Source organism: Pithys albifrons, chromosome 1, assembly GCF_047495875.1.
Source record: "Pithys albifrons albifrons isolate INPA30051 chromosome 1, PitAlb_v1, whole genome shotgun sequence".
NCBI lineage: Eukaryota > Metazoa > Chordata > Aves > Passeriformes > Thamnophilidae > Pithys > Pithys albifrons.
The window spans coordinates 67,833,607-67,955,502 of record NC_092458.1 but is presented as its reverse complement, the minus strand read 5'-3'; the positions used below and the strand labels follow the sequence as shown (position 1 = coordinate 67,955,502).

The 121,896-nt window shown below is 40.3% G+C and overlaps 1 protein-coding gene across 6 annotated transcripts; it reads right to left on the bottom strand.

Annotated features, from left to right (window-relative positions):
• Window positions 1-228: 228 nt before the first annotated feature.
• On the bottom strand, window positions 229-71,690 carry SPATA13 (spermatogenesis associated 13). Of its 6 annotated transcripts, none has more exons than XM_071553779.1 (13): window positions 71,456-71,690; window positions 42,875-44,668; window positions 29,681-30,043; window positions 26,395-26,539; window positions 18,217-18,353; window positions 17,684-17,863; window positions 16,449-16,634; window positions 13,982-14,161; window positions 13,119-13,351; window positions 10,643-10,772; window positions 9,722-10,094; window positions 5,792-5,866; window positions 229-4,572 (listed from the first exon to the last, which is right to left on the bottom strand). In XM_071553779.1, the coding sequence occupies exons 2-13, from the start codon at window positions 44,507-44,509 to the stop codon at window positions 4,391-4,393; spliced, it is 3,819 nt and encodes a 1,272-aa protein (XP_071409880.1). In that variant the 5' UTR covers window positions 44,510-44,668; window positions 71,456-71,690; the 3' UTR covers window positions 229-4,390. The 6 variants fall into 6 exon arrangements, with proteins under 6 accessions (XP_071409880.1, XP_071409870.1, XP_071409860.1 ...); XM_071553769.1 differs by lacking the exon at window positions 71,456-71,690 and adding an exon at window positions 57,644-57,742; XM_071553759.1 differs by lacking the exon at window positions 71,456-71,690 and adding an exon at window positions 46,415-46,501.
• Between the last annotated feature and the right edge of the window lie 50,206 nt (window positions 71,691-121,896).

The window sequence follows — 121,896 nt, the reverse complement described above, 5'->3', positions numbered from 1 at the left end:
ATCTGGTCTTCCACCCTGTCAGAATAATGAGAAACAAAAAACCTCCCCAAATCAGAGAGAAGTAAGCCAGATGCCCAGCAGTGTTGCCCAACAAGGAGGCAGGTAAGCCTGTTCACACACATTTACAGAACACACCTTTTGGGTAAACCCTTTCAAAAGGTTCTGCTTTTGTTCCAAAGAAAATAAAATTTAATCCTCCTTAAGTCACCATCCTCTGTTAACTTGAGCTTTATTAATACAGAAGCTGCATTTGCATTTATTCTAAGGGAACTGTGAGAGCCCTCTGCCAGGACAAGGTAAAGCACAGCAATCACAGATGCATGTGACTGAGTCAACAAGAAGGATGGGCTTTGCTTGAACGATGATGAACTTCAATCCCAGAATCAGGCTGCCGTTGTTAAAATTAACTTCTGCTGGGAAGTACTGTAGCTGTTACTCGGAAACCAAGAGGGGGATGTGACTTTTTTCTTTAAAATACTAAAAGAAATATGACAGTTGATGTATTTTTGCATCACAGAGAAAGTTTTGTAGACAATAAAAACACACAACAATTTTAAAACTGCACAATAAAGTTTTATAAGACAGAGATGAGGAACTTCAGCTTTGTACATTATTTAATTCAAACATGTACAGTAAGAGAAAAATAATAGGAATGTAAGTTTGTACTTATTTCCAGAAAATAGATTCATTTGACAAACAATGTCTGAAGAGTAAATAAATCTTGTAATGCAATTTCTTCAGAACAAATGTACATCAAGCTACTGGAGTCCTATACATTGTACTTCAGCCATCAACAGCCAATTCCTCTGCTCTGTAGCCACAACACTTCATTTACAGCATGTGTAACAGCACACAGATGGTAAGATGCACAAAGCAACGTACAGAAGGTAAAATGTTACAAAACACTTTATCAAAATAAAATATATACGCACGTTATCCATAGTATTTACAACAAATAGTTTTAAATTAGAGATCATTCAGAAGGCATCTCCTACATACAAATGCCACACATATAGAAAAAAAGCAGAAAGGCAGTCAGAGAAAAGTACTGTGTTAGTTATGGCTAAAGAACTTTGGCTCCAAAACTGTGATATAATTATTTTCAAAAGACAACTAAAATGTGGAACATTTGAGAAGTCTGTCTTTGAACTCAGTTATTACACGGACCACTAAAATTCAATGTGAAATTTAGCATGGCAAGAGCCACTTGTAAAACAATCTTGTTATTTTATACATCAAATGCTCTGAGTTATATGCAATTATGGTTTGGCATTTTCCTAACTCAGTGGGAACACATTTGAGGACAATTTTATTTTACTGCATCTCATTCAAAAAGTTTGAGGTTATCTGCTCAGCAGGCCATCGGGAAGGTTCTGGCTGTGCTTTATCTAAGTGAGGCACAAATGTGCTCAGTAGTTGCCCTAGATTTTTTTATAGTAACTGCAAAAGCAAAAGAACAGATGTTGCCGTCACACCTTTCTGATCATATATAAGTTTTGTCATCAGAAGGGGAATCAGGGCAAGAGTTGCCAGAATTCAAACTTTTACATTTTAGTTGCAACTCTTTTTCCCACAGACTCTAAAGTGAGGCTGACTCACGAGTAAATATTTATCTTCATTTTTGAATAGTGTAATTGTGTATTTTCATTTCACTCTAATTTCTTTAAAATACAATGGTGTGGCATAAATTTGGCCCATCATACTATATTTTATCCTAAATCTGTTGCAAGATCATATTGCAAAGAAAGACACAGAGAATATTACAAAACAACCATGTCTATATGGAGGGTACTATATGTAAAACTGTCCTGAGTAATCTGCACCATTAAGTATTTTCTTTTTATCGCTTTGAAATTCATTCTTGAGAAAAAGCTGCTACATCCAAAACCATATACAAATATTTCTGTTCATTTTTAGGGCTAAGGCACCAGCACTAATACATGGGAACAGCCTCCATGGGCACTGACATGTCAGAAGATAGACCCCATAACCTTCTTTTTCCCAGCACTCCACAGAACTGATCCCTGAAAGGAAGTAGGGTCTCAGCAAAGACACATATGTAAGTGTGGATGTCATAATGTCTTCAGGTCCAGCTGGGAAAGTTTCTGGGTGAGCACTGCAATCAAACCTCAGTCTTTTTCGTACATCTAGAACAAGACTTTCAAAATGTGATTATGAAAAACATCATCTCCACTTCCACCATATGTACATCATGTTGGTTTGAAGGCCTGAACATGGCAAGTACCACAAAAACGGATATGCAAGAAACACAAAAGTGTTACTTATTTGAGGGGAAGGGCAAGAATCCATACTTGCATTTGGAAGTCTGCTTCTTATGTTTAAATTAAGTATTTAGAATTATCTTTTAAAAAAATCTGAATAGCAATGGCTGGTTTTAAACATCAAAATTAAAATACAACCAGCTTTTTTCACTGACTTTCCTGTCATTTCTTTAAGCTGGATCGTTAAAAATGTCAGTGCATATTTCCAGTTCTTAACTGGTTTGGGTCATCTTTCATTGCTATGGGAAAGCACAAGCGATTCAGTTCAGTATGCAGGGAACAATTTGGCTGAGCATCACCACACTTATTGCTGAGCTATATACACAAGGCATTTGAAACGTACAGTTGTCAAAAGATGTAATTTAAAATCAAAACCACAAACCTGGGCTTAGCAGAAGTTGCCACAATGTCATCAAATCACAGGATTTAGTGATTACTGGGCTTCATAACACTGATGATAAATAAAAATATAGAGGTAACAATAGTAGTGGGAACAAATACATCTTTAAAATAAGGCTTTTTTACATTGTTGTTAAGTTGCCTGGCCTCTAGCCCCTTGTTTGTTTTTCATATATTACAGATCCATGACAAAGCTGATTGTGTCCATTGTCAAAGAATACTCCTGGATCTATCCTTATCATCAGGTAATGCCCCTAATCAGCAGCACAGGATAAAGTATTTTAAAGACATTCATAGCAGATCAGTTCTGAAACATATGGAGTCTTTATTTCCTTCCATATTCCCCACAGTCTTTTCATCCTTGATGGAAGCAATCAAGCAGAAATTATCAGTGCTACAAATACTAGGATCCTCTTTCTTCCTGGTGGCTTTTTAAAAGTTGTTCTCACAAATCAACTTCATGTCATAGGCAAATTGTAGCAATGCAAATCATGCATTGCATATGATGGCCAGAGCTGACCTTAATTAAGTTAGCTTCTTCCCCTTCCAATAGAGACTGATGACTCCAATGCAAAAATCCATCTCTGGTCCACTCAATTTCTCTGTCCCTTCCAGTAAGGATTTCTTTTTCTTTGTGAAGAAGTAATTGTCAAAACCTATTGTCAATTGACTCTGTATAAGAAGCATGGGTCCAGACCACTTCAATATATTTACATTACTATTTATCCATTTTCTAAGTCAACTATATGAATAAAAAGTGTGATACCTATGTAACATAGTCAGCAGTCACCATGCACTGCCTCAGTGCTGACTTTGTACATTCACATTATCTCTGTTAGAAAATAAAAAAGTATTTTTATACAGAGAAATAAGCATATTGGGAATATAAAGAAGAGTCTCCCAGGGAAAGAAGTGCGCAAAAGGGCATATAAAAGCTCTGTATTGAAGAGCATACATGCATGCAGTATATTGCTCTGACTGAAATGAATCAGAGATCCCTGGGCTCCTCTTGTTTCCACTTGTATGCAATAAATGCACATATCTTTACAGTCCATTTCACACTCTGTTCATGTTTCTATATGACAGAATAAAATTTCCCTGTTCCAATCTGGAATATGGTAAGGCCTTGCGGGACATTCTCCTGCCATTTGGCAATATAATAGAAAAAGACAGGAAGGATTAGGATCCACTAAATTCTGCAGTAGCTCAATAATCACATGGATGTCTCCATCTGATTTTAATGGGAGGTCTCTGCTCAGTGCTCCTGAAGGAAGAAGAAAAATCTCCTAAGATTCCTTGCTGATACATTCCTAAAGAAAAACACCTTCCTATCCTAAATTTGGCCATCAATATAGGGTTAAGAAAAATGAAATGTTACAATGACCTTCATGATTCCATCACTACTTCAACAAAACTAAGAAACAGAGATCAAATACTGCTGCTTCTCAGTAACAGCAAGCTGTCTTTGCCAGAAGAGAGACTGCTCTTCATCAGCAATGCTGACACTTGGCAATATGGGCTTCAGAGCAGTTTGCAGAAACTTCATTCTTATTCAAGACAAAGGTTGCATTTCTTGCTCAAGGGAAGCCAGAATTTTGCCTCCAAAACAGGAGATTCACTGAGCTCAAGTAAGCTTAACTGTGTCTCCAAGGTCTTCCTCCTGGAGCAAGCCTCCCTCTGTGCTGGTATCCATCCAGGTTCTTGGCCTGTCACTTTTTAAAGGGAGTGAGTTTGTTGAAGGTATGCCAGAAGAGAGATGGCTTCCGCTTGGGTTCTGCCAGGGCAAAGACCTGCTGCTGTGGGACGCTGGTAGGCACAGTGATGTGTCGCTGGTGGATAGGGTGCAGGGTTTGGTGTGGAGGAGGCACAGGACACCCATTATAGCTTACACCTGCAAAAGGAACAGTTTAAGAAAGAATATGAGACAGCTAGCAAAAGTTTAGGCACAGGGCCAGAGAACAGCATGAACTTCACCATTACCTTGAATGAAAGAACTACTAAAGGTAATCTTTTCTTATGTTAGACTTTTTAATTGCTGCAATGATTTGGCTTAAGAAGAGAATAGTACCAGTAAAAATAACATTACAGACTTACAAAAAATAAGCAGGAGTTTCACGCAGCTTGACAATATTGTTTGCACAAGTAAATCCTGGTATTTCAAAAGAATGACTTTACACAGCAGATACTTGTATTTTAGTCCACTCTCAGAATAAGGCTGGATTAAGTACTGCTACAACAAAAATGTTATTTCTTCCATTTGGAATACATTTTTGTGGGTTAATGTTCTCAGACTTTGACCTGTGTGCATTCTGAACAAAATCTCCTAATCACAAACTTTAGCCACTCCCCTGAAAATCCAGACAGGTTTTATAGGTACCTAGTTACTGATAAAGAGAAAACGTTTTCATATATTAATCTTGGGGATCAGAGGACACTCTAACATCAACTCTTTCACTTCTAAATTCAACTTAAATCTTGCCCCACTTTCTCATTTATTCTCTCAACACACTGGAAATTTGTCCAAGCTTGACTTTAAGATGGAAAAGGACAAAATCACAACATATTTTCTGAGGGAAAATGACTAAAAAAGCTGTTTCCCACTTACACAAGTTTCTAGCCCATCCTTCCTTCTAGTCTAGGACAGAATGAAGCCATTTTGACTCTTTTATAGTAGATACTGGAACACATGGCTTGCAAAAAGACCTTTAGGATATTTTAAACAAGGCACAGAATTGGTAAAAAAGAACAAGCTGAGTAAAGCAAAGGAAGGAATCAGTAACACTCGTCTCTGCTTTAATCTCTGCATGCACTTTCTCATATCCTTAAATAAACCTTGAGTACCACTTGCCTTATCTCCTGAGTATCTTCTCTAATACAGAGAAAATTGACTTGCCTGTCTGAAGAAGCCCTGGGAGCCAATTTAGTAGGCAGTTTACAGAGGCATTAAAATTTGATATTAAAATACAGGGTAACAGCAATTATTTGACTCCATGTAACCCATGATATTTTCTTAAAAGACTGAAGAGCTCAGCCATTGTTAGACCGTGCTATTTCCTAACAAAAAGATCATTCGAACACAATAGGAATGTAAAGCAATCCTGAACACCAACCTTTAATTTTTCCTTGCCTTGACTTACGAGCATTCTGCATGGCTTGTTTCTTCTGGTTTTCTGAGATTTCCATACCTATGTCAAAGTGTAAATTAGGGCACTATTACAAAATTACTATATCTACCACTTGACTACATTAAACCAGTAAGTAAACTGTATTTAAAACAATTACTAAAAACACTCAATAGTAATACATATGAAGTTTTTACAAGTATGTTTTACCGCATCATATGAGTTTAAAGTTAGTTTTTCACTGGGATAATGATAGGAACAATTTTGATTTGTCCTTGGATTACCGAGGAAATCTGCTTTCCACTTTCTGCAAATGGCAATCACTGAGAAACTAACCACACAAAAAGTTCTTTTCATAGACAAGTCCTCATAACAAGACATTAAAAAAAAAAAAAGAAAAAAAAGAGGTAAATTAACATTCCTGAAAGCTACAAGCCTCCTACGAATCTATTATGAATTCAGAATTCTTTTTGTTTTTCACTCACTCTGAGCTAACCCGAAGGTAACAAATTGAAGGCACTAGTATTGCAGAAGTACAAATGTGGGTATCCTTCCCTCCACTCAGAGGAGACTATCACAGAATCTGCCAGACACTGAAGCTGTGATGCTATTATGGCTGCAGCAGACTGAGGCTGGATCCCTCACTCAGGTTTCTCATGTACCTGCTTGCATACTTGCATAACTTACATGGTGCTATAGTATGTGGTTAATCCAATGCTATTTATTATTGTGTGATAGGTGTGTGACTGATCTGCGTTGAGGACAAAGATGCCAGACATCTGCTAGAAAAGGTGACACCCATAACTGGTGTCTGCAGCCCCAAAACAGGCAGTCCTGTTTCCTCTCCCCGTGTACAATACAGTTGAGAAAAAGGGGTATGTCACATTTGCACAAGGAGATGACAGGGTGCACATGCTGTTTCATTTCACGCTGTGCATAAGGCTGCACTCGTTTTACTCATATGCATATAAAGAGCACAGAAGTTGTGATTCAAAGCCAGAATGAAGTGTCTGGTTTTATTCCATTTTGCATATTCCCTCACTTCTCTGTACTTTTAAAACTCCCTTTTCTTTTTTATCCTGAAGTTATGAAGTTATTACAAATCAACCTATTAACTTAGAATAGGCAAAATTTTGAGGTAACAAGATTATTTCATTCTGCAGGGTTTTTTCCTTTATAGAAACAAGGAAACAGATTTTTAAAAATGAAAGCAATTTCATCAAACAGAGATCAGACCACTTTCTTAGGGTTACTATTAGTGGTTTCGAGAAGAATTTTCTGGATGTGTCCTTTTCTTCTCATATATTCATAAAAGCTAAGAAAAACTGATATGGTTTGGGAGACAGTGACTCACACCAAAGTGTCTTTGAAAATAGAAGTAAAATGCCATTTGCAGTTCTGAATTGGAAGAGTATGTATTTGTCTCTGGTTAGATTAGAGGCTTTGTGGAAAGTCCAGCAAGATAGCTTACAAAATCAACATGATAAATTTAAACCTGAGGTTGAGAATACTGGCACCTTTCCACTGGCTTTTGGCTAAAGAAAATGTTCAATTGTGAAAATAAACAAAAAAAAAAAAGAAAAAGAAAAAAAGGAAAAAAGAAAAAAGGAAGAGATTTAAGAAAAGAAAGAGTCTTCCGTTTAATGGAAAAAACATCCGAGCCACCGTGGTGGCTCACAAGACCACTCACAAGATGAGGTGGACATTAGATATTACAACTTAACCACCTTTCCTCTGGTTCATGATACCTGTCCCAAAACAGGGACATAGAATAATGAGTTGCAACATTTGAAAAGGAAGTTTCCAAACAGCTGGATGTTACATGGGCAGAAAAGACTGCCTGTGCTTATGTGCCACAGTTTCCCATTTTACTGATTTTTTTTCACTATATTGTACTTTGCCTGAACAGAACCCTCCTGTGCAATCCTTGCACTCAGCACCACGGGATCTTGTGACCCAGCCCTAAATAATGTTTAATGCTATAACAACAAATCACTGCCAGTGCCACCACTGTTGAATGGTTGCCCTTTTGAATATCATATGTTGATTTTCATGAGGTCCCAATAGAATAAATAATGACATTTAGGGCTTTAGAGGCTATACCTTTGCAGTTTCCTCATGCTTGGGGATTTCTGCAGCCGTATCACTTAGAAGGAATGGCAGCACCATGACAAGACCTGCTGCTGCCCATGGCAAGCACTAGTGTGAGCCTCAGAAACATTCTGACATACAGCATTTAGCTTGCTCAACATACTCTCCCTATGTTCCCTAAAGTAACCATCCAGGAGGAGGTGTAGAGCTCAACAATGCCTACCAGAAGGGATGGGAATGGAAAATGTTCACTTTCTATCTTCTTTTGCTCAGTGCTGCTCACAAAAGAGCAGGAGCTGTGTTTTACTCTGTAATGTCCTTCCATGTGACTGTCCTACTGTTCTACTTGAATGCTGAAGTGGAGGCTTTCTGTAATTTTCTTGTATGGGGGATTGTGTGTACGTTTTCCATCAGATCCTCAGCACTGCTCTATTACCTTCTGATCACCTTCACTTTTTTGCAATATCCACTATTTTAGAGTTCTGCTTAGGTGAATTAGGGAGGCAGCTACCTCCTATCCCCATGAGCATAAGGTGACAGCAAGCTCTAAACAGAGCAACTCATGAAAGCCATCAGTGTTGTGCCCAGCAGGATCATAACATCACACTGTGACATTCAGAACAGGAGAAGAGTCAGGTTTGGACACTTTGAGGAGAGTTTAGCTGGGGCTCCTTCAGTGTTTACTCCAAACTCAAGATATCTGAGGTTAATTGCAACAGTTGGTGCCATGTGAAAGAGTTGAAATTGATTTTAGAGTATGAATTGGTAAACTTTTAAGTATTTTCTTCTCCTCGCGGATTATCTAAAATACATATGGAGGATGCCCTATTTTTGTCATACTTATAAAAGTATCGATCAAGAGAAAGCCACTGAGATCAAAAGGTTTACATTTGCAATCTTGGGGTTATTCCTGTCTTCCTGTTCTTATGACCATGTGTTTTAAGTGAATGTGGAATATAAGATTTGGCATCTTGTTTAAATTTTAATGATTTCTGAATTACATCATTCACTTCACTGCACTTCCAATGTTACGAAAAGCAGAAGTTCTCAGGCAGTCAATGCACACAGATGCACTAACATTACTTCTTTAGAACTACTAGAAAGAGTTTTATTTTTCTCATTAGTATTGCTGTTGTCTTTGTGTATGTTTTGCCAATGAAATTTTCCTGGAGCTTTTGTCACTGATCTTAAAGGAAGCATGAAACCATGCAAAAAAACCCAACCCAGTCCTAAATATACAATCACACAGAAGACGCTGTTCTTAGAGTGTTCCACAGGCTGCAGTCTAAAACTGGACCTAGGATTTGCTGCCTTCCCTGCTCACTGAAGGTTAGGCTTCATTTCTCTGTACAATGCCCAGTGGTGCTTTTCTTGTAACTAATGATGCCATGCAACTGTACAGGTCTCTGGGACACAGGAGGTGTTATTATATGACACAGACAGCATAAATCTACAGTTATCGCTATTTGGCTTTGTCACAAAGTGTCCTTTACAAACAAGTATTTTTGGCCAATAATTCGTATAAAAGTCTCAGGATTTTAGATGGATTTTTCTTATTGATTGGTCTTCATGAATTGCATCTTGTCATATCTCATTCTCATTCTGCTCCATAATGCACCAGAATCATGTGGTGACAGTGACTGCCCTGGACCTTTGGCCCACAGTGACAGGGTGAACACACCTGAACAGGCTTCACTTACACAGCTAAACTGTGGGGTAAGAAAGGGACACCAGTTCCACATGACAGAGTGCACATAAAGAACTGCAAAAGCAAGAACATTCTCCTTTGTTTTAACCACTGTTCAGAGAGGAAATTCTCCCACTCACCCATTTCCTTGTCTTCCTGAACTCTTCTCCTTTCACTTTCGCATGCCTCCATCCATCTCTTTTTATCCTCCTGTTTCTTTGCACAGAACAAATGAATCTCTTCCGTTGTTCTGTTTATTATCTTAAAAGCATTCTTGACATTAATGCTAAAGTCTTTGTCTCTGCCATCTTCAGTGTCCACAATTTCCATCTCATCCATGTCAATACGATCCTTGTAATACAAGATGTCCCTTCTCAGCAAGTCCTTCTTACAGAACACAAGCTGATGGTCAAAAAGGAAGAAAGTCCTTTGCTGGCTTTTGCCTTGTTTTGATATTTTGGTCAGTTCTCCTGAGTGGATCAATTCTGAGCTTCTGGCTAATACATCTGGTCCCTAGGAAGATATATATATATCTAGTAAGTAAATAATATTTTAAGATCTTACTGTGTGCCTAACTAATCAGTCTCACCATATAATCATCTTAGGTTCATCCACTTTTCAGGTATTTTTATTATTAGATTTGAAAATGTCACACCATGTAAATAGTGTCATTGGAGTAAATTCAATGAACGTGGTTGTGCTGTACTTTATATCGGCATAAATAGGAGGAAAATCATTTAAGTCAGTGAAACAGGTTCCAGTGCTGACAGAACTACCAAAAAATCCAAAGAAGATTGAATAGGTCTAGCATATAAAAAAAAATCCATTTTGTCATCTCAGCTCAAGGACAATGTCCACGTTAATACATGCTGCTCTTCCTCAACTATAAACAAGGTGAATCAGTAACAGAATCGTTGCAAATGAAGCAACTGGACTTTTAACTGAGCAATGACCACTTGAAAAGTAGACACCATAAACAACCACGAGAGACATGTGCTGTAGGGAACATCAAGTATTGTACACAGTACCTTTGCTCAGGAAAGGGACAGGCTGACACTCACCTCCCAGTCTACGATAGAGACTTGCCATCGTGCAATCTTATCTATGCTTTCTAGTCTCCGTTTTCGCTCATTGATCAGGCATGCAACGTTCTTCATAGCTTCATATGCAGCTTTTATGTTGTTATAATCACTGTGAAATGTAGGCACGTTTCAAAAATCACTTACACGTGGACATGATGCAATCACAAACCGTGACAAGTACTAGTCCACATTACTCACTTGTCCCTTTACTCAGGGTACTTAAATAAGAGAAACCTGATTCTCACCTATCCCAAACCTCACACAGTAGCCTATACAATTCAGTGCTGCTGTACAGCTAGACTTGTCCCAGAGCAAATTACTAAACTGCTGGAAGGAGGCAGAGGAGACAGATTAATGAACTGCAATACTGTCTCTACTGAAAACAATGGTAGAATTCCCATTGACCTCAGTGATAGCTACATTTCACCAAAGGACTGTATTTTTAAGCAAGATTTTAATGGGATTTTATTGGGAAGGGCATTCCTTTTATTGTGTTTATCAACTGTATTTTCCCCTTGTTTTCAATGGTTGGGTCAATGAACACAAATGGAGAATGCTACATGGGCAGAAAAAAGCACCAAAAGCAACCCCAAACAGGGTGAGCAAACAACTCAAGAACATGCACACAAGAGAGAGGAATTAAAGGAGATGATACTAAGAAAGCAGCCCATTTCCATGGGACAAGTGTGTGAGAGCCAAGATGGTCACCTTCCCCTGCCTGCTTCGGTACAAATGCAATCAGTTGCCATCCTTCCAATGCTCCACTCCCCTCCTTCTTTCCCTGAGCTCCCAACACACTATGAACCTCTCCAGCGTTCAGGCAGGGGGTTTTTTCCCTTCTGAATAGCATCCATCACTCCTTCACCTTCCTCAAATGGACTCTCTGAGAAGAGGGAAGGGAAGAGATGCATTTCTTGCCTTAGGATTCCCAGCGGAACAGCTGTTTTCCCTGTTTTATCAGAATGCCTCTTGCAGAAAAGGGAGCCAAGGTAGAACACAGCACAAGCCAGAAATAAATCCTGCAAAAGGGTTAGTCTTGCTATCCTTTTTATCTGCTTCTGTCTCAGTTCCAATTTTCATTGGCTGCTGCTTATGGTGCACTTCCCTTCTAAATCTGTGCAATCTCTCCTGTCTCTATTTATATAATCTATGGAAACTCTGTTGTTCTGCCACATTGCATACAAAAAGTGAGAGTAACAATAACATAATCCTAAAAATGTCAGGGAGATGTCCCACAGGGTGACCACACGATATCCATACTGCCACTCTTGCCCTTCCTTATCCTAGTTCCTTCTTACCCTCTTGGTGAGTATCTTATCCCACACTTGCTTCATAACCTGTGCCCTTCATGGCAGGCTGTGTACCTCAGAACTCCAAACCTTTTATGAAAACAAAATGGCTCCATGTGGGTGTAGGTCTGCCTGTTTGTGAGCAACTCTGTACAGTGGACACCTGACTGTGCTTGTAGGCATCTCTGGATGCTGTGCAACAGAAGAGGAAAATAGGTGCTATGGGTTGAAGGTGGCAAGTGCTGTCACTGTATCTGAAGGATTAATAGCTCACAGAATAACCTTTCTAAAATTAGTAGCAGTGAAAGAGAAACTCATGTTAGTAACTGTTATTGCAGCACTTCTCAGGTAGCCACAGAACCGAATGGAGGTATTTCACACCTGAATGTCAGTACTTCATGGACCTTATATTTTGCCCTTGGCAAAAATCCAGTGGTCTCAAAGGACAGTTTTCTCAAGGTTAAAAAAACAAGGACTCTGGCCAAGGAAGCATTGCCTCAGGCTCCACTTGGACTTTGGGCACAGGGGTCACAAGGGAACAGTTTTCTTGAAGTTTTACAAGTTAAAAAGACAGACAATTAAAGATAAAATCTTAATTTAGTCAAAGATTTAATCAGCTCAGGGGTATACCAGAAAGTCTAATAACCTACTACTGCAATTTTCATTTATCCTAGCTGAAAATCTAGTATCTGGACATTATTGCAAACAAAGGCAAAGTTTATTAAGTTTCTAAAAAAACATTACCTCCAAACATGCTCAGACTACATTTTTTTCTAAGATACTCTTTACCTTTTTTAACATACACAACTTTTATCCATCTTTCCCCTTTCTTCTTTGGCTTTCCTTCTCCTTTATTTCTTTGGCACATTGGCCTTCTTTTCACTCTGAAGTACATGTCCCTTCCTGCACCCTATTTCAGCATCAACTTCTTTTCCTTCTCCCTCTTTGATTTATTCCTTATTCTGTCTTACATTCTCACAGTTCACTGTACTGCATTTTTAGATACTGGCTTTGTTCATATCTGTGATGGTTCCAAGATGCCCCATCTATAGTGGCCCATGGCACTTTGGTTCCTGATCTCAAAAGCCTCAGTGTTGAGTCATCCAGAAAACTTGAGTAATTAGGTGTTATTTCTATCATAAAATTTCTTCTTTTAATTCTCTCACCTGTGCTCCTGAGTGGTGTATTTGAGCAATTCTGCAAGCTGCAGAGGGTATTTGCAGATTTTCTGAACAGGTGTGAGAAGAAAACCATCAATGGCAATGTCAATCATCTGCTGAAGCAAACGACAAGCCTCGAAGAAGTGGCGGTATTTGCCCTGTTTCATTAGTTTGGAAAGTTCAGTGCAGGCACTGGGATGATTGTTACAGTACTCTGAATAAATAGCAAAGCCTTCTTGCTATTAAAAAAAAAAAAAGTCACAACTTTAATGAAGTATTTGTCTATAAAGAAGATAAGCTATTTTTGTAACATCTTATATATAATTAAATTAACAAATCCATTTTTTATATTCCAGGCTGATGAGACATGAAACTATGCAGAAATCTATTTTAACTGTCAAAACTCTGTACCTTCTTTTTCAGAACACAGAAATAAAGGTCTCTGTTGAGTCAGGATAATCAAACCCACTTTAAGAAGTACTTTTCCTTGGGAAAGACAGCTATAGGCTTAGCAAGAGTCTATCAAGAACTCACAGCCCCTTTCCCCACCACCTTCTTGCCTTAATTTCTTTATAAAGTTTTTGCATGTGAAATATGAGATCACTGCAAATAGTCCAGCTCATCTGTGATCATTACAGTTTTGAAAAGGAAATTTAAAATTGTTTACAAAGTTACATGATTGCTAAAGATGAGGAGAAATCTAAAACATTTAGACAGTTAATTAATTGCAAATTACTTTAAATTCTAAAATGCTGCTAATAGTATTTGAAAAGCATTTGTTACTAGAATTCCCCCCCTAACATGGTAACTTAGCTTTTTATTATCATATTTTATTAATTTCATAAATAAAATCAACTTTTGCAACCTACATGTTGAAGAAAACATGACCCTATTTCACTTAGATGAGGTTCCTCTTTGTTGTACTGTTTCTCAAGATCCTTCAGAAACTTCCTTTGGAACTTGTAAATATCTTCAATATTTCCAAAAATGGTGCTTAACTGAGCTGTGGTGAACATTCCTGTATGTTTGCGACACTGACGAATATAACCCTGGAAATGAAATAAAAAGCACTCATTAGTTTGAAGGTGTCAAACTGGTTCTGCCCTGAGCAAGCCCAGCTGAGCTGGCCAAACCCCTGTGACCTACGGGCAGGTGAGCAATAGGCAAACAGATGTGCAACTTCAGATTTGCATCTGAAATGTTTACTTAATTGATTATTGTAGTCCAACTCCTGCCTCGCAGTACCAGAAATCAAGTAGGGAACCAGAAACCTCCAGTGTGTAAAGCCCATTCGCACCTCCTTGTTACAAGGTCAGCCCCAGCATGGTGCTACTTTTACTTTTTCACAGCAATTTCTCTGTCGTAACAATTTTTTATGTGGATTGGAACACACCCTAAAACAATTAACATAAAGACAATGTCTACTAGAGCTAAAGTACTTGTATGCACAGCTGGCATATCTTCATATACATGTTACACAAAGCTGAGCATGGTGAGTAGGACACAATGCAGGCACTGAATATTCAGGAACAGCAGCTGTCCTCATACTCTCCTATCTGTTAAGGTGCCAGGGTTCAGAGGAGTGGGAAGTTTAACTGGTATGCCAGGGGTTATCCGTCAAGCTCCTCTCTTTGCCTGCTGTCAATCAGGTCTCCTCCAAATTGCTTTGGGAGCAGACAGCTGAAATAGTCTTGCAGTTGCTCTGTTGAGGTTTACCAGGAAGCATTACTGAATATTCCTGGCACTGTTATGAACACTCTCCTCTATAGCCATCTGCTTTGAGAGCTGTGCAGTGGCTACACTGCAAGCCAGCTACCACATTTCCTGCTGCACCAACAAGGAAAAGTATTTCCTGTGCAGCTCTTGTAATACAGACTGCAGACACTTCTTGAATGTAAAATGTGTTTTCTGGGTATACTCCAGCTTTTTGATCCTGACTGCACCAGCCCAATTGATTCATTCTATTGCTAAGCTTGCAAATTTGGATTACTATCTGCCATAGCTTTTCCAGCTTAGTCTTACTTGAGTATGTTTTCAGTCTTATGTTCTGCTTGCACCCTACAGATTCATTCTGAGGACAGCAGACCATCTCTTACTCACATGTTCAATATGGTGCATGGCTTCTCTACTTGGAAAGTGTGTGTTTGCTCTCTTGTACTAAACTCAGAGGCATGTCAGATTTTTAAAAAGAGGTATAGAATGCATTAGAGAAAATTAATTAACTAATATCAGTCTAAGACTTAACAGCTGAGTAAAATACCAAAGTCATTCTAGAACCCAGCTAATCATGGCAGCAACATAGCTGAGTACTCAAATTTTTCCCTGATCTTTAATGCATGCAATCAAGCTTACCAATTTATGTAAACAATGAATATAAATGACAAAATTTACATTTAATGTTTTTTAAATCAGACAATTAGTACCCATTTTTGTTCTTTTTTTCCCCTGTTCTTTTTCTTCAAGATGCATAAAAAAGGCCTGATCTAAAAACTACAAAAAAAACCACCCAAAAAACTAAAACCAAACCCCACTGCTGTCTTGTCTACTTTGTTGTGCATGAAATAATCTAATTCTAAGTGGTAGACTAAAGGATGGTGTCATGGCAAACACAAGGGCAGCCTTAGCAAACTAAGGATACAAAGAATATTTTGGTAGGTTGCTTAGCACCATTCCAGATGCTAACCACAAATACAGGTCAAATACAGGTCAGATGCATCACAGCCCATGTCAGAAGACGCAAACTTCAGTGAAAGGTATTAAGAAGATTCTTGTCTAAGTGTGGGCCTCCAGCAAAATTTGAGCAAAGTAGAAGAACACCCCCTCCCACCCACTCCCATTTTATGATTCAAACAAGCAAGGTAGATCTAAAACACCTTTACATTCCTTCAATGCTTCTAAGCATCCAGCAAAAGTCCCTTTGCTTGAGAAAACAAAAATCTCCAAGCAGCAGATACTGTTTCCAAGTTAATTTCAAAAAGTTTTGTCCCTGAATGGCAATATCATAGTTACTCAAAGTTTTCTATATAAACTAAGCAGTAAAAAGTTCTAAATAAACTGGACTTCCTCTCTCATTGTTATAGAAATAGAAGTCAGATAGCAAAGCACTTTTTCCCTGTCAGAAACTGAATTCTTTTTTTTTTTTAAAAAAAAGGAAGCAATACCTCGTGGCAGAGGACAGAGAGGAAAGCTGTAAAAGGACGCACGAAGGGTCTGACTGACAGCCTCAGAAGCTCAAATGGGAATATTTTGATATGAGAAACTACTCTAGTTCTCAACTTATATGACATCTTTAGTTCAAGTTAGGTCAGCAGAATGTCCTGAGGTTAAAGGCTGTACCTCACAAATGTCCTTGAGATGCTTGATATAGACTTGTTCTGTGTTCATAATTTCCTGTATAACATTGGTTCTCATCTGATCCTTGTTTTCAGCTATTTTCTGGCGATGCTTGCTAATATCTGCATCTTGTGCTTCATCCTGGATACTATTACAATTTTCTGGCACTTCTTCCTGATTAACTCGCAGCTGCAGCCAGAACAAACAAAGGAATTAGAGCAAAGCAGAAACTTTTACAAAATATGGTAAAACTGTTACAAACTTGTTACAATTAAGTGAAAACTTGCTACAGAAATGTTCCCATTCTTACCTTAAAGAGGGGGATTTGTCTCACTGTGCCCACTGCATATTCAAACAAAGTGTTAACATTTCTGTCTGGTTCAATACATGGCTTTCTACTCATAGATTCTGAGGGATACTCTGCTGTATTGCCTGTGTACTTTTCAGACTTAAGGCTATTTCTGACCCTTACTAATAGTTTATGTGTTATTTTGCCCATGCTAGCATATGGGTAAAATTACAAAAGTAGGCAACTTTTGAATAGTTTCCCTCTGCACGAGTTCCCCACCTGTATAATGTGGATAACAGCACCTCCTTTTTCTGACTCTTGTCTGATTGCCCATGTTGGCTGGAGATCTAGGAATGGCACTATCAGGAACCATCTCTAGCACTTTGAGTAGTACTTCATGCAGAGTGGCCCAAGCTTCACCACAGGCTCTCAAAAAGTACTTCAAATTACTTTCTAAAATATACTTCAATTTTATACCATCTTGAGAGTTACACTGTCAATTATCTGTGTGAGTTCTGGCTACGGACTTCAAACTGTGAACCAGATTTCTACACCATGTTGTGATAATAAATGAAGTCCTATTTTACCAAGAAATCCCTGCAGCATAGATTTCCCCACACCCTTATGAAAACTGTTGCATCCTCTCTGTATAGAATGATGGCTCCTGGTTGAGCTTTCTGCTCCTGTAATCTCTGCTTGAGAATTTCCTTTGGTTTACAAAAGGACCACAAAAAAGGAGAAAACAGCTTAGAAGTTGTCAAAGGAGCTAAGGGACCTTAGGGTGTGATTCTCTATTGTTTTGTGCCTTGTGAACTCATTCGGAGTTACACCCCTGACATACACTACATACATGCTGATGATCAGGCCCTTCACTGAAATATAATGCCATGACAACTGTCACACTCTGCCAGGAATCTCGCAATGGTGCAAAAGAAAGAGAGTTACCCACCCTGACAAAGCTAGCTGGAAACCAGGCTTCTTTGTCCTCATTTCTTCCCCACCACCAATCTTTATTGGAAGCTTCCAGAACTCTAATGACATCTCCAGCTTTGAAGCCCAGCTCTTGATCATCCATAGTGACATGGTCCCAGAGAGCCTCTGCATAGACAACAGTGCCATCGCTTATCAGCTGAGATAGGAAGAAAATAAGATTGTGAAGGACAAAAGATATGAAAATCACAAAAAGATCAAATACCTCACTAGACCACCTACAATTACTCCTATTACAGGATAAAACTGTAATTCTGGATTTTCAGAAATCTATGCATGTGAGAACAATTAGAATCCTGATCCAGAGCAGGTACATAGGCTAACAAGTTACAAGTGACAGGTCATCACTGCTGCTGGATTATTTCTTACGCTGGCTACCACCATTGCACTTTTTATGAATAGAAAACCTCAGACCCGTGGAAAACAGCTCTCTGCATCCCCCAGGCCTGTCCCTGCCCCAGTGTTTCAGCAGTGCAAAGCCCTGGATGTTACCTCATTAATTGCCAGCTGTTCGCCTCCAGGCTGCAGGTACCTGGGAGCAGCTTGGCAGAGCTCCTCGTAGCTGTAATCTTCCTCACTGCCATTGTCATCCACTAAGGCTGAAGATTCAGTCCCACCATCTGCAGCAACTAAAACAAAGGTGCAACAGCTGTTTGCTTCATCATTTTTATGATTCAAAGAAAAAGAACAATGCAAGAGGAATAGCTGAGAAATTGCCTTTGTTGTCATGAATATAACAATAACAACAGAAGTCGAAGTCAGCAGAGCTCTCAGGAAAACCACTTTTCCATCATTAAATACTTTTTACTCTTTTCCAGAGTTTTCTCATTTAGCAGATGATAAAACTGTGAAATTTTTGTATGCAAAGAGGTAGAAACAATCTTCCTTTATTTTTTACCCAAAGGAAACCTCAAATGACCTCTATCAGAAGGGAGGCCCCAATGTGGTTTTCCACATGGCAGATGAGAGAGCCCAGCAGCACCTAGTAGTCAGCTGGGACACTGTTATGCCCAGGCTGAGTGCCCTCACACTGTCACATCCCCTACAGGGTCACAAGGACACACACCTCCATGGAACCCATGCACAGCCCCTGCCCTGCCACCTTTCCCAGACACTGGAGGACGCTCTCGCAGCACCAAGGTCTGAGGTGACAGAGAGTCTGGACTGAGTACGGTGTAACTGCCCAAGCAAAAACCTGTTCTGATTGCCCCAAATCACAAAAAAATCTTGGTTTGACAACGGCACATTTTCTAACCAAGGAGGCAGCTTTGTATATAAATAGAGACCAGGACTAAGATGGGCTTAATTTTATTATACAGCCACATAAATGAAGAAAAATACCATTTAAGTGACTGTCACTATGCATATGTTACAGTATAAAACTGTAAAACCCATTTGGGGTACACCACTGGGTGGCAGATCCTTTTGGTGATGATCTCCATACTGGCCGATGAAGAGGACTGGGCACTGATCTCAGGAACAAGTCATACTGACTGACTGATGCCCACTTTGCTCAGTGCTGGACCCTGTCTGAGTGGGCTTGCCTTTGAAATGTCTGTAATGTCCAAATCCATCAGAATGGGCTGGCAATCAAGAAGCATTCATGACTAGTGGCCCAGTGCCTGAGCACACTCTCTGGTCCTTGTTAATTTATCCTTAATGATTTATTCCTATGGCAGGTCCAAGCTGTGAATAACTAGAGCCTGAGGATCATACAGTGCTCAAAAATGCATTAAAAATAAAAAGTAAAAAATCAAGTAAAATTTAGAATGGGCTGCTAGCACTGAACTCTTTTGCTAAAGGTTAGCATGTCCTAGGTATGTTGCCACACAGCCTGCAGAGCATCTCTTACTCCTGACCTTTAAGCAGAATTACTGAAACTGCCAATTTTACTAAGCAGCAAGGCAGAGCAGCAGGGCCCTGGCACTGCCTCTTCTCTAGTCTGCTTCAAATCTGGGTACTGCCTGCCTGCTGAGCAAGGGGCTCCAGATGGGTGAGACACACTGCTGTCATCCCCTATTGATGTTACAGGGAGAAACACTGCAACTCCATCTTTATGGGCACTCATACCATCAATAGCATCTTTGGTCATCTGAGTATTAATTTGCAAGAGAGATCAAAGCAGATTACCACACATATTCACCAAAAAAATCTTAAAATATACATTCACATTAATGGTATAATCTGTCTAAATTGAGAAGATGCAGAACTCCTGTTTAAGACTTTTTTCCCTATAGATTCCTAAATCTGAACACTGATAAACTTTTAAAATATATCTTGCGAAACTTACTGAAACTGCTTTATTCTAAAAAACTGCAAATAAATATTTCATTATATCAGTTTTTATCTTATAAGGCAACATCAAAAAATTAATCCTAGTGGTCCTTTATACATCTCCACTCTACTATCAGTACTGCCTGTTCATTTGCTCCAATAACAACAACACATCAAAATAACCTAATTCATTTGGCTCCAGACAAAAAATTACTACAATTATAGGATCGATAGCTGTTTGTTATTCTGTACCAGACCAACAAGCTTACATTGACTTTGTAGTTAGACTCAAGTGAAATCAGTTGCTTGCATTCTGCATCTATTCCTTTATTGTTTACAGATAGAAATATCAGAGGGAGGGATGTGCTTTCCTGGTTGCACCATCGGGATACAAAAACTTAAAAGACAGCATGGGACCGATTCAGATCTCCTAGCAGCTTTGTCAGCAGTGTGAGGCCGCAGGTTTCCATGGATGACAGAGAGTAAGCATGACCAGAATCAGGACCCCTGACTACCACTGTTTATCAGTTCAATCTAAAAACACTGTTAAAAATAGCGAGAAGAGAGCAGGTTCTACTCACACGTACCCATCTGAAGGCTCTCCAGACTCCAAAATCGTGCCACTGCTCCCCTGGCTACCATGCTGCTGTCAGACTGGACACCAGGGCAAAGGTTTGAGCTCTAACAGGTGATGCTCAGCCCTAAAGGGCTGATGGAGGATCACAAGAGGCTCTGAGCTGCGGGAAACAGCCTGTTCACTGCCTTCAGCTGCTGGCAGTGCCTCTGAGGCTGAGCGTGACTGGAACTGCCAGTGGTGCACTCAGCCGCTCAGCCTTGCTGCCGAGAGCTCCCAGCTCTCTGACATCATGGGGTGCCCTTAGGGAGGAAGTTCAAGAAAAGAAACAAAAACCTGGCTGCTTGTCCCTGGCCATGCTGTGCCTGCAGCCGCCCAGACCACTCCCATAGTGCCTGAACATTGTGAGCGCAGCAAGCTCAGGAGTGCATTTGTTTTTCATTAAAGCAGCTAAATGCGATTTCAATCTATATTCAAATGACTGCAGTTCAAAGGGAGAGTTGCTCTGGATGGGAGCTGGGAGTTCCTTGTATTACAACACTGTTTGGAGTATCGGTCTATCCTTGTCATAATATACCTGTTCAAATTCCAGTAGAAATAAACTATTAAGGTATTTTTTGCACAGCTATTAAAACTTCTCTTGCTTCACAGGCAAATGTTGTATCGTTATTTAGGGCCCAAGCAGCCCAAGTGTAAAGGATGCATCAGACTGCTCTCAGGAAAACAGGGGAAGCCAGAGACATTTTCTCACTGAAACTACTTAATTCAGCTGGTCCATCAAATAGGGAATGAAGCAGGAAAGCACCCAAACCATCCAGCTTTCTCCTGGGTCTGACCTAGCCAGAGCACGACCTCATTCATTCACCATGGGCCAACATTCACCAGCCTTATATTTGTGTCATTCTGCAGTGAAGCTGGATCAGTCCATGCACTGGAAGCAAAAGCAGGAGCTGCTCCCATCAGCAGAGTGCAAAGCCTGCTGCAATCTGTGCTTGTACACAGCACTGTGTTTACAGTCTGGAAAGCTCCATAATCCTTATGGCTTCTTTTTTACCTGCAAACTGTTGCTCAGCTGAGCCTGTCCTGTGACTGGGTACTGCCTCCTCCTCCAGGATGTGTTCACAAAACCCCGAAGGCATTTCTAACACAGCGACTTCTCAACACCCACTGAAATCACATGCTTTCCCCCAGCACTGCCTCAGACAGAGAAGGAAAAGCCAAACATCACCCTGCAATATTAATGCCATCTTCCTGCAAAAATCCTGTCTGTGCTGCACTGCACAGGAGACTGACAGGAATTCTCTTCCGAGTCTCCCAAACTCCTCTATTATTTCTTGCCGCAAGGACTCTTGTTGGATAGCACATTAAAAATAAGCTACTGCACATTATACGCCCTGTGAATTTTTCCTGGCACAAACTAAAACAAAGCAACCTAGCAAACAGAAGTGACACTGGAGACACTGAAGTGCTGATGAACCTGGGACCTGCAAGTGAAGGCTTCAAGCTTTTAATCAGCCAGAGCAGGAGGTCTCTGCCATATCAAAACCCCTATTCACTAGGGAAAAACAGTTGAACTGCCAAAAGAAAATCAGATCAAACCCCATACAGCTCTTTTAGAAGATATATGAAAAACAACCTCTGAAAAACAGTCTTTTGGTTTGATTTCTGCAGAACAGAATGGACTGTGCACTTTTGTCCAAGAACAAACTTAATGCCTCTGTGGAATGCTGCCAGGGTGGAGTGGGGTCTGCTCTCCCTCCTTTGCCCAGGCACATCTAGCAACTGTTCAGCCACAAACTGAACGACCACCAAAGTGCTCATTTGAGGTGAGGTGTTGGCAGGTTTGTCTACTGATCTGATCAGCCAGGGACAGGAGGAGGCACAAACAGTCCTCTGTAGTGGCAGTCCACAGTAATCTCGTCCAAAAGCATACTGAGCTGGCTTACCCACTGCACAGGGCACTCTGAAAGGGCTGTGGGTAGCACATACTAAAATACTAAATGTAAAACTAATTTACCCACCTCAAGTAAATCCAGTTCTAGATAATACCCTCTGGTATCATAGAACCCACCACTCTGGGGCAAGCCATAGATCACCTCCAACCACTGCTCTGACAGCAGGCAGTTGCAGATGCCCAGGAAGGAACATAAAAATAGATGGGGCATGTAATGACATTTTTCTGATGTACTTTTCTAATTTCAAGCTATCTGCAGATCAGAGTCAGATCCCTCCTGGAACCTTTGTGTTTAATGAACTGAGTTTTCAAACCACTTTCTGAATTTTGGTAAAACTGTTGGGATATGAAATATTATGTGTAGCAATCAGTTTCATAGTTTAATTTTATAGAATGTGAAAACTGTATTTTATTTTGAACTTGCTCTCTGGTGATTTCACTTGGTGCCCTTTATTCTTACATTATTTGAAACAATAACTATTATCTGTTCATTTTTTCTATCCAAAACAGACTTTTATTTTTCTATTGTCCTTTTTACCATGTTGCAGAGCCCTAGCCACAGTAACCACTCCTCCCAGAGACACTGAGTCAGTTTTCTTGTCTTTTTGCCTTTCTCTGTATCGTCCTCTGTGAAAAATGCCTTTTGGGATGGAAAGGAACAGGGAGATGGCCCACACACACAGAGACCAGTAGCACAATTGGGCTTTCTGTTTTGTCCTCTATTTCCTTCCTACAAAATCCTGCCCTTCTATTTACTCTTTTGACTGTTACTATGCACCACACTGACACTTTAAATGTCTGTTAGGATGGCAAGATCTTTTCCTGAATGGCAATATCCAATTCAGAGTCCATTCTTCTGCAAGCATACCAGGCTCTTGTGCCTCCTCCATGTGCACTACCTTGCCGTTATCAACACTGCTGCCAGTGCAGTGCCTTGTGCCTCACTTTTAATACCATGAATAATTTAGTACACTAGCAAGAACTACCATTTCATTTTATACTTCCCTTCCCACATTATTTGTGAAGACTCCATGCATGTGCTGTTTCCTTAAGAAAACTGATCACTTTGCTGATTTGTTCCTGAACTGTGTCCACACAGGCTGAAACCTACTTAGTTACCCAACTTTGATGAACTGGGAATAGTTTGATGGTCATTGTAGGCAAACATCCACAACAGGATACTACTTGAAGACATTTAAATTTATTTAAAGAAATACCAGCATCCACATTCGAATGAACCATCTAAATCAGAAGGTACTGGTCACAATTAAAAGAGCTGAGAACAACCCACCTCATCCAAAGGCAATTCTACTCTAACCTTCCTTGGCTGAAATGACAAGGGCCTCAGATCATTCATTTAAACATAGCTACCTAGCACCACATTAAGTGTTCTGGATACCCTGCTGGCCTTTGGCTGCCACTGGAGAAAGGTCTCCCATAGGTCCTCTGTCATATCTGCCAGATTCAGGCAGATGCTTAGGTACCCCACACAACACTGGACTCTGGGATGGGTAATTAGTCCTCTACTGCCTGTAATAGGTGTACTAAAATTTAACTCTTATGTAGATCCCTTTATTTAGACTAAATTTAGATGACTTAAGCTGAATCCCACCCTACATACTCAGAGCTGAGCCTATCTAAAGGAGTTCACCACTCAATTTAGCAAAAATCAAGTCCCCCACAAAAATATGCAAAAAAGATGGGGTTTTAAGATGCTTATAAAAATTGCTCTACTCTCATAAATAGTCAATCTCTTTAATATAATTTAAAACTTGCAACCCTTTAAGCGTAAGAGTAGCAATAAAAGTCTCAAGTGAAGTTTCCCTTATGTTTTGTCTGATTATTATTCTGTTTCCTACAGATGACATTTCACTATCTTCTAATAGCTATTTTTCTAAAAATTTACATCTCCACTTCTATCTCCTATTGTTAGAAGAGACAATGTATTAGGCTTTAGCTAGTAACTAAAATAAGATACCACTGTTTTTCAGTGCTTAAGTTTACAATTACTTTCTATAATAAAGGGGGTTTGTACTATCAAATTTCACTGTGCATGAGCAAACAAAAAACTCTCACATGTTCAAAGACAAGGAAATGCCTTATGATTTAAGAGAAAAAAGGAAAGAGATCAGAATGTATGACACAAGTCACTTTACCATTTTCTGCTGAAGCTCCTTAACAGATCTTTGCAATTGCTTTCAGACTGCGAAGTCTATGATATTCCGCATTTGCTTTCAGAGTTTTGATTTCAGAAGCTTTTCCTGCTCCACTTCTATGTTTATTGTAAGGACTCATGAAAGTCACATCCAACATAATCAATATTGCTTTGGCCTCATTGTCTTGAAAAGTAGTAGAAATCTTGGTTTGTGTATTTGTCATCCTGATGCTTATGTTTACGAGATCAGTTATTCAAAAGCTAAATACCTGGAAAAATACTGCTCTCGGGCAGTTGTCTAGGTAACTAATATTATTTCATGAGGTTTCCAAACATAAATTGGAAAGGATAACTAAAAACAGAAAAATAATTCCTACTTTGTGGCAATAAAAGAGTCTCTTTTTTTCCAAACTATCTTACAGCAGAACTGTTATTCTGTGAGTGATCCTTCTGGAATCAGGGACTGAGATACCATGTAATCCCAGCAAGGGTCTCAGCATTAGATCTCTAATTTACCTCAATGTCTGACCTGGATCATTAAGTATACTAAGATGTGTACAGCAAGAATATGCTCCAGACATGGATTTTAAAATAGTTCCCAATATTTTACTACAATATAAATTAAAATACTAACATAGTATATATAGGGAATCTCATTGCTATAGTTAGAAATTCTCAAGTCTCCTTCTTGGTGAGCAGCTTCAGAAGAAAACCGTTCTATTCAAGACAGGAAAAAGTAGTTTTAACATGTTCTTACATAAATTAATTTGTAGTTGAGGTATTTTTGAGCAGGATTTGGACATCATTGAATATAAACTTATCTTAGAACCACTGAAGCCAAGTACTGACTTGTAAACATATGTGTAATTTTAATAAAGAAGCATTGAAAATGCTATTTGTTAAGCTTTACTTCATTCATAGCAAGCCCTGATGGAGAAGATTTCAGGGTGAAGGATCCCAGCAGTATTTTGTTCACTTTTAACAGAGTGAAGGATATAAAGTGAAAATTTTGCTTTTATTTCCAACTCTTGCCAGTGAAACACAAATAACTCTTCAGATTATGCTCACAGTGCTCTGAAAGAACACAAGTGGTATTAACCCAGGATCTTCTCATCCCACATTAAAAGAAATGCTCCACTAATACTAGACAGGACTTTCAATTAGCTCCGGATAGTGTTGCATGCTAAGAGTAAACAACTACAGCAAAAATACACAGGGCACATCAGAGTCTGATAAAGGACAATACTTCCAAAAATGTAAAGTTTTCCAAGAACCTGTCCCTCATGTCCCACAGCCCTGGTTGGGCTATTTATTTAAGGCTTGCCAATTTCAGTAGTTCAGCGGAATTCATGGCAAATAGAAAATTAAAAATACATGTGGAGTGTCACTAGAGCTCAGGTGTGAACTCAAGCATATTAGAACTTACTTCTTTCATAATCTATTAACTTGAGGGAAGTATATGAATTGAGTTGAAAATACAGAGGTGTACATGGTACAGAACAATAAAATGTCAAGCAGCAGATGTGAAAAACAAGTTTTACATGACCACAACAGCTACTAATAAGAAACTCAAAACCAAAGGAACTTAGGTGGGTACTACTTTGTCAGAGTTGGTTTGCACCATTTTGTGTTCCATGTGATATTCTAATTCCTGCTCAGCCTGGAGGGAATAACTTTGAGATCTACAAAGTTAAAAACATTTGCTCATCTTACCATTAGATGTTCTCATCTGCCGCCTCCGTCCAACCCGGTCCAGGCCAATGGGGGTACTTTGTGAAAAGGTGAGTGGCCGGAACCTGGCTGAAACAGCTTTGTACGGGGGAACCTGATGGGCTGGAACGGGTGGCCGTGCTACAGGCTACAGGAAAAACAGGAAAATCCAGTATCAGTAAAGGGGCGGCAAGAAAGTTGGAGAGGACTTTTTACTAGGACATGTAGTGATAGGACAAGGGGGAAGAGCTTTAAACTGAAGGCAGATCACTTTAGAATAGATATAAGGAAGAAGTTTCTCGTGATAAGGGTGGTAAAACATTGGAACAGGTTCCCCACAGAGGTGGTAGATGCCCCATCCCTGGAAACATTCAAATCAGGCTACAAAGTGAGTTCTGAGCAAACTGTTCTAGTTGAAGATGTCCCTGCTCATTGCAGGGGGTTTGGTCTAGATGATCTTTGAAGGTCCTTTCCAACCCAGACCGTTCTATGATTCTATGAAGACTTCATGCCTAAACGTTCTGGGTTCTAACTGCTTTGAGATGAGCCTGTGTAATGCCGGCTGCCATTGCAAACACACATCTCAAGGGAAAGCCAAGGAGAAGGAAGGACCAGATGTGCTATAGCTGGAAGTTCTGTTCATATCCTGGGATGTTTGCTTTCTTCAACTAAATGTATTGCTTGTTAACAAAATAAACATGCTGTACAGGACAATAATAATTGTCGAAATGTTCTTCTGCTCTGAGTTCTCAGGAGTCTCATTGAAAAAGATAATACTAAGTTTACTGTAAATTTATCTCAAAACCATTTTCTTTAGATAAATCATTTATTTGCTTAATTATGACTAGAGAAAACACCGGTTATATTTGCAAATTGAGTCTGATTTTAGGTTTTCCCTGAATAACTCCACATTGGCCAGACTGAATGACCTTGCATCAGCATTCAACATTAAACAGCCAGGCTTCAGCACATGAATTTCAGAGAGACTCATCTTTAGATCTTCTCTTATCAATCAGTTGTTACAGTTCATAGGCCCTTCTATCAAGTAATCTGAAACATAAGGGATGTTTTTTTATTTAACTATCTCTTGACACTGTTAGAATTTAATATTGATTGAAAATGTTTTCTCACACCTAAGATATCAGACCAAAACAAAATACAACAAAGAAGAAATTAGTATTACACTTTCCAAGTATTCTCATGGGTTTTCAAAGCTTTTAAGGGAAAAATCACCAGTGTGAAGAGCAATCTTTGAAAGCCCCACATAAAATACTTCTAAGCATATGTATTCCTGCTTCATTAGTTCTTTTTTACATTCCAGTTACAAATTCACTTTCTGATATGACTGTCAAAAACCTCACTGTGTGTTGATTGTAAGTTAACTACCTCAACTTCTGACCTCTCTTCCCGAGTGCTTTAGCTACATACCAGGATCCTACACCACAGAGTAAGTCTGATATGTTGTAGCAAATAGCTAATAGAAGTGATGGCAGTTACTGTATGCAAATAACTGGCTGACTAAGCAAAAAAGCTATTTGTTTCTAGGCAACTAAAATTTTCTTCTAAGGCCTCAGTCCAAATCCCTTCCGCAGACAGACAAGGATGTGCTGCTACTCAGTGGCAGTCCTAGAAATGCCATCATTTGGCTTAAAAATGTGCCCTTGTTGAGAATGCTCCATAATTTTGGTCTTGACCACAGTGATCCAGCAGTGTGCTCATTTAACCCCAGTCAAGCCCTTGTGGCAGCATCAGAACATGGAAAGAGTCAACTCAAACAGCTGCCTTGATGGATGTTCCCCTCCTTATTAAACTGATGCAAACAAGGTTTGAAAAGAGATCAATTTGCTTTCAGCAGTAAATTAAGGGCCTGGAAAGCGTTGATTCACTTCCACAGTACAACAAGGATTATATGAGTTGCCAGTACTTACTATCCCTTGAAATCCATCTATTATTCTTGAGTAAGATGGCCTAGAATTTGTAACAAAAATTGTCGTAGTTTTTTTTAATCAAAGTTAAGCAATAAAATTAATTTTAAAATATCCCAATGATACTGGGTTTGAAACTAAAGCCTTTGCCGGGGTAAAAGGTTCATTTGCTTTATCTGGGGTTTTGAATCAAGATGCACTTTTTCATCAGGGAATTATAAAGAAAAAATGTGTAATATACAATAACAATGTTTGTGTTACAAATTGCTTTTCAAAGGAGACTGAAAGTCCTGCCGTTGTTTTACCATTTTAGTACCACTAAACTTCCCAGTAGGAAATGAAGTGGCATGAGAAAGATTAAGAGGATTCAAATTCCATTAATAACCACCAGAATCACATTTTTTGAGGATGTAAATATTCTTTTTTTTTTCTGTTGCTTTGTCAGCTTGACTATCCCTTTAGGCAGAAGTCCTTCACCTGTCCTGAAAAGTGGAAAACATGTGATGAGTGCGGTCTTAAAAAGCCCGTGAGCAGGAAGCTCTGCAAACAAGTGCAAGGTGGGCCACCAGTACCAACACAACAGTAAGTTCCTCTACACATTGTACCTGCTCAGGACTACCTCCAGGGAAAAAGGAGCAACTTTTACCTTTCAGAAGTTTCTAATTTCTCACTTGTTTATTTAAGCCAACAGAGGTGGCAAACAAGTATATAGGTACTGCTCAAGTACACCCTGCTTTCTTACTGTTTTCTTACATTTGTTTCATCTGGTCAATTTAGTAATATATGAACAGACATTTTATTAATAGAGTCAGTTTTCTTAGACTCTTTCTTTCAGTGATTTCTAAATTTATTGCCAATTTTCTCAAGCGATGTCTTCATTAGTTTTAAGTATCCTTGCCATACAAATACCAAGATTTTGACACCACTGCTAATGCCATAGATTTTGAACAGACTGCTTTTGGGTAACTTGAAATGATCAATAAATAATGAGTTATTGTCATATTTGATTGTACTCCTCTGTTCCTCAGGCCCAACACTCTGTAAGGAGACTAAACACACAACTGTATTACACACAAATGAGCCCTTATAAGACATAATGATCATTCCAAGAAAGAAATCAGGTTAATTTAAAACACAGAAAAGATTATCCTAAAGTCAGTATCAGGTTTATTCCATGCAGTATTGTTTTTTATCAGGAAGACAAAGTAATTAGTGACCAGGAAAGCAGTAATGTAAGTAAACGATGCCAGCTTGACAAAAGGGAAGGAAGAGAAGGAAGCATCCATTCTATTTCTAGGCTGAAGACAGAGACAAGGAAGTGAAAGGGTCTTCTGCAGTTTGCAGAGCACATCTGTTTATCTTACTTGTGTCAGCAGACCTTCTCTCTCTTCTACTGGATCGTTTCCATAGAAATGGACCCCACCTATTACAGAAATGGGTCGTCTTTTTCGCCCTCTGTGGTAGCCTACTGTATTGCTTTGGGTCACAGACCCTACAGATGCCAGTCCTGGCTGATTTTCTCCATCCATGCAGTCTGTCTTCTGAGACTCCACTGCAACTGCATCTTCTGGTATAGAGAAACTTCTGATTGACATTTGGCCATAGTCTGAGAGAGGTCTGGGCCGAGATCTTTTTCCAGAGCCCCATCTCCTGGTTGTGACTTTCTGTGAGTCTGCCTTTTCTTCATCCTGGGATGTGGACCTCTTCCAGTGGTCATCAGAAACAACCTTTTTAAATGTGAACAAGTCAAATAAGCCACAGAATTTTCTGACAGTTAACATTTAAAAGTTTGTTATATTGCAGATCAACTTAACACTGCTAAAACAGAAAGAGTTACCATAAATACAACATGTACAACTGACAATTCAGAAGTAACTTTGCAAAGGAAAGACATGATGATTCTTGTCATGAGTAACACCCAACCATCACCACATCTTTGGCACACATGACTACTCACACTAAAAACTCATCTAATTACATCCACAGTACAGACAGGACCTATCATAAACACTGAATTTACAGAATAATATCTTGGAAAGATAGTTCTGCACTCACAGGTCTTGTTCCTGTGCACAAATAGGATGTTACAGGTAACACCAGTCAAAACAATTCAATCGGCATACTGTGTTTCTGGACTTCTTACCAAGGCTTGTAGTGATAGGACAAGTGGTAACAATTTTAAACTGCAAGAGGTTGGGTTTAGATTAGATATATGAATAAATTCTTGACCAGAACAGGTTGCCCAAAGTAGTGGTGGATGTCTCAACCATGGCAGTGTTCAAGGCCATGTTGGATGGGGCTTTCAGCAGCCTGGTCAGGTGGAAGGTGCCCCTGTTCATGGTAGGGGAGTTGGAAAAAAATGGGCTTCAAGGTCCTTTTCAACTCAACCCATTTTATGATACTCCTCTGTTTCACCTCTGTTCAGTGATGAAAATAAACAGTTACGGCTGCAGTTTGGCTGCTCGCAGATCCCAGGTAACTGTAACCGATACTAAACCAATCACACTTCCTCCTACCGCTCACTCCCACACTCCCACTTGGGTCAGATGTAGAGATTCTGCAGCCACAAGTGATTTGGGTAAGCGAGCTCATCCAGTTTGGAAGGGAGAAGCTGTGTGCTCTGGGAGATTAAAGTCACACAGACTAAGATCAGAGATATATTCTAACACAAATACAGGAAAAACTGATGGGTTTAGAGAGGAAGTGTAGAAAATAAGCATGTTGTTCCTATTTAACAGCACGTCTGTCTCACAGAGTGAGTCACAAGTATCATAATTGTAGTGGTACAAGTTTGGAAATAAAATAACCTCAGCTGAAATACCTGTTAGAGGGATCATTTTTAAGCATTTCAATGCATTTGAAGTAAAAGTGTTGTGAATTTTTGTAGCAAAACCCCTGCAGTTTTTCAGAAAAAAATCAGCACATAAAATTTTTTGTTCACTTTTCCCTCAAATTTCCAATTTCTTGGTGTTCCTTATCTTTTCCTGGCTTCTTTATAAAGAATAGAAAAGATACTGAGAAAGCTAAGAAGTATTCCAAAAAAGAGAGGCATCACTTTGTTTGTTTCTGACTAAATTTTGTTCATCTGTTTCAAACCAGATGAAGGCATTTCAGATATTGCATATTTAAAGCAAACATGCAGCCCAGAAACAGCCTTTTACAATGATGCCTGTGACAGAGGACTTATCTTCTGTCACCTTCTTCCCCACCTGCTGTTTTCAGCCAGGCCAGACAACTCCAATGAAGGCCAAGTAAAACAGTGGGCAGACATTGCTTTTTGTTTGAAAGACAGCTTAAGACAAATTTCACGATATGAAAGCACTTCAGCCAGTAAGAAGAGTTATTAAACAGTTAATATTTTAACATGATTATTGCAATTAAGGTATGAAAAATTTTCAATGTTATACATTGCTCTACATTCAATTATTTCACATACAGCATGAAATTTGTTCTAAATAGAGCACTTACACAAATTTTGACTTCTGTGGCATGACACTTGTCCCTCAAGCATGCCTCAGCCTCTCTACAGACTTTAGCTCAGGGCCAGTTTTAACAGTGCAACCAGTTCAGTAGAGAGTCACTCCCTGCACTGACACAGCTTCAGCAAAGCTGTTCCGTAAATACAGCCCCTTGGAGGACTGTGCAGCAAAATCACAGGTTAAATAAGGTTCTTACCTCAGAATCAGACACTGGCAAAGGGTCTCCACATATGCAATGACTGAGAAAGGAGTTCATGAGAGTCATTTTATGTTTTCGTTTGGCAAAGTCTTGTCCATAAAAGCTACAAATGTGAGCACACTCTCTGCACAACCAGTCAGGCGAAGTTCATCCCATGATCCTGAACTTTTAGACTGAGGGAAGGACACGTCACACGTCATCTTCTAATCTGCTTTTTACACTCTTATCTTGAGCAATAACATTTGCAAAGAGAGGACTGCTCTCCTTCTGCAGCACTCCACCTACGGAGTACTGATCCAAATGACAGCCAAATTAATCTCTGCTTACAATAAACAATGCTGAAGGATGTGTGCTTTTGGGCTTAGATCTACAAACTGCACTGAAGAATCCTAATAAAAGAGAAAACATAATCCTCTCATTGCAAAAATCAGAGGAAACCAGACTGACAATCTCACACTCAAGTGACCCACTCAAGCAGGACCTGATCAAGTGACCACTTAGTAAAAGGAATAAAATATCCAGCACACAACTCATAGGCTCCAGTACTGCAGTCACTTAAGCATGTGTGATTCTTGACATTAATGAAAAAATTCTGAGGAAACAATTTTATCTCACCTGTGACTTGCTTTATACTGATACAGCACCACTGACCTCAAATTATCTTCTCCTGATGAATCAGGGAAATCAGGATGACATTATTACTGGTAACATCTACAGATACGTAAGATACTTCATATAGGATGAAAATCAAAATCTCATGCACGAGCTCATGCATTTGAAAGGCTGGTCAAAAGTTTCAAGGCATTTTGAGATTTCTGAGAAGTTAAGGGCTAAACTGAATCTACATTGGATTTTTTGAAATTCCCACCTGCTAGTCTAGCAAACAGTACAGGATCACCAATGCTAGCAATCAAGATTATTAATCTTCTTTTGTAGGCCACACATTCCATTTGATTTCTTCTAAGATTGCAAAAACAAGCAGCTCTGCTTATTTATACTAATGCAAATGAATTAATTTTATCTGGACAGCTAAGTTCCTACAACAGCAAATAAGTTAAATCATTGTATTTCTTTTTTATTTCCTGACAGTAGTAGACTTACAAATACAACCATCTAAAACTAATATTTACTTTGACTCAGGCTACATTTTTATTTGCTTTTGATCCCTTAGGGTAGGATTTGGGTCCGGATTCTCATATCTAAATTTTGACTCTGCAATGGAGGTGTCTGTACATTAACTAGATGTTAAAGCCATTATCATAGCATGTAGAAATCTGGGATGACATTTTCTTGCCTTCATATAGGAACTCAGGGCCATTTCAAACGTCCTAAGCAATCTAAAATATCTCCACATGCCATTCATCATGCAAGTATGTCACTGGACCTATGGGATGCCTGGGTGATCCAGAAGCAGCCCCTGGGAATGAGGGGGAACCTGCCAGGGCACCTCCAGCAGTGCTGGTTCTTTTATGTTCCTGCAGTCAAGTTGAGCCCCCGAACAAGAGCATCAGCCAAGCCTACAGACTGGATCAGCCAGGCAGCACTACAGGCAGGAATCATATGCTAAGCCAGACTGCAGGTAGATGTAGATGGTAATACAACTGTGTTCCCCAGTGCTGTGGGGAGCCCTACTTCATCCCCATCTCCTGTTCCAATAATGTGCAACTTTTCCCACAAGGTGCCTTCCAGCTGTGTGCAGCTGTCTTTGGCACCTGCCTCTCACTGCATTTGACAGCTATTTTCAGTTGGGCTCATCTCCAGGTGCCACTTTAAGGTGTGCTGTTAATGGTGTGTTCCCCAGGAGCCCCTGACTATACCAAACAGGGTATAGAAGAAGCTTTCCCAGGTTGCTGCCAGGCAGACAACTACACTGTGGAGTCTGAGCCCAGCCAGACCAAATCTCTCCCGTCCCTGGGCCCAGACAAATTTCTCAATCCAGGCACAACAGCTTCAAGGACTTGATCATTATCTCACTCAGCTTGACTTGGCACTTGTACAACCCTGTTCCATATAATGGCACATGACTGCTGCTGGCATTCTCTGTACTCATTAACACAAAGGTAAGCAACATCAGCATCAAGTGTTTAATCACTGAAATCTTACAGTCTTTAGAACCAGGTTCTCCAGCTGTTACTCAGACTACTGTGTACCTTTGATAAATGCAGCACCCAAAATTGCCTTCAGAAGGAGTGCTGCCCAAGGAGCATGACATCTGATCCATGCAGTACTGATAAAAGGGTACTTATGTGGATGCAACTTTTATCAGTGATAAGGCATACAATTGCCAGTACCCAAAATTGCATGGCAGGACTCCTGCTGGAGCAGTTAAACCAACCTTCATCCTATACCTGACCACATTCTTCGCTGCAGAGAAAGCCCAAACTAGAAGTCTGGCCCAATACAGCCTGTTGCTGGTCAGCTTCCTGCTGTTGGCACACTTGTGAGGCCTGGCACCATGATAGCAAAGGGAAAAAAGGCCTGAGTATTTTTTAATGTGTTTTACCAATAAACTCCCTAATTAAAATCACCCTTCTATAAATGTGTTGAATCCTGTGTACATTGCTGAGGCTCCCCATCCACTGATCCGCATTTCAACCCCTGCAGTAATGATTTGGATTTTTTAAATTTTATGTTCTAAATGTTGAACAATTAATGTTTCATAACATACACATGTAGACAAGCATGGAGGTGTAAGGGGACACATATCTCCTTTAAGTTTTTTCCTACCTCGTAATCTGCTGGGAAGTCACAGGTAGGTGCCTCTTGGACAAGGACCCCCAGTCTTATCGGTCTCCAGAGGAAAGAACATCCTGGCCCCTTTTATGCCTCTTTTTTATTTTTCCTTAGCTGAACAATAAGTTACAATAATTCTTGTTTTGATATCTGTTGACATTTGAGCTGCCTGGCTGAAATGCAGTTATGCTAACTACAGCTGCCTTTTTGTAATGCAGAGAAAGGAAATAATCAAAATCTAATAACATATTTACAAAGAATGCATATTAATTTCCAAATGCAATTTACAAAAAGGTGTGATAAATTAAACAGATGATGATTCTGACTGAGATTAAGTTACAAGGAAAACCTGTGTAGGATAAGTAGTTTCAGAACAGACTTACTATATACTCTCTGTGAAAACTGGTGATAATAATTCGTCCTGTTTTCTGTAAATGTCAAGACTTAAAAGGATCACAGTATTTGCGTATGTCATGTAGGTATCTTTGTATTTTGATCAAGAGTATACAATTCTGTATACATTTAGGGGTCTGTTTAAAAATGTACAAATTTATTACACTAGCAATAACAGCTATGTAACATATTATAATTGTTGACTGTTAAATAGTTATTATTTCTGTATAACACTGAAGCTGCCAAATGTTAGGAACTCAGTAGTAATATCAGAATTGACTTTTCAGTTCATGCAGGCCACCAAAAATAAAAAGTACTAAGTGATCATGACCTTGTGGTCATAAATTATTTTACCACCTTCACTTAACAGACTAAAAGTCTGGACAACGTGTCTCCACCCAGGAACATGATAAAAGGCAACCTTTGCACTTGTTGCTAAATAGCAGTGGGGCAGCATTAGCTGAAGTTCATTTATCAACACTACTAAATGAGGTCAAAAGCTTGTTTTATGTTTCATGGACATGATCTTTGGTGGGTTTTTTGGTTTGTTTTTTTGGGGTTTTTTGTTGCAAAACATTGCAAGAGATACAGAGATTATGAGACTCCATATGAATACAGAGAAAAATATTTGTTGTTCCAAGAGCAAATTTATTTATTGTTTTCTTTCTGGATTTTATAAAAAGATTCTAAAGTGTTATGAGAGCCCAGCAATCCTGATCCAACAGGCTGACAATTTCCAGCAGTGATATGATCACAGCAATAGCTACCATATAAATGACTGCTTTTACCAGAGAAAAAAGCACACCTTCAGTGATTGCATCTTCTATCACAAACAAACCAGAGTCTAGAAGAAAATTGTCATCTACTTCTTTCTAATTAAATGCAGAACGCACTATATTCTTTTTCTTTACATCCCTCCATTTCCTCTGCCACTAGCATTTCTTTTTTTAATTAGCCATTGAAAAGACCTCATATAAATGCATCTATTATCTATCCCTAGAATACACAGTGCTATTCAACTGGTGGTCAGCAAGACAGGAAAATACAATCCATAAAACAACTGAAAAAAAAAAACTGCTTAAGAACAAATACAATTACACCTACACAAACAAGCAAAGCAGAAGAATTCAAAGTAATACAACCATATTCAACATTCAATGTAAGTTTTAGCTGCTTGGAGGATAATCTACCTTTTCTTTCTCCCCTCTTCCCCTCCAAAATTGTGTGAACCCGCAGTTTAAAAATTTGCAGGGCACTGCTTTTGATAGGTACACCCTAATGGAATACCACTCTACTCCCAGAATGGGTGCAGGAAATACTTAGTACTGTAATAAAGGAAAATTATATTACTGTGCTTTCTGACATGGTAAAACCAACCCCCCATAGTAACACAAACTGCTGCAGTAAAACAATAATTTTGGAAGATTCAGAAATTGGGGGGAAATTTATATCGTTTTCCTCTTGGGATTTGTTGACACCAAAGCAATTGTGGTGTTCTAATTAAAAAATACTCTTATAAAACTGCATTTAAAGATCAGACTATATAGATACAATTCCAAACGAAAATTAGCCATCTATTTTCTAAGGTCTTTTAATACAGGTTTGCTTCATTTAACCTGATCCTTGAAAGCCTGCTTATCATAACCAACAATAAAGCTTTCCCTCTCAGCAATATGCCTTACCAAGGTTAGCAACTTCACCGTCGTAATATCCACAGTTCACAGATAAGGAGCAGATGCAAAGCAGTTAAATCATGTAAGTCACAGAGGAAGCATAGGGCTGAACTGGAAATGACAGGCAGAACTCATGACTCTCAAATCTGTTCTTCAGCCTCAAGGATTTCCTTCATCCTCTCCTGTAACTCACTTCCAAAATCAAATCAGCTAACATACTACCAACTGGCAGAGGGGAGGAGTTTGCAGGGAAATGTATTTGATTTGCAGAAATAACCTCATCAGGCATACAAAAATGCGAGTGTGCTAAACCCAGAAAACTATTTCCACTAGTTTTCTGGTGATTGATACTTCCAGATGGCTGAGTGATGCTCTTATACTGTTCCTTCTTTACTCCAGTATCTGAACTGCAATACCAAGCACGTAGTGTATAGAGTATCCATATCCTCAGCCTCTTCTAGAGGATGCACAGGCATCAATAATCCCTAAATAAATCTCTAAGTATTTTCTAAATGGACTCAGAACATCCTGGATCAAGTAAGAGGTCTAAAAGGAATTTTCCTTTTATTTGTCAAAACAAGTAACTTTTTCCAAACTATTTTGGTAAGACCCACTGGCAAACCTTAAAAGCCAGATGATAACCACAGGTTGAAAGTGGAACTTTGTGCTAGCATAACAAAGCATAAAATGCCATAGGCCTCTGCATCTTTTCAGTGTCTCTCCAAACCGAGGTTCTCTGGTTCCTTACCATCTCCACCCTTCCAGAGCAAAGCCTTATCATCCCTGCCCAAGCTCAAGCCCTGCCAAGGGCAGATCCCAGCAGCAGTCACAAACTCCAGCTCATAGAGCTCCAGCAGGGTGGAGCTGCTTGGGTAACTGTATCTGTACACTATTATTTCCCATAGTATGGAGCAGGGGCAAGGCTGCTGTGGCTGAGCTGCTGTGCTCAGCTACCCCAGTACCCAGCTCCTCTCCCACCCTGCCACTGCATCCCAGTACCATGAGCAGCACAGCAGCCTCCAGATGCCAGCAAGGGGAAAGGCAGCTGCCTTCGCTCAATTTGGACATCTCAGTCCCCCAGCACTGAGATGGATTTTCAGTGCTGACAACTCAACACTGTGCTCGATGTAAAACCAAGTGCTGTGGCCACAAGAGCCATTCCACTCTCTGGGGTACTGTTAATACTCTTGATCCCAGGGTTAGAAACATATGGATATTACTGAGATGCTAGAGGACAGCTACAGCAGTCAACTATCAGAGGCTCTGGAAAATCAGAGGTACACAAATGCAGTAAGGAAAGGGAGCAGCTTGCCCCAGACTAACTGCAGTGGAGTCCCTCTGAGCTCTCCCCTTCAGCATCCACAGACATTTTTGCAGGAATGACAGTAACTATCTGTACTATCCTATGGTTTTCAGGAATGGCCAGTCTTATTCAGCACTGCAGAGTTACTTGGTCTAAAATTTAACCTGATCCAGAATTCAGATTACTGTCATGACTGCCTTGTTTTTCTTCTTCCTAGTAGCAGATACAGCAACAAATGATTACAGGCTGTACTGAATGGCAGACAGCTCTACTGCTGCAAGTTGGAAGAGTTTTTGCTGTGATAGGAAGATATTCATGTCCTTTGAGGGCTCCCTTCTGCATTATTTCAGCGATGCATTCTGCAATTTGGGTTTGTAGCAATTCATAGTGGTTTCCGGTTTATCTCTGGGCAAGCACTTCTGGAAGTCACTCTTTGAGTGACTATAGTGTGAACACATCCTGACTTGCGCAGAGCAGCTCAGAGTTTAGTGTAATCCAATGTCGCTTGGTCTAACTGAAACCTCAGTTTGCTGCGAGATGCTGTGGAGAGCCTGTTAACGGGACTCTGCCGCTCTGTCCCTGGGCCCTGTAACCAGCAAGACCAGAATGCAACTGAAGTGGTGAGCCCTGACTCCAACTTATGAACCCCTTAGGAGTAAACCCAGTTCAAGAAGTTCCCCGCACTAATTTACTTCACCTAATTTTCCTTCACAGTTTATCACATTTTCAGTTATACACATTAAGTTGATTAAGCCACACTCTAAACTGCATGTGGATTAACCAGAGGTGAATAAATCTAAAAGGAAGAGTTCAGAGAGCTGAAAGCACCTGGCTCCCAGCATGTGTGCTCATGCCCAGTCCCACAGCACTCAGGAACTTGAGGCAAGTACTAAGGATGATCATCCTCAGTTCCTGACTGCTGCTTGCTCCCTGTGGGTAGTGAAAATTCCTATATCCAGCCACCACCTTTGATCCTGCACTGTGAGGACACTTTCTGAAGCAAGAAATAGGAAGGATTAACAGTGAGGACAGAGCTGAGTCCATTCCATATTTGCACTCATACAGCTCTTCTTCCTCTTCCCCTCCATATGCTGTCCCCAAGTTAAGACCTCTGTGCTTAATATTCAGAGCCCAGAGACCTGACCAGGACAGACTAGCTCAGCTCTGACAACAGCTGAGCGCTGGGGACTTCATGATGCGGACTGTTGAGGCAAGTGAGTTTTCTATGGCCAGAACATGAGTCAACAGACAGGTCTTAGAACACAAAGTATTGTCTGCAAACAAAATGTGAGTCAACCCTAATTACAGTAGAGTTACCTCTTCACTGTAATTTATCATTCACTTATGGTCATGCAGATAAAGTATTCAAGTAATAAAAAGTCTGGTGTCCTGTGAAGCCAGATGCCAGCAAGGCAACTTAAATAGCAGGTACTCTAAGAGCTTGTGAAACACTATGTGAAATGTTAAATAACTTTATTTTTTCTCTTTTGTAACAAAACAATGCTTTGTTCAGGCGCTCGTAGTGGCTGGCACACACCAGTCCAAAGCAGACTTTAAGTTTTCATTATTTACAGTGACATGGGTCTGCTCTTCATGAAAGTGAAGACTATGAGAAACACTCCAAATACAAACTTGTACTTAATCATCTCTTCATGCTATTTAAAAGCAACATATTGAATATAAATGACAGTGGCATGAAGCAGACACTGGCAAACCATGGGATGTCACAGATGAGCTTTGGTGACTCACAGCTCTGTAGCTTAAGAGCTGATGCATGGATCCATGCTGCACTTAATTAGCTGTTCCCTGGGAAGCAACCTCTGTCAGGACCAAAAACCAAGAAGGCCTAACAGCTCCCCTGCTCCAGACGAACTCCTGCATTTTGGTGAAGCCAACAAAGTAACAGAAGTGACAGGATCTCAAGACTAAATCACCTTTCTTAAACAAAACAAAAATATCTATTCTGATGAAGGGATACATGCTTTTGTGTGCATACTACAAAATCAGCTTTAGAGTTTTGGGGAAATACAAGGCAGAAATGCTTAGTTTCCACATTTAGGAAAATACAGAGATGGATCAAGTTCCAAAGACTTCTTTTGCTGACTAACCTACTCGATGAGTGGGTAAGGAAATAAACTACATTTGCTTCCAGCTATGATAGCCAGTCCTGAAAAAAGAACATGTTTGAGCCTGACTGGTTAACACCTTCTAAGCTTTGTACTGAAGTATGTTTCCAAGCCACAGAAATTTTAGTGGCTGTACTGGAATACATAGTGGCTTATACATGAAATCTGTACAGAAAAACACATCCATGAAACATGGTAACAGCACAGATTTGCCCATCAACACAGTGTATTTAAGACAAAGTTAAAAATGTGGGATGTGTGTGGCTCAGCACTACATCCCAAATAATTGTTGAGAACAAACCAAGTGCTTCACTGTCACAGGAACAACTTGCTAGGCAGATACAGTTCTGTAACGTGGAGGTGTAAGGCGGAGTTAAAAATTAATTGTAGTCAAAAGTTCAATCCCCAGTGACCTCATTTTGTGAGTATGCAACATTCATAAAAGTGCCTACAGGCTGAATAAACTCCAATTAAAAAATAACATGGCATGAATAGCTTTGGTGCCGAGCTACCTGCACGCTAAGAGAAGTATGCTGTAAAGGAGGAAATGAGCAATGAAATGCCCAAAGAAATGTAGGGAGAAACCATATCACTCTCCTTGTTTTGTAGTCACTCTGAGTGTCTGAGCTTCAGACTTGTGGTATGGGATGAAGAGCATGTGTGGAAAAAAGAAAGGACAGAGTTTATATCCCTTGTATAGCAAGGCAGAAGTAAACGCTGTCCTGCACAGCTTCTCTTTCCAATTCAAAGCTACCACCACCAAAAACCTTGCTTTTTTTCAACCAGAAGAGAGGTCTGGATGCAGCTACACCATCTGGGTGGTTACATTTGTTTTGCCAAGCACAGGGGCTCCAAGCAGTGCTCATAGCAGAGAGAGGGCTTACAGTCAGAGTCCATTCCTTGGTGACCACTTCCTCCACCTTCTGCAGGGCTCCATCCCACACTGTCTGCCTGCCCATTACACAAACCCAGAGCTGCCACACATGCACAACTTTGTATTTTAGACAACTGAAGCAAGCACTAAACAGCACTCATAATTAACCTAAAATATGTTATAATAAAAAGAAAAAGCCTGAATTGCATGTTAGATAATAGCAGAATGTGGTGTTAAAACTAAAACTGCAGTAACTTTTATCCACCCAATGTACACACATTCATGTAAAAACTGTACTGGTTTGTCAGGAGCCAAGGGAAAGGACCAGCTGAATTTCTCTAGGGTTATGATGGCAGATCACCACTAGATGGTAGATGAGTAGCATTAATTCTACCTCCCATTTTACGCTTCAGAAATACAATTGGCATACATCCGCTAGGGCTCTTGCCTCTTCTGACTTGTATGTCCTTAGATACAAGTGAGAGTTTTGGAAAATCTGAAAATCTGGCTGAAGCAGTTCTAAGTCTCCACAAGAGGAGACTTCAGAGCCGAAACATTTATAAACACTGAGTTAATTTTTCCAATCTTACCATTGCTGCAAACACTACAGTAAACAAACTTGCTTTTCTCCAGCAAAAAAGACAATACTGATAAGCTTTGTAACCATTTACAGTTAGTTTGCAAAGCTGTGCCAGGCTTTTAAAAGTAGGACAGCTTCACAGACATTATAAAACTTAACAGCACGAAAGGCTGAAGCCTTTGTCTATCTCTTACCTAAGGTACAAGATACTTCTAGCCAAACTAAGGTGTCTTGAAAGATATATCAGCTTTATTTTGCAAATGGGTTGCATATTCATATATATCCAGAGGGATTTTTGCCCCGGTGTACTTTTCCCAATGATTAGCAAAACTTTCACTACTACCTCACCCCAAGAAGATCCAAACCCCATTACCATATATCACTGGGACTGAGCTAAGTCTCACTGCTTCAGACAGGTGCAGGCAGGATATGTCTGACAGCTCTTACAAACACTGGCAAATCACTGCAATTGCTGCGGTGCCAACTCTCACCATGTTTTAGGTGAGGGCACAGTGTTACCCTGTAAGCTTACCTCAGAAGTGCTGCAGTATCTACCTACCCAACAACTGAGAGTATGAAATCATGCATTAGGTGCAGTGAAACAATGGTATCCTCACCAAAACAGTAGCCACACACAGAGCCCAGCATCTAAAGTACCACTGTCTGCAACTGGCAGGCAAATAAATAACCAAGCAGTTTACCCTCAGCATGGCTATCACCGCACAGTGAAAACATGGGATACAACTGAATGCTTTAATCTCTGTACTCTATCTTTCACACCATACAGCTCTACAATATTACCAGGTTCTGCAAGGTTTCCACAGGCAAAGTGTTTTACAGTGAGTCAACACTACTTCAAAATACACAGACTGTTTAAAGACCTTTCAGTTGGGAAGGAAACAGCCGGACCCTGCTCAGGCTGGTAAAATCTGCCAAGACCACATGACAAGGTGGTGTCTCTGCAGGGTGCAATAAGCTGCCCTTGAAAACGTACATGAATAGCTTTGCTGCCAAAACTTTCTTTGATATTAATGCGCAAAGAAAAAAATAATTTGACATTAGCATTCAAAGAGAATATTTTAAAGGAAATAATTGGTGTCAGCATATTTTAGCAATAACAAGCTGCAGTAGCCATTAGTTTGCATTAATAAAGACAAAACCTGATACATCTTATGAAGGCTTTTGCTTTTTTTCTTACCTCTTCCTTTTTCTCTTCAGCACCAGAGGCTAAATTCAGGCTAAGCTGAGAGTGGCTGCTTATGCCACTGTCTTCATTTCCATCATCATAGTACACAGTTTGCACCGAGTCCTGGAAGCAAACAGGACTCTTTCCCAACTTCAGCCCTGGTACCTCAACTCTCTCCTCGCTCTCTGATGAGCTCAGTGACAATGTGCTGTGATGGTTTGAACACTGGAAATTCATACTGCACTTGACCTTCCCTGCAGTGGAACTTTGAGGCTTTGGAGTAGTTGGCCTGACTGGAACATGAGGGTTTTCAGTTTCATCTGTAAACTGCTGGGTAGCTTTTGGTTCATCTGAGTCCGAATAAAATACTTCATTGGGAAATGGACTAATGTCATTCAGCGTGGGTGATAAGTTATCACAGTCTGGGATACCCGATGACGTCCTGAGGCTTTTGTCTTCAGCAAGAGCTACATTCATTTCAGCCTCTTTATCCTGAGCAGCCACAGGGCTTTGCAGACAAGGTGTTCCCTGCAAGGAAGAGTCTGGGCTGGATACTGGGGAGGTGCATCTTTTTCTGTCATGATCTGTGCTGCTAGAAACCCTACGGGAGTAGTCATCATGCAGTCTGCTGTTTGACCTTGTTCTCTGGGACTGCTCAATGGGAGAAGGAGCCGTCTTAGGGGCATCCTTCTTCCATGCAACATCTGTAACATTACTGACGAGTTTCAAAACTCGGTCAAAATCCTTTGCCCTGATAGGGCTCTTCCATCGCTTGGATCTCCTCTCAGGGTTTCCACCACTTTTATCTGAGTCAGCAGAAGCAACACTCACAGTCCTTGTTGGCATCTGTTTTTCATTTGCAACCTTAAGATCAGCAAGGTTTGAAGTAGACTTCCTTTTGAATGAGCTTTTTTTCAGAAAGTTCAAATTATCTGAACTTTTGCTTCTCCGATAAATGATCCTATTGTTTTCCGAGTTTTTCACCAAAATTTCACAGATCTTTGGCTCTGCAATGACAGGTGATGTTGGCCTAACACAGTTGTGATGACTCTGGACTTTATCTGTGTCTAGCAAGTTTATGCGACCAGCACCGTAAGCCCGCCTGATGCTGCGTGAGCGATGAGTGTTCCTCAGGAAAGACTCATCACTCTCCTCTGCATCAGAGCAGTCAGAAGCCAAACCATCCACTGCATTTTGGAAATCATGCAGAGGCCCTGAATAGGAATACCTGTTAGTCTGTACTCGCACCACTGTCCCATTTGAAGCATGTTTGCCTATGCCATTCTCATTTAAGATGTCTGAGCATTCCCTTGTTTTAATTTCTTGGAGAACTGAAGATTTCAACTTCTTGAAAGATCCCATTTTTCTGATGGAAGAGAAAGCATTCCATGTGGATGAGTTGCCCATCAAAACTAGAGAACGAGGCCTGTCAGAGCTGGAATTAGCCCGTTTCCGAGGGGTAGTGAAAAAGCGCATGATTTTGGAAGGGCTGACTTTATCCTCTTGAAATTCTTCCTCATGACCATTGCTGGTGCTGTGTCCTCCACCATGACTGACACAGGTAGTCTGGTTCTGGGACTCTTTATTATCCATAACTATACAAGTAACGGTGGTGCCATTTCCACAGCCATTTGGAAATGTTGTCATGCTCTCAATGCAGTATGCACGGAGACTGAGGCTGGGGTAGCTCAAACTGACACTGCTGTCTCCACCAGCTGACCTTGCTGCCTCCCCTTCATCTGCTGCACCTCGGTTTGTCTCACTCTCACATCGACTGGGTGAGCTGAGCTCCTCAGGTGGCACTGCCTGCATTGAGAAAACAAAAGCAACCATTAAGAAATTTCCTTACAAAGTCCTCAACTAAAAGAAGTTTGAGCTCCACTGCAGGAAATAAAGATTCACACAAAATGAAGGAATTCTTTAATGCTCAACAAAGGTGTGTTGCGGCGGTGCAGAGAAGGCATTCATAACTCCCTCGAAGTATAATTGAATTTATTAGCAATTCAAGAGACCAGAATAATTTCAATATGTACTTGTTTCTCTAATGCTTAATCAGCTAATAAATTCAGTATGACTACCACACCTACCTTACAATGGTAAATACAATCCCCATACACACCTAGAGAAAGAAATCCCCAACAACAGCAATCCAGTCTTCCTCCTCAAATGCTCTGCACCGAGCCCCAAAACACACAGGAAGTTTTCATTCAAAAAAATAATAATGTTCCTTAAGTGACACCTAATTCTCAAACAGCAGCTAAAGAAGAGGAAAATATACATAATTTTTCTTACATTTGTTATTGTTGGTAGGCTGCGTGAGATTTGACTGTCTTGTCTGTCCCCTGGCAGATAAAAACCTAAAAAGTTATATCAAGTGCACAGCAAAGCATTCTTCCTTACAAAAAAAAAGCCAAGAATCATAAGCAGTACACCCAGAAGCTACTCTATGCTGTACTGACAGTGATGAAAAATCTGAAAGTCACTGGAGTGTTTAGGACATGCTGTAAAAGGGATCTCTCCCTGAGCTAAGCATGGCAGATCCAGCAGCCCAAACCACACTCCAGTGCTTGGACCGGGGGCCATGCCAGGGGTCTTTGTCAGGCAGGCAGGCAGGCATTTGCCCCACCGTGCTATACGACACCCAGAAAACACTGGGATGCCCATTCTGAAGCTTGCTCCACCTTAAAAACAAAGCTCATGGCACGGTTCTTTCTGCAACTGCAACGGGCAGTGGATCTTCACAAACCAGCCACAGTCGGGGAAGGGGGCAGCGGGGGGACTCCTCTCTCTCCCTGAAACAAGGAAAGAAAACATACAGCTGTGCTCAGGGGAGAACGGCAGCCCCGGCCCCTTCTTTGTCTCCTTCACACCCGAAGGGCCACGGGAGCTCGGGGGGCCAGCGGGGATGGGGAGTGCAGGCGATGCGGAGGCTCAGGGGTCGGCGATGCACCGCCCGCCGGGGCTCCCACCGCGGGGAGACGCAGCGAGCGGCCCGGGGCGCCCTGCAGGTCCCACACAGGCAAACCCCACCTCCACGGAACGCGTCGGCTGCGGAGCCCGTGCCCGTTGGTTTTAAGGTTGCTCCCTCCTCGCAAAGTTTTGCGAGCCTCTGTCCCTCGGCGGATAAAAGGATTTGCTTGTGCTCCAGCGAGACGCCTGAACTCTCTCCCTCGCCGCTTGTTTTTAATCCCCCTCATTCAGAGGGTCACGGCGGAGCCTGCGGGCAGCACGGCAGGGCAGAGCCGGGCCGAGCCCCGACGCCCCGCACCCGGGGCCGCACAAAAGCCCGTCAGGCACCCAACCCTCGGCCTGCCCTTGCAGCCTTGCACCCTCAACTTTCCACACGCAAAATGAGCATCGAACAATAAACGAGAACAGGACGCTGCTCTCGGCAGAGAACTTCCCACAGAAAGTGGCTCTGGGAGAAACTGCACCTGAGCAGTGCAGAAGGGGCGCGGGCGAGAGGCGGGAGAACAAATGCAGTGATACAAGATTAAAAACCCAGCTCGCAGCATGGAGCCTGCAACAGCTTCCCCGGAGCAGTGTCCTTACCTGGGGAGAGGCGGGACACCCCACTGTCTCCTCCACGCGTCCTCGCGACCGCCCGCTCCCGCATCGCTATGGTAGCGGCGGCGCGCTGGGGCGGGGGCGTGCGGGGGCAGCGCCGGCCGGGGGCGGTGGCCCGGCGGGGCGGGGCGGGAGCCCCCGGCTCCTCCTGCCGGTCTCGAGTGAGACTCTCCGGCTCTCCAGCCCGCGGGAAGGAGTCTCTCTCTTCGCTCTGCCGTGCGTGACGGCAGTTTCCCCCCCCCCCCCCCCCCCCCCTTAGGAAACGGCCGGCCACACAAGGATGATCACGTTTGGTACCTCCAAAATCTCCTCGATGGTGCCCCGCCTCCTCGCGCGTCTCTAGCTCACCCGCGCTGTTTGCAATGGGCCATAGCGCGGCCGAAATCACACTCAGTTTCCAGACTGCCTTTCTGTAGAAAACCAAAAACTTTTGGCTTGCTGCTGTTCCTCAGACTTAACAGCAAGAACAACATTTTATGCACGGTCTGAACAGTTGATGTATTACATGGAAAATTTCGTGAGGCTCTTCCTTAAAGCTATGTGTCATGACTCCTGGCAAAGACCCGTAACAGCTGGTAGTCCTTGCTCAAATAGGTTATGGTCTAAACATATTTCTACTCTTGGACTAGAACTGTAGACATAAATAAAACTGTTTTAATGTAGCTTAGGTAAGATACAAAATTAAAATGGGACAAGACGGAATGCATGGCAGAACAGACGTCCTAGAGAACTAACGAAGGCCATCAGCTCCACTCACTGCCTCTCCTCCGAGACTGGTAGGACTGCACATGCTGTGTAATTACTTCTCTGGAGAGCAGTACAGACACACTCTCAAAGGCAAGGTGTAGTTAGGGGATGAAGCAAACAAATGGGCTTAAGGATGCAGGTCAAATGAGGTAGCAAATAACTCCGGGAGTGACCACAAGACTCTCTGGCAGTCAGCAGGAGCAGGAACAGCCTGCCACCAGCACAGCTCTTGTTGGCTGCAGCTTTCTGGTACACCCCATGGAAGGAGAGAGTTTGGAATAATGACTCAAATGAGGGGGCAAAGTGGCTGCTTTACAGTGCTGGGCATGAGAAGCAAAGGAGAAATAAACGGAGATTAAGATTGGAAATGCTGACATTGTATGGAGAGAGTTCATATGGACTGTGGCTGGTGATCTGTGTTAGCTTGGCATTGCCTGGGTGAAGCTTCCAAGTCAGTGCAGACAAACACTCTCTGCTTCAGACCTTGACAAAGGGAAGTCTCTGAAGGAGGACTCAGTAAAGGTGATGAAATGGCCAAGAGAATTACATTAGTGGCAACATTACAAAAATATTTCATTTATATGAGACAAGAAATGTGTCAGAAATTGAGTTTAAAACCACTTTATAAGTCTTATAAACTTGTCTCACATCCTACCCGGTATCTATACGGGTTTATGCTGGACACTTAGTAACTTCTAACAGAATTATTCAAGCCTGTATTTCAATGGATTTGGCTCCCTATGTTCCTGTGCATTCCTTTCCATAAATATCCCAGCTATATGCATCACATTCCCTTTGCATATACTTTTTAATCCACAAACCCTCTCAGAGAAGGGATCCCCTAGTTCCTCTGGTGTTCTCTATCTACCAGTTGGAGAAAAAGATAAAGCAGAGAAAACTATTGAGCCCAATTAAGCCACTAATTTGGATCTCTCCTGTATCCTGCCAGCAGTGTTTCTGAAACTTGAGAAATTCTGATAACTGAGATCCAAAGCCATCTTAAACATATTTTAAGCTCATCAGTAGGTTAAACAGTGTTGAAGAGCTAGAAATTACAGAAGAGGGTATTGACAGACTAACAAAATGCTCACAAGAACTTAAAAAGCCATGCTAAAAATCACTTCAGATAATTAGGTAAGAGTACATCTTGTATATTGTATTCTTTAAATGTCACTACATTGAATAAAGGAAATACCGAGAAAGTTGCAATTACAGAGATAACAGTATTTAGTCAATTAGACATTTGATAAGTTTCTAAAAGTAAACAGTTTTAATCTTCTAGACTATTTTGTCATAGCTTTTCTACTGGTAGTATGTTAAAACCCTCTTCTGACTCTTGCAGCTTCATTGATTTGGTCTGTCCTTCCCCATGTGCAAGCAATTCAGAGAAGCTCAGATGCAGTACAATAAAGAGTGTGTTTGGGAACAGGATTAACTTCCTGTACTGGAGACCAATAATTACTGAAAACTTTTCTTAATCTGTTTGTTCTGTTTTGTTTTATTTTGTTTTGTTTTTTTTAAAGGCTGGTAAATGTATATAGAATTTAGGTGCCGTCACACCAAGGTCTACTAAAATGGTACAAAGCAAAATTTATCAACAGGACTGCCATGAAAAAGAAGAAAAACCCCTTGAACACTTTTTAGTTTCTTACAATATTTGAAGTAACACAAGCCATAGTGTTTCCTCAAAGTTACAAGCTAAAGTTTCAGATTAGTCCTTCCTATATTAATGTTTTTCTACAACCCTAAAGAAGCAAAATTAGAATATTAATACAATTTGCCACTGAGAATGCTTAGTAATAAGAACAAATTCATAGCACTTGCATAGGTATTCCTGGAAAACAGCTATATACTGTGTTATTTAAGGCTCCAAATGAGTAACATTTTTGCCTCCAGATGAGTAACAAGGCTGCAGTGAACAAAGGGGCAGTGCCCGCTGTACGTGTTGTGGTTGACCAAGTACAGTAATTTACGAAGAGAGGAACTTTGAGAATAAATTCCAGATTGGTATATGCGTGAGGTTTTTAATAGTGATTTGACATCACAGTGCTACAAAAATGAAATGCTTGTTTTAGAAGCTCTAAGTCTGTACTTTAAAAGAGGTTTAATGCACATGTGACAAGGAATGAGAAGGATTAGTCCAAATATAATACAGGTGGGAAAGGATTACAAAAAATGTGACACAGGAGAAAGACAGAGTTTTAATGATGAAGGAACAATCTCCCCCCTCAACTTTTAGCTGGTAGTGATGCATCTTTTAGCTTTTTTAGAATAGCAAAGGGCACATTTATGTAATGAAGTCACTCATATAAATCTGAGAAGTCTGCATGAGAATGATTCCCTGTACTTAGTTTAGAAATCTTCTCTCGTACTGCTGCAACACTATTTCTTCCCTGTTTCTTTTATAAATACTTTCTAAAAGTCTATTTCAAAGTAGTGACTTTTTTTTAAAAAAGAGGTACTTTAAAATGTACAAATGAAAACAAGGAGTAATTTCTGAAAAAAAGGAGTAATTTCTGGAAAACATAAAAGGATTTGTCCTATTTCCACAGCTATTGAGCAAGATGGCAAAAGAAATTACTCTCTAAGACATACTCTAAATTAATGAGTGACTAAATTTAATTATTAAAATGCAGGATTACTGAAATAAGAGATCCCTTTGCTTTAAATGATAGTGTCTTTTCCAGGCTGCAGTACATAGCTAAGGCTCCAGTTGTGCAATTTGCACCTTCCTTTTAGATCCCAGGCAAAGACTCTTCTGCAAGCAATTAACCTCCAAGGAATCTTTACACACCAACAGATCCCAGAGGGAATTAAGCTGAGTCGTACATCTCTGGAAGTTAATGGCAACTGCTGCACTGACTTCACTAGAAGCAGGATCACGATCTCAGTTTTTTCAGTTTAGAAGTAAGGGAAGAGTAGCGTGTTTGTGTATGCATGCTCAAACTAACATAGGCCACTAATTATTTTTATTCTTTTTTTTATATATAATGTGAATTTGGTGTAGGATTTTTCCATTTGTGTATAACTACAACCAAATAAGTAATCAAAAATTGAAAGGGATTTTCCAAAACCCAGACCTTTGTCATCTTGGCACTGAAAAAGTCTAAGATGACAAAATTAATCACAGTGCTAAGAAAAACACTGAAAGGACAGCTTGGGTTAAATTGCCGTATTAACTTCTTCATGTGGCCTGTGAAAGTCCCCATTGCCCGTGTGCAGGAGGCTGATGTGCTGCTTCTGAGAAGCCAGTTCCGCTTGCATTTACTTTGTTGCTGATAAAAGCAATTACGGACCCTAGTGAGAAAAGTTTATCACAATTTGGTCTAAATCACAATACACAACAAACTGTTTCCTCTTCTAATCTTCTTTTAAATGTGCTTTGCTGAGGCTGTTTTGCTGAGCTTGCTCAGCTCTGTTAAACAGAGACTAATTTAGGGACAGCACAATAGCCTGATGGAGTGACGCCATCAATGTAAAATGACCCTTGTGTACCAGGTTACCATTATCCCATCTCCGAGTTGCTCTTACTCACCCACCTACACCACTACAGCTGCATGCAACTTAATGATGGCTTCAGCCTTTCAGGCAGCTAGACTGCTATTTATAACCCCGCGGGATCTGACTGTGGTGCTATTCTTTCTCCCCACCCTCAAGAGGCATTATTCAGAGAGCATGACATGGAGAGATGACTGGTACTACAGAAGAGCAGTTTTCAATAAACAGGTCATTGTGTTTTAACATAAAGAAGACTTCCAGTTACCAATTAGGAAGGCTGAATTCCACCTTTATTTTGTGTCTCACAAAGTTTGAGAAGTAGGAAGGAAAAGGACTGGAGATGAAAAGTAGACAGAAATAGGAAGGAAAAGAGATTAGTCAAGATTTTTTTTTTGGCCTACACTATATATTTTTCATTTTATTCTTGTCTTGAGAAAAGTTACATTAGATTTTCTGTTAGACGGATGTACACTGAAGTGATTTGGACTAATTAGGAAGACAGGGTAAGATACCAGAGTTAACTTGTCCTACTTGGTAGCCTCTTGCTTTGTCTTCCTGCTCAGGTCTGCCTGCCACTCTTTCCTGTATCGAACTCCTCACTGTGGAGTCTGATGGCCTTACAGCCGTTCTGTATTTTCCTTGCATGAAATAGTAGTATGTAAAAGTGACTATTAGGAGCTCTTTATCAACCTTCTTCCCCACCCACTTAATTACCCTACCATCCCCTCTTCTCTATTCAAAACTGTTCTTCAAAAATTACCTGAGGATATGAAGATGCCTTGTTAGGCAACTAGGAGGAGAAAAGAAAAAGAAAGAAGAAAAATGTCAGTGGAAGAATAAATACATAGAGCAAGGGTCTTGAGAAGTTCGAGGGTTGAGGACCACCTGCAGTGGGTGTTTGAACAATTCAGACCAGGGCTGGAGGGACAGTGAAAAGCATTTTTGTGTGTGAGCCATAGGGTTTATTTGATTTCAAAGTGATGGTGCTTCTCTCTGGGCTCAGGGAAGAATCGCAAGCAGCACTCAATGCTCGCTTAAAACATTCAGCTGTGCTGAACGGAGTACAGATACAGCAACACTGCAGAAGCACTGGGTCCATCGGATACTAGAAAAGTTGGAAATGCTTTAAAACTGAAGCAGGTAGTGGACTTTGTTAGGAATAATGCCACATTAGTAGAAATCATGCAAAGTTGCATAAGAACATCCGGCTTCTGATGCTTACTATAATAAAACAACAGGTCTCAGCAGAATGATTGGCCCAGCATGACACAGCAGAAATACCCACCTGGTTACAAGGTGGCTGCAGGACTCTGGCAACTCCTTGTCAGCCAGGGCAGAAAAACCTGAGAAATTACAGCTTTTGATATGTTTATGAGGGCAGAACAGTGAATATCTTAGTATGATTAGGAAAAGAGGAAACAGATTGCATTTGATGCGAAAGATTGGGGCTTCTTGATGTTGTTAGGAGGCTCCTAGGAGGTATTGATTCATGTGCTTCAAGTACAACACAGTCGTTTGGATCTTTTTTTCTCAATTAGTATCAATGCTTTTCTTTCTTTAGTCTCTCCATAATGACAAACTTGCTATCTTTGTTACAGTGTGAAGTAAATTAACTTCATGGGCATATTGCTTGTGCAAGAAGATTGAAATACCATCTTCACCATGTTTCTCTTTCTCTTTCAGGCAAAAAAAAAATTCCTTTTAAATCTACCTTTAGTTGGCCAATTTCTAATTTTTGTTTGAATTTACTCTATCAAGAATGCTATAAAATGGAAAAGCTGGAAGAAATAATTTGAGTGAAGCAGATGACAATGAAGTGCTATAACAATATTTACGTGCTGGGTCTTTTCAATAACATTTGTTCTCTGAATTTAGCCTGCCTGAAAACTTCAAAGCAATGACAAGCTTTCATTAACAGTCATTCTTCTGGTTTTTTGCTGTGGTTGTAACTAATTTTTTTTAATAATTAATGCTAAAATCAAGAGTATTTTTTAAAGCATGGATAATCAAATTTAAGCAAACTACTTATTTGTTTGAAATAGAAGTTATCTAATTTTAAAGATGCAGAAAACACACAATGCTGCTCACTTGAAAACTTACTTAACATGGAATCAAGAAATAATTACACATTTTAAACTAGCCTACTTGTCTGTTTAAAAAAATATATATGCATATATATATATAAAATTAGAACTTTGCAGGATAGTCAAGAAAATATCTTGCAGTCTTATGTTATTCATAATATTACAATTGTTTCTGGGAATCAATATAGATAATATGTACTGACTGCTTCAGTAAGATATTGGAGCTGCACAAGTTAGTCATACTTTGATGAGAAAACAGAAGATTATTTTTAAGATCAGTACCCTGGGTTCATACCACTATCTTCCTGTTAGAACAGTGTGGAAGAAAACTGAACTTGAATTGAGATGGAGTTAGTTGTGTTTATCTAAGGCACCAAATGGCATAATTGACAGAAGTGGTGCAACTGGAACTAGTGCTCTAAGAGATCTTTATGGCCCTGGGCTTAGACACCCATATTCCTCTAAGCATCAGTAAAAGAACTCTGGATTTTGCCAGCACCAGAAATAACGGTAAACTATCTGAAAAAAATTGAACCCTCATTTCAGGCAAGAAAGATGTTTTTATGACTGAGGCTGGGGGAGACAGATTCTGGATTTTGTTTCTCTCTGACCTTGGCAGTTCAGCATACTTTTCTCAGCTTAAGTGCCATATGTGAAAAATATGTGATGATAGGAGTAGTACCTTATAACCTATGGGTCTGCAAGGACCAATCCATCAATGCTTCTCTGGCACTTTAATGCTTACAGTGATGAGAGCTATAAAAAGTGTACACATGGGAAAAATAATCCATTATCTACCCATGCAGAGGACAAAACCTAAACTCTATTTTTTGAAAAGAGTTCAGATTCAAGTTCCTTTTTCAAGACTCAATTGATTATTTTGATGATGGCCCATTAATCTTCTAAACTGGAGTTTGCAGATTTGGCTAATAATTTATGCCTTGTAAGAGTGCAGGATACCTCTGAACCTGAAAGATTACACATAGCCTTACTCAGAAAGTTAATTTATGTTGATGAGCTATCTTTGCCTAAATGCTGCAAACAGCAAAATGGACACTTTGGTTCCTATCACTGACATTGTCCTTTCTATAAAGACCTTGTTAAACTTCAGGTTAAGAAAATTGATTGAGAAAAACCTTAAAAGCCATTCCCTCAACATCCTGGGCTATGTAATTAAGCAACCAAGCAGAGGATATGAGCCATGTTTCCAGTTGCAGTACTGAAGGGAAGCAGTTTGCGCAAAATCCGTCATAGGGTCTGTCTTTTATCTAAGCAATACTAAATACCTGAGTCAGATCTCTTCCAACCTCTTGCCTTTCATTACATAATTCAGTAAACTTTGTTTCTATGCCAGTACAGAAATGGCTGCTTTACTGTCTTGTTACCACACTCTGACCCAGAGATGCTGTTGCTCCCCATAGATCACCTGCTCCTGTTCAAACATCATGTCCTTCAATCTACTTGGTCTCTGCAGATGAAGGCAGAAGTGATGGCTTCCACCAGTCTAAGAGCATACTACCTACCACCTGAAGGGAGAAATGCTGGGTGTGCCTTCTGCTTTTTCCTTCCAGATTGTGAGTTGGAGCAGCTCCCCTGGCTGCATCCGAGCTGTTGCTGGGCAGGAGGTGGAAGTAAGCATTCAAGGGCAGGGAGGAAAGCACAGAAAGGAGAGTGGAAATGCTTCCCACAAACAACAGGACTCCTGAAATGGCTCCAGACTTGAATTTTCTCTCAGGAGCTACTCAAGAGTGCTGTGAATGGGAAAAGGCTGGGGGAACATGTAATTTCCCTCAGCAATTGCTCATGTGCTTCTGACACAGGGGGCCAGAATGTCAGGGTGTGAGGTGGGTGTGTGGGTGGTGGTGCTGTGTGGGTCCCTCTAGCAGATTCACAAAAGAAACATAAATAATCACCAAATTCTGTGGCAACATCACAAACAGGAAATATTTTTTCAGTGTGTTCTCTGGAAAAGTAGGAAATACTTTCTCCAATAAACAGCTAATTTAATTTTTTCATGAAGCATTGTTCTGTCAGATTCAGAGATTACAATCAATCATTAAGGTCACTAGAGATTTTAATCTGCTTTGCGTTCAATCTCTGATTCAGTTTCAATTCCAGCCTCACCACAAAATAATACAAATACAATTACAATGCAGAGATACTGGGATTGCTGTGTACCTCAAAACAATCATTTGTAAAATAGCTCAGTAAAGATGCTGCCTAACTCATTTTTGATGCAGCAAAAATCTTGGCAGGCTTGAATTCAACCATGCTTGAATAGTTATTCAATCTCATTGCTTGGATGAATATGCAAAGTATTGTACTGCAATCAGTTGGTTTAAAGCCTGTTTTCACCAGTCTCTGCAGCAGCAGGGAACAGGGCCTCCCTGTCTGCGCCTGCAGCCAAGCCATATGCAGCATATGTTCAGCTGAGGCACTGCTGACACCCCCTGTCAGCATCTGGTAATTTTCCTAGCAGGGACAAGACTTACATGAAAGTTTTAACTCTGAAAGTCCTGAAGAGCCACAGACAAATACATTCCAGAATAATTGTTTTAACCAAAGATCCAGAGGTGCACCTTTGCAACCAGCCAATTTCTGCAGATTGCAGTATCATCTTTATACATGACCATACCGGGTCAAGAGAAGACGCTTCATTTTTAAGAAATTCTGCTTTCATTCAACTCATAAACAGCTCCTGTTCAGTGACCATCCTTCAGAGTCAGAGATACTGCTGCCTAAGAAACACTGAAATAACAGTCCTCCTGCTCCATACGCAATATTCTGTCTTGATTTTCCAACACTTAGGCAAACTATTTTATACAAACAAACACTTGGAAATTATTCAAAATTGACTATCACATTTTTCATTGTTCTGAAGCCTAAGCCCTTCCTAAAGATTGCAATAAGACACTTCAACTTCTACTAAATGATTTAGTATCCCAATGAAGCATGTTCTCATTTCTCACCAGTCTTGCTCTATTCATTGTTTAGGGCACCAAAGCTACCCCACTGTTACTAGTAGAAACCACCACGTCATTTTTAGCCAAATCTCATTTTACTGGAACCTCTAAGCTTTTGAGAGCTTATTAGTTCAGATTTAGCATGGTATTAAATGAGAGAGAGTGCAATCCAGGCTTTATAGCAAGTATTGAACAGCTTTGCTAACACATAGTAATGAAAAGCAATTAGCATACAACCAAGCCCAGGCTCATTTCCCCTAAACCAGGAGCTGCTTTCCCAGGGAGGATATTGAGTACTTGTGACTACTTTCTGCAGCAGTATTCTTACATGGGATCATGTGGTGGTTTCATCCTATGCTGAAAGTTTTGGAAAATACGTCACTGGCATCAGCAGCCCACTTTTGTTCCCATAAACTTTTACCTATTTCCCCACTTTCTCTTAATGGGTAAACAACTCTTAACTTGTGTTGTTAGCTTAGCTAATTGTGTTTAAAGTTACACAGAAACCTCTGTAATAAGACTCCAAAAAGCCCAGTTTTGTTTGGGTTTTTTGCTTATTTCCCCTGAAATAAACAGCAGACAACTTGATAGCTATTACTCCAAGAAAACTTGCAGTCTGCAAGTTGCTTAATCCCCGTTTTACTTGTGTACTAATTTCATACCCTGGGTTCAGTTAGAGCACACTGCTAGAGCTGTGATCTTGCAAACGTTTTACATAGGTGATTCTCTGCTATTGCGTGCTTAAAATCACACTGATCTCAAGAGATAGTCTACAATAAATGTGTATGCAACTGATAGTTTAATGGTGGGAGTAAGGGCAAAGGCAACATTGTGATTGCTTACTTTCAAAAGATACGTTTATTAAACACCCAGGTGTATTTGAGTAAAAGAGAAAGCCCTCCAACAGTTCCTAGAGCCTTGGGCTTTGGCCAACCTAAAGTACAAGTCTGAAAGCAAAATTCATGTTTAGTTCTAAATTACCACTGTTTGGAGGGGATACCAGGATAAAAATCAAAGAACATCTCTTTCCTTGCCTAGCAGGAAGAAAAGGTAGGAGCTGCAGTTTTAGGAGTAATTCTCCTTGTTTGTAGATAGAATTAAACTATATTACTTAAAGTTTTCTTTTTCCTTGCAAATAGTGGAAGATTACAGTCTTCATCTGCATAAAAAACAATGAGAATATCTTTTTAGAAGCAGAATGTTATCACACTTTTTCTATGCCAAATAAATCTGAATTTACTATAAGACCAATGAAAGAGTAATAGTTAATACTGTAGTTTGCACAGACTACACCACATCTTGGTGTCATTAAGATACACTTGGTCAGCAACAGATCAACTTAGCACCTTTTGGTAAAGTCTGCCTTTCAAAATGCCTGGCTGACGGTACAGGACAGCACTCCAGCCCAGTGCCATTGGTGACAACACAGTGGCAATACACTGCTGCCAGTGGCTCAGCTCTGTGGCTGGGTGGGCTTCTGCCCAAAAGGAGCGCAGGAAGCTGGGGTAATTAATGGCAGGAAATCTGCCCCTCGATGCCACTGCCAGTGGGTTCCCCTTGAAGCCACAGTGCACAAAGCACCCTGTTGCATGGTGTGTGAGCTCAGCGATGAATAATGCTTGAATGGCTTTGTGAGATGAACTGCACAGATTATCTGCAACTCTGAAAACCATATACACATTAACAGAGTGGTAAACCACACTGCACCCAACACACAAAACTTTCAATATTAGTCTCAGTCATGGTTTTGCACTTAATTGGAACAACTAATAAAACCATAACTATAAAATGTAATTTATTACCACTATATATACCTAAATTGTTATGTCTTCCATCAGCCACTAACTACAAGATCTGGATAATATTTAATCTAAATGTATGAAAATCCATTGCACAAAGTATTGTCCAGTTACAGTACAAACCTTGTTCCAGAAAACTGCTTGGTTTTTGAAAGAGGCTGTTGTTGCCTGGATTCTGGGCTCAGTCCTGTTGAGTTTAAGTCCTTAAACACCGCTGGGAGGAAAGAGGACTCAGCATGATCCAGAAGCACTCAGTATCTTGTGGGAATGAGTCTTAAGTTAATATATAACAAACGGCTGCACAGTGGTGTGTGAAATCAACAAGTTAAACATACACTTACAATAACTGTAACAGAGAAGAAAGAATATTTACAGGAACATTTCATTAAAATCTTTGTGTTGAAGAATCTTGTATGTGGCATTTCTACATATTTACCCTAGAAAAACAAATGTTTGGGAGTGTGCTGGTGAAAGTAAAATTAAGTAGTCAAGGCAGAAATAATCTAAAGTTGCAACCAGAGCCTTCTAGTTAAATATTGTGCAAACTGTGAGCTGGTTATTATCAGCCAGAAATCTATCCTGAGCAAGCTGCACCTGACAGTGTGGATAAAATGGATGACCCACAGTGACACACACCGAATACACATCTTTGAAAGTAAAATTAACAAGGAACCTCAAAACCTTATCACCCAGATCTAGTATTTGCAGTTGTCAGCAGCAGAATCAAAAGCCAAAATCATACCTGGTAATTTACTGTAGCAGATGAAAGAGGCAGAAATCTAAGGTATAACTATGTCTTTGAGAGCTGCAAAGTGGCACAGGAGGGTAGCCAGGTGGGGAGCACAGTTATCCCAGCGGCAGAACAGTGTGGAAAATCAGACAGACACTTGCCAGAACGATGGGACATGTGCTTCCTTGTTTTTGCTCTGTGGTGTACAAGGGAGGTGCACCATTTCCAGAGACCTGCATTTATCCCAAGAGCCTGGCATCACATAAGAAAATATAGAGTGCCCCTGTTTTGTACTCTTCAGTCAGAAGGAGCTATACAGCTCCCTTCCATATATTCCTATACAGAAGAAAAAGTTCTGTATAACAGATGATCTGCTAGAATGTGATTGAAACTTTCCTTTTCTTCCCTAGAAGAAATATCAACTTTTAATTTCATTTTTTTTCTGAATTAGAGTAGAAAAATGTGAAGAATAACTGCAATTGGGAAGGCAAGAGAACACTAATTCAAAGAGAAATTAATTTCTGTCTTACAGTTCTTGTAGTTATTCCATGAATAATCAAAATGAGAATTTTTAAAGGCAACATCACATTCATTTCTTAAAAGTGGAAGTGCCAGCAGATTTCTTTAATAATAGATTTATATAACTGAGATAACTTTCAAAACCTAATCAATAATTTATAATTAAGTATGAGGCTTTCTAATATGTCTCATGCAATAGTCTGAAATTCAGACATTATTGAATTGCCTGTTATTAGTTAGATTCATTTTAGTGTAATGCTCTGGTGGAGTCCCAGTACCAAGAAAATTAACTGTATGAGAACATACAGACAGAAATACAACTCCACAATATTTGACTTACACTCAAAGTATTCAATGAAAAGCAGGAAGTAAGTTCCTCACAACCATGCTCTTCTCATGCAAGACTGGGCTTTTACAATTTTAAGCCTTCTAAGCCAGACACAAGGTCCACTGAAGTTTAAGGGGTCTTTCCTCTGCTTCTGTAAAGCTTTAAGTAAAGATTATCAGAAAGGCTAAGTCCAAGCAATTTTCTTGCTCTCAGATCATTCACCAGGGTACTCATCTAGGGTTCTGTCACATGAATGTAGATTTTAATCATGGTCCTGGAACACAAGGAAGTGAAAACTACTACTATATCTTTGTGTTTTGAAATATTAGGAGAAACTGATGTGCAAATAATACTACATGACACAAACTGATCTCCAGTCCATCTGCTACTCATGGAATAGCAGGTTGGGTTGAGATTGGAAGACATCTCTGGAGATCACCCAGTCCAATCCCCATCACAGAAGGGTTGAGGCTGGAAGACACTTGTGGAAGGTCACCCAGTCTAAAGACCGTGCTCAACATGAGCAGGTTGCTCAGAGCCGTGACCTGTCAAGTTTTAAATAGTTTTTTGACGTCTGAAAGGATGGAAATTTCACAGCCTCTCTGGGCAGCCTGTTATACTGTGGATCCTTTCCATGGGCTGCTGTCCTTCAATAACAGTTCCAGCATGGGTCCCCTCCATGGGCTTCAGTTCTTCAGAATCATCCTGCTCCAGCATCGTTCCTCCATGGGCCAGTTTATGTTACAGGAACCTGCTCCTGTAGGGGCTCTTAAAGAACTGTAGCTCCTTCAGGAAACTTCCAGTTCTTCCACTGTGGTCCTCTCCATGCTCTGCAGTGTGGATACCTGCTCCACTATGGTGTCTCCTTGGGCTGCAGGAGAATGTGTGCTCTGGTACCAGAAGCGCTGCCTCCCTCTCCTTCTCTGACTTTTGTGCTCACAGAGCTCTTTCTCACACTTTTTTTCTCACTCCTCACTGTCTGTGCAGTGTTTTGTCTCTTTCTTAAATATTTTCCCAGGGGCACAACCAGCTTCCCCAATGGACTCAGATGTGTTCTGCTGTAGAAGTGGCTGGAACAGCCTGTGTCTGGCATGGGGTAGCCCCACACCCTCTTCACAGAGGCCACCCTGCAGCCCCCCACAGGAAAAACCCTGCCACGTAAACCCACTACACTCTTGTATGCTTCCATTTGATGTTTCAGTTGTCAGGAGCTGCTTGTTCATCCATGTAGGCCTCCTGCCATTCTTGCTTGATATCCTGCTTGTTTGACTGCAGCATGCAAGAGATGATTCTTGAAAATCAATCAACTGTCTTCTCTCCAGGATGTTATACCATGGAATTCTTCTGAGGAGATTCCTTCCAAAATTTGGTCTCTTGAAGCCCAGGTTTGTGATCCCACTGTTTGTCCTGTTTCCTTCTTAAAGGATCTTGTATTCCATCACTATTGGTCACTGCAGCCAAACTGCTCCCAGCCTTCACATCCTCAACCAGATATTTGTTTGTAAGTGCAAGGAGGTCCAGCAGAGTGCTGTTCCTCACTGGCTCCTTAGTCACCAGGGTTAGGAAGTTAACCTCAATGTACTCCAGAAACCTCCTGGATTACTTTGTGCCCTGCTGTGTTGTCCCTCTGGCAGATATAGGAATGGTTTAAGCTCCCCGTGACAACCAGGATTTCAATCATGTGATGGTTTAACATCTGGTAATATTCATGTGGCTGCAGTATTTCTGCCTTTGATAGCTCCTAATTGTAAATCTGTTTCATGTTCAGAGGATCATTTCCTTTCTGGAAATTACTATTACTCTGTACAACCACTGCCAGCAGCCTCAGCCAAAGCAAAAAAGGCTTAAGAAGGCTTGAACCCTAAACACACTACTAGGAGCAATATTTTCACACTGGTGATTTGAGTTTGGACATGTTAATAAAACAATGCATGCTATATATGCTATATATGTTTCATAAGTAAAGGAGTTGGCTCTCAGTGTTGTTCATCCACTACTTTTGTTGGGTTGAAGTTCAACTGAAAAATACAGAAACAGGGAATATACAGTTCACTTACCCACAGTTCATGCCAGATCTTCAGCTGTAGTCGGAACACAGAAAAAACACAAAGAAATAAATTGGGCTGGGGGGGAGCAGAAATAAGGCAAAAGTAGGCGTGTCAGCCTGTTGTTGTATCAGTTACATTAAGGCATCTCAATCTCAATCTTAACAGCTCCCCACAACACAAAGCAGACCCTGAAAGAGGAGCAATCCTCTCTGCAAACATTTAGGTTTGCAACTGCAGAGTAGTCCAGGCACAGCACTCTTTGTGAGACCAAATCATCACCAGATCATACAAGGCAATTAGGCCTGGACACCAGATGCAGAGGGGTGCAGATTAACAACCAAGATGTTTTAAGCTATTCTGATATATTCTTAACAATATTTTAAAGCCTTTGAGAAGATTAATTCCTGAGCTCAAGAAGTGAGTACCTCACTGCTGCTAGGGTAAAATGATGTACTGAGTTCTCAGCACAGGAATATTCTTTGTAGGGCTTGGGAGTGACACTGGTTTTATTCCGGTATTGTCAATGCATAAAAATCACCACTGTCCTTCACTCTGAAAGTCTTGGTTTCTTTGCACAAGATGAAAAAGTTCCAACCATTTCTCTCTTCCTCATTCTCTTTTTCATGCCAACATGTAGAAAACACACCAACAGATAACATACATAAAAGCAAACCCTGCTAGTGTGTATTCTTCAGTAATAAGACCCTGTTTTATAAGTTAGAGGATAAAACCTTCAAGAAGATCATTATCTCTTAGGTATTATCAGTGGTGTGTAAGACAGTTTCTAACACTGAAGTTAAAATGCAGCTGATAAAATACAAGAAATACATCTGTTTTGAAAGATAGCAGATGAGATGTCAATATTTAAAATAAAAAAGATACACTGAAAATAAACAGTGAAATATCTAGGACAGAATTTATAGCCAGATTTCTGAATCTCATTCTCAAAAGAAAGTTGTTAGGAAGGACTTGCTGCATTAGATTAGGCCAAGAGGCCATCTGACCAACTCTTGCATTCAAGTGTCTTGAGGAGGAACAAGAAAAAGAGAAACACAGAAAAATTTTCCTGCTATTTTACTTTCCCATCTTCTGGAAATCTACAGATAGAGTCGTCCTAAATCAGAAGCCACATGCAGAATATACTGTTTTCTACTTCTACTGGGGCACTTTCCCACAAATTTTCCTGCTTCCTTCCTATTTTTATTAATAGTTTGGACTCTATATCCACATATTTCACTGAATTCCTGTACTTGACTGGTAGCCCAAGTGAAATGTATTCCTTTTGGTTTGATATTAATCTCCTGTGCAGGTCGTGCTGTGTGTGTTTGAAAACCAAGTATCATTGCAGGGTGCTGCGACCCGGGCACCTCCAGCATCCCAGACATTGGTGTTGAAAGAGGTGAAGTAACAAACAGGAAGGAGGGGTTTCCAGGAGAAAATCAGAAAGGGAGAACAGTTGGCAAGATGACACATAGGCAGATATGCAAGTTAAGTTTCTGGAGTATTACTCAAATATTAAAATGATGGTTATACTTGCTTCTTGTACCATTAGAAGGGGATTCCTGGTTTTGAATAATCTCAATGACTGTAATACATAAATAATAAATTAATAATTCATTTCTTAAAAGCATGCTGTCCTTGATTTTTTTTTCTAGATTCTCTATGTGCCACTCATATTTTATGCTGTCATTCAGGTTTTATATAATATATTAACTTACTCAACTTTTTTAGAAGCTGAAAAGTCAAAGTCTTACTGATGAATGCCACTGGTTCCCCAAAGGTTTTTCTTCCTCTCTCAGTAGCCAGTGCACCAGGAAGTATTACATTCCCAAGTTAACCTTTTCTCTAGTGGGTTACACAAGCGTGTGACAATGAGGTATTTAGCCAGCTTGGCTCTTTTCTTCCTGGATAGCTAAGCTGTTTCATCAGCAGCATAAAAATGTTTTAACAACACAGCAACAAACCACCCATCGTGCTAAGGAGCCAGGGAGCCCTTGGTTCAGTGTGGGAGGTTACTTTTAATTACAAGGTCCTGATTAACACACTGGAACAAGGCAATAGCTTACTTCAAACAGCTGCAAATCATTGTACTTAAAAATGCTGACCTTTTCGGTAAGCAAGGACAAGCGATGAAGACAAAAGGAAAACTGTTTTGGCTCCAAGTGAATTTGAAGTTCTGCAACAGAACTTTGCAGAAACTAAGTAATCTATAAAAGTCGATTTTCAAACATCAATTTTGCAGTATCTTAAACAGCCACATTCTCCCCATTAGCAACCCAATTCTGAAATTGGTGGTATCAGTCAGGAACTTGCTTTTAAACAACGTTTCTGTACATGATTTTTCTTTTAAACTTTTGCATTTAGTTTATTTTTCTAGTTAGTGCAACCTAACATGTCCTTCTCATTATTGTTATTTAAATCTGATTCATTTAGTCTGTTAACTGGCTGAAGCATTTTACTGATGCTGTTTGCCCAAACTGCTTCTTAGAAAAGCATTCTGGCTGTAATTCAGGCTCTGCAACAGTATTAATGCAGGGACAGATCCTGCCTTCATTTGAAGCTCTTAGCTGCAGTTCTTCCATATGGAAGTAGAACATGAAATTATCATAATTAAGAGCTAGTCAAAAATCCAAAAGAATAAGGAAGTACACTCCTCATCACAGAAATGCTAAGCGTGGTAAAAATTAATCCAGGAGCTTTGCTAATTTCCTCAATTAGAAACAAGGAAACAACTGACAAAACGTGGGCTAAACTCAGCAGCTGCTGCAGGGCTGCCTCAAGAGAGTACCTGGGCGAGTTGCTGAACATCTGAACTTTGAACATTACAACAGACTCATTTGCTACTGCTGCATGTGCATGAAAGCCTTCTTTATTTTCTCATTCTAGGAAACGCAAGGTATATGAAAGAGAACAACTTCAGAATATATAAGCAGTGCTGGAAATTTTAATTTAGAGCCATAGTAAAATTAAAATCACTGAGATGATTAATTTATGAAAATCTCTACTTCTTAATTTAATCAGGAAAACAAATTACAAAAGCTGACCACGATAAAGAATGAATTACTTATTAACGCTAACAGGGTGCAGCTGATGCCCTGTGGTTAAGTTAAAGTCACTTTTAGCTAGAATTCAATGGGCCAGGCCAGTAGGAGGTTTGGATGAATGAAAGAAATCAGTTGGCTTTAAATAAGACAGCTGATTCTTGCACACACCAAATTTATTTGATGCTACCTGTGCACACAGCAGTGGGAAAGTCAGCCTCCCAAGACCAATGCTGATGGCCAGGAGCATATGTCAGGTAAGCCCTGTGTAGATGCAAAGCCAAGTTACAGTGTAGTTAAAATGCTCTTGAATTTGTTTATCATAATTTATCAAATCCAGTACATTTTCAGGGAACATAAAGCATTTGCATAACACAAGATAAAATATGAAAAGAAAATAAAGAAATGCCAAATACGACATTCTGACTGTTTAATAAAATCCTTGGATGTGGTCAAAGAGCTTTGTCTTGAAGCCAAGCTGCAATTGGTCCCACAGCCTCACTGCAACTGCAGTTCAGGCACTTTCCAACTGACATACAGACGAAAGGCGTAACACAGAGACACAAATCTCAGACATAAGTGATACTGTCCAAGTGCTAATCTTTCTCATCTCCCCCTGCCCTGAGCCAACACACAGCTTGGAGGAAGCTGTATGTATTAGCAGGGATTGAATTTGCTCCTGGCTGGACCCAGGATAAATGAGCCACTGTAAAACTGTAGCTACCAGCCTTTCCTGGCAGTTCTTGTGTGCCAACTACCCCTCAGCATTTCTGCTGAACCTCAGGCTCTGTTGGACTGTTAGACCAAATGACTAATCAAGCCCAGCTCTCAGTACAGTTGTGTCTCCATTTATGGTCAACCTACTTAAGACTCAAAATATTCTCACAAAACATACACAATTCAAACTCCAAATCAAATATTACTATGGAACTTGTTATGAGCAATACTGAGAAGTTTTACTGCTTCAAAGATTAAGTGTCCTGAACAGAGATCTTAGACAAAGATGAATTTTGAAAAAAATGTTGGTGCTTTTCATTAGCAAGAGGCATAACATTCTTCTTCCTTTCAAGTTTCTTCAGGAAGACAAAGAAGGGGAAGAGACAGAGGAATGTTAAATGATGTAATATCTCAGACATATAATTTTTTGTAATGATGTAGGTGCTTTCCTTGTTAACTTGGCACTGTGTGCCAACAGTGTAAGTACGTACAGATTTAGGAGGCTTTGTTTGTTCAACAGACTGACTGTTGAAATCTTCATTGCGCTTGGAGCTGGATTAAAATTGTGTGACAAGTAACTCTTCTTATCTCAATAACGTGTATTGTTATCTGTTATCTTGGCTCCATGTAATGACACTTCAGGGAGCAAAAGTAAGCCATGTTTTGTCTTCCTATTGAATACTGTCATGTTTTACTGATATGAATTTGGGGTTTAGTCCTGTAAAACATTTTCCTTCTCTTTAAAATAATCCTGCTAGTACAAGCGAAACAACTTCTCCAGGACCACATGCCGACATACAATGTCAATACTTTGAGAACAACAGCAAAATCAAATTCTCAAAGGACCAAATAATAAAAAGGACTGTCTGTCAGAACAGATAATTAACCAAAAGTAGACATTTCATGTGCATTATCAAGTATGTTTAATGAGTGTTTCCAACAGAGACTGATAACCATATGACTGAGAAACAGAAAATGTGATGTTTATGTTTAAAAAACAGGAGATTTGCCTGGGAAATTAACCAACTCTTTAGTCTGACTCTGAACTTCATAAGATTTTACAGTCAAATCTGAAGGCAGGATTGGCCAAGAGATGGGGTGCTTTGTTCCAAGTGAAGAGGAAACATGTACCATGAAGAAGTAGATGACAGGAGATAGGAGCAGTAGCCACGCACAGTGACAGGAGGAAGGTTAGGCAATTTCAGGAATCAATCAGGGATCCAGGAGGACAAAACAGTGATGTGATGGTCCTCATGAATGTAGCAGTAAAGGCAAGCACCACTAAGGCCCAAAGAGATCGCTGTGACTGTAATTAAGCAGCACTGTGCCTCTGCAGGGACACTGGTCTGCTGTCGCTGAGAGACTGTGATCCCTTCTCCCTGTCTTGAAGTTTAAGAAGTCTGTTCTGTATGGAGCTGCAGATTAGGAATCAGTGAGAGAAAACACAATTATTGCAGAGTAACACTTTTTATAGAGAAATAAACCTTGCAGAGATAATGAAGTCTGAGTCACAGACAGTTTACCTCCCTGCTTCCTCCTGATACAGCCCTGTGCCCTACTGGGGGTAACTCAGCTTTCAATACTGTTTTAACTCATGGGCTTTTCCCCTTGGCAATATCTAGTCATTCATCACCACCAGATACTTCTCTGAAGAAAGTCTTGCAATTTTTCTCTGATCTATAGCTACTCAGCCCAGTGTTTTCATCTGAGATGAGATTCCCAAAGATAAATGATTTCCTCCTGACTCTTTTTTTTTGTTTTTACTTTTTTTTTGGTAGAGGGGCAGAGGGCAAAAAATCGTTGGGATTTTTCCTCGTGGATTCTAAATCAGATGGTCAGTATGGCTCAGCTGATGGCCCAAAGAATCAATTTGGCCTGCCTTTTCTGCCAAAGTGCATAGATAAAGGATACAAATACACCTGAAAAGCCAAAAAAAGCTTCTGTTCTTCCTGCCTCCACCTTATGCAGCGCAAGGTGACTGAACTGGCCACTCTTAATGTGCTGAGATCTACAGTCACATCTCTTCTCACATACATAGAGTTTAACATGTAGGAGCTATTTAAACTCTGCCAGGAAGGTCAAAGGGAAGACTTACAACCAATATAACCAATATAACCATTCACATTCTCATCACTTACCTAGTACATCTGCTTGGTGTTTCATCATTAAAATTGTATGTGTCTGTACTTTTGTGTATGTAATTCTCCATCACAGCATTGTTAGATTAATATAGTGTAAGATGTAAACATGCATGACATGAGCCAGATTCACTCCTTGACTCCATGCTTGTCTAAGTATTGTGCAATTCTACAATACACTAGGGGAGAACCATCTTTCAGTTTTCTGCAGGAAAAAAATCTTTTAATAAGTGGTGCCAGCCATTAAAGCACTACAGAAAGTGATAAACCTGTCACAACTAGAAATCAAATATCTGAATCAGCAGATTCAAACTTGTGTGATTTTTCTTCTTGCCTCACTTTACTAATTGGCCAGTTGTGCCAGATATTTTGTCTACATCTAAATCAGACTAAGAAGACCTAATTTCAATGGTTCAGGTTGTGCAATTTGGGCTACTAGTTTTACATGGTGGAGATTTACATTGCCTGGGCTAACCTTTAAATATATTGCCTTCTGAAACGAGAGGTTTCTCTATGAGCAAAGTGTCTGTCTGCTGCTCCAACAGTGCAAAGTACACACTGATTTCCTTGAAGATGGGGTTGCTTTTGACAGTTTCAGAAAGGGTCTTGAGCCTGCCCCTACTAAATCAATTCAATACACAACTGCCATTCAAATGCTGTCCACGCTTCATGGAGCATATGAAGATTACTGCTGCTGCTGCTCTATACTGCCACAGGAGCTCACCCACAGCTGTAATTCTCATCTAGTTGGGAAGCTTGTTAAAACCCTCTAATTAAAACCCTCTATGGTCTTATCAAGTTCTTCTCACAGCCCTTGACCTTTTCCCCTCAGCTGGGACACATACAGGTGTGGCAGTTGTATCACAGCAGGCAGGAAAATCATTACAGTGTCCATGTCCTAGAGACTTCATTTTCCTATAAATACTTATGTCTTTGACACTTACTATTGTATTGAATAGACTACAATGGTACTATTTAATGAAATATGAATCTCCTGTCTGCTTGTCTGCAATTACATAACTATTATTGACTTGGGGGAAAAAGAAAGGCAAACAAAAACCCCACAAAGAAAATCAAACCAAAAAAGAAAAAAAAACCAAACAAGAAAACCCCCAACTAACAAAGCAAATCAAACAAACAAAAAAAAGTAGAAATTCCAAAATTTGGACTCATTAATTGGGCAGGGAATAGACAAAGATACTGCATCTCACTTGTTCACAATAATTTTTAAAGCCTCACAAAACAGAAATATTTCTGATAAAGTCACATTCAATTAATCTAATAATCATAAATAATTTCCCCTTATCCTCTTGCCTTTAAGTATTCTATGTGAAAAACCACATTCATGCAGCTCATTAAGAGGCATTAACTTTTTATCTGAGTAAGAGCCTTAGTTTATCACAGCTGCTGCTTCATAAGCTCTTGGAAATGAGTTCTACTTATGTCCTTCTAGGACTCTGGAAACAGAATATGCAGAGAGAGCACCATCAAGGACTGACAAACCACGTTGTTCCTTGTATTTGGAATCTAAAATCTATTTAGATGACAAAAGCTGCACCAGAAACAAGGACTGAAACACATACAGTAAATAGATGATCTTTTCAAACCTTATAGTACAACATGTTAGTATTCTTATGAGAGGAGAAATAAAAGCATGTAATTAGATATGTGATTCTCTGGGAAGATTTGTGGCCCCTCTGAGACCAGATGATGTGTAATGACACTATCAGGAATGACACTGCAAATTGGAAGAAAGGTGACAGGTACCAATTAGTCACTCACAACTTTGGCATATTTAATTGTTCCTCATTCATTTGAGATTTGCTTGCTGATTGTACTAAACCACAAAAAGGAAAAATATTTTGGAAAGGATTTGTAACGCCTACAAGAAAGTCTTCGTTTCCAGCTCTCCCTGAGAGGTGCATCTATTTGGTGCACTGTGTCTTCAGGAATTATGCCCATGAATTTGCTTCACCTAAGGGCATGAAAGAGGAGGGCAAGGAAAAACTAACTTGGTTTTAAATTCCCTTATTAGCCTTACCTTCTCAAATAGTACATTCTTCCATCCAGAAATGTAGTCTGATTGGAAAAGGAGGAAGTAGACCATTTGCCAAGAATTTCTAGTTGACAAGTGACTGAACTCACCAGAGGCTGCAAGGAGCCAACAAGATATCTTTGCCGGACTGCAATTTTCCAGGCATGAGTTAGGGGCCTGAACAGCTGTGGAAGGAAAAGGCAGGCGAGACCAATGGCCCTGGCACACAGCACAGAGCTGTGTGCTGCATCCAGGAGGAACATAGGGTCTGACCCACTCCCTCTGATCCCCTTGCAAATCCCTGCTTTAGTGAAGAGGTATAAGTTAATGCCATAGTTTTACTGGTAAGTTTTCACATGTATAGAATTCCCTACACAACACAACTTATTCTAATTTTAGGATTTTGCTTTATAACCATTTAGAAATCTTAATTTATCAATCACACCTCAAGACTTAAGCACATGGGCACACAGCTGTCAAAAGGCTTCCAGAAGAAACGTGAAAGGGAAGGGGAGAAAAGCAACCCTTGTGTTAAGCTCTATACAGGCAGGAGAACCACTGGGCACTTCTACAGCTGCTTGTGTGGATTAAAAGCACTCAGAGCTCTGCATGAATGTTGCATGCTCTGCCGGTAGCAAAGCTTGAACCCCAGGCAGCAATTTCTCCTTCATAGGACATCACTGTGGAGCCTGAGGTATTCCTCAGGAAACTTGTCATGACAGGGTACTCTCAGGTAAAGCTTGGAAGAAACAATGGTCCCCAAAGTAGTGACAGAGCCAGGAGGAGGTGGCACAGGCTCACCATTGTGAACACACATGAAAGCAACCGCAGGATCCAGGTAGGAGAGCAGGAGTGGACCGGGCTGGATGAGATGTGTCGTGGGGAAGAATAACCACACCAGAAGAGGTTGAGGAGAGCAAGGGATGGGGAGGAGAGATTTGTGAAGAGGGCAGAGAGGCTTCCAGGTAGTGATAGACAGAGAAGAGGGAGCCAGCAAGGAGAAGCTAGGGTTTCCCAAAGGATTTATCTCTCCCTGTCAGTGAGGGAAAATTTAGGGAAATATGCAGATAAAGCAGCAAAGAGCTATAGTAATGTGGAAAAGGCAGACAGAAAAAAAATGTTATTGAAACAGTTTTTCACTCTTTTTTTTTTAAGAGTGAGTAAGACCCAGGTAGTGCCAGATGCTTTCATCTCATAGGACCAGCCAGTTCACCTGAGGTCTATGGGCTTGACAGCACTGAGGGTGTTTTATATTCACTGACATAAACCATTCATGAAAATTTCCCCAATGTATTAAGTGTAAACAAGCTTTCCTTTTCCATAGGTAACTGTTTCTTTCTGCCACTGTAATTTCCTCTCCTAAACCAAATATTTGTATGTGTGGAATCACAGAAAGAAAACAAGTCTGGGGCTTCCCACTAATTACTGCATTTCCCAAGAGTTCTCCTGCAGTGTCTGGAGCCAGGGCCCCCTGTCACACGTTTTGTTTTGTGGAGTCTTTCCATTTTACGACTTTTGAAGCAACTGGTTGTGTTTATTGATCTTTCCACACAGCTGTTCTTTTCCTACAGGAGCACCGAGATGGATTTTCTGTTGTTCGGTACATGAGGCCACCTACAATTCTGTTACAGGGAGTCGACGAGGCAGAAGCTTTTTAAGAGTCAAGAGTTTGTGGGTGTAAAGGAAACAGAAAATGCTACAAACCGGAGTCACTTTCACGGTAAAAAAAGTGCTTGTGTGATGAATTCTAAATTCCCGTGAGCAAACTAGCCCAGATGAAACTACCTGTGATATATAAGGATGGGGTGGGAGAATTGCTAGAGATCTGTGCTAAAAAATTAGGGATGAAACGTGGGCAGCTACACAGGAGGACGGTGAAGCATCCGCACAGAACAACTTCAGCTACACACAGGCAGCTGTCAGCACATCTCCTCATGACCCAGACAACTCTGAATTCCCCTCAGCAACTTCTACCATTCCTCACCCATCCTAACTAATTTCTAAAACAGATCAGACATGAAAAAGAATGACCTCAAAAGACCTATCTCATGCAATAATAAAAAGCACAAGAGCTCATGACCCCCAAATAACCCCAAAACGGGGATAGCATCAGTCGACCAGGGTTTTTCCGTGGGCCGCAGCCCTACGGGACCCCAGAGCCGCACACCCCTGAGACTGCGGCCGGGGCTCGGCTCCAGGGGGTGCTCCTGGCGGCCCGCAGAGCCCCCGCTCCCGCCTGGCTGCCTCTGGAGCTTCCTTTGGGACACGGCAGCGGCGGTCGCGTCTGGAGGATCGGGATGCTGGTGGGCGCTCGGAACTTGGGGAGAGAAGGGGAAAAGAGCACGAAAGGAAACTCGTAAGAGCAAATAGCTGTCTTACCTCTCTGCCGACTCTTCAGCAAGCGCAGCAGACGCTTGCACGTGCAAATCTCTCCCCAAAATACAGATAAGGAGCTCCGCTCAGGACAAAGGAAAGAAGGGGTGCTCTCGTTCTCCCCCGAACAGCCCCTTCGGGCAGGCGGGTTGCCCCCTCAGAGTAAGGAGTCCCAGGCCTACCCGGCTGCTCCAAGGGCTCGGGGGTCCCCGAAGTCGCCGCCGCCCCTGGAGCCGTTCCCTGCCTGCGCCGCTCGGGGGGAGGAACAGCTGGAAGGGTGTCAGCATAACACACTCCATAAATTCTCCCTCAGCCTTCTGCAGACGTAAGTCCTTGAGAAAAATGCCTAAATCCCGTCGTTTGTTGACATAGTAACCACATCTAAGTTTTTGCCCCTTTCAGAAGCCCTCTGCATAAAACAATTAATTATGTGAAAGATTTATCCAGCCTGCAGCGGGCTGGTTTGTGTGGGTTTATTTGTTCAGGGGACAAATAAAGAGACTGAACGTTTATACACCAGAGACTTCCCACCCAGACCAAGGGGTTGTTTCATTACAGCTGATAATATTAAGGACTTCCAAAAGTTTTTGAAGGAAATGTATTGCCAATTAAAAGGGAAAATTCATTATTCAGAGTAACAGCCCATTTCTAAAGTGCAAGTGAAGTAAAATTTTAAGAACTTTTCAGGTCACAAAATGTTTTGTATTTTCCCGTCAGCTTGTTCATGTATATTTATCAGATTCCTCCAAAGACGCTCAAAAGATTTTAAAAGTTTCCAATAAAATTTGTAAAGGCACAGCAGATACTGTGAGAAAGAAAAGAGGGTCAGAAACAAGTAAAGCCTGTGGAAGACTTTGCTTTCCCAGGCCCATGGGGATGAGCCCCATGGAGATGAGATCTTTAGTCTGCGGGTGATGGAGAGAAGAAAGATAAAAGAGAATTGTGCTGCAGGGATCACGTGGGGTTTAATGGGTTTTAATGCATCCCCTCATCCAAACTGCTGCCACCCTACACCCTGCATTCAGATTTCTAGCCGTTTTACTGGTAGTTTAGGCTCTGGAGGCAGCCTGGCAGGCATGTGCAAACACCATCCTGCCCTGCAGGGCTTATTTTGACCCCAGTTGCAAAAGGGTGGGAGTGGGGGGTAAAATAACAAAACCCGAAGCTTGGTACTTGGAGATGAAAAGAGCTTTACAAGCAATGTTTCAGTGTTTTAACTCAATGTTACCTTAATAAAAACTGCCTGATTTACAAATATCTGTAAGGACCTAATTGTGTACTAATTTACTAGAAAAACTTTTCCTTGATCAGGGTTAAATGCGTGCTTAAATTCGGAAGAAGCAGAGCAGCATAAAGCATGAGAGATCTAGCATTTTGCAAGTTATAACCTCTTTTCTTCCAAACTTGAAATTCATTACAAATGACCATAACCTTCCCATCAACACGTCGACATCCACACCTTCTTCGCACCATACTCGCCCCCTTCTTCCCCACCTCCTATCCCGTCCGGATCCGCCCACCTCTCTCTCTCTCTCAAAACAAAACAAAACAAAACAAAGCAAAACAAACAGAAAAACCCAGGTTAGTTCTTTTTTCTGTGTTGTAGCTGAGAATCATTTCCTGAGCTGTCATTTAAATGAGAAAAGAGAAGAGAGAAAGAAAGGAAAAGGTCTAAATGGGCATTCACAGCTCTGGAGTTTTTATCCTTTGAGGATGTTATATCACACTTTTGAAAGGATAGATTCTGAAATATGGTTGCAGCATCATTAAGTATTTCTCAGATTATCATCAGCTAATATCCTGACTTGATACCAAATGTGTAAGTGCTATAATAAATGTTGTAAATGTTTTAAGAAACTGTTCGGTATTAGGAAATTTGTAAAGCTCTGTCACAAAACCATGCTGCTGTGTATTTCACTGTGTATATGAAGACAAAATATTTTCAGAAGACAAGGTTTGATTAATTTTTTTAAATAATTTTAAGCAATTCCCAAAGGGTGGATCACTAGCCACCTGCTCTGACTCCACGAATAGGTCAGTGAAACCCATGGAACAACGGAAAGTGTTTGTAGCTCGGGTGGCACCAAGGTGATGTGAAAAGACCTGCATGTCTGGCCAGGTCTTCTTTGGACTTGCCATTGAGTTCAGTTTGACACTGCACCTGAGCAGCTGGTGAGCATGAGCTGCAAGATTCAAGGTGTGTCATCCTCATTTATTCCTTGCATCCCTTGTAAGTCTGTGTTTGCCTTGCACCACACCACACCTGGAGCCATTGGGGCAGCCGATTCAGTGAGCTGATCCACTTAAAAAACAACACACGCAAAAGCCAACATTTTTCATTTCATCAGCTTGTTAAGCTGATGTGGTTGCAGTTGTGCAACTGCTGGATGCAGTGCAGGCAGGTCGGTGGGCAGTGCAGCGGGTCTGCAGAAGAGCAGCCCTCAGTTATGTAATATTAGATTTCCATCTAAGCTTGTTTGTGCTTGTGCTCTCTCAGTCAAACAGGACAATACTCTTTCCTCATCCTACAGATTGTAAAACACTGGGTATAGAAAATCAAGGTCTTTGCAAACTGGAAAACTCAACTTTGAATAATGTATCATATCTAGCAAAAAATGATAAAATATACAAGAAGTAAAGCAGATTATTTTCTGTACCCTGTGCATACCAAACAAGTACTCTGATGTTATCAACATTATAAGCCCTGAAGTCGCTCTTCTCCCTGTAAACTGAGCCCAGATTCAAGAAATAAGCTATTAATTGGGAGTGGGTAGGGGATGTGAAGTGTTATATATTCTATATTATTTTTCGATATCTTTTATGCTAAGTCTATTTAGCTTTGTTTTTCTGCATCTGTTTTTGACCAAAATGTGAACATAACCTGCTTGGACTCTTTAGCTGGAAATTATATCATAATTACACTGTCTTACATAGATACATAGATAACTAAGAATTGTAGTAATTTGACAACACCATCCGTAGGATTTCATGAGATAAAAGAAAGTTGCACAAGCACACTGATGAACCACTACACTGATGAGACGGCAGAAAAGCCCTGTGGCCTTTTGCAATGGTGTTTTAGAAAGCAAAGGAGTGAAGGAACACGAGAAATAGGCTCTGACCCAGACCTCCGAGCATAAAGCATTAGCAGCTGCTTAGTGCTATGTTTGCAAATGCTCTGGTTCCTGTAGAAACACCTAATCCTTCCTGAATTCTGGCCAGCATTTATGGTTAAGTGCAGACAGTAAAAGGCTATTCTGAATTATCTGCTTCTTATCTGTATGGTCCGTTTTGTGTGACAATGGATCTTCCACTGGAATTTTAAAGCTTAATTATTCAGGCCACGTATTCAGCATCTATTTACATTGCAATGTGCGCCAAAGACCTGTCTGGTGGGGGACGCAAGGTGGGGTGGGAAGTCCGGGTACTGCCTTAGCCATAAGGAACAAAACAAGGCAAGAAAAGCACAGGAACCCACAAAGCCCTTAATGTAAATCATAAACTTTCTGTAGGCATCCTTGAACTCTCCTATAGAATGTGATACTGATTCATGTTCGGCTGTGGAAGTCTCAAATATCCTTTCAACACTGTCTGGAGGGATTAGCAGATTGTCAGAACTGGGGCTGAGAACTTCTTTCTATTTCAGGGCTGACCTCCTGGATACTCTGCTCTGACTGTAAACTGGGTTTTGCAGAATCATTTCATTAGGATCCTACTCAGTCCACAAGACAGAGTCCCCCAAATGCCACAAGATACTAAGGCAATAGAAGCACACAGCAAATAAACAAGAAGATTTACGGTCCCCTTTTTGAAAAACCAAAGCTGAAAATCCTGGTTTTTTGAGGGGATGCTCATTACCCAAAGCAGATCAATGAACTGAGCTCATTTTGTGGCTATTTCACTCACTCAAGTTTTCTAAACTTTTTACGTGTACCCCTATTCAATATGATGTTCAGGAAAGCATCTGGGTATCACCTTATTGAACTTTATTGAATTTGTGCCCTAAATACCATAGTGGTGGATATATCAGCTATAGCAAATAGATAGACCAAGTCTGATGAGGCAGGTGCTCTATATTCAAACAAGAGTGCAAGAGCAATGTATTTGGTCCCTACACCTCTTGATGATGAAGCTGTGCCACTCATGGCAGCAGTTGCTGAGGAAAGAGCTGTCCTCTTTATATCAGAGCTGGAGTTTGTCTGACTTCACCATTATCAAATTTATCTCAGTGAGCAGAAAAATCTTCATTGTCTTCCTGTGTGATTGTTTTACCCTGTATTAACTCCTTGACCTGCTCACTACAGAGTCAAGACGAGCCAAGGGAAATAGCATGAGTGCACTGAAGTGGAAAGGGGGAAAAGGGGCTACCTGTCACTTTTTGGCAGTAGCTATCTTTTAGCCCAGTTTGAATATACTGCCTGACTGTACCCTTAGGACACAGTCAGAGATGTTGTCCAGGCCACATGTGAACAGGGTTAAGAGGTTATTTCTTTATCCCTCTCACACTTCCATGAAAGTGAGTGTCTCCTCAGATCTACCAATAGGGTGGCACATTTTGTCCACCCCTCTTCTCAGCCTCAAAATTTACTGGAAAAAACATCTCCTATGAAAATTCCTGAGACTAGTACAGATCATTTTCACAGAACTGTGCCAGGGAGTGATGAAATGAGCAATTATATCACTGCATCAGAGGGTAAGGTTTCACAAGGTGCATGCTTTAGTTATTGGCTTGTTACCACTGAAACAGAGCAGAGAGTCTCCTCTCTCTCTCATGGGCAGTGGTGTTCACTCCAGCCAGCTCTGCTGTTCCTCTGACTGTTTATGAACCAATTCAGCTCACTCAACTGACAGAAAATGCCCTTTTTTTGTTTGTTTTCCCTGTTTTTCTACAGCCTGGGAGATGAACCAGCTCATGCTGGTGTGGCAGAGCATTTCACAACATACAGTCAGGAACCAGGACCATGCTTGGACTGGAGTGCATTCTGATGGGAAAGAAGAGGAAGAAGGATTTAGTGCATAGTAACATCTTAACATGGCTCAACTGCAGCCTTCCATTAACAATAGCTGTTATTTCTATTTCCTGGCTGAACCTCAGGTCTCTCCCAGCACATACTTTACAAGCCGTGTTAGATAGATGGATGGTCTGCCCAAAGCTGGAGACCTTTCATCTCCTCTCAAGGAAAAGCTCTTTCTTGACATAGACAGGAACAACTCCAATTAAAGTGTTAATTTGTTTAAAGCTGCTGTGCAGCAACTTTGCCCTTCGGGGTCCTGGGAGCTTTGAATCACCAAGGTGTCGATTTAGATGATGCAATACTAACACTTGAACACACTGCAGAGGACTCTGGTGGGAGAAAAATCAGGAAAAAGCAGCAGAAGATTAAATGCTCTCTTTCCATCGAACCTGGTTACATTCACTTGAATTCCTGCCTTCTGATTTACCAAGTTACCTTATGATTCTTGACTGCTTTGCTTGCAAGCCTATGCCAACTCTCACCCCAGCCATGGTACAGATGCTGACATCAGTTTTCCCCTCCTCGCTGGCACTTGCCTGCTAATGAAATACAACTGCACAGAGGAGGAAGGAAACTCAGGGAGTGTCAAATGCCAGTCTGAGTGCCAGAATACCATAGCAGGCTGGTGCAGTCACCCCTGGCTTTGCTTCAGAAGGATTTGGGGAATGTAACCTTCTTTTTGTATTATATTTTGTAGCAAATACTTGCAGGCTAACATTCTGCCTCCACCCTTGCTGGCTTTTGCGCTGTTCAGGTTGCTGTAGCTGCTCATGCTTCAAATGGGGCTGAACACTTGTGAGAGTGATTTCAAATTACTTTCTAAATGTCCTGCTTACAGGAAGGCATAATATTTCAAAGAGGTAGTTTGCCTTCTAAAAAGGAAAATCCTTTCAAAGGTCTCCCAAAATTAGTGTTCAAGTCTCTTGCTCAGCTGACCCAGCAAGCTGAAAGATCAGTTTGCATCATGACTCAACTGACAGTTTTGGATTTCCTCCTCTAGCCATGAATCTTCTGGATAAGAAGTGCTTAGAGAGGCAGGACCTGGAAAGTGCTTGCTATCCCAAGTACAGCCTTCTTTTGACACAGCATCAATCAATCAATCAATCAATCAATCAATCTTGGAACATTGTTCTTTAAATAGGTAATATAGCATGTAGCCCAAACTGTGATACCAACTCCATTAGAAACTTCTGATCACTGAACCACTGAAGTTGAAGTTTATCTGTCACAGAAAGAAGGTCTTTGTTGTCCTTTCCAATTCCCCTTCCCATCCATCGCCATTTCCACATTCCTCCCTCTCCCTGTTCACTTGTCCTGACTGAATTCTCTGCTATTCTTGTGAGTTGAATTGGCTTATTTTGTAATTGGAGCAGTGCCAGAGCTGGCAACAAGGCAAGTAACAAGGATACATGGTGAAGGGAAGTGGGAGGAAGAACAGGTGAAGAAGCTGGATTTCGCTCTTGCCCAGAACACAGCCTAATAGAGTCAGAAGGCAGGGCAAGGCATGAAGGGTCTAAAAGCTAGATAGAGTGAAGGTAACAAATCATCCTGTGCTTGTGCCTGCACAGAATGCTGTAGTCTGAGATTCTCCCAGAGGGGTAGCTGTTTGCCCATCCAGGTTGTATACAGGTTCAAGCCGACATGAGAGCAAAGAGCTGACCATTGTTTACTTTCATGTTCTAAGCAGTTTTGGCGTAAGCTCAAAGGTCTCCATTGCTCTCCACTCATGCTGCATTCAAGCAACCACAGGAGGAAAGGGTGGTGTGAGGCTGTGAGAAACATATCTAATTTGTCTGTCTGCACCCATTAAGTAAAGCCCTCTCTTCTTCTACATGGCAAGTCTCATTCTTTGGCAAAGCACATGGATAAGCCTGGCTTTTCAGGCTCCTGGGAACACCAGGGAGGAGAGCAAACCCTCACAGAGCTTGCAGTGCTGGTGAGCTCTGTGGACCTCACCTGGTGGCTGCTGTCATGTTCCCAGGGATTTGCCACATGACTTGCCTTACTTGGGATTTTCCCATTAGCTGGACTATCCCATAGAGGAGGGTTGATTAGCTATCTAGCTACAGTGGTTTCACCCAAAAAAATGACTGAGGAAAACAACCACCAAGCACACAGAGTTTGCCATTTCTCAGCTAACATGTAGGAATAGAAAGCCTTTGAGCACCCAGCCCAAAAGACCTACTGGTATCTGTGCTGAGGTACTGGTAAGATGACTTCATATTTTCCTGCCCCAAGGCTTTTTAAGCAATATATATATGTAAAAGCTGAAGCTGAGTATATTTTAAACTTGTCAGTCCTATGTGTAATCAATGCCTTATTAGATTTCCAGCAATGCAAAGGGACTAATAGTTAATTTGGAAGCTCCCTGGAAGTAGCTTTTTCATTTTATGTTCACTAGTATTTTTCCATGTTGGTCCATGTAACTAAATTAAGTGTTCTGGTAACAGTGCTAAGAGCAGTGGAAAAGCAAACATATTAAATAAACTTGGCCACCTCTCATATTTGACATGCCACCTCTTGCTCACAGACTGTAGGTTTAAATGCCTGGCAGCTGGAGCCAGGGCACAGAGCAGACAGTCCTTGGAATTCACACTTTCTTGCTTCACCTGAATCTGAGTTTGTCAACCTTTACTCTTATCTGTTCACCAGGGCAAGAAACACAGAGCTCTTTTGCACAGTACTTCGAACACTATTCTGCAGCCCAGATGGTTGGAGACCTACTGGGAGCAAAGGAAAAGAGTTGGTTTAGAACTACCCCAAGAAGTCTTTGAACCTCAGGATTGCAGGAAGATTTCCGTACAACAGCAGGGTACTTGCACTACCCAATCTAGCCACTACACTGCCAGGATGCCAAGAAAATCAGGAGGAATTTTTTTTCTGGCATGCCAATATAATATTATTCTGAACACAACTTGCTCACCGGTGGATATTATGAAGTTATAGTCTCATATTCTTTTCCATCCTCAGCTGTCAGTTGGGGGTGAGAAGCTGATCTCCCAAGTTATCTGCCCCTGGAGCCTGGCAAGGCAGTGCAACATTTGTGGCCAAATAGTCCAGAGCAGGGCCACAAATCATTTGCTGGCTTCTGAGGGCAGGAGCAGGTACCGGGAATGAAGTGGTCTCTTGTTCAGAATAGAGAACTCTTTAGTCTGTGGGTGTTGTCTTTACCATTCATACCTGTACTGACATCCCACTGTGTGAGTACACTCAGCAAATCCAAAACCAAATTATTTAGATGACATTTACTCCCATGTGTAGGTGCTTGATTATTTTCTTGAGGAGTGTTGTGGAAATATTATTCTGTTAAGGAAGGTGAAGCAGAGCCGCTGACAGATCAAAAAAGTTTAGTGGATCCCTACAGAGTTTGGTAACATCATAAATGTGAAGACAGTGTTGCTGTTCTTCTGATCCTATGGAAACTCATCCTTTGTAGCTTCATAAGGTCAGAAAGCCAGTGCATCCTCTCACTTGTGATCTGTGGAGCATATCCCATCAGGGTTTTATCTTCTGCCCCTCTGTGACTGGCTGACACTGCCTGCTTATCCCTGCTCACAAAAACACAGCTCAGCCCAGCCTTCACAATTCTCTCCAGACTTTTCCTGGAACAGCTCTCTGAGTTGCAGGGGTCCCAGTGATATTTTCACCTTGTTTTGCTAAGTAGCAGTCATGGCTCCTACAGTCAATCGCATTGGGACACACATTTAGTTGTCAGTGAGTCAAATACAGTGGCTGTCAGATCAAAATCAAACCGGTGCCAAAACCAGCAGCCAAATATCAGTTCACACAGGACCTCAGCCACCTAAAAGCATTATTTTCTCTTTTGTAGAAGGGCAGTTTTCTGAACAAAGAGCTCAGCACATGCTGTTTATACAGTCACAGGAAACTACACACAAAACAGTATTTTTTTAGGGATGCATGTTACTGTCAGAGGGACAAAAAGCATCTTTGTTTTAAAAGAAATTTTTTTAAACCCCTAAACTTAGTGACATTTACTTTGGCTTTCTTGTCACATCCTAAGGTGTTTACCAGTAGGGATGAGACTTTACACTGTTTGGGCCCCTCAGAGAAGCGATTGCACTGATCAAACCACTCAAAATTTGCTTACAGCAATGGCTTCTCCAGAGACTTGTTTGGTTTTAAGTAAGCAAATAGCATTACAAGTAGGAGGGTGATGATTCAGGTAAAAGTACAGAGATCTGTTATATGTAGTGAATGCTATATATGCCTGAGATTTCTCTGATATTTTAAAAAGGCCAGTTTAAAAGGACTAAATTGTCACCCTTGTGAGACTCCATAGGTTCTAACATAACAAATGCATTCTATTTAATGTTTTAATTTTAAAAGTAGAAATATTTCTGTTTCTTTTGAACTAGGCCAAATGGTACATTTCAAAATACAATTTTACTACTTTGGACATAAGTAGTCTGGATTTCTTGCCAATATTTGCTGATTTCAGAAAGCATAGCGTTTGGTTATACCTAGGAAAAGAAAGGGTGCAGAGTTTGCCAGCAAACAGCCTTCCCATTCATACCAAATCCAATCCAATCCAATTCTCCGAGCTGGACTAGACATCTAAGCTTTTCCATGGGATGAAGGATTTCTGAAAATACTTACTTTTCAGACCCATGCAAACTATTATTGGGGAACAAAGTAACTCATTCTTGAAATGTGCTTCTTCCTCACCTACCCTTACTCACAGGGCAGTGTACTTGGTCCAAACAGGAGAGACACAGCACAAAGGAAGGGCAGTCGTGGAGCAATTTCTCTTGGTAAATAATTTCATATAAGACTCTTCCCTAATTTTTTACATTAGTGCATAGATGTGTTTTTTGTTTCTGAGTTATACACACCAACAAATAAAGTCATCCAAATGACACCAACAAAGTGACAAATGTTGGAATACACTTTTACAACAACAGCTACCTCTCTGGAAACTGAACTTCAGCAGCAGCTCTCTAGGAAACAACAGGAAAATGCACTGAAACCTTGTTCTTTCTACCAACCCTAACCTACCCTTCATGTTTTCCTTAGTGTGATCCCTCTGTGGCATTACAGGCAGATGGAGGGTGACTCTCAAGAAGCAGGAGCCACAGCTTCTTCCCCTTGACTCCATCAGTGCTGCAGGCACCATTTGCACGGTGAGCAAGGAAGTGGTTGAGGTAGAGAGGACAGCTGTGTTTGCCTTCTTTCCTTTCTTTGCCTGTGTGTATAGTCATTGTTAAGCAAAATGTTTTCCTCAAAGTCTTCATGAACATGCAGTGAACTAAGCTAAAGGGAAAGAAGTGATATGGAAGACAAGCAAAGCTTGCCACAGACAGACACAATCATCAGTGCCACCCTCTGCCACAGGGAGACATCAACTCTCAAATACAGATTTCCTACCCCAAGCAATGGGAGAGGGCCCCTGGACGAATGAGGTCAAGCCTGGGTCAGTGAAAGAAGGATACAGGTCTTTTAATGTGTAATGAGGCAGAACCTAAAAATCTACTGAGGAGAAAGGAAAAGCAACCAGGTCAATGGGGAGCATTAGATGCAGCCCTGAATCTGCTAGATACTAGGATGGGGACAAAGCACCTTCAAGACTCAGGCATGACAGGAACTCCTTAGCCGAATCCCAGTTTTCCTTTGCAATACAGCAAAATCTCAAACCACAGGGCACTGAGCCACTCCCAGCATAGGGCCAGGAGAAGCACTTCTCTTTGGGTCTCTGGTTTCTAGTTTGTGTTTTGGTCCTAGAGATACAAGAGCTGTTCAAGACTGCCTTGGACATAACAGAACGCTTTAGGCTTCCTCATGAATTATTTGATCACACTCATTCCTGCCCTTGTGCCCTCAGTGCAGGGCTCTGGGAGGGGAAGGGGCAGGGCCAAGTGAGTGGGGATTGACATCTCTTTGGCACTTCTGGGAAACACAGGCCTGTCTAATTATGCTTACAAGGGATTAAAGGTACAAAACCTGCATCGAGATAGTGACATGCTGAAAGACCATGACTGACTTAAAAGCGGGCTTTGAGCTAAAAAACACCTGGGAGATCAGAATCAAAATCCACAGTTGCCTTGCAACCTTCTGCAGAGTCTGGAGCTAGACAGAATCTAGATTCAGCATTAGTAAAATAAGTATAGATAATTAATTACTGTTTTATCAGCAATTTCCATATTATTTTCTGTTCCAAAAGGAATTGGCAGAGATGAAGCAAATGTGCCACTGTGGCATCAACCTGCATAATAGTTATGTTCCTTCGCTGGGAAAAAAATGTTGTGCTTCCAGAAAATGACAAAACCAGAGATGTAACAACCAAAGAAAGGTAGAAGATGCAACATGGCTGCTGAGGAAGATTGCAGAGTCAAATTGGTCTCATGTTCCTAGATTCTGCATTCCTCATTGACCTGTATTTCCAGAATAGCATTCTTTGAGAAGCAAAAAACAGAAATTAGGGGGTAGGACAAGTGGGAAACAGACCCCTACTGACAACTTGAGAAATGGGCTGCATGGTATTTTTCCTTGAGAATACATATGCCTGCCCTAGGCAGGTAGGTGATCAGAAATTTCCAAAGCATCTGTGACTCCATGACTTGGTTCTTCTTACCAACTGGCATAGTCCATACTATGCCCAAACAAAACAGGCTTTTAGTATCACATTATAAATCCAAACAGTTCATGTTAAAAATCAAAATGGTGTGTAACAAGTCTTTTCATCTTCACAGCATCTTATAATGCTCTCTAACAAAAACACTTGCTTTCTATTTTGTCATATTTCTGATAGAATCAATGGAGTCAGAATTCATCAAAATGCTGGGCACAAAGCCAGATCTTCACAATGGCAATAATGACTGAATTAGCACTTCTGAGAAGTATCAGACTTAACTGAAATCAAAATAAAATTCTCTATTTATCTTACTTAGAAAGCAAAGATAATACCAGTAGTGAAAGCTCAAATACATCCCTGTTGCCTTGGAGTGGCGGCCAGGCTTGGAAAGGCCACCTCTAAGCTCAGTGACACTGAAAGGACATGCTGATACAGTCACTGGCCTGTCACATCTTTGTGCAGTGGCCCACTGGTCACACTTGCACCTCATCTGCTGAAGTGCAACTGGTCATTGTATACTGCAGACCTATATCTCAGGGATGCGATGCTCATCATGTGTCATCTAAAGCAAATACCCCAAGAAACCCATGCAAAATCCAGGAATAATTAGAAAAAAAATGAAAAGGAAGGACTGAAAGGCATTTCCCTTGTCTTTTCCTTTGCCCTGGAGCCAGGCAAAGGTATGAAAAGACTTGTGTCTCAGACTGATGTGGCTTGAGCCAGCCAGTCCTGTAGCACTGAATTATTTTTATTATCCAGTTCTTTGTGAAATGTTTTAGATTTTACAGTCTTATTACTCCCACTGATGTAGGAAATCCTGAGGAAAGGTCACATGTACTCTCTGTAATCCAGTCTGTCTGATTCTCAGTCCCTGCAGCCACAAATTTTGGAGAACACCTGCAATGTCTCAGGCAGAACGAGCTGTCCTAGAAGTGAACTGGGAGCTGCCACAGGGGACCAAGAACCCCATCTGAACAAAGCAGGCAGAAAACATTCATATGAGGAACAGCTTTCCAGGGCCAGGCGAGATAGAAGCCATATATCTCTTCTTAATAGCCAAGAGCCAAAACTACTTGCATAACTCACATGTACTGGCTAATCATGATCTGACTTAATATTGACACCTAATGATAACCTACTGCAGCTGTTTGTGACCTTCCATAATCACTTTGGTTCTCAGAAACCACTTCAGTCTGGAAGTCCTGCATATGAAAATATGTGCAAAAATATAAATGTACCTTCTTCTTCTTAAAACAGTTTTATTACATCCCACATTTCCAGAGGGAGTGTGTCTACAAATAAACATAACATCAAAGTCCTACAGGGATTGTGGAAAGGTAATACACAGAGTGCTGGCTTTCTTACTCTGAAAAGTTAAATTAAGCAAACAATTAAAGATATTTTGGTTAAACATAGTAATTCAGATATCAAAAGTAACAAAAATCCTCTTGCCTCTGCTCAGGGTGGATGATATTCTAAATGTTTGATCTCAAGTTCAGTGAAGCTCCCTGATCATACACAGAGTAGCAGCAGACTTCTGGGCAAATCATTATAACTGCCTGGAAGGTATGGTGTGGAATGAGAACAAACTGTTATTTCAGACATCAGCAGGTCAGACAGCTTTTCATCTGGTCTTGATTACACAGGAACAGATTCCTCAGTTGCATGTTTAGCATTAGGTAATAGACAATAACAAGCACTTTGCACCTCTGTACTCTAGCCCTGTGTAGAATAAGCTGTGAGGGAGGAGAGATTAGCATCTGCAAAAATCTTCCCTTTAATGGACCATGCATGAATTGCGTGGTTTGTTTCACGTGATGTTCTATTTCACATGCAAGAATATTTCAAATGCAGACAACTCTGCAGTTCAGGTCTTCTGAACTGTCTCTGAGATTGCAGTGGGACATGGACAATGTAATTACAATAATTGCAAAAGAAAACAAAATTGCAAATAAATCCTGTAAAACTTGTATCTTACAGATGCTGAGCCTCACCAATGCAATTTGTCTTTTTCTGTTTCCCAAGTGGGTGACAAAAAATTATGGCCTAAAAAAGCCAGAACACATCATTATTAGGTCCTTGCTCAAGCTGTGAGGGTGGAAGCAGGGAGGGCTGGTAACACAGCAGCATGAAGACTACTGATTGTGTCTTCCAGCTGCAGCCCATTAATGGCACCTTACTCAGGAGCAGATCCCAAAAGGTGGCAGAGCTCAGCAGCTTGCTGGACCACAGCTCATCTGCATCTGATGTGCAGGGCCAGAGGACAGGAGAGACTGCAGTGGAGCTACAAATGCATGGATGCAGCAGTAGGAAACCAGAGGCAATTATGACAGCCTCAAACACATTATATTCAGCAAAACCTCTGAGGTGTTTATAGTCCTATAAGTCCACAATAAAAGGCATGATAGAAAAAATGAGATGATAAAATGTGGTATGCAAACTGTCTGAATAAGAACATACCAAGAGACCAGACTGCAACTCCAGAAGGTGTATACTTGAACAGAAGTGGGATAATACGCATTAGCAAGGGAAATCCACCTCCCTGTACACCAATGCAAAGAGCAAGTACAGTCTGGCCATCTGTAAAAAACATAAACCATGACATAAAAGTTCAGGAGAAAGAGTTAAATGTCCTGATGTGATGTTCTCTGATGGACCACTATCTTTGGTGCTAAACTCTGGCTCTTGAGACCTCCCAGTGAATTTTTAATTCTAAAATTATATAATTTTTATTGAGTCATTTCATGGTTATGTGCAGACTTCAAAGCTTACAATGAAGTTAAAGGTTTGGAGAAAAAACCCCACAAAATCCAGCATTGTCAAATCAGCTATTCTAAAAACAACCAACACGTTAAGTGCACATTTGGCCATAGGAAAAGCTCGATTTGTTCTTTTAAGGCAATATATACTTTCAGTGGGTGCAGTTTGATTTCTCCAGGCTAAGTTTATGAACTTAAAATCCTTTGTGAGACCCTGGAGAGATTCCTTAGGGATTAGACAGTGCAGAACAGGTAACTCAGATCTGTCTTTGGGACTCTAGGAATCTAATGATATGGAAGAAATCTAAATGATATGGACTCTGTATGGCACACAACTGTGTGAGTTTTCCTCCTAGGATATTTGAAGAACTCAGAGGGCCAGCTTAAATAAACCATGATGCTTTCCTGGCCTGTGTCTAATTAGGGGCTACTGCAGCTCTCATAAACCTCAGTTCTTCATCATCTGCCGTGATTGGGCAGTGATGCCCCTTCACACCTCTGGCACAGCCACTTACTACTCTAAATCTTGCTTGCCAACTACATTTATTGGACCATTAGCTTCTTTCCTTGTGTCTTTAGAATGGTTTTCTGGTTTATTGAGTCATTGTGAGTCTGATATATCAAAGTTTAAGTACTGAGCTCTGTGTTTCAAGGGTTTGTTTCACAGGGATTCATTTAAAATGCACTGCACTGACAGGTGTTTTTAAATTCCCTCCTTGGATAAGACTTAAATGGTAGCTTTGAAATAGTGTATACCTCCAGGCAGCTCAAAGCAATTACTATTTTGTCTTGAAGCAAAACTTCTGATCACTTTAAGTCATGTGTGCATTAAGCAAGGAGTCATTTAATGATATCTCAGTACTGGATGAACTAGATAACCCTGTCTGAAGTCTACTTGGCTGGAGAAACAAAAGATGTAAGGGGAGAAATCCCATGTGCTGCCAGCCCTGCGGCACCTAGATGTGGGGAACATCTAGCCCTAGTGCCATCTCCTTGTCCTTTTCACACAAAGGGCAGGATATTATCGAAACACAGTGGATGGAAAAAACCTGATACCTGATATCTGATGGAGTCACAGGTGCTAAACAGGAGCATAATGTAGCAGCATGTGGAGGCAGCACGGAAAAGAAATGGTTGCAGCCAAAGATGCCACCAAACAGCCAAGAACTATACAGAGAAAGGGGCCCATTGGTGATTATATCCTCCAGTCATGCTCACAGCCTGATGGGAAGATTTATGTTCAGACAGAAGGGCCAGCTGCCAAAGCACTTTTGAACACTCAGGGACTCTGTACATCTTTCATTGACTAGCTAGTCCCCTTCTGCCTCTCTCTTCTCTATCTTCTCACCATCACAGCCAGTCTCTCCTTACACTACCTAGAGCTTCCCTCTCCTCTGTACTGGCCCCCTCCATAGTATTCCTTCTTCACTTACTTCTCCAGCTGTTTCATTCCCCTAAATAATGCAACATGGGTGGGTTTTTTTCTGTAGGTTCACTGTGAGCTATACCCTTTAGTATTGCCTCTCTTTCTCAGGGCATGAGCTTCATTTCAGGTAGCATCTGAGATTCTCCGTCACTAGGAAGAAAAAGATATTTTTAGGAGGAAATTAATTTTTTTATGTCCATCAGACATCTATCTGCCTTTGGCCAGATGAATCCTATCTTTAATGTCTATTCCTTTCCTAAATCCATGAGACTGAGCAGGGCTGTCTGTCATTCTCAGTTTGTCCAATGTCTTCAAGTTAACAACAATCCTTCAAGTTTAATTTGCAAGGAAAAATCCTTATGTAAAATGTCTTAGTGGTTTCATCAGTCTCATGATAAACATGATTAATAACATATTTCTCTTAGACAGCAGTGTGTGAAACATTAACTAGACTTTGGGGTTTTTTTCTGAGCATTTTTGCAAACACTTTAACAAAATAGTCCTTATGGTGGTTATCCACCTCTCTCCCTAGAGGAGCCATTGAAGAGAGATGAAATGATGAAAAGATTCTTGGGGCCACAGAGACAGATCAAAAGGAAGAATTCTGACTGTACATCTTGACGACCCTGCAACTTCCAAGTCTCTGCTCCCAGTACCACTAATACATGTTGCAAAATTATTTTTCCATTCAAAATTCATGCAGCTACTGCTGCAAAAAACAGAATGCAAATTAATTCCAGATCCAGGCTTCCCACTATTTCTTCCCTTTCTTTGGGTTTCTGAAGTCTTCAACCTTTCCTTACAATGGCAGAACTGGGAAGAAGTTCTGTAGACTAATTCCCATCTGAGCTTAGGCCATGTCCGAGGATGTTGAGCTGTAGGTTTGAATACCTTCAGCCTGATCTGAACCTCCCTTCACTGATGACACCTCCAACCGCAAGATGGATGTTTAAGGTTTCTGAGGTCAAAAAAAAAGTTATGTTTCTAATTTTTGTGGCACAACTAAGAAGAATACTTAGCACTGTCTTCAGCTACCTAAGGGGAGACTGCAGAAAAGACAGAGCCACATGCTTCTCAAAGGTGCACTGTAGGAGCAGAAGAAGTTAATAAAAGGTGTAACATGGGAAATTCTGACTCAATAGAGAGAAAGGGGTTTTTTACCGTGAGGATCTGGGTTACACAGAGAAGTGGCAGAACCTCTATCTCTGAATACACTCAGAAGTTAACAGGAAGAGGCCCTGAACAACTTGGTCTCATAGGAGGTATTCCAAGCAGGAGACTGGGCTGGAGACCTTCGGATGTTCCAGAGGTCACTAACAGCCCTTCTGATTCTTTGGAAGCACTCCAGTTCAGATAACCCCTATGGAAGGAAAGCTTCCCAGAAGAGTCTCAATGAGAAGTTTCAGAGGTTGTGGGGGTATCTGTGTCATGCAGATAGTGCAGGACAGATGCATTCACATTAAGTACTCCGAAGCCACAGCAGAAACCATTTGTGGTACTGTAACATGGGCTAATTTGCATTGCTTCTTTTTCAAGCCTGTGGTTCAGTTGTGGCCTCTTTGTTTCCCTTCTGCCAGCAAGTACAAACTGTAGCCATTTCAGTGTGAAGTCAACCACTTTAAAATGACCATGCATTACTGATAAAAGGCTTAGTGGTAAACACAGAACTTGTAGACTTGTCAGTCTAGCTCTCCTACTTTTTGAAAAAGTGCTATATTTATGACAAGACTAAAAGTGGTTGTTTCTTGCCTGAGATAAAACATCCATTCTTTTCAGATTTTGAATTGTCTGAAAAGACTCTGTGTGCTAGAAACCTAGTTTATTCCACCTCCTCTTCTGAGCTTGCCACCCTGGCCTCATGGAAGGTTACTTGAGATTCACAGGAGCTCACTGCTTTTAAGATGTTATCAGACAGATTTGTCTATACCACTGTCAGGTGTTAAACACACAGTTATGACTATTTTACAGCCCTAATGATACTTGCATTTCCTCACTGCCAAATATTAAAGTAAAAATTGAAGAGGGAAGCAATGCTGAATTAGTCTACATAGCTCTCATTACTTAAGTGTGTTTTCTTCAAATAACAAGCACAGTCAGATTTCTAAGGATAATCCGTGCTGGCCTGGTTTATTTAAATTGATTAGAAGGTAAATATAGCCATCACCTTCAACGGAAGACAAAACTTAACAGCCTTGATAATCTCATTGGTAGCAAAAATGGACACAGCAGATATATTGGTTTATTACTGAATTCAAAATAAAGGGAAAAGCTTATTTATGGTAGTGAGGAGCAAGCAGCACAGGTGATGCACTGTGCTCAGAGCAGGATGTGGAAGACAATGTGGCCCCGAACAAGAGGAAGAGCCCCTGTGGCCAGGTTACCTATAGGCAGAAAAGGCAGAGGTGTCCATCAGCAAAGCAGTCTAGAAATGGGGCTTCTTTGTATAGTTGCTGAACAGATGTGTCAAGAAAAGTATTGTACTAATTGATTAGATTTACTCTATAATAGTTTTGTACTTAGGTAGGTTTTTATGTCAGAAATGTATGTGTAATTCAAATTGGATATTATTTCTTTCTTTTCACATTGTCTAAGTATTATTTATCAGCAAGAAGTCTTCACAGATCTGGAAGCAATACTGTTTGGTATTTTTTAACTCACAACTGAGACCTAAATTTCATGGTCTCCATTACGGATACTCTCTATTAATTCCATGAACAAACTTCAGTAATTGCATAATCTCCATAGGGAAGCTAGGACCAATGCATCAGATATAGTTCAAAATTACTTTCTTTTGTGAAGAAACCTGCTACAAAAGCCCCTCCTGCAAAGCCTTTATGAAAAGCTATGCAAAAAATGCAATCATATAGGCAGTTTTCCTTCACCATGAGACTATGCATCCTGGTAAAGGGTTTCAGAATCCTGGCACAACCTTAGCCAGGCTTGTGATGTGTATCTATGTGCTTCCCACTGGATTTGTATCAGAATTTTGCTTCAAGGAAGTTCTAAATATTTTTAAGGGTATTTAATTTTTTTCTTCAAATCAATATAACAAGTGCAAAAAAATGTCTTCAGAAAGAATGAGAGGCAAGATTTGATCTTCTTTGAATTATTTTATGCCAAGGGAAATTTTCACTGTTTTTCTCCCTCCAAATAATATTCTTTGAATAACTTCTAAGGATATGATCTTTAAAGTGCAATCAATTCTGCACAAAAAACCTGAATTACAAAAAGATCTTTCCATCCCTGTTTTCAGCTTTCCTAAATGTGCAAGCTAGCCATGTGACAATTTAGTTCAGGAAGTATCAAAGACACCATCTTACAGATTCCTCAAAAACTGGCACTATTTTTTCTGAAAATAATGCAGTTTCCTGTGTCAGAATGGTATTGGTTTCCATGCACAGATAATGGGGCTGCAAATGGGATCAGTAAATACATCAGTGCCGTAAATACCTCAGTGCTGTTTTGATAAGAAGTCAGTCATAGGACATACAGTATTTACTTTCTATGGCCTAAGCACACTGGTGTGCACAGCCCCTCATTGATTCAGCCCAGAACATAAAGGGGTTCACATTTTAGATTGCACAACAAGAAGTTATAATAAAGAAAATTTAGAGTGAAAAAAGCTCCTTATCCTGAGTTCACTCACAGTCCATCAGATATGTAAGACAACAAATTGGGACAATGCTGAAGCTTTATGAGGAAATACCAAATTTACAAACCTGTAGTCTGTTTTGGGTTTGATCTGGGTGGCATTTGGTAACATAACTCAGAGCAGTGAGTACTTTGACAATACATGGCCAAAACCAATTTACAGAGTAAAATGGTTATCACAAGCAATTACCAGCTTCTTAAACCCTTGGAACGAGAGTTCCAGCCACAAATTTGAAGATCTAACATCTTTGCATGTATTTAAAGACTTATGCATATTCTTTCAGTGCAGCCTGTAATTAATATCCCAAATTAAGCAGTGTTTAGATATGATTTCATGCAAGAGAGCTAGCTGATAATCCGATTAGTTAAGCAGTGGTTTTCCTCTTTGGTTTACAGATCCCTGAGGATCAAGGGACTACTTCTAAAGAATTTGGAAGGGACAGCTGGGGGAGCGTCTCATATTACACCACACCAATACAATCCCAAGGCAGTTACCACAGTGGGCTGCCTGGCTGTCCCCGCTATGAGCTCTGCTGTCTCTGGTGCCAGAAGCAGACAAGCAACTGGGGAGGTGTAGGGAAGGTCAGCTCAGCTCACTTTTCCACCTGGAAAGAAAATTAACTTTCTGATAGAAAAAACTTCTAGATTCAACTAAAAAACCTAGTAGGAAGTAGAGCAAGAGAGAAAGAAAAGTGGGATTGGGTTAGGCTTTTTAAAAAGTCTGTAGTTACTGAAGGCTAGATGTAATTAATGTGAAAATGTACCCATGCTACTGAACAGGCATGTATGTTCCCTGCAGAAGGCTCTGCACTGTCAGTGGAAAACACTGAGGTTCCCCAAGACAAAAAAGCTTGAAACTCCTTCATATTAAGCTTTATCCTGTGTCAGGAAGTCTGTAGCAATAAAAAAAAAATTAAAAAATCCAGAAAATGAAGAGAACTAGCATAACTAATATGTGGCCACTGTAATAATTTTACTACAGAAATATTTTGCAAAAATGCAAAATATGACTTTGACTGCCACAAAGGTAAATGAGGTCCCAGGATCTCCTTGGAGGTGTATACCTGTACTTTGCAAGATCAGATGCTCAATTCTCAGGAGCAATATCCTCCACAGTAATCTAGCACTGCAGAAACTGAAAGGACATCACAGATTCAACAGCCTGAAAGACCAATCATTCCGCCAAGGAAATCTTATCCGAGATCAGCAAACAGTACAATTTACAGTGTAGCCAGCAAAGAACACATGATGATGTCATAGGCACCACCCTTCACAAAATTTATTGTAAGCAGTCAAAGAGGGAATACAGACCAAAAGGCAAAAAAAAAAACCCAACAACCCAAACCCCTCAACCAACAACAAAAGCTACAACAGTTCTAAGATCTTAGTTTAAATCTTGGAATTCTGCATCCAATGGCATACTGTGCACATAAAAATGTTAAATTATTTCATCATGAAACCACTGAAGGTCCACTTGTCCTAACACAGAGTAAATTATGAATACTTGAAAGAGGAGTTTCAATCATCAGTGGAGTTTCAAACAACAATGGGAGTCTCTAATATTTGTTTGAAATGCAAACTTTCTTTTCTGTACCTTTAAATCTCATACATTTTTCCACATGCATTGGAGAGGTGGGTGGAAATGCTCACCCATATACAAGGAGAATTTGGGGAGACTATAAGTTCCCTTTGGATAGGGTGTAGTTTCTCACTCAATAGGCCCTTTTCACTTCCAGAAAATTTTGAGCTCTTGCGCCTTCTTTTCTACCCATAGGAAAACAATAGTGATTTGGGTGGAAACTAAAAACTTGTTTGCTGCTCAAGTGACCTCCAGGCTAGAATGATGTTGAAGGGGATTGAGCTGCATCCTGTTTTTCATATAGTCAAAGAAGTCTGGAATTGAATTGATCATCCTTTGCTTTGATTTCTTCTTTTTTATGCTAAAATTGAGTCACTGTGATGCTGTGTGACAGAAAAGTTCTGCATGAATGTATAAGAGATGTGTTTGTTACCAACCTTGGCACAGATTTAAATTTTCAGACGGAGAAAGGATCAAACATGGGAAAGTCAGGGTTACAGTGCGAATGCACTGATGGGAAGGCCAGTGTCCCTCTCTTTTCCTCCCACACATGGCAAATCTCTCACTTTGTTCTCTGAATACTGGCTGACCCCTCCACTTTTTGCTTTAAGATGTTTCTGTTAGGCGTATAACCTCATCTCTGAAGTTTTCATTTGTTCATTCATTTCAAACCATGTTCTTCTTATACCATATGGCAGTGCCACATTCCATGGAAGTCCTGAAGTTTCTAATTCAACACTGTTGAAAACACATGGGGCCTTAATTGTCATTTACAGGAAGAAGTTTTTGCACCATAAACTATTCCAGCTTTTAGACTGCCTTTCATTGGCATCAGAATAGTTTAAAGACTTTTATATCACTAAAGTAATGTAAAAAATCTTTTCTATAAGTAATTATTAACTCCTCTGTTTCCTTGCTATTTCTCTACATCCATTTCTCAGATTGTGGAGTAGACTGGTCTATGTTATCATTAAATATAAGGAGTATAAAATTATTTACATTTAAAAAAAGCTTACATTCTGAAAAACACCACTTTGAATCTCATAAGTATACCAGACATGCTGGTATATCCTGAAAATTAAATTATTTGTGTGGGTAAGCCTTATGTATTTCTGTAACAGATATCTTGCTGCTGCCATTCCTTGAGGGTCATAGGTTTAATACAACACAATAAAAATAGTTTTATTTGTTTGTTATGAAATGGAACCTGAAGTGTGTTCAAAGTGCTTCTACTTGATCATTACTTATCCATTTGTATATGGACCAACTATTAAACCCAGTACTTCTGATACTGTAAATATAATACTATTTTCTGCCTTTGGACAATCTGTGAGCTGTTTAATTTAGGTTGCAGCTCCTTTTTTCCCTTGGATATCTTCCCTCTCCCTTCTCCCTTTCTCTTCTGTATTTTGAGTCAAGCTCAGTGACCACTTAAGTGAGATTATGATGCCATAATGGTGTAAACCATTGCTACCCCTGTTCTCTTCCATCCTTATTGGCACATACCTAGATTTATGATAGCCATGTCTTGACCTACAAAACCAAATCTTCTGGAAACACTTCAAACAGCTTATGACAACACCAAAATGGCATTACCTGTGAGCTGGAAATTCTTTAACTGCCAAAAGTAAAACAACTCAGTAATGCACAGCTTATACATCAAGCAGTCTGATATCCCTGTGCCCTCTGTAAACATCTTTTTGTAGAGGCCATTAGTCCCTGTGGACCATAAATATTCAAGGACTATTTTTTTACTGCATTTGTGCCGTGGCCTTGAAATGCAGTGTCAGGAAGTTTGGTACCAAAGTATGATATTGTTCACTTCCAGAAATTATTTGCTGATGATATTTTATCTCATGTATTTCAAATAAATAGCTTTTAAAAATTTAATTCCCAGAAAAAATACCAAATGCTGAATTGGTCTGAATTGAGGGAGGAAAAAGAAGGACAAGTTTTTCAGTGGATTCTAATTTCATGTTACGTCCATTATCTAACTTTCTACATTAGGCTACATAGGCTTCTAGTGGGCAAATTCATCCAGTCCCCAAGTACTGGAGTCAAATGAGCACTTCCTGCTCCACAGTGAGCAGAGGGAAGAAAGTGAAGAATAGGATTGGAGACATACTTTGGTGCTCCAATACATCTCAAAAACAGCAGCTGTCTAAGGAAAATGGCATCAGGGATCTAGCCATCAATAAAATAAAATAAAATAAAATAAAATAAAATAAAATAAAATAAAATAATTAAATAAAATATAAAAATCGAAACTCACTAAGTGTGAATTGTTAGCTATAAAAGTTTGGGGAATTATTAGTAGTAAAAAAGCTCACTACATTATTTCCTAGAAACAGTTAATGGTTTTGTACACAGAGCTTATGTGTGACTTTGGAGCTCAGCAGCCTTTGAGACTGAAAAGTACATGCCAAAGACCAGACTATACAAATGTGTAACCAGAAACTTATGCACAGAAAGAGCTATAAAATAATCAGATGTATTGGAAATTCTAGTCTTCTAAAAAGCTGCCCAGAAATGCATCTACAGGGTAGTCAGATGAACTTACCCTGAAGTACCTTTTTAACATCCTCTGAAGACAGACAGGTTCAAATGATACATGACCCAACCAGAAATACACTGCATTTAAATATGAAAAATCAACAATTATTTCCTTCCTTTTCTTTCCTTTTCTCTGTTCCCCTTGGAAAGGAGCCTGCAAAATTCTCTAAAAAGAATGTTCTTGATAATAATCCCTATTTAATGAAACTGTATGGTGGTTGTATAACCAATGCTGATTTCATAAAGAAGCTAATTTAGACTTCATGAAGTACATAGTGCTTCTGTTGGAAAAGCTTGAACATGTTTTACTAGGTCTGAACCAACAGTCTTATTGGCAAGAGATAAATGCTTCAGACAATTTGGTGCTAATATTTTAAGTCTCTGTAGGGGAAAAAAGCAAATGTACGAAGAGAAATACTGAACAAAATTTATCTTGGATGCAATTTTATCCCTCCAGATAATTCTGAACAGCAGATTCACTCAATATTTTAATTACTCAGTTCTGTACATTTGTTTCAGACAGTAAAGTTGTTGATGTAGATCCCTGGTGGAGTCATCTGGTAAAAAGAAAAGCAGCTCCAGATAATCAACCAAGATAAATGTTTTACTGCATGCAACTCATGTTCTATAAAGGTGGGCTAAATCCTCACCAGCCCAGGAGATTGCTGACTAGGACTTTAGAGAAAAAGAATAAAAGGAAACATCAGTACAGAACTGCAAATATTTTACAATACATCACATAGAAAAGTCTCTGTTGTCTGTGAGTCAGTGCTCCAGAGAGCATGAGTGAAGACTGCTTTGTCTGTGCATTTTGGAAACAAATTTTGCTTGTTCCAGGTGGCTGGCTGGCTTGCAGAGCTGGTTTTAGAGGCTTACTACTTAGCTGAGTATCGGAGACAGAGGCAGAATTTATCATTTGTAAATAATGTAAATAAAGGTCACATTGTGTAGTCAGATGTGTGGCCAAATAAGATATGGCTGGGTCTAGGGAAGACCTATATGAACATATGACCAGGTGACGAGATCAGTCTGGCATCATTTATGTCAATTAATAAGTCTTCTGCCTAAAAGTGTCTGTTTTGGATTTCCAGCACATAAATGCTCAAAGTGCCTTGATTTATTGGGCCACTAAGAGGTACAAACCTCAATCAGGCCTCATAGCATACCAAAAGCAACAGATTTGAAGATTCCAGTGTGTGTCTTCCTCACCTGGCAAAAACATGGCTATGATTTAGCATGGAGACAACTAATCAGGGCTTGACATGGATTTGGACATATGTATGGATTTTATCTGAGTTGAGGATAACACACAGAAAACAGTCTGACTACATTCATGATTAAACCCATGTTGTAATGGCATTAGGGAAATGCCATATCAGGCAGTGCTGCAGAATGTCATGTTCAGGCTGCAGAGAGGGCACTTACTTATTTCTGGCTTTTATCAGCATAGAAGCTATATAGGTTACATTACAGAATGTAAGTCACACAGCAAGTTAAAGCTGAGCAGAAGAACAGAGGCACTGGTGACAAGTGGGGAAGCATAAGCAGACCTAGGAAAGTTCCCTCTCATTGCATGTATTGCAGCCACAATCAGTAATCAGCCTGCAGGTCAGATCTTCTGGAGGTTTTTTTACAGACGCTAAGATCTCCCTAAAAACTGCATTAGGTCAAATTCCTGTTGCCATCTCCTCCCCAGGGGAGTTGGGAAATTCTGTTGGAGCTGAGTGGACATCTCCAGCTCTATTCATGGTAATGCAATAAGCCTCAGCTTATCATTTTGGAACATGGAATAAAAGAAGGCACAATGAAAAGCTCAGCGTTGTTTACATTGTGAGAAAGACTGAGAAATTATTTGACCATTTCGTGTAATGCTTTTAGTGCAAGGAAGTACTGAGGTGAAGTGAAGAAGAGATTAAAAGCAACCTGTGCATCTCCTAAATGCAAAAGGATGAGAATAAACAATTTTACTTTATGAGTTTTCCTCCTGGAATGCCAAGACATTGCCAGCATCTTCTGGAAATGGGATCCTGCCTGTGCTGCAAGGCTTTGTGCTATGCTTTCAGTTTTTATCCAAATACAGATTTTGCACATGAGTCCCTGGCTTGAACAGATACCTGTTTGCTGTCATGATGATGTCACTTTTCATGTCATTAAATAGCTATATTTTTATTATTAAATAAAAACGACTCTGTGGAAAAGAGTTTGGTCTTACCAAAAATAAGCAACAAAATATAAAATGCTAATTTCCCCACAACTGTTAATCCTGTAGGTATATGTATAATTTTGACTAACTATACAAATTTGTCATAGTCAAAAGAAATGTATCTCCCAAAAATATATTTCAGAACAGCTTCCAGACAACACCTGCGAAGTCACTATGCATATGAACTGCATATGCAGTTGTGTCTGCTACTGTCAGATCCTCTCTGTGAAGCAAAGATTTTTCCAGACTGCTGTTTTAGTTATGAATTAGTCATATGTGTTAGGGTATGGGCACAGAAAGACTTTGCATATGTTTGAAAAGAAAACATTGTTGATTCAGACTAGTGCCTTGTCACAGAGTAGCAAGTCACTCCAGGGAAGCACTGTAGTTTTGTTGCATTTTTAATGATCAACAAAATAATTTACAAATGTCCTGAGCAGACTTAGGATGAAAATTATATTGAATTGGAAAAGCCATAAAAGAGAAACTTCAGAAGAACTGGAGAAAATGCCTTGCAGTAAGAAACTCAAAGGAATCAAATTATTTAGTTCATCAGAAAGCAGTTGTACAAGAACTAGGGGAACTTTTAATTTAGCAGCAGAACTGTAAGAATCAATATCTCAAATCTGAGACATTGAGGGAAATGCATAAATAAGGCTTGTTTTGATGTCTCAAATGGGATGTAAACAAAATTTAGTTGCATAAGGAAAAAAAAAAGATTCTGCATCTTCTTTGGCACTGCTACACTGGGCTCTCTACTGAATTTGAAAGGTTTTCAGACATGAGTGGTGGTCCATCTGTGGCTGCTGGATACACCAGAAATGTAGACCTTAGCTGTGGGGCTAATCCAATCATCCACTGGTGCTGAAAGGGAGGGTCTTCACCCTCTTCCCAGATGAAGGTGGTCCTTTCCACCTCTTCCATTTCTCAGACCTCTCTGCCAGACAATTTAATGAATTTATACAGCAGGAAGTTATTTGGGCTGTCTCATCTTGTCTCATCTCGTCTCATCATCTCATCTCATCTCATCTCATCTCATCTCATCTCATCTCATCTCATCTCATCTCATCATCTCATGGATTATGAGTGTATGGGTCTATAGGCTGCCCAGTAAGTGGTAGGTTTGGCATAAAGTCAGCAGTGGAATCAGGTGATCTTCTGCCTCTCAGCAATATTCATCTGTTAGATCAGTTAAGTTGCTTCCTGAAATAATTTTCACCTTAATTGTCTAACACAGCTAGTCACATCCCCTGGCCAAGTAGAATTCATATTCACATCTTTTATCTCCTATTCAATCCTCATAATCAGAAGGCTACAGAACAGAGAAGAAGGAGGATCCTTCTGGTGCATCTGGGCTGTTGTTCCAGAACCTCAGAAATAGTGGGATGTGAGAGTAGCAGGCCTGAGGGTGTCTCATTGCCTGATGACAGGAGCTTGGGTCCCTTATTTGAGATGGGCTATGACTTACTTTGGATGCTCAAAGTATAAAACCACAAATAATCTTGAGGGTAGAGAAAAGAACCCCAAACCCCTTCCTGAGGTAAGAACTGGGCTGCCAAGTCATGCTCCTTCATGCATGCTCTCTTTCTGGCCCCAGGTGTCAGGCACACAGAGGCTGTACTATAAGGATTTCCTATCAGAAGGAAATTTCAGGCCTGCAAAACTAAGGGACTGCATACCTCAGCTTAACACCGGTAACAGTGCAGTTGCACTGCCTATAAAGCTGCTCAGACACGTCTAAACCAGCTTAAAATGTGCTCACACAGGTAGTGGTATCAGCCCTCCTGCCAGCACGGTGCTCAGGGCATGCTCATTTGCCTTACTGAGACACACTCTCTGCTGTGCTTTTGGACATGTCCTTGCACATGGTAGATGTTTCTTGCACCCTTTCAAGACCCTTCTGTGCCAACCTTGCATCTTTCCAAGTATCCTCTTCTGTTTGGAGAATAGTCAGAGACACAGTGAGCAGGAGGTGGGCTTGTTACACTGGTGTATGGTATTTTCTATTTCTCTGATTTCTGTACACCCACAAATATGGATGGAGCTTTGATTCTGCTTAAAAAAAAATGGAAGTTGTACTTCTAGTTTTTTGAGGTCTCCTTTTTCCAATTTTTTTTGGAAATCAATACCATTGTGCACTTTATGGCCTGGCACTTACCCTCAAATGCTAGATTAATCAAGCACTGCATGCAGGAGTTTCACAAGTTCCCAACAAGGCAGGTAGACGAAAAATGCCCCCCAATAGGGCTCTGCAGCTTTGCTGCTTTTGACTGGAGAGTTTCTCTCTGCTACACTGAGCAGGAAGAGTAGAGGCTTTGTTTCTCAGGCTGGATCTGGAAAGACTGTTCAGGCTCTGGGAAGAATCTCACCACAGCTGTTGCTCCAGCTCTGCTCCAGTACTATGATGCTAACAGAATCAGAGGGCTCCTGGGCCCAAATCTGCTATCTTGGCATTTGAATTCTTGCTACATTATCCTGTCCTTTCTCTCCTGTCACCGGAGATTACTGTCCTGCTCTTACTCCTACAGAGCTGATCTCAGCTGCAATATATGCTTCCTATTGTCCCTCTCTGTTTTTAGAATAGAATCTCAAAAGCATCAATCCTTTATATTGAATAGAGTATCTTTTTTTTAATTGATGTACTTTTTAAAAGAGAAGGCTGCAACACATAAAGAGATATATTTTTATTGTGAGGGAAACAAAATCTTGGACCTGAGAATATTGGCAGGATTGATTTATCCATTTTATTTTCATACTTCCTATTAATCTCATTCTTCTCTTTAATCTTTTGTTAAATCTGTTGATATGCACCAAAGGCTGTTAGTACAGAAGCCTTCTCATTGAAAATCATGCTTATCTTAGGGTTTTTACTGGAGGCAAAGATAATAAAAGAAACACACAAAAATGCTGAGGGAGAATATTTTCAAAGTAGGAGGGAAGCATATTTCCCTGGTATTTTCCAAAGTGTTCCAACGTACAAGACTATTTATGACAAAGTAAACAGAAAAGGCAATCTTGTTTGAGAAGAATGCAGAATCATCCTCAAATAATTAAACTCCTACTGTGAGTTCATAAATGTCAGGATGTTAAATCACTGTATGTTCATGGAGACTGATTGTTTTTATTATTATTCCAGGGGAGTAAAGTAAGTTTTCTGAAAATCACAGCAGCAGCAAGTTACAAACTTGGTGGAAAGAAATCATATTCAATATAAAGGAAGATGCTAGTCACTATCTCTGAGCTCAGTGGTGTGGTAAATCTGTTTAAGCCATGCTTTGCCATGACACACAGCTGTGAAGAAAGGAGTAGGGCACTGTGGTCTCAGAGCTGGATGCTCATGCCTCCCCACATAGCTGTGATAAGAAGGCATATGGTCCCTTCCCACACCACAAAGCCATGGTTTTCTATATGAAGTTGCCCGTGAGAGTTGTCTGGGACACAGGTCCAGTCCACGACAAAGCAGAAGGAGCACTACAACCAAAGACAGTGCAAGCTTTCCTCAAAACAGTGAGAGAACAGGCAGGTTTACAGGACAAACACATGTGCACCCAAACAAAAGTCTGACTGAGGAGTTCAATTTATGCAGATGCATGTGCTGGGATACCATAAGCCTCAGCCTTAGTGGTCTGCCAGCCTTGAGAAGTTTTCAGGTTCCTAAGGAGCAGAAAGACAATACTGAGACACAATGATTTCTTTCACCTTTTCAGCCGTAGGGAATATATTTGCAATTTCAGTTGGCACCTCTCCTAGCAAGGAACACAGCTGGAAGCAAGAGAAGCACAGTTCTCAGGAAATAAGTAGAAGTAATTTTAATTATACTTTTTGCCTATTCCCTGAACCACAGGTGTAGCTGTACATAGGAAGAAACTAGTGTTGGCAAAACCCCTGGAAGAATACATGAAGCCATCGTAATAAATGTGTCTGAGGGAGCATGTGTGAAACAAGTCCTATCACTGTCCTGGCAGAACCAGCCCAGGTGGCACGGGGCCATCCATGCGCCTGCAGGGTGGAGGGCAGCAGGCTCGCCACACCTCAGAGGATTGCTGCAAGACTCAAAGTGATTATGCTGTAATGGAGGAAAGCCAAAGCCTGGCTCCTTCTTCCTCCTGTGCAGTTTAACAGCACTTGAATAAAAGTGAGGCAAGTTACCCTTGTTGAACCAGTGTGGCAAGCATTGTTCATTGAGCACGCTCAAACATCCTGCAGGTATCAACATTGGGAGAGTTTTTGTGTTTCTGGAGGCATTTGCTCAGAAGGTGGCTCCCCTGGTCCCCTTCCCTTCCATTATGGCCCTGGTGCACAAAGCTGTAAGAGGGGCCAGTGGCTGTGCTTTTGCATTACTTCTGTAATGTCAAGATTCAGTTATCAGAGCTACAAGGGCTCCTCTACAAATGACTATATCTATTGTGATTAATAGGGAGTCAAATAAGATTATCCACCTTAATTCACCCAGTTCACTGAAGCTCCTCCCAAACAGCTTTTAGGACAGTTTAATTTTACCTCGAGCATTTCATCTGTCCACTTCAATGTAAGGCCAGAGAAACCCGTGTTAGCTCAGTGTTCAGGCAACCCTGGAGCAGAAACGAGCAGCCAGGAAGGCAGGAAGGGACCACTTCTTTAATCAGACAGTGACAGGCTTGGTAGCTCAAAGAGCTCTTAGAACAAGTACACAAACCGCAAAGACTGTACAGAAGCTGCACATTTAAACTACTTCATGGTACTAGTGCTGTGAGAACAATGTGGCACAGGAATGATATACATTTGAGTGCTACCTCATGCAATACAACAATAAGACTAAAGTTTAGCTGACACCAGGCAACCAGGCTATTCTTCATAACATCATTTTTGATGCTGATTGCTTATGAAGCATTACTTTGACTTGTTTAATAAGCATACTGTGTATTTTCCAAATACATTGTTAGGGTACTTTTTGTAACACTGTATCATTATAACTGCCAAGCAGAACAGGCAGATAGCCTGCAAAATTCCCACAAAAGCAAAACCAAAATCTCTAAAAATAGCAGAAAGTTATGTAACTGCAAAACTCCTTAAAAAACCCAATAAAAACCTCCCAAAAAGTAACACAAAACTTACATAACTAGGACTCAATAACCTCCTTAGAAATTCACTGTCAATCTCAAAAAGGGAGAACTTAAACAAAGAAGTGTATACTTAGAAATGCCATAGGTGAGCAGTATCATTTCTCTTTCAAGGGAAGATAATTAAGGCTGCATGAAAGATGAAGTATGAAGAAGGCATTGGAATGCCTGTTAACAGAGGCTATCAGAAAGTGTGGTATGTCTTGGATTACGTTCACTCAAGGACTGTCAGGTACAAGAACTTCAATGGCATAAAAGCACTGAGAAAAAAAGCAGAAGTTGTGGGCCTTGAGAGTAAAATACTCTACCAGGGTGTCTATCAGCAGCAGGCAGGGCACAAAAGGTTTGTCTGGTCCTTCCAAAATACGACTAAAGAAGTACTATAGCTTAATTGCTGAATATTCTTCTGCAATATATTTCAAAACACCATTTACACTCATGGTGTTTTTCTGTTGTTGATTACTATCCATATATGCAAATTCAAAAAATTCAAGTTATTAAAATGCACATGATTAATGATTGAACTATAGCTCCCTGATAAAGAAGACTTCATTGTAACTGACTGAAAAGTGCAGCTGAAAATGATTCTTGTATAGCTCAGATATTCTGGCATTTTTGGAGTGGAAGTGAGATACTTATGTTTTCTCTTCATTGCTGCTATAACACAAAAAAGATGCTCTCACCTGCAATATAATCATTTTATATTGCCCCAGCTGGAAATATGAAAAAGTTGCTTACAAGTATAATAAGACATGAGAAAAGTATAATTGCCTGCAAGTCCCTGAATAGCCTTTCATTCCTGTTTCTAAATTGAAAGAAAATCCCTCTGATTTTTAGTCATTAAAACTGATTAAATTACTAACTACTTTAAAACTACTTTTCTTTCATGTAGTTTGCTTCCAAAAGTCTTGTTTTCTCTTCTTTTTTAACATTTTCAGTATCTATGTTTTTTCCATGCAAGCTCACTTAGGAAAAAACCCCAGAAAATTAACTATATCCTAAGATTATAAATGAGTTCACTTCCTGGTGGAAGTTACTGTCTCACATTTGTGTAATATTAACTTTGAAGAGGCAGGAACACAGAATGTGGAGTTTGTTTCCCTGCAATATACAGCCAATTTATGCTAATGGCCATTATTTTACTTTTACACTTAAGCAAGCATTAATAACAATACTCGAGAAAAATTCTGCCATCTTGGGAACATGTTTTCAATTATCTGCAGAAAGAGCAGATAGACATTCAACTCTTGATCTTGCAGTTATGCTAGCCTTTTCCCATTAAAACTTTCCTGAGTTCCTGCCAAAAGTAACTGTGCAGTTGAAAGTGGACATTTGAGCAATAGAAATTTTAGCTGTTTTTCATAGCCTAGCAAACAAAACATGTGAGTTTATCTACCTTTTCATGTACTGCTAAGATACTAGTTTCCCTGTATATCCTCAACACTAGCAATAGTGAAAAGCTGAAGCATCTCTTTAGCAATTGCCTTTGTGAGTACTGTGTTTTCTGAACTGCCTTACACCACATCAGTAATTAAACTGCCAGTGGAACACATGACATGTCTGCAATATTTAATAAAAAAACAGTCTAAGGTGGATGGAGCAATAGCTTATCAAATTTCAAGTTCCTTTTGTAGTTACAGAGGACATACTTTTTCTAACTCTTTAGTCAACATTAAACATGTTATTTTGTCTGCAGAATTGCTTAGCAGTTCTTTATAATCCAGGGATCCCTGTGGGAAATTAATATGCAGATTCTCTCCTGGTCTTCAATCTCGTGAACACTGAAAATTCTAATATATCAATTGCATGAAAAGCCAAAACTTGGCACAGAAAAGAAATTCTGTATTTCTATCATAAATTATCCTTGACTATCTGGGTTTAGTTTTCAGACAGGCTGAGAAGCTGCTTTGCAGTGAGGTCTTCTGTGAGTCACTCTGATGGATGGGCTACACATATTTACTGCAGTAGTGGTATCTTCTTCAGGCATCCTCATGGTGGCATGGCCCATTATTCTATCCTGTCTTAAAAGTAGCATGAGCATAGCTTTGCAACAGTAAATCTGTGGCATGTAATGAGATTATTCACATGTTTAGAATTCAGATGCATGCCAAAGTGTTTTGCTCAGTTTGAAAATCTTGTAGTCTGGTATAAATCTTTTTCCCTCCACACTCAGCAATTTTTAACATATGTGCTGCAAAGTGGTCTTTTTCACCAGGTGTGCCTGCTATCAATGTCCAAACTTCCAACAGTTACAGTGCAGCAATGCCCAAGAAGATATCACTGTTCTCCAGAAAAACTGGGAAAACTAATTGTCCCAGCATCTGAAGTTGTGGACCCAAGACTTCTCATAACATGTATGTTACCCCATGCCCTGCTGATCACTATCATCCTGTTAGAGGCTCTCCCCCACACAGCTGCTATCAGGTACCCTTATGTAAAGAGTGTCTGATCTATCTCCATCAGAATGATCTAAATTACATAAAGTGTTTAATCCTGCTCACTTTGCTAGAGTGATCACAGAAGCAACAAGAAGCAGGTGGAAGTGAAAATCTCTTTAGATGCTAGAGATGTTCCAGGAAGAGCACAACCTGAAGTGCTAATCTGATGTAGTACTTGGCAATATTTTTATCTTTAACAGCCAGCGTTGTCTTGATCCAGGAGTTTTTATTAGCCCTATCACCACAGGATCCAGTCACTCCTAGCTGCTTACACCAAAACACGAGCCTCTCTTGTGCCAGCTCTCCTCCAGGGGTCCTTGCCAATCCTCTGTGCCCCTTGTGTTGTGTTGCTGTGAGACCCACAAGGCCCACAGTAAACACCTCTGCAGGAATGCTCTGCAAAGTAAGGAGGGTGGGACCTCCAGGGTACAAGTTGCATTTGCATTACAGGAACCATAACAAAAAGTGTAATGGATTTGTTCCCTGACTTACACTGTGTCAACAGGACCCAGTAACATGGGTCATCTTGTAACGTGGACACTCCAAACTATTTTCTACAATATTTCAAAGATTCAATGGGTTCAGATGGGATTTTTATGAGTCCATTAGCCATTAAGTGAGGGGAAAAAGTGCCTTGATGAAGAAACCAATCCCATCACTTATGAGTGTTTCTTCTGAAAGCTTGTGAGTCTTCTCAGGCAGGACTTCCTTTGGGAAAGTGGTTAACATCCTTTGATGGACTAGGATCTTGAAAAAACATGGTCTGGGAGATCAGATTCTACTCATGTTCAGGCAGAATTTTAATACTTTTTCATTATTATTTTTGTTTGCTTGTTTTTGTTTTTGGAGAAAATGAGTTTTAAGCTATATGGCCACCAGCAAATGGTCTTATACTTCAAATACAAACAAACAATACCCAGAATTTCTTGCAAATGCTGCTTCACAGGTTTTTTGTTTCTTTTAGCTGAAGGTTTCATAAGAACTGAATCAATAAATAATTTTTAGGTGAATATTTGGTCTCATTCAAATTTGGTAATCTGGAATTGTGTTTTCCTGAATCAGAGGTTAACATATTCTCTTCTTGAAAATGTTCCTCCTGTTTCATTGTGCTGTTTTCAGTGCATGATAAAGGAACTTTTGCACTTTGGATTCAATAGAGATGAAACTAACACTGTTTTTCAGTCTGAAATTTCAATGTTTGGTTGCTTAGGACTGTCTGTATTGTGGAAGGAAACTTCCATGTATGATCTGTATTGGTAAATTCATGTTTTATGAATTGGGCATGTGCTAACAGTCCAGGTATTCAAGAGCTTGTTTCTTGTGAAAAAATGAAATTTGGAGCTTTCAAACAATATGGTTTCATGCAACTAGTTGGAGTTCCTCTATTGTATTTTATGTGACAATTCCATTAAAAAAATAGCAATGACAGTGTTTTTGCCACCACTGACTGATTATCAGGGGAGACAATGAAAGGAAAAAAACCTTCACATATGAAATATGTCAGTCATGTCAAAGACACCACTAAGGGGTATGCAAATTCAATCCTTTCTGTAGGAAGCACTGCAAATTATACAAAATAGAACAAAATTATAGTTAAGACATTCTTCTTAGTACCAAATAATTTATTTCAAACCATTGTTATTTTTTATCCTACTATACACTATGCTAAATTACCATCTCTTCCTCTACATTACCAATTCTTAGAAACATCTTGCCAACTGTAGTATCCATTTCTCCTTTATTTTAATTTCCTTCTTAGGTATTCATGTAGCCATAATCTCATAACCCTTTTACTAGAAAGACTTCTGTATGCTGGCCTGTTGATATGAAAAGGGAACAACACTGAGATGTTTTGCTAACTCCTTTAGAAGTTTTCTGTATGGTTTTAGTTTATTGTTGCCTTTTGGTTTCTATTTTAACATGCACAGCTGGAAATGTACCACAGTAGAGATGAGAGACTTCTATCAGCACACTGTGCTACAAGGAAATTTCATCACTTTACCCAAGTGATCTGATGATACTTTGAGAAAAGGAATGAAGAAAATTTTCTTGTCATGTTCTGTTTCTGCAGCTCTTGCAGCAATTAGTTTGCTGTGACCACTACTCTGATACTTCTACTATGGTCGTCCTTAGACATTCCTATCCAGATTTGGCTCAGTGGTGATAGTAGACAGAAGGCAAGAGACAATTCTCAAATTGTAAAGTCTTTATAAGACAAGGAGGTGTGCCAGGCAAAGGGAAGAAGTGAGGAAGCACTGTATTAATTTTAAAATCAGTACCCAACTTTAAGGAAGAAGAAATAACTTCCCTCCCAGTCACAAACAAAATCAATTCAAATGCCTAGGTCCCAGACATATGCAGCCATGGAATTATGGATTTGTGCAAAGAACACATTTCAGACTGTGGTTTACAGGAAATCAAATTTTAAGACTTATGATTAGGAATTAGGTAAGAGAGTAAAATACACCTAAGTGGCAAGAATCATGCATGTACTGTGTTCTTCACACAGTCCAGTTGTGGCAGGATGCTGGTCATACAGCATCAGCAGGAGAGGCAGCATTATAAACCACTCTAAACCAGAATATACCCTATATTCCTCAGGCCCTCTATATACAGGCACATTGACTCCTCAGCACTAAACACTGGGTGTAAGCGAAGCAGGGAATATGAGCCAAGCACTGCCTCACCCCGCACTCAGGGATGAAAAGCACAGAGGCCCCAGCACCGCTGTCAGACTCCCTTCTGGATCCCAGGAGATAGCAAAAGGGGAAGGGAGTGACAGAAGACAGCAAAAAGAACTGCTGCCAGATTGTTATGGTACAAATCTCCCCCTTCTTTCATCTCCCAGACCTACAGTGCTGCTGGGAATGGAGGGGGCTGGGAAGAAGATGAGGGTGTGGGTGGGAGGCTCACCCAGAGAGTCTGTGAGCCACTGATGCAATGAATTCTTCTAAGTAACAAAGCATAAGAGAAATATCATCTTAGAAATCACTAAGCAAATAAATTTTAAATTGAGAATAAATATGGTACATTCACAGACAATTCAACAGTAAGGGGAAGATGTTTGTCAGATTTTTTTCCCTTTAATAATTTGGGTTTGTTCAGTACAGGTACTTCTGCAAATGGCATTATCTTTGGTCAGCAAGATCAATCACAGTCTTTGGCATTTTTTAAGACTGGCTCTGCAAATTCTTCTAATTTCCAAGTCATTTAAGAAATCTTAAATTGTTATTATAAAAGCCTAATGTCCCTGTACTCTACTTAATAGACTGTGAAAGCTGATGCTATTCAGAGGAATAATGTAAGTACAAAATTTACATGTCTTGATGTTGGTTCTGCATTTCATTTTACAACAGAATTGAGAAATGCAAGTGTTCCCATTTGAAATCTCTCCCCTGAAAAATTCAGGTTACAGAGGAAGCTGCATTAAATAATACTTTCTTTCCTTTCCAAGCAGGACTTTTCATCCACTAAAATGAGAAATGGGCAACTTTGCCATGTAAATAGGGATGGTTGTGTGGTTGTGCATGCAGAAACACACAGTGTTATGTCTCAGTTTTGTGCACTTTAAAAAAAAAAAAAGGATCTACAGGAGCACAGGCTCCCCAGTGCTCTGCATTGGTGTGTTCTGGCCCCAGTGAAAGGGAGCCACTGCTGCTCCTGCCTCCAGCTGCATTCAGGTTGAAGCTTGAAATCCTGCCTGCAATAACAGAGCACCTGAACAGAGGAATATTAATAAGGTTTTTGTCCTGAAAAATGTATTTTGCAAAAAAAGTGAAAAGCTTCATATTTTTTCAGTTAAAACCCCAAACAGGAAGATTTTGAAATCCCAAACAGTAGTTGTGGTGCAAAGAAGCCAGTTTGTTTGGTGGCAGTTTGGTCTGGTCCAAATCCCTGCTGGTGAGTAAGGTCAGAGGAGACATGATTCCCCACTCTCCAGGTAAGTGAACTCATAGAGCTCCTCAGCTCTGCTTGTCTGTATCCCAAGATCTTTTATGCCCGCACCCTTTTAAGCCATCATTTCTAGCTAACTGGACAAAACACTTGTTGAGGCAGATATACCAGGTCATCACATGCTGCATTTCCTCAGGTTTGTCATCCAAGCAGCTGTGGAGTGCTTTGTTTGTGGGTTAAAATAGAGCCATAATGTTTTAAAACATTAGTTCTGTTTCCAGGGAGGTAAAGAAGAAATACTCTCTTCAGCACCTCAGCTTATTGGAACTGGTGTGAGTGACATGCAGCAAAAACCTGGGCTAGCACATGGCAAATAGAGCAATATGTTTTCAGGTTTGAAGAGACCAAAATATTTACTGTTCTTTTATGTGAATAAGTGTCAGAATCAAGAAGTCTATACATTATTTTTGAAGGAGCCATCCAGTATTCCTGGAAGTGCTGTGGTTAAGTGTGTTTCAGTATCATTTTTCTCCTACTCAAACAGTTCATTTATTAAAAGGTGCCACAGGTGCACTGATCATTCAGTTACCAGTTCATGCACTGACCAAGCTCCTTTGTTGAGCTGCACTTCATCCTTTCAGCACTGCCAATAAACTTTAGTATGTTTTTACTGTATTTGCCCATAGAAATCATCCCAATTAAGTCCTCACTTTTCATAAGCACTGCTTGAGAGATGACTGTTTAATCAGCTCCCCAGGCACAGGCTGGGAGGATGCTGCACAGCTCTTGTGTGTATTTCTAAAAATGAAGAAAAATCTTTAACATAGACTTTGTGGGCAGCACTCTAAACTAATGAAGGGTATGGGTAAGATTCCTATAAACTTTAGGTCGTAGTGGGATGTTTGGCATTTTAACAAGCACTGAACTTTCTGACATACTCTCACTGTGAAACACGCCATTTGGAAGACTGTTCTAGGAGGTATCCATGCCAGCTTTCTCTGTTCCTCCTCTCCTCCCTGTGACCTCCTCTGTGTTAGAAGAGTGCTAATCTAGGTGAATCTTTGCAAATCCATGGTGAACCTTCAGAGCACACATGTGACTGAGACAGAAGCTAGCAGAGCTCTGCTATGTCTCCTTATAGTCTTATCCCCACTCTCACCACCACAGCTGCTCATACCAAATTTCTCTCTACCACCCTTCAAGATACTGCATGGATGTCAGTCTTAACTCTGTGTCCTTAAGCACCTGATGCTTTCAAAAATTCCAGCCCAAATTATTTCTACAGCACATGCATAAATGTTGCAGTAGAACAGAGAAATAAATCATTTTTTCTTTCCTCTGAGAAATTCAGAGCCATTTGCACATCATCCCTCACTTAGGACTATTCTTCAGTCTTCAGTGAATGATCCCTTCTAAAATCTGTTCATGTATGCCTGCTATACTGAAAATTATCCTAAACTGGGAGAATTTCCTTTTGTATGGACCCTCAGGTTCTTCTGGGATCAAAAAATGGATTACATTTCAATAAATGTAACACAGAAGAGGAATGCAGTTCCCTACAGCATGCAGCAGTGTCAGAAAAGCATTAACTCCAAAGGACATCTGTCTGCTCAGCACTCAGTGCCATGTACCACAGCATTCTTGGAGCAAAGAAAGACTTTACAGCCAGATACAGAACTCTGCCCTGCTTCACCAAGACAGAGAGGCCAGCAAGAACCCACCTAAAACAGACGGCCTTAGATCCCGGTAGCCATAGGATTGTGCTGTTTCAGACTCCAGCGCTGGCTACAAAGCTCATGCTGAGCAGGGTGGCAGCTTCTTGCTGAGCAGTTTTCTGGCACAGCAAGCCAAGCAGCAGCCACTGAGGTCACTCTTTTATGTTGCTTTGGGGTCAGAGCCACTTACACAAGTTGCAGTCACAGCAGCCACTACGATGTATATGTGTATTTTGGGGTTGGCACAGTTCTAAGTCATGGGTGGTATTCCTCACTTCCATACACCTCTGTAGGGAACCACCCTCTATATTGAGGGTTACAGTGCCAAGACATCCCTCTTAAGATGTAGTCATCTCTTCAAAAATTGTTTGGCTTACTGACTCATCCTTTCCTTGGATGATTCCTACTCAGAGGATGGGAAGTAAAATTTATCTACTAAAATGATTTTTATTTGTTTGGGTTTTTTTTCCCATGAGGATAAAGTGGAGACTCCAATCCCATAAAAACAAACTCAGGTTTTTTTCATGAAATATTGATGAATGTTCAAAGGAAGGATCTGACTGAACACCCTGGAAATGGAAGTAACCAATTTTTCTGTATAAACTGAGCTGCTGCATCACACTAGAAGAGGTTTCAGTAATCAAGTGATAACTTGCAGCTAAATGTGACTTGGGTAGGTTTAAAATCTGGTCTAGATGAAGCTAGGAGCACCTTCACTGTTTTATTCATGCCATTCCTACAAGCAGACTTGGAGTCACTGATTCTGTATTTTGATACCAAAAAAGTACAATAAAGACACAGTATGTAAAGAGCTGGTTACAGAAGACAGGTGTTAATCTTGCTGTTACAGGTAGGTTTTCAGATATGCTTTGAAAGGCATAACTTAAGCACTGTCATCTGGGACACCTCAGATGAATGACTCTCTAAACACTGTACAATTTTCCAGAGAAACAATTCCAGAAGGGACTGACTCACCATCCTTGGCACTATGGAAATATTTTTTAGATTTAGTGATGCAGCACAGCCCATCTGTTAGAAAATGGTCCATTGCATCACATGAGGATGTACAACTGTCTAACACTGACGTTGGGTTAGTTGGATTAAAAAATTTCAGGGTCAAAATGTGCCAGCCACCTTGCTCACACTACCTACTCACAGGGAAACATGCAGATAAGGGTGAGTTAATCTGAAAAAAAAATCATAAAATAACTAACTTCTGATGTACTAAAATGTTCTAGTGAAAACAAAAGTCTTCCAGGAACTCTGACAAGGGCTGTATAGAGGCTATTTCTAAATGCAATAATCAGTATTAGAGATGCTTAGCTTGGCATTCCTGAAAACGGATGCTTGGATATGTCTCTAAATCTTTTGCAGCTGGAAGATCAGGCCTGGTTCAAAGGAAAAGAACTGTTTAATCACCCTGTTTAGGGTTGTATAAGATCCTTTTCCTTATCTGCTACATATTACATTTCTTCATACTATATGCAGATCCTAATTGGATGGAGACCATAAAACCAAACAAACCATAAAATCTTGTTGAGTTCACAAACATCTTTCCAGTGTTACTCTGAACCTTGTGACATTGTTACAGAACTGCTGCTCTGACACTGCAGGTAAATTTCTGAAGTAAAATAGAGAAAATATGTCACCTGGCCCTCTTAAATACCAAATAGATTACACATTTTCTTGCAAATCAGAATAGGTGAGTCAAATTCTGTTTTTGTATGTAATGCTGCAATCAAAGAAGTCATGGCAAAACAAAGAAGTAAGCAAGTTTTCTGATGAAGTCTAAAGTGGGCATTATTAGAAAAATTAAAGCAGTAATTCAGTAATCAATAGCTATGTTAGTTTCCACCATTCATGTATATGAATGAAGACCTTACACAGTCTTAATTCTCCTGGCATAAATATCTAATTCTCACTGGTGAAAAAACAATGTTTTTACATGTCTGAACTTGACAGAAGAACTGATGTTGCTTCAGCCTTCCCAATGGCACTGCCTGGGACAGCTCATGCACTTCAAGTGTCATGCCATGCCCACCTGGCTATGCTGTCCCTTTTCCTCCTTCCTCATGTGTGCTCCATGCTAAAGTTCCCATGGTTTTAACCTGCAATTTTAATCGAGTTATGTGCGAATAGTTGTACTGGGGCAAGAGGAATATTTATTTAGTTCAACATCCTGGCTCTAGCCAAAAGTGAATGTCTAGCAAAAAGTGTAAAAAAACTCAGAAAACACATGGTAGTAATTTATCAGAACACTTTCCAGCCTTCAGGGGCATCATGAGAGAGAAGTTGTGTCCTCATATGTAATAGCTCTTCATGGATTTCTATTTTGGTAAACTTGAAAACTTGAAACATCTGGAACATAACCTCCTTTGTTCTAAACCTTATCATTTAAGCAAGAGAATTCTGTCCATTGTCTTAATGGCATTTATTAGTTTATAGATTTCTGTTGTATTTTCCCTTTGTCACTTTTTTGCAGACTGAAGAATCTTAACTTATTTGCTCCTTGCATAGAAGCCACTGCATAATTTTGATTATTCTTGTGATTTGCCCCTGGATCTTTTCCAATGGCACTGTTTATTGTTGAGCTGGGAAGAGCAGAGTTCCAGCAGACTGGATTTTTTTTCTATGATGGAATCACAATGTTTTATTCCTCACTCCTTTCTTAGCAATTCTTAGCATTTTATTTGCAGGGAAGTGTTATTTTGTTGGTTGATTATTTTCTTTATTATCAAGCTGACTTTTTCACAGAACTATATGCTACAGTCCCAATAACTTTTGCAAGATTTTAAGGAGAGTATGGTGGTGACCACAGTGAGATGCTGGGGGGTCTAGGGCTTCTGTCTGTCTCTTAAGTAAAAATTAATGGTTTCCACTCAGCAATGACACATACATTACTATAGTAGATGTGGGATATAAAGTGGAGAAGAGTCTGAACATAGACATATTTGTCTCACTTGCATTTGAAAAGCTTGTCACATGTATCTACTGCTTCTGCACCTTGTACATACATCCTTCCTCAAGAACAGAAATAGTATGAAACATTTTGTACCTTTTCCAAGTTCTACAGACAATCCAGATTTTTGGATTTTTAAGACAACCTTTTCCTCTTGTCAGATATGCTTCTATAAAGCAAATTCAAATACATTATCTGAAACAGATGTTCAATGCAAAAAATATTTTTTTATTATAAAATACAATTTTACATACAGTCTGCTTTTTCTTTCCTTACGAGAGGAGAAATACTTTTCAAATAAGCCAGAGAAGCCTTCTTGTTTAAAATGACTGCATGCAGCCATAACATACACAGCAGTGGATTTATTCCTAATGGAATTAGTGGACTCTGTCGTAGTCCATTATCCATCATTACTGAACACTTAAAACCAAGAAGTAGTCCAAGATTTTATATGGATCATCATATGACTGCAACAAAACCACCTGAACACACCAGATGATTACTTACCTGATTATATTACAATGGAAGAGATAGGACACAAATGATTAAACACCAAAGTGCTTTTAAACACAATGCAGTTAACATGTCATTCCAATAAATGCTTGGCTTACTACTATATTTCAAAGCAGAGGACACAGTCTTCTGGTTTTGTGGATCACAGGCACTCTTTGATGTCCCACAGCTATTCTTGCAGGGCAGCTCAGAAATTGTTCGATTTTAATCCATTCTGATTAATGCCACAAAATGAGGTTTCCTGACACTGGTAATTTTGCTCTGCTGGGGAGTGATTGAAGAGGATGGTCTTTCATCCCACACAGCAAATCACTGGCAGCCTGCTGCAACGGAGTCAACCATCTTCCTCAGCAAATGAGATGAAACTGTAACTTGTTTTCTTTTAATTAACTCCTCACTAGATTGCTCCAGGCGCTCCTGGCACCCCTTAGCTTCGACACAATAGCAGTGCTCCCAACTAGGGCAAGATTTTGGAGCACTCGAGTTTCCTGGGAGTAGCTATGCTCTGCATGAGTCAGGTCACAGTTTTCTCACGCTGTCTGAGAATGCTTTTGGAGGGACTGATTGTGGGCACAAGGCAAGTCAAATGTAACTGCAGCCATTTAGACAAACTCAGCATACTGGTGAGCCAGGATGAGCAGCAAAGATAACATATCAGCAACCCACAGACTCTACAGTTCATAATGAATTCCTTCCTCAGGGTTTTACTTTCCAATGATTACTTTCTTGGTTTTCTGGGTTTAGCAACCTTAGACCATGGGGCAAACCACAGGGCTTATGAATGAGCCTTTAACACACACGGCTGTCCTATTTATATCTTCATACACAACCATATAGGAACATTGCAGTCCTGCCAGGAGTTGGGTCCAGATAGGGGACTCATGAGGATTCGGCACAGGCTGCTCCTGAGTAGGTGTTAGACACATGGGGTCACTGTACACATCCACAGCCTTCTGTACACATTATAGAGGAGGTTAACACAGACAGTGCAACTGCTTCCTGGGGACAGACAACAGCCCACATCCAACAAAACTGCAGGAGGAACTTCCAGGAAGGAAGTGAATCTAGATATTTGTAGCACATGCTCCTAGCAAAACTTACAAAAATCATGGAAAATACACTTATATGTGTTTAAACTTATAGAAGAATCTTTAAATAACCTCTACCTTCTTAAAGTGTGCCAGTATCATGTCTGGCTGGGTCTGCCATTTAGGGCAGCCAAGGGCCTGAGCAGGCATCTGCTGAGACATGCGCTACCACAAGTGATCAAATCAGGCTTTGGACAAAGTTTGTCATTAGTTTATAGTGGTGCAAACTCATCTCCTCCTCTTTCTAAAGTAATGCTGTTGAAGATTAAAACAAAACTAGATGCCCAAATGAAAGGATAATATAGATCTTGTTCAGATAAGAAAATGTCAGTTTTGTTATACATAAGGAGAAGGTGTTCAGACAGTGTGATGAATTCTTCCTGCAGATACAGATCAGGTGTCTGAATCTTCTTCTGGAGGTGCATTTCTTTTCATATTGACTAGAAGAAGAACCTAGAAGATCAGCTTATACTAATTCATTTCAGTGTCTGATTCATTTCAGATCTCTTCCTTTAGGTGAAATTCCTCCTAGTGAGCAGTCTTACTAAGTCAAATTTAATTTTCCCTGGACTTTAGAACATCAAATAGAAACCATTCTAACAGCTAAAATCTTATTCTCACCTGTAAAGTGTGGACTTCCAGGAAATCAGTGTGCAATTATCAGTGGTTTCAGAGCAACAGGTGCAAAACACAGAGTCTACAGTAATACTTTACATTTTACTCTTGTATTCAGGTGACAGAGTGGTTTGTTCTAGTTACTACCTCTCTCAAAACACACACTAAAATCACACCTGAAAATCAGGCTAGTATTCGAAATAGAAAACTAGATTATGTGAAAAGAGATGAAAACTATAAACTTGATATCAAGATTATAGTAATCACATATAATAGGAAAAAAATTAATGTTGTCATAATTATGCTGTGTTTGAAATACTAAGACATGAATATTAAATGTTTAGTTTTAACAACAGTTGAGGCAGCAATCAGAAAAGGATCAGACAAGAAAGTCAGTGTCTTCTAAAGGCAGTGAAAAGCCAGGTAGGAGCATAGTCTTCAAGCACATCCAGAAACCCTCCACACATGTTAACACACTGTCCTGGAATCCCAGTGCATTTGCTTCACTCCAGATTGAGACATGCCCTGTCAGTCAAATGAGCCTGTCAGTCAAATCTGAACCACAAAATGTCTGTTTATATTGAGTGCAAAAAAAAAATAAATTTAAACTACATGGGTATAGCAAAACACATCGGTGAGCATGCACATGAGGAACAATTTTTCAAATCATCTACTGAAAATCCTCTGAGATGTGCTCAGCTTGGGAATGGGAATGGGAAAGGGAATGGTAGAGTCAGGGCAGACAAGTATTGATTGAGGTAGACATTTTGAAGTTTAAAGATTTAAATCAAAGTTAGGACAAAAATTATTTTTCCAATCATTTTGCATCTGAGTTTCTGTGGCACATATGGCTTTGAAAAACAAGGTAATTTATCAGAGTGAAGTGAAACTTTAATTAGATAATCTAGTTCTATACAGCCAGTATTAATTTATAAGCACTCGAATACATAAACATGGATACTTGAGCTTCTTGAATCAGACTGCAGGATTCAAAAGCTGAAATCAGTCCTCCAGTTTGAAATCTGACAATCTGAAAGACTAGTTTTATTTTGGATTGTTTCTTGGCCTTCCTGATTTGATGAATTATGTACTACCTTTTAACTTTATGTTGAACAGCTTAATCAGGGACACAAAATTAAAAGATGCTGAGGTAAGATATGTAATGTACCAGTAGGGAATCACAGAAAAACTTTAACTTGGGACAGATCTTTGGAGAGCTCTCTTCCAACTTCTTACTCAAAGCTGGACTAAATCAAGTAGTAAATTGGTTTCCTTGGCAGCTTGTACAGTCAAATCCTGAAAAGCTTTAAGGAGGAAAATTCCGAAGCCTCTCTTTGCAACGTATTACAGCACTTTAAATTTCTCTTTCTTTGTGAACACTTTTCTTTCTGTATATCTAGGCAAAATTTACCTTGCTATAGTTTTCTGCCATGGCATCTTGTCCTTTCACTGTGTACGTCTACAAGGAACCTGGTCTGCCGTCTCCATACCTCCCCTCTAGGTAACAGGAGACAGCAAGCTGGGTCTCCTTACCTTCTTGCCTCCATGCTAGGAAACCCCATTTTATTCAGTAACCCTTTCCATGCCATAGGCACCATCTTCCTAACTATCAAAGCAGACCTTTTGCAGACTCCCCACAGTTCCTTGACATTCTTTTCATACTGTAGAGCCCAAAATCAGATACCACACTCCATATAGTAGCTTCATGAGCACTAAATGATCCCATCCTTCAGTCTACTGGCCACAGTTCTGTTACTAGAACTTCAGCAGGTGTTTAAACCTCATTGATGGAATGGTCCACTGCTCACTCAGCTTTATTAATACTAAGATATAATATAAATCTGTTTTTAATTTCAGTTTCCTAGAATTGTATAGCAGCAGCACCCTTGCCTCCCCACAACCATTATGTTTTGTATCACTAACAGGTAGTTTCTTATCTCTCCTGGAAACGGATGTAGGCAAAACAAGCTTCACTGGTTACCACTGCAGGGTTCAAGACTTTCTCTGTTTCTCCAGCATTTTGATCTCTTTGATTCCAAGAGCAATTCCTTACCCTTTTTATATTAACAGTATTACCATCTCACAGCCATGAGCATATCACTCTCCTTCATCTTTCCAGTTGCGACTCAGGATCACCTTCTGAAGATGGAAGATTATCTTCAGCAGAACAAACAACACTCTTCTTTCTTGTGATGTTTTCTTATATGGCTCACTGTTAAGCTAAAAGCTATAGAACATCTTCATTCTGAATGCATATAACCACTGCTGAGCGTACCAGACTCAAAGGATAACTGTGTGCTATAGATCTATCCAGATGAAAAAATAGATAGGTTCCAATAAGCATCTCGTTCAGGAGAAGCATGACATCATAAAGACTGCAAAATTAATCATCAGATATTGTTATGCAGGCAGCTCTGCAGAGCCCACAAAGAGCTTGCTGCAGCTGAAACCCATGGCCCCAGGGTCCAGCCATCTATTATCCCGAGTACCGCTTGATGGAGCCAGGCTGTATGGCCTGAATTTAATTTTACTGATAAAACTGTTGTTAAGGTTTTAAAAAGTATGTGAGCTAAAGCTGAAAAAAAACAACAAACACAAGATGAAAACACAGGCAGAGAGATAATTGTTGAATAATAATTGGTAATGGTTAACAACTCAAGCATGTGAGAGGAAAAATAGTGAACCAATATATAACCCTAAGGAAAGAAAGCAGAGCACTGGCAGATGGCAACTCAGTAAGGACCAGACAGTTCCAAAGAGCAACACAGGCTAACTCTTCCCCATTTGACTGATGACTGATTGGCCAACAAATAATTAATTAATACTCTTAAGCAGTGTAAATCCTGCTTATCTTTACAAATGGTAAAAATACCTGAAAAACCCCACAATTGCAGTAAGGAGGGGTTGCATGGCTATCTTGGATATTTTAAGATAGATATTAAGAAGCTCCAGAAACAAGTGTTTTCATTCACAAAAAAAAACCCAAAACAAAACAAAACACCCAAAATTATCAGTCACCACAAACCCAGTTGATTACTATTCATCCAGGCCATTAGCAAGAAAAGCATGTGCAAATAATGTCAGTGTCTACAGAATCTTCACAGAACCTTCACAGACAATTTCAAAGGATTTTTTGGGTTTTGTTTAATTGAGCAGTTGGGAGTTTGATATTGTTTCTCACTATCATCTCTCACAATTCATCTGTGTGCCAGGAAATCTTTCTTAAGTCTGGTAGGTGACCAAGGAAGTGTGTTGGATACTACCAGACATGAACCCCCAAGGCTATGGAAGAGGAACCCCTAACCACAACACACGTGTGGCTGCCCTGGAGTCAGAAGTTGCCTCTAAGCCAGCCTCTCTGCTCAGCCAGCACTGAGAGATCTCCTAGTCACAGAACTGCCCCCAGCTCATTCTGAAGCACTAATGCTGCCTTGCTGCCAAGAGTTGAGACAACTTATCTCAGTTTACAGAACAGAGTTCATGCCTAAGCAATAACAAAATATTTTTATAGCTCAATTCAACGTGTAATCTCCAAGTTGTCTTGCTTTTTTCTAACCTTTCTTACAGAAACAAGATGGTATAGGATGGTACAACAGCTAAAAACTTCCTCAAGAAGTCTAGCTTGGGGGTGGTAGGTGTTTGACATTCTTCATCATCAGACAAATCAAATGGGAAGAGAAGGGTTTTGGTTTAATCATATGAATACTAATTAGCAAGTTGTCACCATTCAATAGTGAGTTTTGGCAATTTTATAATGGCTTAATGTGGGATCAGTTTTCCTACTGCAAAATGTTGTTAATTGCTCCACCGTTGTGGACTTTAACCTCAAAAGCATATATGTTTCTTTTCGAAATGGATCTTCCCTAGGCTTTGTATAACTTTAGCTTTATAATGGGCTATGGGCACTATCTAGACAAAAATTATGAATAAAGACATGGACTAGAATACTGTTGTCCCAGTGAAATGCAAAATTTTGCTGAGTGAAATAGGGAATACTTGCAGTAGCCGTAGACAACAATTTTTAACAATAAGTTTAAAAACTTTCAAAAAAAGAAAAGCAGGCATGTAACCTAGCATTTTGCTAGGTCAAAGCTAATAATCTTTGCTGTTATTCCAAATACTGCAAGTTCATTAGTGAGCACAAGTTGCCATTCACTTGTTTTTCATTCAGTTCCTCTGTAACAAAATTATAATCCACAGAGAAACAAGTTTGCTGCTTCATATGTAACTCTTCTAGATGTGAAATAGATTTCCCAGACAAACATGCTAGCTAGATGGCATTCAGTGCCTCCAGCACAGTGTTCATTGTTTTATTAATTCCTGTCATAAGCTGCAGCATTTTCCTGACAGACATCTGGTGTGTTCCCACTTCCAAAATAAAAGGCAGCAAGACAAGAGTTGATAAGTACTGAAGCTACAGCTAGCCTCTAGTGATGTAGAAAGCTCCAGTTTTGGTGCTCTCTGCTCACACTGCCTTCTGGTGGGCTTTAAGGACAAGTTCATAAGGCAGAGTTCATGCCTCCATCAAAAATGGAATGAGTGAGAGCTGCATGAAATATGTTAACAGCAAGCCTAAATGAAACAGCAGAAGACTGTGGAGCTTTTTAATGTCCAAAATAGCTGTGTGTGAAGGCCTAGCTGACTACCCTTGAAAATAACGTCAGCCATAAGTAGCTTTCCTTTAGTTGACCATAAATTAGTTTAGAGGGTCTGTGTTTCCTTTTCAATATCTGTTGGGAAAACAAGTAGTCTTGTGTCAGGTGACACACCAAGCATCAGAATCTTTCACTTGGCTGGGGACAAACTGGAGTGACTTTCATCAGTCTGGTCAGCAGTCCCAGTTCCAGTTGGGTGTGGTACCAGAGGGCAGCATGCTGTCCCTGGTTGCCCAAAACCAGGCCAGTTCCCAGCTGGTCCACTACCCTGCCCCATATACAGTCCTTTCCCCTACCTGAGTAAAAACATGAGGAAAACAAATCAGAGAGACGTTATTTGAGATGGATGAGAAAACAGACAGTGCCCAAGAAGATTCAGTTTCCATTTTTGTTTATCAATTAGCAAAACCACTAACCCAGAAAGGAGGGTGAAACAGCAGCTGAGAACCAGCAGTTTCAGTTCTTCTAGGGCTGAGCAAACAGATTTCATGTTTTTGCTTCACAATGGTATGAGACCTTTGAGTTTCACTTTGAGATCACCACTCAAAGCAAGCCAGAAGCTGAGAATGAACCCCAGCTGGAATCAATTATTCTTTTCTGAGTTTCTGCAACGCATATCCTAATTTGAGCAATCTTTCTTCAGAGAAGGAAGGGACATTTCATCCAGTACTTTTTGTTTTCAAACAGCATTTCAGACCATGTTTTCATTTAATTGTAACAAAAGAATTTTCATTAAAATCTCAAGAAAATTCAGGTTTTGATTTCAGTCCTTGTAACCAAAATGCCACTAGAAAACCAAGAGCAAACAAGAACGTAACACTAGAGACATGAATTTTCAACTACATTATATGAATAGATAATACACTTTTTAATACCTTCTTCATCATAGTGTGCTTTCCCCCTTGATATTTTATAATTTCGTTTCTCAAAATTTGCAATTTACTCTTTAGGAGAGAGAGAGAGGTGCAGGTTGTTTCAGCTTAATAAGAGTGAAATATCCATTGACCTAACTGAAATATAAAATGTGGAGAATTTTTAATATAGAAAGGCTGTAGATATTTTGTAAAGATGCATATTCACTATGCCAAAAAAACCCAACAGTGTAAACAGATACTTAATTCAGTAATTCAAAGAGCCAACAAAAGTATATGTATATATCCTAGACATATGGGTTTGTGTCTAACTTTGAAATTGTTTATGGTATTCTCATTTCAAGGTTTTATTCAAGATACAAAACAACATATTTTAATATGCCTTAAAGACCTGCAGGTTTAGTGGATGGTGTCCCTGCCCATGGCAGGCAGGTTGGAACTAGATGATATTTAAAGTCCCTTCCAACCCAAATCATCTCTGATTTTTGATCAGGACTCACAGAAGAAATTTGATTCTGCAGACAATGGAAAACATCAATAAATCTATAATATCGTCTTTAAAATAAGGCGGTTGTTCAAGCAAACAATTGACAGAAGTGTGGTCTCTGGTACTGAAATTTTTCAAGCCATTCCTTGAATACTGCTCCAATTAAACCAAACATTTCCATAATGTCTATTTCCAAGGTAAATAGAACAAGGTGAGGTACACTTTTAAAAATATTTGCATCCCAAATATTTTCCTGATTTTCTTACTGCTACAACATTACAAGCAGCAGGGCTGTGTACTTTTCATTAAAGCTGTCTGAACATAGGCAACAGAACAT

Bases quoted from the DNA above. Each gene is read 5' to 3' on its own strand.
- SPATA13 (XM_071553779.1), bottom strand. From the start codon at position 44,509: ATGACAACATTTCCAAATGGCTGTGGAAATGGCACCACCGTTACTTGT. The intron at 13,352-13,981 runs GTAGGTTGCAAA...TTTTTTTAATAG, and splicing joins GGTCATGTTTTCTTCAACAT to CAAGAAGGCTTTGCTATTTA. The intron at 10,095-10,642 runs GTGAGTGTCAGC...ATATCTTCCTAG, and splicing joins TCTCTATCGTAGACTGGGAG to GGACCAGATGTATTAGCCAG.